Source organism: Strix uralensis, chromosome 27 (genome assembly GCF_047716275.1).
Source record: "Strix uralensis isolate ZFMK-TIS-50842 chromosome 27, bStrUra1, whole genome shotgun sequence".
Lineage (NCBI taxonomy): Eukaryota > Metazoa > Chordata > Aves > Strigiformes > Strigidae > Strix > Strix uralensis.
The window spans coordinates 1,844,188-1,964,176 of record NC_133998.1 but is presented as its reverse complement, the minus strand read 5'-3'; the positions used below and the strand labels follow the sequence as shown (position 1 = coordinate 1,964,176).

General features: G+C 49.9%; 4 protein-coding genes across 11 annotated transcripts; all 4 read left to right on the top strand.

Moving 5' to 3' along the window:
• Positions 1 to 4,541: 4,541 nt before the first annotated feature.
• On the top strand, positions 4,542 to 23,040 carry MBD3 (methyl-CpG binding domain protein 3). Of its 4 annotated transcripts, none has more exons than XM_074851909.1 (8): positions 4,542 to 4,609; positions 9,501 to 9,557; positions 12,569 to 12,728; positions 14,477 to 14,614; positions 17,313 to 17,403; positions 17,885 to 18,062; positions 19,334 to 19,531; positions 21,138 to 23,040. In XM_074851909.1, exons 1-7 carry the CDS (start codon positions 4,554 to 4,556, stop codon positions 19,524 to 19,526), a joined length of 873 nt encoding a protein of 290 aa, XP_074708010.1. In that variant the 5' UTR covers positions 4,542 to 4,553; the 3' UTR covers positions 19,527 to 19,531; positions 21,138 to 23,040. The 4 variants fall into 4 exon arrangements, with proteins under 4 accessions (XP_074708010.1, XP_074708011.1, XP_074708013.1 ...); XM_074851910.1 differs by lacking the exon at positions 4,542 to 4,609 and adding an exon at positions 5,025 to 5,156; XM_074851913.1 differs by lacking the exon at positions 4,542 to 4,609 and adding an exon at positions 6,121 to 6,202.
• A 9,244-nt stretch (positions 23,041 to 32,284) lies between these two features.
• MEX3D (mex-3 RNA binding family member D) lies at positions 32,285 to 44,376 on the top strand. Its single transcript, XM_074851908.1, has 2 exons — positions 32,285 to 32,819; positions 42,080 to 44,376. Exons 1-2 carry the CDS (start codon positions 32,300 to 32,302, stop codon positions 43,342 to 43,344), a joined length of 1,785 nt encoding a protein of 594 aa, XP_074708009.1. The 5' UTR covers positions 32,285 to 32,299; the 3' UTR covers positions 43,345 to 44,376.
• A 1,900-nt stretch (positions 44,377 to 46,276) lies between these two features.
• Positions 46,277 to 62,431, top strand: LOC141935608 (unconventional myosin-Vb-like). The gene is made up of 40 exons (XM_074852003.1): positions 46,277 to 46,303; positions 47,283 to 47,418; positions 47,527 to 47,637; positions 47,769 to 47,965; positions 48,424 to 48,651; positions 48,924 to 49,034; positions 49,478 to 49,640; positions 49,744 to 49,888; positions 50,021 to 50,177; positions 50,389 to 50,529; positions 50,764 to 50,845; positions 51,046 to 51,153; positions 51,356 to 51,468; positions 51,572 to 51,837; positions 52,023 to 52,104; positions 52,416 to 52,556; positions 52,653 to 52,775; positions 53,190 to 53,273; positions 53,863 to 54,012; positions 54,144 to 54,241; positions 54,394 to 54,480; positions 54,567 to 54,678; positions 54,892 to 55,103; positions 55,238 to 55,394; positions 55,485 to 55,724; positions 56,461 to 56,670; positions 56,835 to 56,928; positions 57,066 to 57,211; positions 57,449 to 57,961; positions 58,046 to 58,143; positions 59,090 to 59,276; positions 59,459 to 59,552; positions 59,778 to 59,933; positions 60,036 to 60,256; positions 60,558 to 60,647; positions 60,855 to 61,005; positions 61,417 to 61,687; positions 61,764 to 61,938; positions 62,109 to 62,189; positions 62,273 to 62,431. The coding sequence occupies exons 1-40, from the start codon at positions 46,277 to 46,279 to the stop codon at positions 62,429 to 62,431; spliced, it is 6,117 nt and encodes a 2,038-aa protein (XP_074708104.1).
• A 5,437-nt stretch (positions 62,432 to 67,868) lies between these two features.
• On the top strand, positions 67,869 to 118,955 carry LOC141935308 (ceramide synthase 4-like). 5 transcript variants are annotated; one of them, XM_074851414.1, is made up of 13 exons: positions 67,869 to 67,961; positions 68,150 to 68,311; positions 78,249 to 78,303; positions 93,615 to 93,788; positions 100,515 to 100,632; positions 103,179 to 103,297; positions 105,283 to 105,340; positions 107,772 to 107,822; positions 111,347 to 111,439; positions 112,373 to 112,501; positions 112,772 to 112,878; positions 113,304 to 113,460; positions 117,013 to 118,955. In XM_074851414.1, the coding sequence occupies exons 3-13, from the start codon at positions 78,284 to 78,286 to the stop codon at positions 117,202 to 117,204; spliced, it is 1,218 nt and encodes a 405-aa protein (XP_074707515.1). In that variant the 5' UTR covers positions 67,869 to 67,961; positions 68,150 to 68,311; positions 78,249 to 78,283; the 3' UTR covers positions 117,205 to 118,955. The 5 variants fall into 5 exon arrangements, with proteins under 5 accessions (XP_074707515.1, XP_074707516.1, XP_074707517.1 ...); XM_074851415.1 differs by having other exon boundaries at positions 67,904 to 68,022; XM_074851416.1 differs by lacking the exons at positions 67,869 to 67,961; positions 68,150 to 68,311 and adding an exon at positions 74,430 to 74,519.
• The last annotated feature ends 1,034 nt before the right edge of the window (positions 118,956 to 119,989 follow it).

Below are 119,989 nucleotides of genomic sequence, written 5' to 3'. Positions count from 1 at the left end.
GTACCGGGGTGAAAACCAGTTTAGAGAGCTGCTCCATTGCTTTCTTAATGTGGGTTTTGAGTAGGAAAAGAATATGTATCTATATGTCATAGGTATAGTTATATTTGTCAACATAAATTAGCGATGAAACAACCCACTACCAGAGCCCTTTAGATGAAAAAGTCTTTAGCTGTTAGAAAAAAGGAAATCCAGGGATTATTCTTGATCTGGTTTCTGCCACTAAGCCACAGCAGACAACTTGGACTTAGCAGGGAAAGTTCACCCCTTTCCAGAAAGACCAGAATTTGTAAACAAACTTATTTCAGTGTAAGAACAGGATCACTGTTTTCTTTCTGTTTAGTGTCAAATTTCACCTCCTTATAATTTTTGGCTGTAATGAAAGGTTTGAATCTCTTTAGGGAAAAATCTCAGTTGTAGTAGCAGTGCTGCTTGGGTGTCACCTTCAGGGCTGAAAGCTTCTGAGTGATGTTTTTATGGAAAACTGTTGTAAAACCTGCCTAAACGCTCTGCAGGACACTTGAACTACTTATTTAACAGAATAATTGCTTTAGCAGCATCACTGATAATTAATTGGGGGGGCAGGGAATATCATTTTCGCATGCAAAACTCGCTGTGCTGCCCTGCTACGTCCAGTCGGATGGTACAGAAGCTTATGGCGTGATGGGATAACCGTGCTGTCCCTCAGTCTGTCCCACTGCGCAGCTCTAGCAGTGCTCCTAAACTCCTGGCTGACCACTGCACCTTGAAATGCTGAGAATGTAGGTTTGACAAACAGCCCTGTGCTATAAATATAGGGATATTGATCCCTTTTTATCCGAAGTATGACTTGGAAGGGGACATTATATTCGCCTGTACTCGCACGTCATCAGGGTTGTAAGCTCAGCCTCGAACAGTTACAGTCTGCTCTTACCCGTTTAATAACACGTCTAGACAGGACAGGCATCACACACTGCTGCTGACTTCGGAAATGACCTAGTTTTGGCTGTTCCTGAGGGTGGGTGAGCCTCAGCTCCCACGGCTGAGGGCTCTTCAGGAGGCCTTGAACCCAGGCTCTGTCTGTGTTGCCCATTCCCCTGAGGACCCTGGTCTCCCCGAGCTGTCAGGCTGCAGGTCTCATTAGTGAGAATTACCTTTAGCAAAGTCCCAGTGATAGCGTTGTGCACAGCAAATGAGCTTAGAAGATACTTAAAAGAGAAAAACATACTCAGAATACCACTGCCTGCACAGGCAGGCGCTGCAAGAAATGCACGGACCTTGCGTTTGTTTGCCCTTTGGCGATCGTTTAGCTGCTTGTGTTCTCTGCAGTGTTTCAAATGATGGCTTTGTCTCTAATTAACCCTAGGATTAGCATATAACTGATTTAATTTCTAGTATTTCTCCTTCCACAAGAGCAAGCAGTCTTTGGAAATACTCTATTAGAAAGATCTTCTGCATTTTTTTGGCAAATTTCTGTTAAAATTCAAATAGTTACTGTTCAAGTGTCATGAACGATCTTTCTGGTTTTTAATATCCTAGCATTGCCTCTTTTCTAACAACTGTTTTTCAGAATGAGCTAACCAAATGTTGCATACATTATGTGAACAAATTAGTTAAAAGTCAACGACCCGACAGAGGAAGAAAAGCTTCCCCTTCAAAACCCGGAGAGTCCCACTAGAGGGCACAGCACCGGCCGAGCTCACAGGGTTTTGGATTTACAGAAATCAAAAAAGCACCTTCAGCTCTGCCTTAATGATGCAACTTCAAAACCGCCTCTAAGAAAAGGAAGGTTTGTGTTCCTGCCTGTCTCCTCCGAGTGTTTCTCCACGCTGGTACTTCCACTTCGCTTTCATCATGAAAGGTGTAAGTGGAGATGGCACAGGGAGTCGTTATCGCAGCCACCGTGTGGGTCTCTTCTCCTGCGGTCACCTCCTGGACCAGGCTCCGATTCTGCCCCTCTGCAGGCGCTCCTAGGTCGGGTGCTCCCCGGAGAACGCTGCGCTGAAATAAGCTCCTCTGTTGTGTCTGGGATATTTGGCTGCAGAGCAGAAAGCTTTCAACGAGAGTTATCTGCAGGGCTAAATGGAAGAGTGTTTTCTATCAGGATATCCTGTTGCTTCCTTCCGTGGCTGACAACAACCGATTTTGGTGATTTTTGGATTATCTGCTAGTCCTGGAACAACACGGACTGTCTGGCAGCTGAATACACTTTCAGCTGGTGGCAGTATCTGCAGAGACCTTATCCTCTGTACCTTGGCCGTGTTCCCAAAGGAACACTGCAATATTTTCCCTTGGGCTCAAGAGATAGTTTCTACCCAAACATTTCATAGAGTCCTGGAAGAGTAAACGACTTGAATTCTGCAAGCTGTTGCTACACCAGCTGGCAGTGAAAACTGATTTTCAAACTACCGTTACCCCGAGGTTGAGGTTCAGTGGATGTTTAAGAGGTCACCTTCTCCATCCCCACCCCGCAGCAGGATCCTCTCCCCAGCTTTTCCAGTTTATTCTTAAAAAATGCCATTGCGGGAGATTTCACGGTCCCTCTAAATAGCCTGTTTCTGTGCTTAACTTCTCATTTACATGTTTGGAAAAAAGAATTTCACTCCCCTCCTGCAATACCAGCCCAGTAATTCTTTCCCTTTTACATATTTGAAGGCTGTTATGAAATGTCAGCTGTTTTCTCGAGACTAAACAACGCTGGTTCTTTCCTCTTCCCTCACAGGTCATTCTGTAGACAGCTGCTGATTTTCATTGCTCACCTCTTGGCTTCCTTCCAGTCACTCCCCGTCTTTCTCAAACCGCGGTGTACAAACGTGGACGGTGTGTCTTGCACGATCTCGTTTCTTGGTGAAAAGTTTGCTCCTTTTCGTGCCCTTGATTTTAATCAGTGAGAGAGGAAACAACCAAGTGGTTCGTGTGAAAGAGAGGGCTACCGGGTTTCATCACTGGTGGAGTGGAGCAGAGGGATGAGCTACGGGCAGGACTCTGCTCCTGCTCTTGCTCCCAGGTGTAGTCGCCGGCGTGCGGGGGTTAGGACGCCGCTTTCGGGTGCGCAGCGCTGAAGTCTCGCCCTTCCTCAGTTCCGCTCCCAGTTGCCCCGTTTGCTGCGCTGAACGAGAGCAAACTGCATCACTCCATGCCTCAGTTTCCCTTTAGACACTTCATTTTTAATCAAGAAGCTGTGTTTCAGTACAAGTTTTTGGTTAGAAGAGTATGAGTTTGGCTGGGTTGTGAGGTTTTGGTTGGTTTGTTGGTTGGTTGTTTTTTTTTTTTTTTTCAAAAAGGGAAAGTGCATTTATGAAAAATAATGTGGTTTTGATCAATACTGGCAATGAGAACTTTTCATATCTGTGTGTTCAAAATTACAAGAAATAACAGCGATAGTAGAGCAAGGTATTTCATCAGTGTGAGCCCAGAAGGAGACAACGTTAAACCAACAAAACCAGAACCAATCCCTGGAGAGACAGAGTGCCTTCAGGGCAACAGAAAGCTCCGTATTGATTAAATTAAAGCCAAAATCCCCACTATCACATATCTTAAATATAAAAATCTTCCTGTACAAAGGAAATGTAACCCAGCACCTACAGGCACACCCAGCTCTGAAGTTGTTTTCTATCTGGACGAGTTGCACCCCGTGCGTGGGGGACTCTGGGTTTCCTCTCGCCTGCGACATGCGTCTCTCATCCTTCCTCTGCTCCCTGCTGCTTTCCAGATAACAAGTGAGCAAGCCCTGTTTTGTAAAAAAAAAAAAAATAAGTAAAACTCCCGACAGCTTGTAGCACAGATGTGGGCTGGAGGAAGCTCTGGAAGTTCAAACAAAGTAAGTTGGGTGTCAGAAGATGGCTGGAGCGTGTGCCCAAGGATGGCGGCGGGCGCAGCCGCTCTGAGCTCCCCTGGCGATGGCTCCGGGACTGCTGGGCCGTGCAGGAATCTTAACAAAAACCTCCTGTGTCATTCAGTCTTAAAATGAATTAATCTGACTCGATTTGGAAGGCGGGCTGCCGGGTGGCGCTCGGTGGTGTTCAGCCTGTGGAGCCTGGCACGGCGAAAGGCGGGTGCTGGGTTGTGCGTGATCGGAGTTGGGGTTCCCGGGGGGTGTTGCGGGAGGCAGCCGCCTCTCCCGGGGTCGCTGCCCGTCTGTAACAGGTTGCGGTTGACGCTTTTTCCTGAAAAACTTTTCATTGCTTTGTCTTCACGCCAGCTCCGCCGGAGCGCGTTTTCTTCCTTCTCGCTCGTTTTTGTGTGTGTGTGTGGATCTGGTTTTGGACGTCGTCCCAGGAGCAGGGCTGGGGGTGCTACAGAACACGCCAAGCGAACCCCGAAAAACCGCCGCAGGAAAAGCCCCGGGGCGCGGGCCCGGCGCCGTTCCTCCGAGCAGGGTTCCCCCGGGACACGGGCCTGGGCCCAGCAGCCCCGGCGCGGCCGGTGCGTGCCCGCGGTGCCCGGGGCAGGGCGGGGGGTGCCGGCGGGCGGGCCCGGGGTTGCGGCGCGGGGCCGGGGCTGCAGGGGGCGCGAGCGGGCGGGGCGGGGGGCGCGGGGCCGAGCCGCCAGTCCGGCCGGGGCGGGCGCGGGGGAAGATGCCCAAAGCGGCGCTGCCGGGACACCGCGGGGGGCCGCGGCGCCCGGCGCTGGGGTGAGGCCGGCGGGGGGGGGGGGGGGGGGGGTGGTCTTGGCGGGGGGGCGGGGGGCCGGGAGGAGGGCGGCGTGACCGGCTTCCCGCCGAGCGGGGCGGCGGGGAGGGACTATATCCCCGCGGCGTGCGCGGGCGGAGGGATCCAGCCGCGGCGGGAAGGTGGGAGGCGGCGCGGTGGAAGGGGCGGGAGCGGAACCGCGGGGGCGGGCGGAGCGGAGCGGAGCGGCCGCCTTCGGCGTGGAGGAGGCGGGAGGGCCGCGGCGGAGCGCGGAGCGGCGCCAGGGCCCGGCGGGCGCCCGCGGAGGCCGCGCTCGGGGCGGGCGGGAGCGGGACGAGCCGCGGCCGCAGCGCCGCCTCCCGGGGCGGGGGGTGGGTGGGTTGGTTGGGGGGGGGGGGGGGGGTTGCAGCGGCGGGAGCGGGGAACAGCCGCTGGCGGGAGGAGAGCGCGGCGGCCGGGAAGAGCCGGTGGAGGCGGCGGGAGGCGGCGGCGGCCGGAGCCAGGAGGGAGCGGCCGCGGGCCGGGCCGGGCCGCGATGGAGCGGAAGAGGTGGGAGCGCTCGGCCGGGCCGCGGCGCCTCCGCCTCGGGCCCCCGGGGTGGGTGGGGGGGTGGGGGGGCGGGGGGAGCTCGGGCCGCGCTTCCTCGCGGCGGGGTGCCGGGGGCAGGCGCCCGCCCGGTGGGAGGCCGCGCCGGGGCACCGGGGGAGGTGCCGGCCCTGCCTGTCGCTACAGGTGGACGCGCCGTGGGGGCTGGCGGGGCTGCGGGCTCCTCGAGGGGCCGCCGGGGCCTGCGCTGGGGTCTCGGGGGGCTGTCGGCCCTCACCCCGCCTTGCTGTCAGCGACCCGCCGGGAGGGGATGGGCACCGCGGGAGGGGGCAGCGGCCCTTCGGGAGCCCCGCTCCTCCGCTCAGCGCGGCTTATGCCTAGCAAATACAGTTATTTTTTTTAACGTCAAATAAACACGGTGTTTGCGAAGTAGCCAGGGTATCGGCGAGAGCGGTTGCCCGCCTTCTCGGGGCTCTATCTGCTGCTTTTGCTGTATATTAGGGAGTTTGGGGTAGGGTGAAGGAAGAAGCATTTGCCTGCCTGCGGTGATGGCTGTTGCTATAGATGAGAGGCCGGGGCAGGGCTCGGGATGCGTTATCCTGTGAGTATTGCTGTTGGGGGAAGCATATGGCCAGGGAGCTGCTTGCTCTGCCTGGAGGATTTCTATTAATATCAATGTATGTCTCATATGGCTGTAGGTGGGCCATATGGATCCTTCCTGCACCCATAAGAGGCAGCCTCAGTGCACCCGTGAGCTGATGTGTGAAACTTGGGTCCATCGGGAGCTGGAAGAGCAGAGCAGAAGTTACCCAGGTGTCCTTATCTGGCCTCTCTAGTCGGCAAAATGTATGCGATCAACTTCTGCACGTGTTCGGTTTCATTTTTTTTTTTTAAATCAGGTTATGGTGGTGAGAAAAGCGTGCTGTGCTGGGTGGCGAGTGAACCAGCAAATATCGGTCTCGAGAGCGTAAAGCTGGAAGTGCCGGCTCCACCGCTGCTGCTCGGAGTCTGTGGGGAGAAGGAAAGACCAGTGGCAGCAGCTGGAGGAGGTGCAGCTGAAAGCTTGAATGAGCCCTGTTTTTCCCAGAACTTACTTTATTTGTGAAGTTGCAGTCCCAGAGCTGAACTTTAAAAAGAGGGGGAGAGAGGAGAAGTAGCATATTTTTATTCCCAAGTTATAATGGATTTTCCCTTTATATCAATTTGGACAGAGATCAAAGGTATAATAGGGCCCTGCTGCACTAATTTTTGGTTGCTGTTGCATTTTGCATTACCTCAGAGTGGAAAATATGTGTGTGGCAGTTTACTAATACCTCTGCTATTTCTGCCTGTTGTTTACCTGGATGATTTTTTTGTCCAGTTACCCTGAACATACAGATGCAGTAAGTGTTTGTGGAAAATTGCATGCCTGGTTTGGAAATGAGCACTCTCATGTGCAATAACCAGCCTTGAGAATTAACGCTGAGCCGAGGTGCTCAGCAGCGGGGTGGCAGTTCCTGCTTTTCCAAACTGTTGTTTAGGGCTCCGGTGCTTTCTATTTGGCGGTTTCCTTTTGTAACCCTGAGCACTAGCAGCAGATGCTTTCTGCACGAAGGTTTCCGTCGAATACGAGTTCTGCTTTGGGCGACAAGACAAATGGGTTTTGCTGAGCGTGTTCAGCCTGTGAGATGTTGAATCTGCGTGAGCCAGTTGCTGGCTGGAAATTAAACCCTCCTTGAGGTGTCTCTAGGCAGATTTTTAGAAATGGTCGTATAACCTCGCGTTTACCAGCTGTTGATTGTGCAGAAATTTTTTAACTGGAGTGCATTCTCTTGTCTGCCTGTGGCTTAAGAGGTGGGAAACCCAAGAGGGCATCTGGCTGATGTGGTGGGGCTTGTGGTCCCAAATTCAGAGTGAGCAGGAACGGTGCAAGGGTGCAGGATTTCAGGAAGGGAAGCGTAACGGGCATTTTGTGAAAGCGGTGGGCTGTCTTTGAGAGAGTTCTGGCTACAAAGGCTCTCTTCAAACTCAGTGCTCTCACCTAGGGGAAGGAGAATTTAGTGCTGCTTTGTGTGGCTTTTCTGCTGAAAGTTTGGTGACCAAGTGTCTGAGAAGTTGGGATCGCTGCTCGTCTCTGCTTCAAGGAGCTGCTGACATCACCGTTCTGGAAAACTTAACAGATCACTGATTTTGTTGTGAATTTCTTACCTATATATAAAGTTGGAGAAAACATTTTTAACATCCCCCCCAAGTATATTTTGGTCTGGGTACTTTTTTTTTTTTTCCCCAAAAAAATGGTGGAGGAGGATGGTTTTACTGAGACCATACTTTGCTCTTTCTTGGTTGTTCTGTTTTACCCACAGCTCCCCCAGGGAAGCTCTCATGGTGCTTGAGATGAGCCTTGTAAAATGGCTGTTTATATTTGGGCTCATTCTTGTGTTACAGGACTGCCACTCTGCTTCTTGTTTAGGGGTGGGGTGCTGCTGGAAATTTGAGAGATTTTTTAAGTTCTTTGTTTTGGGGGGTTTTTTTGTGTGGTTGGAGCCCAAGTTACTGAACAAAGACAACCCTGTTGCCCTGCGGGGCAGGGAACATCCCTTAGACGCTGCTGCTGGCAGCGGTGCAGGGCCTCCACGTGCGTGTAAATAACGCCTGGGACAGTTGTGGTGACAAGGGACAGCTCAACGCCCCAAGGCTGCTTCGTGCAGAGCTGAGGGCACTCGCTTCCAGAGGGATGGGGAGATGCTGCTGCGCGGGTGTGTGAAGGCGTGGGGTGGGTTATGGCAGCTGGAGGAGTCGCCTGGTCTCGCGTGTTCACACCGGTGCTTTGTACGTGCGCGCTGGTGAAAGCTGCGAGTACGTCTGTGCTGGCCCGTCCCGGGATAACCGAGTTGTTGGAGTGTGGGGCCACTGAGGCAGGGCTGGGTGCCGATGCTGCAGCCAGGGATAATGTGAAGATGCTGCGAGAGAGGGGGACTAACGGTGGCAGCGTGTGAGGTGTCCCAGGGAATCGTCTCTCCCTCGGAGGCGGTGTCGGGGGGTGGACAGCACCCGAAGGGCCCCCGGTGCCGGGCTTTGCCTGGGGAGAGAAGTGCAGCCGAGGGATGCTGGGGTGGGCTGTGACTCCCCAGCTCCATGCAGGAGTGATCACGATTGAAATGGAGAAGGAAAGACATTTTGCATTGTGCCTGTCACCCCTCCACCGAGGATACGAGGCTTTGGGCAAACGTTTTTAGATTCCCCTAGGTTATTGATTACCTTAGGCATGTGCTGTTGATAACCCAGGTTATGCCTGTCTCTGTTTCTTTGGAACACAGGCGACGTCTGGGTTGGTTCTGGGTTTTTTTGTCTTTTGTCCCTCGCTTTCCCAAGTTGTGCAGATCCTCTGTAGGCTAAATGGGGAGAGCGGAGGGGAGGAGACTTGTGTAATGAGGGAGGAGGGGAGAGGGCCTGGGTTTGCAGTCAGTCTGTCCTTAAGAATATAAGGCAGGAAACAAAGGCTGAGCAGCACATGGAGAGAGCAGCGGGCACCTGGCAGCGCCTGGCCCTTCAATAGGCTGCCACACATTCAGCTTAATCCGCGCCCAAAAAGTCTGTGAATAACAAGAGAGGGTGGCTTGGGTTTGGTCATACCACCCCTCCATCTCTTTGGGTTCGTTTTGTTAGTGCCGAGGCAGGCTGCACAAGCAGATAATGAGTTGGAGCTTTTGATGGACGAGCATGTAAAATCGTTTGCAACTTTGCAGTTGCCTCGTTTTTCGTAACATGGTGAAGTGTGAAAGACCCTAATTCAGGAACCGGGTACAGCGCACGCACGGTATCAGTGCCTGCAGTATTATTTAGAAGAGGTTGGGGTTTGCAGCTTTGTACCAAGATGTCTCTCTTCTGGGTCTCTTCAAAACCTTTGTAGATCAAGAACAGGAGCGCAGAGCAAAGCCTTTGCTCTGGAGCGGGAGATAAATTTCATATTTTGTGATATTTAAAGGACACGGAAGCATTTTATCAACGTTTAGAATTCATAAACGCTGTTTTACTGTTTCTGTGCCTTGTGGCATGCAGCAAGCAATCCCGCTGCTGAAGTTCTGTGGTTTTTTGGCTGCCTTATCACCCCCCTCCCCGCCCCACCCCTCTCGGGTGTCTGTAGGTGCCCTCAGGGGCTGTGTCCTACCATGCTCCTGCCAGAGGGACCCCAGGAGCTCCAGAGCACGCTGACCGCTTCCTTTCTGTCTGTGTTTACTGAGCAACTTTACTGTCAGCTTTGAGTTGTAGCTTTGTTCCCCGGTCTGCCATTGTTCCAGAGAAGCTTGGTATGGTATTGCCTTTTTCAAGACATAATCAGAATAAAAGTTTTTCTTCTGAACATTTCAGTGCTTTTCCTTTGGGCCAAGCTTCCCCAGGAAGAGACAGGACTCTGAGTCATTTCAGGTGGGTTTTTTTTAGACATATGTGGACTTTGAGCAGCTTTTCAGATCCATTGCAAAATTACTATAAAGTATACTAAAAAACCCCAAGGGCTACGTTCATTTAAAAAATACTGTGTCTGAGTGTATCTGGCTCTGTTGTTCTGCAAGTTACACTGTGCTTCTAAGTGCACAATTCACTGTAATGTATTATTTTTAAAATTACTAAGACACTAAACTGTAAATTGGATCTGCGGATCTTGGAAGAGGAAGCAGCGTCATATTCTTCATATAGCAGGAGTTTATCTTGGCTTTGCTGACAGCAGTGATGGCTCTGGCCTGAAAGCTGCTGGAGTTGGTTATTCCTCTTTCTGTATTGAGACATATAACTCCTTTTATATTTTTAAAAAGTGGTTTCAAATTTGATTCCGGACCCAGTCTCTGTTCCTGTCTGCTTATTCCTGCTCTCTGTGTCGTCTTCTGGCCTGAGTGTTTGTGCAGCTCCCTAATGAACTGGTCCAGCTGAGGAATAACCAGTGATAAAGTGTTTCCTCTTCTTCTCCCTGCCCTCTAAAGATAGGTTATTTTCCCCATCTGGTTAACTGTGCATTTGCATGGATGCTTTCATGCTTGAGCAGTGGTGGTGGCAGGGAGTGGGTACAGGACGGGATAAGCAGCTTGAGAGCAATCGGGGCCGGGAGCTTCCTAAGCAGATAGATGCTGGGAGGGGGATGACCACAACCTTTTGGTTTTAAGTCCTTTGAGAGACTTTTTCAGATTTCAGTTTTAGTGTAATTCATATTAACCTTGTCTCTCAGTTTTTGGAGAGCTTTTAATACTTTGGTTCTTTTTGGGTTTTTTAATCTTTTTTTTTTTTTTTTTTTGCATATGCAGTCTGACTAATTGGTTTCACACTGTCCCATACTAGAAATTTTATGCTTATGCTATTTTTTCAGACCATTCCCCTAATAAAGGCTTCAGGGAAGGAGATAATGTGTTGAAAAGAGTCTTTTTCCTTTGAGCTTTTTTTCCTTTGAGAAGACCCTAGAGAGGTTGTTAGTATCTTACCAGTGTGAACAGCATTGCTGTGGTAGAGTGGGATCTATGCTGCTGAAGTAGTTAGTAATACTTCTTTCCTCTCATCCTGTGACAACTTTATTTCAAGTTATTCTTGGCCTTCAAGTAGAAACCTTGCAACAAGTAGCCTGAATTTCTGGCTTCAGGAATAACAGAAGGTAACCTTAAGCACAGCGCTCCAACTGCCTCAGAAAGCATTTGAACCTCATTGGCGTTGATTTGTCTCCAACAGGTATAAGTTGGATTGATGCTATTTTTCTCCTCAGTAGAAAAAACAGGGGCTAATATGTAGGTACTGCTTGTAATCCTCTGAAGTTCAACACTTGGATATTGTGAAGTTGCTTTGAATTGAGTTGTTGAACTCACAGGTGCCACCTCTGTGTACAATGGGCAGCCTACTAGTGAGGTCTCACTGGGATGTGACATTATATCTTCTAGATGAATCACAGAATCATCTCGGTTGGAAAAGACCTTGAAGCTCCTCCAGTCCCACCATGAACCTCCCCCTGACCGTTCCCAACTCCACCAGATCCCTCAGCGCTGGGTCAACCCGACTCTTCAACCCCTCCAGGGATGGGGACTCCCCCCCTGCCCTGGGCAGCCCATTCCAACGCCCAACAGCCCCTTCTGCAAAGAAATCCTTCCTAAGAGCCAGTCTGACCCTGCCCTGGCGCAGCTTGAGGCCATTCCCTCTTGTCCCGGCGCTGGTTCCTTGGCTCAAGAGACTCACCCCCCTCTCTGCACCCTCCTTTCAGAGGAGGTTCAGAGACCTTCGGTACATCAAGAGCAGAGGGTATTTGTAGGCTAGGGAGGAGATCACCCTGCTTCCATACAGTATGGCTGCAAATGCTCTAACACTACTAACTGCCCTTTAAAAGAAGAAAATGGATAAATAGGGGTGGGGTGGTAACTGCCATTTTGGTCTTAAAATGCCTTTCGCCCAACTAACCTGTGTTTAGTATAATAAAAGTATGTGGAGTGAGCTTCTACCAGATGGGTACTAAGACTGAATATGCAGGTTGCAAGATGCAGAAAACCAGAAATGAGAGAAATTAAGGGAATAAAGAGGCATTGTTATGATGCTAAATGAGAGCATGTGCTTATTGTCTGTACAGTTCTACACTGCAGTCATAATACATTGACTTATTTTTGCTTTATGCATAAAAACTAGAAGAGCTTACTTAGCAGTGCTTTTTGTAGTGGTGCAAAAGGTTATATTATTTAAAAAAACCCCCACCACCAGTGAGGAGTTGGAGTAATTTGTGCCTGCTTGCCAGATTGTAGTCTTTCATGTGAAACCAGGTGTTTGAAAAGAATCTCTCTTCTGTTTTGCCATTAATGGAAAGTTTTCCAAGGTTTTGACCTTTATTTTTGCATCACTTAAGCTTTGTAATTCTTTGCTTTGCAGCTTGTCAGCAGCTGACTTCTGTTCTTTCTCCTTGCTCCTCTGTAACCCTGAAGTGTTCAGAATGCTATCAAAGACTTGTAATCAAACCTGAATGTGCTATTCAAGGGGGGAAAGAGGGAGTCCGAGGAGACGTTTGTGGTGCTAGTCAGACATAACACTGCTGGGAGAAGAAATTATGCTTGAAAATGGGCATTTATGATTTGAGACAACTGAGTGATAAGTGCACCTGTGCTGATATCTCCCATGCTGGTCATTGTGTGAAGTGTGCTATGTTCATTTATACCTGGTCTGAATCTTCCTCTTTATGTATAAAAACATTTTAATGTGGGCTGCACTTAATTTGTTTCTTCCACAGTAATCATGAAAAAGGACTTAACAGGGAAGCAGTAATAATCCATTTAAAGTTTAATGTGAGCCTCATTCTTGGAAGTTCAGCACACGTTTTTCATGAAGAAGATAAAAATTGCCCCTCCTTAGTTGCAGCGAGCGCTGGTGTTTAAGTCCAGAGGGTTTTAATTTCCCTCCTTATTTCTTTTTTTCTGTTTTTTCAGCCCAAGTGGTAAAAAGTTCCGAAGCAAGCCCCAGCTGGCACGCTACCTGGGGAGCTCGATGGACCTGAGCACTTTTGACTTCCGCACAGGAAAAATGTTGATGAATAAAATGAACAAGAACAGGCAGAGGATGCGCTATGACTGTTCCAACCAAGCCAAAGTAAGACTAAGATGCAGCAGCAGATTTCTGCTTTCTGTCTGCTACTGTACTGGCCAGACTGCCTCTCAGAACAGTATCTGTGGTAGCGGGAAAATTAAGCCCTTTGTAATTAGTGTGGGAAAGTGGAGCTGTATGAAGTGACAAAATCTCTGTTATGGGGTGTTGGACAAATACTGCAATTCACTGACTCTTCCAGGGCACTGATACTGTGGAAGACTATTGCTCTGCTGCTGAATCTTGTGTACAGAAGGGCTGGAGAGAGGGCTGGCACCTTCTCTTTCATCCCCTCCCTGGAGTGCGAGATCACCTTCTCGGGCGTGATCTCCTCCAGAGCCCCAGATCTCCAGCTGACTCCTGTGGCTGTGCAGCAGCTCTGCTCCGCTGTGGCGTTTGGTTTGGGGGAGGAGTGGCATGGGGCAGCAGGGATGAGAGGTAACGCAGCCTCCCGCGAGCGACTCCCTGGAGATAGCCACACTGGTACCAGATTTGGAATTGGTCTAAGGAGAGGGGAAGCATTTTGGGCAAAAAGCTGAAGAGGCAAGAGGATGACAAGGGCCATTTGTAGAACAAAACAAGAGTCTGTGTTTGGCATCTGGTAATTTTGATTGTTAAGGTTTAGTCACGATTACAGTGACATAGGTATACTGCCTGTCTGGATAGTTTGGCTCGAGTCGTTCTTAAGTATCTTCATCAGATACTGAAAGCTTTTTCAGAACCCAAAAGCTTATGTCTGTGCGTCTAAACATTAAATGTGGAAAATAGCATAATGCTTATTTTCTAAATATGTCAACCAGTCAAGAATCATCATCACTGGTGTGATTGGAACATTTACTTACAGCGCTAGGTGCTGTAGTGATATTTTAAAAGAAACATGCCTTGCTGCAAAGACCAACAGCTAACACACATCTCATAGGCTAAAAATTCTGCCCAGACCTTTCAATAAATGTACGAATAGTTATCATTGCCTTATAAATGGATTAGCACACAGATGGTTCAGAATTATATTTGTCCTGAATACATCTTTTCTACATCTCATGAATAAATATGTTAAGCAGATGCAGTGTCTGCATCCTCAAGAACAAAGTATGTCCTACAGCCATTTCAAGACTTGCATGTTAGATCTCGGGAACGAGGAATGGTGTTTCTGTGTTTCCACTAATGTAAAATGCAGTCATGTAGTGAAAACTTAATTGTTATGAGGTCTGTTTAAAAACTGAGTTTTGTTAAGAACTGAAGGTAAAAAAAAAAAAAAAACCAATCAAGGTTCCAGGTGTATTAAGTTGTTTATTGGCATCCACAACTGGATTTAAACAGAATGGTTTAGAACGGCTTCGGGATTCACAAAATGGTCTCTAAATCCCACTTCATCATTTTGCTAGTTATTACAGATATTGTGTTGAAGTCTTCCGTTTTAGTGATCTACAAAGTGCAAACTCGGTGTTCTGACTCCTAAAATCTGTCAAAATTGGGATAAAACCAGTGTGTATAAACTAGAACGAGAGGAGGCTAGTATGTGAAGTAGAACGTGAAAGAGCAGAACACTTTGTTTAATTCTGATAGGGCTAAGGCAAGATTTGAACGTAGTTATGCATTTTTAGCAGTCTAACTCATATAGCTTGAGATCAGACAAGTTCTCGAGTCCATGAACTCTTCTTTCCCTGCTGTACATCTTTATGGCTGTAGTAGCATTTTAGCAAATTGAAAATGTTTTTGTGGGCTTTTCCCCTTCTTTTATTTGCAATTTTTAGGGCAAGCCTGATTTGAACACAGCACTGCCTGTCAGACAGACGGCCTCCATATTCAAACAACCTGTCACAAAGATCACGAACCATCCCAGCAATAAGGTGAAGAGTGATCCTCAGAAAGCTGTGGACCAGCCCCGACAGGTGAGGCTTGCAGCTTAGTAGCTTCTTCTCCAGAACGAAGAAACTCCTGGTTTTGCTGTTGGGAGGGTCCAAAAGTAAACCACTTTGATTTTGTGATGCTGAACAAATAGTCCATAGCAGTTTGAAGTCTCTAGTACTTCAGAAACAATAACTTAGAGGGCTCCCAGCTTTTAAAATCAGAACAAAACCCGTTTCCAATACAGAGTTACTATGCTGTCTGCACTGTGTTTTATAACTTGACTCCAACCTTTGTTTAGATTACTGTTCTGTTGTAGCTAAACCTTCGTTTCCTTAATGCTGAAATTAAGTATTATCTACAAATTTAGACAGATGTTGTAACCACTTTAGGGGACATTTGTATTGTAATTATAATCACTGTCAAGTGTTCTGATTGTATAAGAATTCTGTGTTTCAAGAAATCTCTGTTCCTGTGCAGACCACATGCAATGTGGCGTTTGTGATGTAGTGCAAGGGATTGGACCCCCTGCGTGGGCCTGTTTTCAGATGCATGTATCATTAGTAGTTAACTCTACCTGTATGAATAAGGTCATAAATTCACTTAGGATGTCATTATTAATACAAAATCAAAGTGTTTTCCTTATCATACTGTGTATTTGCAAACAAGAGAATACATCAAAATTAAAGGAAATCTTTCAGCTTAATTTCATCTAGTGAAGGGATGCAAAAAGTGTGCTTAGGACAAGTGTGGCTTTGAAGTTGGGCAGTGGTAAAATAAGATGTACCTGTTCAAAGCAGCCTTTGGAAGCATTCTCATTTCATTAATATCACCCAGAGCTGACAGCCTGTTGCCTCTGCAGGGATCACACCAGGGAGCCTGTGAATCCTTTCCTGTAGTGAGTCCATCTTTATAACTTTGGGAAACTAGATGTGCAGCTTCATTAGTCTGTTCAGATGCTGTCATCGTTATCAATTACCAGTACATTTTAAACTCTTGCAGGTCTGGTGGAATTAAAATGTATCATTCCAAGAGGGAAAGCGATTTCAATACAATTTAAAAATACCTTATAAACTAGCCACCTTTCACACTGAAAACCTTTTCTGCAAACTTAAAAATTACCTTTCTGAAGTGTGAGATAGGTTCTGTTTGAAATTGAGTTGGGTGGTTTGTTTTGGTGGTTGGGTTTGGGGTTTTTTGTTGCTGTGTTTTTTTTAAGCAGGTTGGTAGGGTTTTAGCATGGTTTCCTAAGGAAGCAGAGCATGTGTGTTCGTAGTGTTGTTGCTATTCCTATAACCCCTTGGCTAGTTAAGACAATAAGAGAGGACACTAAAGATATGACACTGATATGCAAAACTCTGAGTTGGGTAGAGATTTGTATCCCTGTTGTGGAAGAGATTGATATGTGGGTGCAGATTGATGTGTGAATGCAATCTGTTAGACAGCAGAGCTCAGCCCCGGTACACAAAGATGTTGTAATCTCAGCTGTGTTGTTTTGCTGCTCACGTTACTACTTGTTGTAATGCAGCTTCCTAGGCTCTACTTGTGTTTTCCTTAGGTAATCCTTTTTTTTATGACAACATCAGAGTCTGTTTTCTGAGAAGGTCCTTTAGAGTTTTTTATGTATATATGTATGTGTATATATATATAAAAATATATGTAATATATAAATATATATAAAAGATGTATGTATATATAATATATACATACACATTGGTTTATATATTTCCTTTTATACACCATAGAATAGAGCAGACTTGCTCTTTCTTGTGTATTTCTCTGCATTATGCATCTAAGAGTCTGTTAAATTACTGCTTTAAAATATTTTACTAGGCTGCAGTATATTTTAACCTCTGGTCAGCACACTCCAGATGTTTCTTCAAAATTTGAAAGCACTGCTAAGTCCCATCATGTGCTGGCTTAAAATTCACCTATTTGAAGAATATCCAGCCTGTGTGTTTGGGCTGTGACTGTCCTTATTCCCCTTGTTGGGAGCTGGTAACTGGAAAAGTAACGTGGGTTCAGTTGCTCTCAGATTTTGACAGGCGTGAAAAGGAGACGTGCGTGGACTGTTTGGGGTAAATTCTTCAGTTCCTCAAAACCCAGATAAAATTGATTTCTTGCAAGACAAACAGTACTCCAGCTATTCATTGATCATCCTTATACATGTAGATTGAGAGTTGAAGGTGTATCTAGGTAAAGTATCTGACTCCCCACCCAATCTTGCATTCACATGGTCTTAAGCTTGTGGAGAACCTTGATTCAGATTACAGGAAAGGACTAGACATGGTTGTTCTCATGAAAAACTGCTGGAGAGGAGTAAAATAATGCTTTACCTTGGGAAGAGCGTGGATACAATTCTTGCATCCCTTAACTTCTGTGGTATATGTGAGACAGCAAGAAAGGAATAGGAGTGTAAAAAAGGCTGTCCTACACTGTGTGCACTCAGGTGAAAGTCGACAAGCCTTGCCTTGCTGTTCCAGTCCAGAACCAGTGAAAGCACCGGTCCCTGGAAGAAAAGAAAGTCTCTTTCAAGGCAGCAAATCAGGACAGAGTAGTTGTGGGACTGATTGCCCATGCGGATTGCTCCCTGCTGTCAGACATGGCAGACCCCTTCTGTCGTAAATCCAATATAAAATTGTCTGCAGCAGTTTCTTCCCTCTTTTGATAGTAAGCAGGTGATTTGTGTAGTTGTCAATTCCATTTCTGTTTTGTGCCAATAAACACTTTCTTTGATGTCAGCTCTTCTGGGAGAAGAAATTAAGTGGACTGAATGCTTTTGACATTGCAGAGGAGCTGGTGAAAACAATGGACCTTCCAAAAGGTTTACAAGGTAATCAGAGTCTGCCCTTAACTCCAGGGGTGTCATTTTGATACCAATCAGCGGTGATCTGAAGGTATTGTGTTTGACCTCCTCATTCTCCAGTGCTCCTCAGTGCTGTGAACCATTCCTGCTTCAGCAGGAACTGTTAGTACTCTGGCTGGAAGGCTCGGTGCCCTTCATCCTGAGGAGATACTGAAGCAAAGCTTCTTGAGGTTTTTTTTTTGTTGTTGTTCATTTTCCAGAAGCAGAATGGAAACAGCTTCCGTTCCTAATTTGGGTTTTTTGTGTAACAGAATGAGGAATTGATCTAGGCTTAAATAACCTTGGAGGGAGTTGTACAGGTGCTGCTAGAAGTGTTTAGGACAGAGATTTATGCTGTGTTAGCTTTCTAAATGACAGTACATGCTTTGCCATTAAAGTTTAAATAACGCCTGTTGTCCTGATCTTTGTCTTGTGCAATGTTGATTATTGCTTTTCCTCCCACGTGCAGGGGTTGGACCCGGGTGCACTGACGAAACCCTTCTCTCTGCTATAGCTAGTGCCCTGCACACTAGCACCATGCCCATCACTGGGCAGCTGTCTGCGGCCGTGGAGAAGAATCCTGGAGTTTGGCTAAACACCTCCCAGCCACTTTGCAAAGCATTTATGGTGACAGATGAAGATATTAGGTATTAACCGGAAATATCACTTGCTGTCTTGGAGCAAGGTTTCTTGTAGTAAAATAGTATATCTGCCCCCCCCCCCTTTTTTTTTTTTTTCTCCAATGGCATGTTTAAATGTCTGATGGAGCACTACTGCTTGCTGAATTAATTTGAATGCCTCTATCAGTAGAGTACACGAAGCTGCTCTCATACAGGCATGTACTTAAAGCCCATTATTTTTTATTTTGACCATGCTCAGTTACTCTGAGGTTTCAGGTTCATACTTGTTTTTCATGTCAGAGTATGCCTCCTTATATTGAAAAAGCTGTCTGAATTTGAGTAACCTTGATTAAGTCACTTCAAAGTAAAGAAGGGATTGGAGAAATCGTGAACAGTGCAATTAGATTCTCTTCAACTTGTGTCAGCACAGGACCAAATGGTACTAACTGCTGCTGTGGCAGTGAACAAGGATGCAATTTATTTAGGTCTAGCTTGCTTTCAGTAATGAATTACAGTGCTAAATCAAGACTGGTTAAATTCAGTTCGAAGCACTTGATAGAGAACTGAATATACCAAAGACACTAACCTGAAAGCGTGCTACTTCGCATTCGTTAACAGCGTTTAAAAGTTAATACTTGTTTTGACAGATAAATCTTTTTGACTTACAGCATGACTTTTTTGTGCTTGATTTATACATGAATGACCAGGAAAAATGGTCTGTTTATAACTTCATGATTTCCTGTGTCTGAGATTGAAATAGGAGTCCCATGAGCCCCTGATCACTTCTTTACTATGACTTTTGACAGAAAAGGGGCTGTAAAATTTAAGGTTATGACTCGAAAGGAGAATGAGCAAAAAGATGGAAATGGTCAGAAGCTTAATTTTCTCTAGTCTCATTTTTGGAAATCTGAGGAGGGTAGGCTGACTTTTTTGTATTTAAATTAATATTAGTACCAGGAATTTAAAAAAAAAAAAAAAAAACAACAAAAAAAAAACCAAACCAAACAAAAAAAACCCCTTGAGTCAGATGCTAGATTAGGCAAATTTCAGCCAGATTTAAAAATGGTACAATCAATGCTAAGGATTTGTAATAGAAAATATTGGACAAATTTTTAAAGTGTTTCTTTCATCTGCACTTACACTGTAATGCCAGGCAGTTTTTTTACAATGCGGTTCTTGGAGGGCTCTTCCAAAGCCATGCTTGTCTGCCCAGCCTCATGTATGAGGGATTTAAGATTCCTTTCCCTTGAAAGAGGCAGCTTTGAGGATTGATGTCGGTGTTCATTGATTTGGGGCAGGAAGCAAGAGGAACTGGTGCAGCAGGTGCGAAAGAGGCTGGAGGAAGCCCTGATGGCCGACATGCTTGCCCATGTAGAGGAAATAGCAAGAGATGGAGAAGCTCCTTCAGAGAAAGAAGGAGGTGAGGAAGAAGGAGAAGAGGAAGAGGAGGAGGAGGAGCAGGACCATGACCAGGAGATGGAGAATGTATAGTCCAGGTAGTGTGATGGCATCCTTTCTCACCTTAAACTGTACTTTCTTGAAGGCAGAAATGTTTTCAGAAAGAATCTGAGTATATGTTGACAAATCTTTGCTTTTTAGCATGCACTTTTAAAGGTGTAGTAGCCATGCTTCCAGGAAAAAAAGCAGATACTTTGATGTGTGTGATGTCTGGTGAGTGCTCTCATTGTCATGGAGTGTTCTGGGCCTTATGTCTGTGTCAGATGGGCTAAATGTGTGACCAGAATGTGTGTGTAAGCACTTGAAGGATTCGATCTTGGAAGTAGATCAGTTCTTCAAAATTTGTCTTGTGATGTCAATTTTTTTTCCCCTATTTATTTATTACTTCCTACGATAGGCAAGAGGACACTGTGGCAGAAAGGACAGCTGCCATCTTACGGACTCAGTTTCTCCCCCACCTGCCTTTTCTCTCACTTTTGCATTTTCTTGCAGGGCATATCAGAGGGCACATTTGTGGAATTTTTAAAATAGTTGTAGAAAGTTAGAAAAAGGCAACCTGACCATTAAAAGAGGGAAGTTGCTAAAAACTTTATATGTGGCGGGAACTTATAAACTGAAAGTAACAGAAGAATGTTTATATTCAAAATCTGGAAACATCTGAAAAGTTTAAGATGGTGTAACAGTAGTAACCACAGGATTCACAGAAACGTGCCTTTACATTGTGCATCCCTTAAAGGTATCACAAAGGGCTTGCAGATTGTTTTCAAGTTTATCTCTGACTTTCACTTGTGCAGTGGAACTTTTTAAAGGTGCAACTAGAATTTTTTTTTTTGTAAACCAAAATAGTTCTGAATAATGAATCTTTACTGTGTGGCAGTGCAGAAGAAAGAATTTTCTGCAGATAGACCAAGAGGAGTTGCCTTAAATGTTGTGTGTTGCACTGTATAGGGGCAGTGCACCGTGCTGAAGCAGAGCTTTTCCTCGCTGTGTTCCTTTGATGTAACCCTAGCCAGGAGCACTCTATGTATCATCAGTGGAGCTCATGCAGTGAGATGAAAACAGAACTCACTAATTTTAATTTTTGATCATTTTAAGTTTTAGCCTAAGAAAAGCAATTAGTGTTCTGTCACTGAAATAGGATAGCCAATACCCTGGGTGCTTCATTAGATACACTCCAGAGCCCGTGAGGCAAGAACTAGGAATGTGGAGGGGAAAAAAATGACTTTTTAGGATGAGCAGCAGAAGAAAAGCAAAGCTGCTTTGGAGGGAGTGGCAGCTGTATTTCAGGTAGAAGGAAGAGTGATTTATGTTAAGCAATCCTTCAAGCTGGAAGGTTGATTATAATGTGAAATCTGTTTGGCCTTTGGGAGATGTCATCTGATATCTGGGCGCTCTATATCTTCCTGTTTTATCACATCACTAACAGTAGCTTTATTTGGACAGTGAATATCTTGCATTCCTTTCTACTACAAAGGTCTGGCAACAGCAAAGAACCAGAACAAACTGTCTGCTGAAGGCGAAAAACGGGATAAAAAAATGGATATGTTATGACAACGGTGCTTTATTCTTTTCAGGGCTCACTTGCTACAAAGATAGAAAAAGTTCTTACTGACTTACAAGGTCTTTTTTTCTCTTTTTTTCTAGGGAGTTCCATCTAAGAATTCCCAGTATAAACCCTATCAGCAGGGTCAGCACAACTATTTACAAAGCCAAGAGTGTCTGCCGAGTAAATTGCACCAACAATCCAACTGTACCTATGAGCATTTTGATGTACACTTCAGGAAACGTTGAGAAGCTGATGGTTCATTAATTGCTGGGTAGTTTTGAAGATGGAACTTGACTAAACTCTACTTCCCCTCCTTTTTCTAAAGGGGTAGGGTAATTGGGAATGCAAAAGTGGGAGGGAATAAAGGAATATAAAATGGTGGGAGGGAAAATACTAGGAACCAAATTTCCTGTCCTTTTTTTTTTTTGTTGTGGGTCAGTGATAGGTGATACATTTTTAAGCTTTTCTATCAAAGTACCTTTAACAATGACCCATAGAAACAGTTTTCTCTCTAAGACAAGTGAGAGAGATGCTGTTTCACTCCTTGGCTACTCTGCTGTAGGCTACCTGTTTGTACCAGACTGTAGAGAGGTCATTTTATGGTGTGGATTGTCATTCCATGTGTCAGTTCGGGTCACTGAATTTCCTTTTCCTCGCAAGACCACATTGGTCTTTGAAGTGTAGTCTCAGAGATGAACTGCCAGTGCCTCTTCCACCTGAGGTTTTGATTAGTAGGGGAAGTTACACTTGAGGAATTGGTCTTACATCAATGGCAATCGGTTTTTTTTTAGTTCCATGACCACACTGAATGCACCACTGTGCATCTTTTTGATACAGAGTTGTGTGTATGTGCAAGCACAGCTGAATAGAGCTTCAAATATAAATATACTCACTCTGGGGTATATTTTGCTTTGGTTAAGTCCGGTCAGAAGGACCTTCTCAACTCGGAATGGAAGAATGACTCATTTCTGATTGACAATGAGGAAAACTTCCTCCTTTCTCTTCTGGTGCCAAGAACCCTGACCTCTGTTTCTGTGTGTGTGGAGGGAAGGGGATCCATTCCAATAGGTGTGTCTACACATCTGCTTTCGTGTGCAGTAATGTTCTGACCTCTTTTAAAACAAGAAAGGAAAAAGGTTGATTTTTCTATAATTGATATCTAAAAACGAATTTAAAGCTTTTTATTAAGTATTAAATCTTTCTTATTTGCATGTGCAGTGAAGTGACCAGCATTTTGTGTCCAAAATGAAATTATGTGAAACCTGCCTTAATGTGTTTATAAGTATTTGACTTCACCATGGGTACCTTGATTGATTCCTCAGTCTCTTCTAGTACATCTGTGAGCATATTAGGGTAACTTGTGGCTAAAAATGGATTTATCTGGGGAGGGAGGATAGGGAGAGGGGAGGAAGATGAGAGTTTATAGCTTGGAGAACGTGTTGACTAGGTTGCAAAAGTTATTTTAGTCTTAGGGTATCCGTTGCATAATTCATGCGTGGATGTCTCAGCTGAGAGTACAGTATAAAGTGGTGGATTAAATATTGTGCCACTAACCAATTGTACAAGTTGTTGGTATCCCAAAACTTGGGGAAGAAAGTAGCTCCCAGAGCCTTTATCATGTAAGAATGATTAGCAGTGACAGCAAGGGACCAGGGGAATTGCCTGGAAAGTAATAGCCTTTGGGAGTAGTTCAGCTTAGTGATCTGAATAGGTTTAAGCTCCTTGAAAAATATCCCATGCCAAAGTGATTGATACTGTATTAACTCTTTTCTTAAAGATTTGAAAATACAAAATTCTTTGATACTGCTCATTTGGAGTACTGCAAGAAGACTGAATTGTACTTTACTGCTGTTCTACCGGGTATTGCTTTGGGGAACCTTACCTGGTACTGCAGCCAGTGAAAATTATTTTCCTTTTTGAACAGTTTGTTATGGTTATTATTCTGTAAATCTGTCCTCTTGTAATTCATTGTGTTGAATTAAATGTTTCTCACAAAGTAGAGATTCTTCTAGTCTGCGTCAAGCCCTTACCTGGGGTTTTTGTGCTATGCCCCTTCCAGTTACTTCAGCGGAGACGCTCTTGCAGTTCTGTTGTGGGCTTCATTCTGAGAGTTGGGTCTTGATATTTAGGACCCGGCAGAGGGGGATACAGAGTGAAACTTGTGGAAATCTGGTTTGTTCTTGCTGCAGAGTCCCGTGTCCTCACCGAGTAAAAGGCTGCCGGGGTGTCCCATCTAAGAGGCAAATTGCTGATGCAGCCCTTAGAATTCCAACTCTTAGCAGTTTACAACCCGTACTAGAGGTGTTCTTTTGACCAGGGCAATCTTGTTCTGACCCACTATTTCTTTTTTAAAACTTGTTTAGCATCTGGTGATGTGTTTATTTACTTTTATCTGAATCTAAATACATTGTAAGCATACGTAGCACCAGAACTTAGGTGATTGAGATGTTGTTACTAGTATTTTGATGCCTTGAATATCGGGTTTATATTGCTGCCAACTTCTGTGCCAACTTTTTTGTTTTCAGCACTCTGCTTTCCTTGCCCAGCTCTCTCTCTTTCCTTCAGTCCTTTAAAAAGTTAATTAATGTTTTCATTCATATGGAAGAGGTGATTGTTCAAAGTACCAAAAAGGCACCCAGGACTCCTATCACATCCAAAGAAATTTAAATAACTTTACCTGCTTATCAAGATAGGTAAGTAAATAAAATACTCCTTTTAAATGAGCCTGATGTTTTTCTCGTGTTGCTGCAATAATAACTGGATTAGTTTGTCTTATCACAGCCTACTGCCGTGGATGTGACTGATGGGCATATAGTGGTCTGCCATCACTGAATATATCCCCAAGATGGAGAAAGCAGTTGTTACTTCAGGTATATCTTGTTAAGCAGATGATTAGTAAACAACATACTTAAGAAAAGTAATTGAGTGGAATTGGGGCAAAACTTAGTTGTTACAATGAGAACATATTAACAGTGGTGTTGTCCATTGCTGTGTCTGAGATCAAGTTCCTCTGCTTGGAGCAGATGCTTTTGGAACTGGTGATTCTTTCTGTCGGTGGTAACAGCACCTTCCTGTTGCCCTCAAACATTATAAATGTGTGTAATGTGGAGCTGCAGTGTGAAACAGCCTTAGGTTTGTCCTGCACACTCTTTGCACTGGTAAGCTATTTTGGTTATTTTCTATTAAAACAGTAGTACCAAGCTCTGTGGACAAATAGTTGTATTGAAATAGTTTAATCCTCTTTGGAGATAATTATATTTTATTGGCCCTTATGCAGCTTCACTAAGGGGCAGGATCTTGTCCGGTACAGCTAAGGTTTTGCACTTTGTAGTCAGTGTAATTTTGGATACATACTACCTGAGTTCACAAAAGCTACATTTCTTATGCTGTGTCATGCTCAGTCAGGTTTTTCTTGTTTTATCTGGAAACAGCAGCCTGCCTAATTCTAGAGGGCACTGGTTGGAGGAGATGGGGGAAGGACTGGTTTCATTGATGCTGGTAGATAAGATGAAAACCCTCAAAATGCCATTTTCCTCTGCAAAGATAACTTTGTAAAAAGAGACTTCTTGTTATTTAAAACTTCTGATTTTATCTTGTGCAAAGTGTGTTGGAGCTGTTTCATTAAGATGGCTCATTTTTTTTTTCTCTGCCTTGTTTTGCAAAACTAACAAAGTTAAAGGGAATGTAATTATCTCCCTGTTTGTATTACCAGTGTTATTTTTACTGAATTCTAGTTGGATGAAATTTTGTGCAATCAATAAAAATAATGAATTTGCATGGATATTGGTACAGTCTGCATTTGGCCTGCAGAGCTTTTTGTAGGTGCTTCTGCCCAGGAAAAGTTAGCTTGATTCACATCTGAAAATGAACTTGCTGAACTGGCTGTTGAGCAAGGAAAGGGAGGAGTTTTCTTGCTTGTAAACTGAGCACATCAGGCAGGGAACAGTCATGAATGACATGGCTGGACTCTGGGAATGCAGGCGCGTTAAACCTGCCGGATGGAGGCCCTGGTGTCATGGCTGCAAGTTGTTTTCTAGTGATAATATTATGTCAGAAATATTTTTGAAGTTATAATCCATGGATAAGCGTACACTCTTGTTCTACTTCCCGTGTGAAAGGAGGCTAGCTGAAATAAACTTTCCAAATCGGAAATGTGTTTTTATCAGTAAAACACATTTGAGTTAAGCTGGGAACAACTGAAAGCTCTGTGTACAAGGCAGACTCTGCTGAATGAAAGCTTTTCATTAGTGCTAGTTTATCAGCTGCTGGTTGAGGTAATTTTGCTTCTTTAAAGCTCTAAGAGACTGTGCTACTGCTCTTTTCTATAAAGTAAGAAAATGTTGAATGTAAGTATGAGTGGAGGCTTAAAAAAAGTTACATGTATTTTGCAGCTGTCTTGCTGAAAACTAATGTTGTACAAGCTGGCTGTGGTAATGTGAGGAATAGAGGGAAGCGACAGCAAGCTATGCTGCTAAAAGTTTTGTTGTGTCAAATGAGTGTTTGTGCCAGTCCTGTGAAAGGCGCCCAGTTGCACAGCTCAAGGCTGCATCCACATATTTTTAAAAGACTTTAAATCCACTGACGCTGCCGTACCCTCTACAGAGCAGCAGGATCATTCTCTGTAGTACGTGGTGTGTAGCCGTACAGTAGCAGTCGCCCTGGTTTAAGGCTTTATCCTTCAGAACAGACAAGCTGTTCACCTTGAGGCTTTCTTTCCAGGCTTATTTCTGTTGTTGGATATTACTTATAATCTTCTGTCCTTGAATTTCCTGACCTAATACTTATTCATCCCTGTCTAACTTTGCCTTGCATTCTGCTTATCAACTTCTAATTGTTCTTTTAAGACCATTATGATGGATATTCTTGCTTTTCTTCCCTCCTGTTTGCCATTGAGTGTTATCTCTGTGGCAGCTGTAATGCTTCTGTACGTGGAAACGTATTTTAGCAACTTACCCCCTTAGTAGCTCTTCCACAGCAACCTGGCAGCTGCCTCCAGGCTCCCCAGCAGTACTTATGGGTTTGGAGCAGCCGTTGCAAATGGCAAGAGGCCCTGCGACCTCAGATAACGGTTTGTAACAGTTCAACTAGATGATCTTCAAGGTCCTTTCCAACCTAGATGATTCTGTGAAATGCCAGGTCTTGCACTTAAAAGGAGCGTGGCCATGTCGTCTGCACCCAGATTTCTCGCTACCTTCTGTCTGGGTCTGTTCCTGGGCTCTGATAACCTACCTACACACACAGCTCTTCCTTCTGACTCTACACCTGGTTGCTTGGGTTGGTTTTATTTTTTTTTCCAGTCCTACTCTTTACTACTTTGCAGGAGGGAGGTAAAGCAGAACATCGGAAAGGTTAACAAGTCTTTCCACACTTCTGAGTCGTGTCCTTTTTGTCTTGCTTTAAAGAGAGCCCATTCTATCTAGACTGATTGTCCCAGTCCTCAAAAAGAAGGTAGGATGACATGTTTGGAGTGGGGGAGGGAAGTGGTGGGAGAATGTTTAATGAAAAAAAAGTTTTTCAGGATTAATCTTATTTATTTGGGATTACATCCATAAGAACTGTCTCCAAGAGTCCAGATGCCCATGCAAATCTTTGTATGATACCACTTATTCCCTATCAAATAAGTTCTTTGCTGCTGTCACTCTGAACAGAAATTTCTACGTATGCTGGAACTACTTCACACCAGACTTCTCCTTTGTGGTTGGTAGAGGTTCCCAGTGTTGCATATTTTAGCTCCCTGCTTTAAGTGTGTGTACAGATAGCCATGAGAAGGGGGTGTACTAATTCTGCAGCACAGAAAAGAATGTCCTGTATGGGATGCAGTGAGCTAAAAACTTGGATTTGTTCTCAGATTAGCAGGGATCAACTCTGTTCCCTTGAACTAATTAGGGAAAACCATTACCCTTCAGTTTGACCCCATGACTAGCTGGAGTATATGAGAGAACAGCACAGAACAGCATTTGCTAAATGATGTTTACAGTGATAGAGCCTTTATGAGAATGAGGAGAAAAAAACATTTTGAACTTCAGAATGACCCACCAAATCACACTTGAAAGCGTTAGGGTTATTGGTTAGCAATCTAATTTAGTATTGATGAGTGCTGATGTAACACTAACTGTGAGTAATAAGTAATATTTACTGAGAATGGTAAATTAATTCATTAAATAAATCTCTTAACATTTAGTGGATTTTTCTTACCTTGCAGAGTCACAAATGAAAATAGTTTGAGACCGTGCAGAATTGGAAGAGTAGGGCAGTGAACGACTCTGAGCTGGTTTGTCTCTAGTGGCAAGATTCAGGAACTGCTTAGCTGCAGGAATCTGGTTTCATTTGCAGATACAAATCACAGTTCTTCTGATAAGTAGACCCTCAAGTTTGAGCTTTCGGAAGGAGATGAATACTAAAAAGTTAATACTTGGTTTTGTTTGTAATTTGAGTCTAGCTCTATGTCCTGGATAAGCCTATCAAGCGCATTTTATAGGGTTTAGTGATCTGAAGGGCTGTAAAACTTTTTTCATGCTTTTGTCTGATCTGCAGTTAATTCTTAATTTTCCATCAAGTGGCTGCTCCACAACTTCTCAGAAGTCACTACCTGAAAGCTAGGTTCTTCATTAATCTAATGCATGAAAAAAGAGATGTTTGCTAATGGCTTACCCCAAAGTGCCTTTTTTTGTGTGCTGCTGTAGTAGGGAAATCTGTTAAGATAACGTGGTGGTGGTGGTGATACTAAGGTAACAGAAAAAAGGCTGCTTGGCCTTTTGGTGCCGGGAGGATCACAGTTGTCTGTGTTTGGAGTTATATAATAGTTGGTCAGTTGTAGCATACGCCTCTAATACAGTTTTTGCATGTCATGTTGACATTGAGCCTCGTCACCTTGAGCCATCTCCATATGTTGTTCCCTCAGTCAGCTACTTTGCAAGATGATTGATCTCAGACTTAGGTCATTTTTCAAGTTACAGATCTTGTCAATCTGTCTGGCTCCACCTACATGCAGTGATTCAGCTCCTGATGTGCTGAAATATTCCTTTAAGCCTTCCCACACACAAGTAAGGACTTTTTTATAATTCTTCTCCAAGCTGCACCACCTCTTCTGCGCTGTGCTAAGAGCCTGTATTTTTTGCATGATGTTTGCATGTGCTTGAAGAACAGTACAGAAAACAAGAGTTTGATCCCCTAAAGAGTGACAGGAGCAACTACAATAGTTCTTTGAAAGTAGTCTTTTTTTTTTTCCCCCCTCTAAACTTTAGATCCCATTTATAGCATTTGGCTAATGTGCTGTGATTTAGGCAGATGGATAACTTGTGGGTTTTTTTTGGGGGGGGGGGGGGGAGTTTCCCCCTCTGTGTTCAGTAATGACCTCTTTAGGGATTGGTCTACAAAAGGATGTTCTTTATAGCAGAATAAATATCCTAGCTGGGGTGTTGTAACTTCTGCCTTTGCACACTTGACCTGGCTGTTGCAGAATTGTACTTGGGGAGTTAGACTTGCATGGCTGTGGTGGTACTAATTACTCTGCTGTAGTTATATTGCTCTGTTTAGCCATGCAGAAAGCAGCTTAACGAGCTGTTACACCTCTGCTTTGTTTTAGTACAGTGTTCTTTAATTCCCTGTACATATACAGGGGAGTGTATTGGTCATTTTGGGGGACATCTTTGTTCTGTGGGTGGTTGGAGACCGAATGATTATAGGCAGCACAAAGAGGCAGCAGAAGCAATTGTGAATGAGCCCTGATAGGAAATGGGGAAACCACCCGGAGGGGTGGGCTTGGAAGCAGCAAGAGAGCACCTTCTGTCTTCTCTTGTGTTCAGGGAAGTTGGATCTTCTGTGTGGTTGTGTTTTGGCAAAGAAACAGAGTTGTGCTAAAGAACTTCTCTAATTTGTGTAATCTATTTCTCTGTTAGTGGAAAACACAAGTCTCTTAAAGACCTGCTAATTACTCAGGTTAAAAAAGACAAAGGCACCTTGGTGTCATGAGTGAAATTAAGAATCGAAGAAGAAAGCCTGAGCTAGGTCTGCTGAAAATGGAACAGATCATAGGCATGACATCTACAAACCAGGTTTTCCAAAAGCACTTAAAATAACAACTGGCAGTTTCTCTGGGTGTTGTTGGACTTGACGTAGTAATTTCCCCAAAGGACTGACAGAGTGCAGAGGAGGCAGAAAGGCAGCGTTCGGAGACAGCAGTGCAGTTCCTGAGGTGAGTTTGAAAGCCCACGTACAACGCTTCTCGTGGGGCTCGAGAGGTGGTGACGCGGTGGCCTGCAGTGGCAAGGAGTCTGTTAGTCTGTATTGGAGGTGCAGCAAGGACATAAGGAGCTGTTGGGGCAGGTTCAGGTACAGGCAGAGTCGTCTGTGTGGGTGCAGGTTGCCCAGAGAAGTTAGCAGAGATACAGTGTTGATCATTAATGAGTTTTCTGTATTTTCTGGAAATGGGAGAAGCTCAGAAGGGAGGGGTTGTACTGTTCTACCTCAAGTAATGGAAACCCCACTATTTTTAGTAGCTTAGTGGGCTGTTTCAACTTACAAGGTTAAATATTTTGGGAAGTGAGAGGGAGGGGTGTCTCCCGGCCACCTCGTGTGGCTCAAATCTGCTGGTTTTGCCGCGTCTGTCCCCGGAGGAGAAGCTTCAGTCCGCAGTAGGTGCAAGCTCTCTGTAACCCACCTGGAGCCTGCCAGCTCTCAGAACAGCTCGTGGCATGGGGAAGACGAGACTGAGGTGGGAGAATTCCCAGAGCTGTGCTCGTGCCGATGCCTCTGCGTAAGCACCGAGGAGTCTGGACGGGATATGGATGGATCTCCGTGAAACTGAGCCGTGAACGCTTTGGGGGAAAATGGAAGTTGCTACAGTCTTCTCTGCAGCAGCCCTCCAGAAAGAAAGAGCTGGTGGGAGCTCACTGCCAAGACCTCTGAAGGTAAAACAGGAGGAGAGGAAGCCTGTTACCTGTTTTCATGGAACTTTTGAGCGGTTGGAAGATGGTAGGTTTGGTTGGGAGGTGAGAGAAACGGAAAGTAGTAAGGAGACAGTTCCTGGTGACTGTTATTTCTCTGGAAGGATCTCATAGAAGTTTGAGGTGACCCATTCAGAGTATCAGGAGGTGAAAGTCCTTCTCCATAGGAGAGTCACCAGCTGAAGGGCAAAACTTAGAAGCACAACGACAGACCACATGGCTTGTGTGTTTGGGCCACTGACCAGCAGGACTTAATGTTTCCCAAGATCTGTGAAATGTGAACAGAGAGCAGGTGTTTTGAAGTGGGGGTTTCTAGACCAAACACTCATGGTTCTTGCCATTAAAAACAATCCCAAGCTTGGTTGAATTGGTCCCAAACAAACCCAGAATGGTTGAATTGGTCCCAAAGACAGCGTTTGGGAAAGACAATTATGTGAAAATGGAGAAAATGAAGCTTGAGAATAGGATCTGTGGAATTTGAGCATCTGGGCATTAGAGGTGGGTGAGCTGGTAATTGGTCTCGATGTTGTTCTAGTCCAGGGGTTCTCAACCTTTTCTTCACCATGGACCCCTTTATTGTGGCTGTAGACCACCAAGAATTCGAGATTTAAAGCACTAGACTGCATCAAATACTTATTTCAATTTTTTCATGAAGGGTCTTCAGATTTGAAGAGAATGGGAAATAAGTGAATCTGTTAATGCAACACTCCTATTACAGTATCTTTATTGCAATGATTCCATATGAATTTAAAATAGTAGCATCAACACTCTTCTTGATCAAATGGCCCATTTTATGGTATTTTAACGTGCTAATTCTGAATTTGATGCCTATTTTTACATTAAAATTTAATGAAAAGTTTTTACAATTCTTCTCACCTCCCCCCTGGTTTGTCTGTGTTCAGTCACTGTATATTTTTGTTTATGGGTCCAGGGCCCCCTCTTGGAGGAACAGACTTCGGCCCCGTTGCGACCCCAACGAGGGCTGTTGGGTTAAGAAAATGTCTTTAGGAGAAAAACCGCCTAGTTAAAGTGGGTGCCACCAACTAGACTAGTACTGAATGTACCAGGGCAGGCTGGGGGGGGCTTGAGTATGAGCGGAGCCTTGAGGGGAGGGGGCTGTGGGAAAAGGAGGCGCAGTGCTTGCTGCGGGCCAGACCAGACGTTTCCAAGCTGGATGATCTCCACCCCTGCTTTAAGCCTTCGCAGACCCCCGTGACGACATCGCGGCCCCCCGGGGGTGTGCGGAGCACAGGCTGAGAACCGCTGCGCTCGGGAATTGGTGAGCGGTGCCATCGCTGCCCCTGGCCTCTGCGGAGCAGCGGCCCAGGCCAAGGAGTGATTTGGAGGTAGTTGTTTTGCAGTGAACCAGCCGCCTTTGTGGGGGGAGAAACCATCCCAGCAAGGACCTGGGGGGTGGTGGGAGGCTGAGGGAGGCTTGGCAGGGCCGTCGGGGTCCCGGTGGTCTCGGGACATCCGAGCTGCTGCAGCTCCGATTGAAGCAGGAACAGCCGAGCGCTTCGCCGCTGGGTGGGATAAACGGCGACCAACCCTTGTGAAAGAGCTGAACAACCGAGGGAAAAAAGGGAGAAAGGACAAAGATTTTCTGTGTTTTCTTAACTTTTGTAACTCGGGAAGAAGGGAATATCCTATCCGTGTAGCTGTGCTGTAGCTCCATCCCCCCGAGTGCTCGATAAACTCTGTGGATCGGGGGGTGGGAACAGTCGCCCCCGGGGAGCCGCCGCCTCCTCGGCACCGCTTTGCTGCTCCGGTTTTGCTCCCGGCCGGAGACGGGACCGCCGCGGGGGGGAGGGATGCCGTGACCCACCGGGTAACGGCGGTCGGTAGCTGCCCCTCCTCCGCGCCCCCCCCCCCCCCCCCCCCGCAACTTCCTCGCTTTCGACTCCGGTTTTACGTTGTTTCCGCAAGCTCCGGCTTTACGGTGGAAAAGACGGGGCGCCGCTGTGCGACTGGGACGGGCCGGCGCTCCCCCGACGCCCGCCCCGCCCCGAGTCTCGGCCCGTCCGGTGCCCCCCCCCCCGCCTTTAAACGCGGGCGGGGCGGGGCCGGCCGTGGCGAGAGGCCGATCGAGGCTCCGCCCCCTCCCTGCGGCGGGGCGGGGCCGGCGGGCGGCGCATGCGCGCGGGGCGGGGCGCGGCCCCATTGTCGGGGCGGGGCGGGGGCGGCGCGGCGCGGCGGGGGGCGCGCGCAGAGAGGCGGCGTGCGGCGGGCACCGGGCACCGCCACCGCCCCGGCCCGCTCCGGGCACCGCCACCGCCCCGGCCCGCTCCGCTCCCGGCCAGCCCCGCTCCGCCGCCATGCCCGGCTCCATCTACCAGCCCGAGGGCGGACAGCCCGCCCGCGGCCCGCCGCGCTGCCTGGCGCTGCTCAGCCCGCCGCCGCCCGCCGGGCAGGAGCCGCCGCCGCCGCCGGAGCCCGAGCGGGAGCGGGAGGGGCCGCCGCCGCCGCAGGACGAAGCCGCCGCCCTGAGGTTCGCCCTGGACCAGCTCTCGCTGCTGGGGCTGGAGGAGGCGGGCGAGCGCGGGCTGCGGGCGGCGGAGGCGGGCGGCGCGGGGCCGGAGGAGCCGGAGGCGGCGGCGGGAGGCGCGGGGCCGGGCGGCCTGCAGGCGCGGGAGCGCGGCGGCTGCTCCCCCCCGGCCGCCGGTGCCGCCTCCCCGCCGGCCGCCTTCGGTAACTTCGCCCCGCACCTGGCGCCGCCCGCCGCGCTGCTGGCCGAGCCGCTGGGCGCGCTGGGGAGCAGGAAGAAGAGCGTGAACATGACCGAGTGCGTGCCCGTGCCCAGCTCCGAGCACGTCGCCGAGATCGTGGGCCGGCAAGGTAACCCCCCGCCCCGCGCTGGGGGGGAGGACGGGGCCCCCGGGACACGGCGGGGACACCCCCCCCCCCGCCACCCCCCACCTCTGTCCGCCCCCGAGCGCCCCGCGGCTTCCCCGGGGCTGCGGCGCCGCCTCCCGCGGGATGCGCCGGCCGCGGCCCGGCCCCGCTTTATTTGGGTCACTTTTGGGGCTTTGTCTCCGTGCCCGGCAGCGCGGAGGCGGAAACTTAACGGCGACAAATCCCGCGGCCCTGAAACTCCTCCCGCGGACGCGCCTTCGCCGAGGGTTTCAGGAGCGAGCTGCTGCTCTTTGTGCCTTTCCCCAACGCGCCGTCTGTAAATATTAATTAAACTATATAGGGCAGCGAAACGGCACGGGGGGGATAAACGCCTCGTGCCCACGGAAAGTTCCCGGGAGCCACGCGGGTCCGTGGGAGCTGCCAGGACACGAAGTGCAGGCGAAAGCTTTGATTTTATTGTAGTTGAGTGCCTCTTTCCTCCCCCTCCCCTCCAGCTCGGTGTCTCAGACTTGGTGTGTAAATGATACTCGATATCTCGAATACTTCATTTATAAATGATAATTAATCCGCTCGTTTATTAGGTGGATGGAGCTCGGCAGCGGAGGGGCGCGAAGCCCCACTCGCACTCAGCTGTCACAAAAGGACGCCCGGGCACGCCTCAGCCCCAGCCCTCTCCCTGGGTGGGTGTGCCTGGCACGGGCTTTGTCTCAAGGAAATCGGAAATAGCCCTTAACCAAAGTTTCAACCTTTAGAAAAAAAAAAAAAATAAAGACCCCAGAGAGGAGGATTTAAGAAAAAAAAAAAAAATAAAAAGGAAGGGAGCTGCTGCCCGCAGGAATCCCGGCGGCGATGGGCAGTTCGGCTCGCGGGGAGCCTGATCTCCGGGGTGTTTTCACCACGCAGGGCTCTGGCACCCCGGCCCTGCCCTCGCTCCCGCGGCTCCCATCTCTCCCTGGCCAGGGGGCTGCGGGGTAAGGGGCCGGGGGGCATTTTTTTCCTGGGGGGAAGCGGGGAGCTGGGCAGCCTCATTGTTCTCTTTGTTAGCCAGAGCCATGCTGTGATGAGCGCGGTGACATCATGCTCTGCGCTTCCCATTGGCCTGCGCTGCCTCCCAGCCGGCCCCGCTTCCCGGCCTCCCAACTTTCCGCGCACCCCTCGCCGGTCCCACCGCCCTGGCCGCAGGGTCCCCCCGGGCTGGTGAGCCCGGCCGGGGCGGCCGAGCGGCGCGGCAGAGCCCGCTACGTCGCCAGAGGAGAGGAGCGGGGTGCCGCGCCCTGCTCGGGAGGATCCTGCTTCTTCCTGGGCTGGATGGGGACCTGGATTTGGTGGCCTCGCTGGCCGGGCTCTGCAGAACCCCCAGGATCTGGCAACTCGAAAGCAAACCCGTAACGGGGTCTGGCCGCCGCTGGGAAAGGCGCTGGCTCTGCGCGTGCAAGGAGGTTGGAGGGACGGCTGCTTTCGGGCCGGCGAGCTGTCGGTTGGCACCAGCGGCCGGGGTTGGGTGTTTGGGCTGTGGTGAAGCCCCAGTACCACCCCTCCAGCACCCCGATGAGTTAAATGCACCCGGGTACCTGCCCCAAACGCCTCGTGCCGAGTTTGGGTGCTCGCTAAGCTCCACGGGCTCGTGGGGCTCCTGGAAAAGAGCTGCTAAAGGAATTATTTTACCAGCTTGAGGAGGGGTCTGAAGGGGCACTGGGTCCTGCCGGTGGGCTCGGAGGGGACCTGGGGCTGGCGATGGGCTGGAGCTGCCCCAGCCTGCGGGCAGGAACAGCTCTCCCTGGGGGTTTTCCCCCATGTGTTTTCTGCCCCTCTCCTGGTTTCAACTTTTCTGCAGCTCCCGGCCTGTTCAGAGGCCGTGCTGTGGCCCCACTGTGTTGGGGTTTTGGCGTGAAGTAGGGCTCAGCATTTGGCACCCCTGGTTTTTGCTGGCGGGGGGTGTGGTTGGGCAGCATCCGAAGGGACAGGGCTGTCAGCAGAGTGTCTTTGTGCTCTGGCAGCTCTCCGGTGCCCCCAGCAGCTGTTTCAAATCGGGGATGTGTGAGGCCGGTGCAGCCCGAGCAGGGTGATACCGGGGTCGTTCGCAGCTGCCCACCTCTCTGGGTCTCACACTGAGCTCCAAAATGAGCAGAACCTGTCTCGCTCACCTCATCCTCCTGCACCTGTGCTGGCTCCTGGGTCCTTCTGGTCCCCGGGTCCCCCCGTGCGAGTCTCCCTTGGTCTTCGTTAGCCCCGTGGCAGTGGGGCTCTGGCTGCGCAGCAGCGTGGGGCCGAGCCTTGGGGTGCTCCGTCGGACCTGGCATCATTCCAGCAGCGAGATGTGCTGCTGCTGACACTGCTGGGCTTGGTCAGACACCCTCAGCCTGTGTCCCTGTCACTCGTGTCTTTCCTGCGCTACCCAGCCCGGCCATGACCTGGGAATCGGGTGCTTGGGGTGCCACCACGCCTGGAACGTGGGAGGGGCTGAAGACCTGGATATCAGGTGCCCTGGAAGGGTCTTGAGTTGGGGCAGTGCTGGGTTTCTCTCCCGTTACACCATGTGCTGAGGAGCAGCTCTCGGGGCGCATTGGGACTGGTCCTGCTGTCCCCAGAGCCCGGCAGCCCCGCTGCCGTCGGGGTGAGCAGGGATGTGGCTGGGAGGTCCCAGCAGCTGGGGCAGCGCTTGCGTGTGCTGAGGTGGGACAGAGGCTGTTGGATGCGATTTTCTCCTCCTTTTTCTTTAATTTCTCTTCTTCAGATCCACTAATCTAACCATTTGTAGAAGGGAGCAGCAGCAGCCCAGCAGGTAAATCTTTGTTGTGTAAAGCAAATCTGTGTTTTCTTGACGGAGCTGGAGAGGTGGTTGCCACGACCCCTCATCCGGATCGGCACCGGCGATGGTGCGGAGCAGCGTCTGCGAGCCGGGATCTGCGGCTCTTCTCCTCCCTGCCCACACGGCTACCGAAAGGCAGCATGGCCTGGCAGGATTACACGGCCGTGCCTCTGCCTGCAAGCCTGTTCATGACTCCTGCCGTGGGAGGGACCGTCTCCAAAAAGTGCTGTGGCCATTGACTGCAGCGGTGTGGGCTGATCCTGCTAGCCAGCAAAAAGAGAGGTGGTGATAACGGAAATCGCTGGGGAAAAGGGAGATGGGGCGGGCTGGGTGTTAAGAGTTGCCCTGGCTCTTGCATGTCGGCACCGTGCTGGTGTTGCTCCCTGGTGTCCTGGCTTTGGGGGTGCATTTCCAGCAAAGCCAAGGGGGTGACGAGCGGCCCAGTGCAGCAGAAAACCCCGGGCTCCGCTCCCCTCCTACGCCACGTGCCTCTCGTGGGACGGAGCCAGCCACAGCTCCTCTCCTGGGCTCCGCTTCCCCATCTGCGACGCGCAGGGACTGTTCGCAGCTTTGCAAAGGATTTGGGAAAGTTGCTGTTTATAGAAGACGCTGGGATGCTCGAAGGGGAGATCCAGGGAAGGATGAAATACGGCAGCTCTCCTCCCTGCCAGAGCGTGGCCGGTGTTTCGGTGCTTGGAGGATGCACGGGGAGGCCGCAGGTCTCCGTTTCCGGGCCAGCCCGAGCATCTGTAAACTTGCAGTGGATCGCTGGGGCTGCCATGGATCCTCTCGTATTTCTGAGCCCTGGGCTGCTGCTCTCTGCTGTCCTCTGCCCATCATGCCATGTCCTTTGAGGCTGGCCTGGCTGCCTCCTCCCACCTCTCTGGGTCGTAGCAGAGCCAGAAACTCCTGAAGTCAGTCGCACAGATTGATCTGATCGCTGAAGGATCTGCCTGCGCATCTTGGCTCTGGCACCGGCTTCCTCCTCTCTGGCCCGAGGCGAGGAGCCCAGCCTCCCTGCCTCGCTTTTCCCAGTGTCTGGAGAAGAAACAAAGGTGTGATGTGCCTGCCTCCCGCAGTGTGGTTGCAAGGATGAATTAATTACTGTTTGCAGGGAGGTGGGAAGAAGCTCTCAGCAAGAGGGGAGCTGAGATGCGATGGAGGTGCAACGTGTTCTCCTCCACGTCTGGCCCCAGTCCTGGCACATCCTGTGCCATTTGCCTGTAACGAGGGGAACCGGGAGCACCGTAATGCCGGGTCTGAGACCAGGAGATGCTGCAGAGCTGGGGAGGAGAGGAAGGGCAATGTCTGTCTGCAGCAGGTAGCAGGCTCCAGAGGGCTGGGTGCAAGGCATCAGCCGGCTCCCGGGCTGCGGAGGCTGTGATGAGCACAGTCCTTCTGGCTGGTGCCATCCAAGGCTCCTCCAGAAAAACTCCCTTCTTGGGTTTTCATAGCTCGAAGCTGGGCACTGCAAACACAGAGCTCCTTGGGCAAACGGAGGTGGCCGAGGGGATCAGCTGGCTTTGTCCTTATGTGGAGGAGGCCACCTTATGTCAAAGCAGGAGCTGGCCAGGCCATGCTGGGGATCAGCGAGCGGATGAGCTGCGCTGGGTCTCTTATCTCTTGCCTGGTACCAGCAGGAGCGCAGAGGATGGAGAGGCGCTTCCCAGCCTGCGCTGTACTGGTTTTCATGGGCTCTTGTGATAGTCACACCCCTGATCCGACTGGGGCTCCTGACAGAGGGTGAAGTCCTCTTTGGTGGTGCCCAGAGAGGGCATTTAGGGAGAGCAGCTGCCTTTCCTGAGGTGCCGCCTCCATCACTGCATCATCCTGGGGAGAATCCCCTGGGATTCTGTTTCTTGTCTGAAACGAGTGATTTCTCAGCCCAAGGGCAGGAGGGATGGGGCCAGCCAGAGCACTGCAGCTCCGTGGGGCAACTTTGCGGAGTGGAGTGTGCCAGGAGCCGTGTGGGGCGAGCAGAGAGCAGCTCGGAGCTGGGGAGGGTGGAAGAGAAGGGTGTGGAGTCTGGAGACAGGAGGGTTTGAGAGGAGTGTCCAGCTCACACCCCTCCGTCGGTGCTGCCCCTGCAGGCAGAACTGGGCAGTGGCGCGAGGGGCTGCGACTCGGTGGGGTTGCGTGTGCTTGAGACCCCCAGAATGAGGGTGTTTGCTTGCAGCTGAACATGGCCACAGGTTGTCATGAAGAGTTTGGGCCCACGGGGACTCGGAGCTCTGCCAAAGAGCCGTGATGTGGTGACTGAACTGCTCCAGGGCCCTGGTGAAACCTGTTGGGGCTGCAGCACACCTGGGGCTGCGACCCCTCCGTCCCCCCACTGGTTTTGGGGGTGTTTTCTTTTGGATCTGAAAAGTGCTTTTAAAGGCACCTTGTTTATAGACTTGTGGCGAAGTCTGGCACCTTGTTTTCCTCCTCTCCCATCATGAATGCTGCATGCTGGCCCTTGGCGAGGTAAAACACGGGAATGCCAACGGCTGCTCCTTGGTTGAGGTGAGGTGCTCGATCCGGCGATGCTGGGGTGAGGCCGTGCCTGCGGTGGGGGTCACCGGCAATGCCGGGCGGCCCCTGGTCCTCTCCATGGCCCCATCCCTTCGGGGTTGTGCTGCACCGACGAGAGGATGCCGCCATCCAGGATGGCATTTCCAGTGTGCTTGGGTGGGGGCTTATGGAGACTCATCTCAAATATCTCCCGCTGGTGTGGATCGTTCCCCCTGTTGTAGGCTGCTGGTTAAACCACCTCTGTCGTGTGGTGTGAGTACCTGTGGCTCCTGGGGGGCTTTGGGGGGCTTGGCTGTCAGCATCTCCCCAAGCGTGGGCAGGAGCAGCTTGGCTCAGCCCCGTCTCTGGGGTGCAGATGTGATGGAGGACAGGGGTTGGTCGTACTGCTGTGAGGTTGTGTCTCTTCCCCAGTTCCTGGTGTTGCAGACCTGTAGCTCGGGGTGCTGTGTGGGTTTAAACACTTTACTGAATCCCAGCCCGGGGAGGGTGCCCACCCTTCCCAGTCAGGGCTTTCAGGACCTGTTGCTTGGGAGTCCCAGCAGCCGAGGGGTGACTTAGGTGGAGTTTGGGACTGGGGGCAGTGGCAGGACAGGTTGATCCCTGGGTGAGGCTGTGGTGCTGTCCTGGCTCTGCTCCCACCTCGTCCCCGACGAGCCCGTCCGGGAGCACTCACCGGTGTGTCGCAATGCTGGAGGCTCCTCACACGGTTCCTGGTGCAGATGCCAGCACGTGGCCTTGGGCAAGCGGCTTCCCCAGCTGATGCCTTTATTTCTGCAGTGTTTCCCTGCAGGCAGGCAGGGAGGCGAGCTGGCACCCCCGCTGCCCCAGACCTCCCACCATCCTCTTTTACACCAGGATTGGAAAAACCAGCTCCAACCCGTGGTGCATTTTGCTGTGCCACGGGTGGCCCCGGCACAGCGCGGGCGTGGTGGCCCCGGCAGTGTCCGGCAGCCACGGACTGTGCGTTTTTCCTGCCCTGCTTGTCTGAGGAGGGTGGAGCTGGCCAGGTCAGGCACCCCTTTGATTTTTAACCCAGGTTTCTGGCTTTGCCCCTAGGAAGAGCTCACAAGGAGCAGCCAGATAAACTCTTCCTCCATTTCGTGCTGCCGTAGCATCAGTTCGGGTGCAGCCGGCAGAGCGGGGCGAGGAAGAGCCTCGCTGTGCTGTGTCCCCTGTGGGACATGGCTCCTGAGCAGCTCCTGTTTGCAGCTCCTGGCAGCTGCCGATACCTTTGGATCTTGAAATTGCCACTTCTTGCTGCAAAGGGTGAATCTGGGACCTTGGGTGTGAGGCTGGTGTCGGTGGGAGGCCCTGACAGAGTCCCGTGGTGGCTGCCAGCCCAGCTACCCTTGCCCACTGCCACCGTGCTCATCCTGATTTGCTAAGCCACAGAGCAGGGGGAGAGCTTATAGCACGTACCAGAATAAATCAGGGAGAGGGATGTGGGAGTTGTAGGCACCTTGCCCTGGACAGCCTCGCAGAAGCTAATACATGCTTAAGAAACTTCACCGTTGATGGTTGCTGGTTCTGCCCTGCTCCAGTGACCAGGCCGTTGCTTTCCCCACCATATGCCCCCAGCCATAAATACACCTTCCAGTTGTTGTCCTAAATGAGGAAAAGCCTGGACAAACCCTTCTCCACCCTCATTCCTCCTCCACGTGTCCTCCGCAGCCGCTCAGTGGCTTCCCTGGCTCTGGGTAGTGGGGCAGCTTTGTGCCGTCCCCAGCCCTGCCTCTGCCTGACCAAGCCCAGCCGGTCGCACCAGGGGTTGAACTGGGGCTTGTGCCACTGCCCCAAGCTGGGAGTGAGGCCCTGGGGCAATGCAAGGTGGGAGGAACATTTGTTTGATTGCAAGAAGTGCTTGGAGATGGCCTTCAAATGCTTTCGATCTGGCTTGTACGAAATCCAGGGGGTTTCCCCGCTTAGGAGGGAGATCTCAGCAGGTCTCGTGCCTCCCCAGCTCTGTCTGGCTGCTCATCTGCCTGCTCCCCTCCCCGATTCCCCTCCAACCTGCCTGTCGCCGTGCTGGGACCTTTGCAGGCAGCAGGTAGGGCGTGTGGAAAGCTGCCAGCACCCCAAGGCAGCCTGGAGCTGGGCAGGGCTGTGCTGGCTGGTGCGGGCTGCTTTAGAGGTTTTTTTGGAGGAAGTGTCCGGAGAACCAGTATCATCACTCATCAGCTCCCTGAATGCGGCTGTCGGAGGGGTTAGTGCTGCCAAAAAGCTGGGTTGTGACACCCAGGACGGCTGCTGCTCACTTCTTTGGACAGTTTTTTACTACTTGTTATCCGTGATGCTGAATGCCCTGGTGAAAGTACCACGTTCAGGTCTCCAGGAATAGCGTGGCCCCGTTAGGGCTCTGCTCTCCAGCTGTTAGCGAGCGCGGGCTGACGCGGCTGCTTGGGACAGACCTGCCTGAGCGTCCTGTGCCACACCACCCCCGGCCGAGTCCCTTCCACCTCCCAGGGTTCTCCCTTCCGCAGCCTTGTGCCTGGAAGAGCAGCCCTGCCCTTCCTCAGGGAGCATCTGGGAAGAGGAGGAGGAGGAGTGCCCCGAGCGAGCCCTTTGTGGAGGAGCCAGCCGGGCGCTTGCGGCTGCCTTGGCTGTGCCTGCGAGGAGTCGAGCTCTCTCTGCCGGTGTGCGGCTGTTTATCGACGTGGATCTGCAGCAGCAGCGTTCGGAGTGGACAGGGGTGGTCTCGGGGCTCCGATGGGTCGGAATCCGTCCCTGTGGGCTCCCAGCTTTGCTTTCGGTGCGCTGCGAAGCTCAGAGGTTTGCGTGGGAGGTGGGAGACAGGGTCACTCGCCCTCGTGTGCCGGGAGCGGAGGGCGGCCAGCCGGGCTGAGCTCCCGGTGCGGCGCGCCTGGCTCATGTGAATTTAATTAAGTGCGTGCACTGGAGCGCGGGCAGAGCGGATGCACTCAGCAGGGCTGGGGTTGCAGGGAGCGGTGCTGTGCTTGCGGCCGGAGGCAGCTCCTCGGCGAGAGCAGCAGTGACCCGTCCCGGAGGAGAGCAGGAGCCGTTCGCCGGACGGGCACTGCAGGGACTCGCAGCCGGAGCCCAGCTCGCCCATGGCAGGCAAGGGGCAGGGACTTGCCTGGGGTTGTGCGAGGCAAAGGCAGAGCTGGCAGCAAAGCCCCAGTCTCCTGCATCCCAGCCTGGGCTCTGCCTGCTGAATCATGTTCCTCGTGCGGGGGAAGCAGGTCTTTCCAGAATGGGGAGAGCCGGTGCCCTGCGAGCACCCCTGCCCCAGCCGGCGAGGGCGCAGCCTCTGCCGTGGGGTTTCCTCCCTCAGGGCAGGGCGAGGGAGGTGGGGGGTGCCTGTGCCACCCAGCCACGGGGACCCCCAGCTCCCCTGTCCCTCGCTGTTGCTGTTGGGGTGCAGCCGGGGCTGTTTCTCGGGTTTAGCTGCTGCCTGAGAGGTGTCGACAAACCTGCAGGATCCAAACAAGCCTTTTCCTTCCCTTCCATCTTCAGTGTCTTTTTTTTACCTCGCACCTCCTTAAACACCTTTTGAGTAAACTTGGCTTCCCATTCCCTCAGTGGCCCAGAAAGTGCCCCCACAGCTGCCTGCCCTGGCCCCACTCTGCCCACGTGTTGTCCCAGCTCTCGGGAGCTAGGCTGCATCCCGCGGGTCCTCAGTCCCCGCTGCAGCACAAAGAAGGTGGTGGCAGAGGGTCAGGCTGGTGCCAGGAGCCTGGAGTGTCTTGGATGAGCCGGTGCAGCCCCCCAGCACCAAGCTGTGAGCTCCTGGCTGCCTTTGGGGTGGGAGGGACCCGTCTCTCTAAGGGTGTCTGTGCTGTAGGTGCAGACCCAAAGGGACCTGTTGGTCCTGCATCTTCCCATCGTGGGTGGGCAGGGGGTCCCCGTGAGGTCTCAGCTTTGACGTGTCATTTTTTTTCCCCTTCTCCTTTCTCTGCAGGCTGCAAAATCAAAGCCCTACGTGCCAAGACCAACACGTACATCAAGACACCAGTCAGGGGCGAGGAGCCCGTTTTCATCGTGACTGGGAGGAAGGAGGACGTGGAGATGGCGAAAAGGGAGATCCTCTCGGCTGCCGAGCACTTCTCCATGATCCGGGCGACACGCAACAAAGTGAACGGGCTGACGGGAGCCATGCAGGGGCCCCCCAACCTGCCGGGGCAGACCACCATCCAGGTGAGGGTCCCGTACCGCGTGGTGGGGCTGGTGGTGGGCCCCAAGGGAGCCACCATCAAGCGGATCCAGCAGCAGACGCACACCTACATTGTGACACCCAGCCGGGACAAGGAGCCCGTCTTCGAGGTGACGGGCATGCCCGAGAACGTGGACCGGGCCCGGGAGGAGATCGAGGCCCACATCACCATGCGGACAGGCTCCTTCATCGACGTCAATGCCGACAACGACTTCCACTCCAACGGCACCGACGTCTGCCTCGACCTGCAGGGCAGCACGGCCAGCCTGTGGGCCAAGGCCCCCCACCCTGCCCGCCGCCCCTCGGCCGCCCTCCGCAACGACAGCCTCAGCTCCCTGGGCAGCACCTCCACCGAGTCCTACTACAGCGGGCGGGTGGCGGACGCCAGCCCCACCAGCCCCTACAGCACCAGCAGCGGCTTCACCTTCAGCGAGCCCCCGGCCCCGCTGGGCTCGGAGGAGTGCGACTTCGGCTTCGACTTCTTGGCCCTCGACCTCACGACGCCCACCACCATCTGGTCGCCCTTCGAGCGCTCAGGCAACCCCTTGCAAGCCTTCAGCAGCTGCTCCTCCATCAACGGCTCGCAGAGACGCAACAGCGGCACGGCCACGCCGCGCCACTCGCCCACCCTCCCCGAGAGCGGCGGCGTGGCCCTGGACCACCCCTTAGCGCGCCGCATCCAGAGCGACCCCGTCAGCACCTTGTCCTGGCTGCCCACCCAAGGCTCGCTGTCCTCCTTCTCCAACAGCACCGGCTACTCCTCCTCCTCCTCCCTGCCCGGCAGCATCTCGGCCGCCTCGGGCTCACCCACCGACTCCAGCAGCTCCGACGGGCACCGCAAGAGCTCCCGCGAGTGCATGGTGTGTTTCGAGAGCGAGGTGATCGCCGCCTTGGTGCCCTGCGGCCACAACCTCTTCTGCATGGAGTGTGCCATGCGCATCTGTGGCAAAGCCGAGCCCGAGTGTCCCGCTTGCCACACGCCCGCCACGCAAGCCATCCACATCTTCTCCTAGCCGGGTCCGGCTCGCCAGGGCAGCCAGCCCTCCCCTCCACCCCAACACAGCTTTTTAAGGACTTAAACTGTTTAAATCAACATTTTTATTTAATAACGGATCCGATGGGCGCACGGGGTGGGGGGGGGAAGGAGAGGCTGCTGCTTGCTGGCTGGAGAGGCGGAGAGGGCAGGACGGTGGGGCGGGAGGGTGGCCGAAATACAGGGGGTCGGGAGGGGTGGGGAAGAAGGGGCCGAAGACAACGAGGAAGAGGGGTGTGAAACTGCAGAGAGGAGGAAACTCCGATGTTTACAGAATAGCTTTAACTCTTCACCCGGCTGTGGCAGCTGGGAGGAGGAAGCCCAGCTGTTCTTCAACAGTCCTTCCCAAATAACAGTATTCAGTTTGCAAAGTTAAATAAACAGAAAGAAAAGGTCCGGTTGCACTTTTTATTTTAGGACACGCAAGGGTTGTCTTTTATTTTTTTAAAATCATTCTATTATTATTATAATTTTTTGTTGTCGTTTTTTTTGTATGTAGTTATTTTTTTGGATGATTCTTGATGGTTCTATAAATATATATATATTTTTTTTTTTTTTTTGTAACACAGGTCTATCTTCTGTTTTGCCAATGTGAAAACTGCCCAAAAACGTGTGACGAGAGGTTGGGGGTCGCGGTTGGAGGGGCCGGTCTGGGTGGGAGAGCTCGCGGGACAGAGGGGGCACTGTTAACACGCCATGTCGCAAAACCCAGACAGATTTCTATCTCCTTTTTATTTTGTGGTTGGTTTTTTTTTTTTAGTTTTATTTTTTTATTTTTTACCTCTTTATGTATATGTAGGGAATTTATAGGAAAATATGTACTTTATTGAATAAATTTTAAAAACTAAAATATATTTTATTTTAAAAAGAAAATAACGGACCTTTAACCTTACATGGCTAAAGTACTGATTATATATTTGCTGAGCTGACTTGACGGTTATGAAAATTGTATCAAGAGTTTTATTTTTTGACTTCAAAGCCTTCTTAATAAAGACTTTTTACTATATATGAATTCATGTGCTACTTACGGTGTCTCACTGCCTGCAGCCTCTTGGCAGCCGTTCCAGCGTCCTCGGGACCGGCCGCCCTGCTCTGGGTTTGGGTTGTTTGTCTGCGGGTCCGTATGTCTGCTGGTGGCTGAGCCGTGACTCCCTGGGGCAGGCGGGGTGCAATGCAGGATGGGGTGATGGGGAAAACGCACCCCTCGAGCACCCCGGGGCCTCGCTGCTTCCCTGGGTGCTCTGAGCTGGCATCAGGCGACCGCGGCACAGTTTGTCACCGCGTCTCGTCGTGCCGGAGCTGCTGCGCACTCCGCTGTCACCGCTCTCCCCGGCTGAGCTGGGGCTTTCGAGGTGGCTGTTGGAAAGTGCCATCGACCCCTTTGTTCCCCAAAGTAACTGCCGAGAGGCTGCCTGGGCGCCTGTTTTGTCCCCGGCTGAAAGCTCAGCTCCTAACAGAGCTCCACTCTGTGTCCATGGGCTGCAGAGGGCGTGAACCCACCTGCGTGATTTGTTAATGAGCCACATACCACTGAAAACCTTTGGGCATTTAGGGATTCATTACTTTTTTAATCAGAAAATGTGTGTTCCCTGTTGCAAAATGTGCTCACCTTTTGGGGGGCGCGGGGTGGTGAGGAAGGGTGACATTTTCAGGGCCCTGCTTGCCATGTTGCACTGAAGGGCACAGGTTTACCAAAGCTGGCACCTTTGGGGTGGATTTGGCATCCCTGGAGCGGCGCCGGCTCTGGGGCCAAGGCTCGGCAAAGCCAGCTGGGAAAAAAGCAGGTGCCAGCTGGGATGCTCGAGGCAGGAGCAGGAACCGATGGGGACATCTGCCTCCTCCTGTGGTGGATTTGTCCCTGTCCAGGCCGGGTGACCCTGCTGTGGGTCTCATCTCCCTGTCCCCACGGGTGCTCCTGCTCCTGGCAAGGCAGTGCTGCTCGCCAGCCCCCACCTCTTGCCCTGCTTGGCATCCCCTTGTCACTCTGTCCCCAGCTGCACCCACCAGCAGCCACCTCCGCGTGGTAGCCAGTCACCCAGGCTTTGTCCTGGCCTTGCAGGGCTGGCTGGGCCACCGCAGGTGTGGAGGGACAGTGGGGACCCGCAGGCAGCAGCACCCATGGGCAGTTGGGAGCCACGGGCAACAGGGATCTACAGACAGTAGCCCCCATGGGGAGTGACACCTACAGACTGTAAGGACCCGCAGGCAGCAGCACCCATGGGCAGTGAGGACCAGAGACAGTGGCACCCACAGACAACAGCACCCATGGGCCACGGCACCCGCAGACGGCTCTCAGTACCCTGCTGGTGCCGTGGCCACAGGTTTTCATCATTACCGGAGTTTCTCTGTAACGAGGGGAGCGGGGGCCTGTGCCATGGGGCTGTGGTGGAATGTGGGTGCTTGGAGTGCCCTGGATGGGGGACCTGGGGTGCACGTGATCAGGGCCCAGAGTGGGTCCAGGGTGCCCTGGATGAGGGCAGTTTTGGGGTGTTCTAGATAGGAGGGGTCTTTGGGTTCCCTCGATGGGCTCTTGGGGTGTCCCAGGTAGGGGGGCAGTTTGGGATGTCCCAGGAAGGGAGGGGGGTCCCAGATAAGTCTTCTAAGGATGTCCCAAGCGCGGTCTTGGGGTGCCCCTTATGGGGATTCTTGAGGTGTCCCAAATGGGGGTCTCAAAGTGCTTGGGGTCCTGAGCTGGGAGGGATCTTGGGGTGCGGCAGCAGGTGGGGGGAACCCACACAGCACCCCCCCCTCAGGAGCTGCTCTGGCCCAGGGAGGGGCTGTTGGGTGGAACGGGAGGCGGAGTGGGGCGGGGACCCCTAACCCCCATCCCCCTCCAATTAGCAGCAATTAGCAGCCATAAAGGGACTGGGGGCAGAGAGGATGGAAGTACGGGCTGCAGCGTGGGGGGTGCCATGGCCACGGGGGACTTGTATGTGCAGGTGAGGGGGCCTGGGGGATCCCACCCCGGGGTGCTGCAGAGGGAGCTGGAAGGACTTCTTCCCCCTGCGGCTGAGGGGGGTGCGGTGGCTGGGGGGGCCCTGCCCATGGGCCTGGGGTGCTTGTTGCAGACCTGCAGGGTCTTGTCCCTCCCCTGGGGGCTCAGCACCTGGGGAAGCTGCAGGTGCTGTGGCCTGTGTGTCACCTCCCTGCTGGCACCCGGCTTGGTGGCACCTTGCAGGGTGCCTGGTGGCCCATCAGCCCACCCAGCGTCTGACACCTAGGGACCCATGGCCTGGCAAGTGCAGCATCTCGCAGGGGTGCTCATGACAAGCGAGAACAAGGGTTTGGTGCTGCCTGGCCACCATCCGTCCTGCTTCTTGCCCAACTGGCCTGGCTGCCTTTATCCCCTTGATCCTGGCCCACATCCTCCTCCCTCCACCCTGGTTCAGCTCTGCCTGTCGAGGACACTTCTGCTGTGAGCAGGCGGCAGGACAGGCTCTTGCTTTTGTTGCTGTGTATCAAAAATGATCGCTACAGCTGTAGGGCAGACCCTAAACTGGTCTTTTCTCTCTGGGTGTACATCAGCTGTGGGGCTGGAGGGTACCGGTGTCTCTGCAGAGGTCAGAGTGCAGCAGCTGTCACTGCAGTGTGACTGAGGTGCCAGCCTGGGCAAAACAAGGAGGGTTTCTGTGTTTAAGCCATCGTGGGTTGCCTCGTCCCAAATTGCCAGCCAGGCTGGGACCCGAGCAGCTGTGTGACTGACCCAGCCAAGTGCCCCGTGGAGCCCTGAGGCGACCGTCCAGCTTGTGCCCACGCGAGTGTCACCCGGGCGCTCCCTCAGAGGAGAGCTGGGGAGTGGCCAAGGGGCGAGCCGGGCCGGCTAGCAGGGATGCTCTTTTGTCCAGCTGGGATTTCAGACTAGAATCCGTTAGTGCCTTGCCGGGAAGCTGTACATCGTGCAATTTTCGCTCCCCCCAGCGGCAACTGCTCATAAAAGATAATGGCTTCCTGTCGCTGCGCTCTGCTGAGCGGCCCCTGCAACCTGATCCCCTTCCTGCCCTCTTTATTTCAACTGCAAAGTCAGACCTTCAGTCTTCTGGTGACTCTCTTGGACGTGAACCCAAAGTTCAGGCCCTTCCTTCCCCCTCCCCAGATTTCCAGCCTATTCAGGGCTTGTTTGACCAACTTTGATGCACTAACACATGTGCTTTGCACACTGCAGACCTGGAAACATTTGCTGCCAGCCAACTTCCCTGGATTTGCAAAATCAGCAAAACCCGGATGGTTTTTCAGGCTCTGGCTTCTAGCAAGAGTCTGGCCCCAGCCCGCTGGGGTGGGAACGTGATGTGTTAGAGCCCTGTCGCTGCTCGGCACTAGCTCGCAGAGTTTGTGGAAATGGATACACGCTCGCATCTCAGCCTGAGAGCAAAGCTGCAACTGTTAGATTCCCCCTGCATTTTTAAGCTTGTGATACGGCCTCATCTCTGCCTGCTCGGAGCAGCAGGAGGAAGCAGCCCCTGCTCCCCACAGTCTGGCAGAAGCTGCCGAGACGGTGTCTGACAGCTCAGCACAGCGCGGGGCTGCGGGCACCCGCACCAGGAGCTGGGGGGCAGCAGGAGCTGCAGCTCCCTGGCCTGGGAGCGTGGGTCACCCTGTGCCGGGTTGGGCAGGGTACTCGCCCTCTTGTCAGTTGAGAGGGTGCCTGCAGCAGGGTTTGGAGGGGTTTTGGCCTAGTTTTTACCTCTCTACCCCGGTGTTGTGCTGCTTCACTTGTGCTGAGTGTGGGCTCCTGCTCCCTGCAGGGTGGCTCCAAAGAGGCTTTTTCCAGGCGTGAGGGAGGTGTTAATGCTCTGGGTGCAGAGGGAAGTCAGGGCTCACCAGGCTGCAGAACTCCCACTTCATCAGCACCCACCGTCTGCAGAGGGAAACCGAGGCTGGCAGGGGCCAGAGGCAGGGAACACCGGTCCCATGGGGGCTGGCTGGTCCCTGGCACAAAGTTACCCTGTGGCTGGCCCCAGGGAGCTACAAATCTGGGGGGTGAAAAGGGCGTGGGGTGACTTTTCTTATCACTGACACTGCTGGGTCTGCGGAGCTGGTGACGGTGTCTGGATCTGTTCAGTTGTTAGCAAGGGATCTGTACTGCACCCATCTGCTTTCAAGCCTGGTATCTCTGCCCGGCCGAGCCATGGTGCTCATCCCCAGCACGCCGGGTGTTTGGAAAGGCCCGTGCTTGGCATCTTCAGTGTTTCCAGAAACCTTCCCTGCAGCAGCAGGAGTGATCGCATCCTTGGGTGGGGCGGAGGCAGCTCCCCATGCCGAGGGCAGGAGAGGTGCTGACCTTCCTGGGGTGGGCAGCAGAGCTGGGGAGAAGCGAGGTTCCAGCAAAGGCACCTTCCCACGTGTCTGGAGAGCAGCTGGGTAGGACCCCTGCCCGCAGGAGCCAAGGGGCCGTGGGGTCCCTAGCAGGGTGCTGGGTCCCATGGCAATGCTGAGCACCGGGCTGACTCTCCTAAGTGGGGAGCGCTTTGATGTTTGGTTCGGAGGCTGGTGGCCAGATGCTTTCCCTGTCTCTTGGTCATGGCTCTCTGCAGGGGTCCCTTCCCTTCTGTGTCCCTGCAGGGTGCCCGGGTGTGGATCCCTGACAGCGTTGAAGTCTGGAGGGTGGCAGAAATAACCAGAAGCTACAAGGAAGGAGATGCCATTCTCCATCTCCGCCTGGAAGATGGCTCGGTAAGGCTGGAACTGTGCAGCCCAACAGGTCCCTCCTGTGCTTGCCATGTGGCTGGGCATCCCCAGATGGGACATAGTTCACCTCTGCACCCCCAGACCAGCCTGGGCTCGTCAGCAGGGTGCAAAGAGGCTCAAACATTGCCTGGATATGTCCTGTCTTGTGTCTGAGTGGGAGTCCAGATAGCTGTGGCTGTGTCTGGCTCCCTGTGTTCCCTGACTGCCCGGTGAGCTGGTCCTCACTGCCTACTCCTGCCTAATTTCCCAAAAGGCCTCCAGCTCAGCTAGCCGTGCTGGCTGGGCTGTGATTCCTGGTGACTAACAGCTCAAGCATGGCCCGCAGATGGCATCCTTCTTGCTGTGCTGCTCCCCGCAGACCCATCCTGCCTTTGTGGGGCCAGCTGACCCTGCTCAGCACTTGTCCTGCTCCATCTCCATCCCCACAGGCACTGGCCTACCCCATCGAGTTCCAGCTGCCGCCTCTCTGCAACCCCGACTGCCTCTCAGGCGCCGATGACCTGGTGGCCCTGAGCTACCTGCACGAGCCAGCTGTGCTGCACTCGCTGCGCCGGCGCTTCCTGGAGGCCAACGCCATCTACACCTACTGCGGTGAGCCCCACGCACCCCCTCTGCCTCCCCATCCCCTGTCCCTTCCCCGTGGCTCCCTGGGACAGGTGGTCTTCCTGCCCTTTACACAGCCCTCTTCCTCCAGGTATCATCCTTGTCGCCATCAACCCCTACAAGCCACTGCCCATCTATGAGGAGGAGGTGATTTACGCCTACAGCGGCCGTGAGATGGGGGACATGGATCCCCACATCTTTGCTTTGGCGGAGGAGGCGTACAAGCAGATGGTGAGGTGAGAGCACCACGTGGGAGCATCCCTGGGGCTGCAGTGGGGAAGGGCTGAAGCCCCTCTGGACTGTGGCATGTGGGAAGAGTGGTCCCCCTGGGTCACGGGCTGTCCCCAGCTCATGTCCCTCTCTGGCAGGTTTGGGAAGAACCAGTCCCTTGTCATCAGTGGTGAGTCGGGCTCAGGGAAGACCGCGTCAGCCAAGTATGCCATGAGGTACTTCACAGCTGTTGGGGGCTGCCGGTGCGACTCCAGCATGGAGGAGAAGGTGCTGGCCTCCAGCCCCATCATGGAAGTGAGTCCCCCTGTGTCCCCAGGCTCTGTGTGGGGATAGCTGGGGTGTCCCTGCAGGCTCTCCCCATGCTCCTCAGGGCCTGTATCCCTGATGTGATGCCGTGTCTGTGTGTTGTTCCCCACCCCGTAAAATGGGTGGCAGGGACTGAACTTCTCCAGAGCACCTGGAGATCTGGGGTCAACTAAAACCTCCTGCCCTACTTCCCCACCAGGCCTTTGGGAATGCAAAGACAACCAGGAATGACAACAGTAGCCGCTTTGGGAAGTACATCGAGATCGGCTTCAGCCAAGCACATGTCACAGGGGCCACCATCAAAACCTACCTGCTGGAGAAGTCCCGTGTCACCTTCCAGGTGGCTCTCTGGGGTGCCATGGGGACAGGACTGAGTGGGAGCCCCAGTCCTTGGAGTGGGAGGGTGCTCCTCCTGGGCATCTCCTGGGGAAGCAGCCCCAGTGCTGCTGAGTTGAGCTGGGAGAGGGGAAGGTGTCCCTTGTCCCCACATCTGGGGCTGCAGCACTGCTGCAGAGGAGCAGGGTGGTCCAAAGTGTCATGGCTTCTCAGTGATACTTTTCTTTCTCATCCACAGGCAAAAACAGAGAGGAACTACCACATCTTCTACCAGCTCTGTGCCTCGGCCACCCTGCCTGAGCTCCAGGGCCTGGGTCTCCGTGAGTGCCCCCACAAGCCCCACAGCACAGCTTGCTGCCAGCCCACCCTACACTGGGCGGTGCCAGCCCCTTCTGAGCTCCCCGCCTGGGTGCTGGAGGAGGCTCTGCTGCTGCTGGGCACCCGGGGGTGGGATAAGGGTGGTTGGCAGCCCTGTGGGGTGCGTTGTGCTGCTTCACAGCCTGACACATCTCGTCCACAGGTGGGGCAGAGTCCTTCCACTACACCTGCCAGGGCCAGTGCGCCGCTGCCCAGAGCACCAGCGATGCCACCGACTTGGACAGCACGCGGCATGCCTTCTCGCTCCTGGGTACTGGGTGGGCAGGGCTGGTCCCCGGGGCTGGCTGTCCCGCTACCCTCACCCTGATGCTGGTGTCAGACATCCCAGTGCTGGGGAGCCCGGCTGTCTTCTGGCCACTCCTGTCCCTCTGGTTTGAGTGATGCAGGGGGCTCAGACCAGCGTGGGGTGGGGGGAGCAGGGGGAGCCCCTCATGTCTGTGCTGTGCCCGCAGGTGTCCCTGAGGCCGAGCAGCTGGAGCTGTTCAGCATCCTGGTGGCCATCCTGCACCTGGGCAACATCATGGTCAGAGGGAGGGACCGCCGTGGGGATGGCTGCTTTGTGGAGGTGGGCGAGAGCTGCCTGCGCGCTACATCCTGAACCGGCCTCAGAGCTGTGCTGGCTGCAGGAGCCACATCTCAGCAATACTGCGGTGTCTGTCCCTTTGCAGGCTGCTGATGAGGCCCTAGGGCTGTTCTGCGCACTGCTGGGCATCGAGGCCTCGCAGGTGATGCGCTGGCTCTGCCACCGCAAGCTGGTCACTGCTGGTGAGACCTACCTGAAGCCCCTCTCCAGGCAACAAGCGCTTGACTCCCGGGATGCCCTGGCCAAACATATGTATGGGCAAGTCTTCAGATGGATGGTGACCAGGGTCAACCATGCCCTGCGATCCCTGGAGGGCCACCATACCTCCATTGGCATCCTGGACATTTATGGGTAAGCAGCTCCCCTCTCCTGGGCTGCCTGGAAGAGCATGGTCCTGCTCCTGCATCAACTGTGGGTCTGCAGCCACCAACTGCTCCAGCTGGGACATGGGACAGTACCTGTCCCTGCAGTTGGGTGCCTGTGGCTGGCGTGGCTCTGCCTGGCAGCTGCCTCAGGCAGGTCTCTGCTGCCCACAGGTTTGAGATGTTTGAGCATAACAGCTTTGAGCAGTTCTGCATCAATTATGCCAATGAGAAGCTACAGCAGCTCTTCAACCTGGTGGGTACCACCCAGATATGTCTCCTTGCTGGGAGCTAGGGAGGGTGGGGCCTGTTCATGCCTGCTGCACTGTTGCTTTTGGTGTTTTCTGCCTTGAATGTGGCTGATGCTTCAGTCCCTGCAAACATGGGGCTCTAAGAGTCTGCTGGAGCTGGATATGGTCCCCTCCTTTCTCCCAGAGTGCTCCTGCTCCAGGAGAAGGGCTGCTCAGGTGTCTTATGGAAACCAAGCCGCTGCCTGCAGTCTGCTTGGTGGCTGGCCACCTTTGTCCCCTCCTGGTTCAGTCCTGCTCTGCTCTCCTTGCCCTCCAGCATGTCTTCAAGCTGGAGCAGGAGGAGTATGTGACCGAGGAGATCCCTTGGGTCTTTGTTGACTTCTGTGACAACCAGCCCTGCATTGAGCTCATCGAGGGCCAGCTTGGCATCCTGGACCTGCTGAATGAGGAGTGCAAGGTGGGAAAAGGGTGCTGGGAGCAGGCTGCAGTGGCTACCCAGAGTTGCAACACGCCCCCCCCCCTCCCCGCCCCTTCTGACCCATTTGCCTTTCAGATGCCCCAAGGCAGTGATTCAAGCTGGGCCCAGAAACTTTACCAGACCCATCTCAGCAGCTCCCACTTCCAGAAGCCCAAGAGGCCAACAGATGCTTTTGTTGTCTGCCACTTTGCTGGCAAGGTAGGGAAAGCTGTGGCAACACAGCCCTGGGCAGGGAGGGCTCGGCAGTGGCTTCGCACCAGCAGGCACCCGGCCTGCCCTGTCTAGAGCTGCTGGTGGCGGCTCCTGTGGCGTCCCACTGTCCCGGGTGTCTGTGGCAGCTGTCTGCACCTCCCAGACTGGGAAGTGGATCCTGCTGGCTCTGCTGCTGTTAAGTGCTGGGCTGCAACTCTTTAACTGAGGGTAAAAATATGGAAACTCTGGCTGTGATGGTTCCCATCAGTAGCCTTGCAGCAGGGCAGGAGCTGGGCAGTGTGGCCACCGCTCAGATGCCTGCAAGGATTTCTTCCAAAAACCTTGGACTCCGTCCAAGCAGAGCCCTGCACCAAACCAGTTTAGGAATCTGCAGGTTAAAGCTGCCGTGTCTCCTGCCAGGTGGAATACCAGTGCAGTGGGTTTGTGGAGAAGAACAGGGATGCTGTCCCGAAGGAGCTGGTGGGGCTGCTGCGAGCCAGCAAGGTGAGGGCTACCCTGAGCAGGGGCTGTGTAGGGCAGAGCCTGGCTGGCTTGTGGCCCCGGGGCTGGGAAGGACTCATGGTGTAGGAGGTATAAGCCATGCAGGGTAAAACCCTGTCTGCCTGCTGGCACAGCCTCTGCAGTGCTGGCTGTGGTCAGGGTGCCCAGACATGTGGGTGCTCCCCACCACATTCCCCTGCTTTGGGCTTTCCCATCTTGGGGGAGACCTTGGCCCTCTCCCTGCTGGGAGGGCTGGAGTGTCCTACTGCTTCCAGGTCTGTAACACTGTCACTTCTCCCTTCCATCCTGCGTGGCTCTCCAGAAGGTAAGGGACATCTTGGAGGGCTCTTGAGCACACCTGGGAAGGTGCCTGTTGCTTGCACTTGGTTTTTCCTGGGAGAAGCAGCAGGCAGGGGCACAGCTGGACCTGGCCCATCTGGGCTGCAGCAGGGCAGAGGATTGTGCACTGGGCTGGCCTCTGTGGAGCCCGTGGTCTTTTGTGGCTGTGTCTCCCCTGGGTGGTGATGGCTCTCTGGGTGTTGGGTGGTGCTCGCTGCAAGGTCTGCCTGGCTCTCAGCTCTGCTCTGTGCAGTGTGCCCTGCTCGCTGAGCTCTTCCTGGAGGAAGGGGATGGCCCCACGTCCCTGCAGTCCCGCAGGTCCAGCGGGCCCAGGATGGCTGGTCGCCCCAGCCGCAGATCACTGCCCAGTAGCCAAAAGAGCAAGAAGTCCATCTCCAGCCAGGTATGCGGTGGGTGGGGGAAATGTGTGCTGGCCCTGGACAACCAGGACCTGCGTGTGTCCTGGCCCAGGGAACCCCACAAGCTCCAGGATGTTCCTGCTGGCCCTGACCACACTTGCCTTGTCCTCTGCAGTTCAAAGCCTCCCTGAACCGGCTGATGGAGATGCTGGGCAGCACCACAGCGCACTACATCCGCTGCATCAAACCCAACGATGGCAAGCAGCCCTTTGTGTGAGTGCCTGGCCAGGGAGGCTGGAGGGGATGGGGCTGGGGACACTGTGGGGCAGTGCTGTCCCTTCGGTCTGTGTCCCTCTTGCCCTGCACAGCTTGAGGAGTGCCAAGCTGGCTGGGACCCATTCTAGATCAGCCCCTCTTTGCCCCAGGTTTGACTCCAGGCGAGCAGTGGAGCAGCTCCGAGCCTGTGGGGTGCTGGAAACCATCCGGATCAGTGCCTCAGGCTACCCCTCCAGGTACCCCCCTGCTTCAGCAGCACCCTGGGTGCTCCCCAACCCCCTCTCCAGCCACAGCACCTCTGACCCTGCTCTGTCTCCCACAGGTGGACATACCAGGAGTTCTTAGAGAGGTACAGGGCTCTGGTGAGCAGAGAGGAGCTGATGGGTACTGACGAGAAGCAGATCTGCAGCCTTGCACTTGAGAGACTGCTCCAAGTAAGGGTCCTGCTTGGGGGGTGCAACTGTGGTACCAGAGTATCCCTTGCAGATGCTTCTCTCCATGTGTGGGTGCCCAGTGTGGTACAGAAGTGGGGGAGATGGGAGATGAGAGGTTGGATGGGGAGATCAGAGGCATGAGGAGCATCACCTCTGGGGGAGTCTGGCTGGGGTATGTTTTGTCCCTGGGACTGACTCCGGCCTTGCACACAGGACCCCAGCAAGTACCAGTGTGGGAAGAACAAGGTGTTTTTCCGGGCTGGCCAAGTGGCTTACCTGGAGGAGCTGCGGTACCAGCGGCTGAGGGCGGCCTGCACCCTGCTGCAGACGCACCTGCGGGGCTGGCTGGCACGGAGGAGCTTTGGACGGGCCCGTGCTGCAGCAGTCTGCCTGCAGTGCCATGCCCGGGGCATGCTGGCCCGGAGGTGAGCGGGGGACAGGCCTGGGAGGGAGCTGCAGGGAGCTGAGACAGAGCTCAGCCTTGCTGAGCTGGCAGCTGTCCTGGCTCTGGGCTGCAGGCTTTGCCCACCCCCTGCCCAGCGCTCTGTCCTGCCTGCAGATTCACCAGGATGCTGCGAAGGACCAGGGCTGCTGTGACACTGCAGAAGACCCTGAGGATGGTTCTGGCCCGGCGCTCCTACCTCCACACACGCCAGGCTGTCATCACCATCCAAGCCTTTGCCCGGGGCATGTTTGCCCGGCGTCTTTACCAGCAGGTAGGAGCCTGGCAGGGCAGCGGGTGTCCCCATTGCCCCTGGGGGGGCTGTGCTGCTGCCAGAGCCACTGCTCCATCTCTCCCTCCACAGATGGTGTGGCACCAGAAAGCTGTGGTGATCCAGGCTGCTGTCAGGGGCTGGCTGGCCCGGACCCACTACACCCGCCTGCGTGGGGCCGTCATCTACCTGCAGTGCTGCTACCGTCGGGCGCGGGCGCGCCAGGAGCTGCGGCGGCGGCGGATTGAGGCGCGCTCGGTCGAGCACTACAAGCAGCTGCACAAGGGCATGGAGATCAAGGTGATACAGCTGCAGTGCAGGCTGGACGAGCAGGTGGGTGCTGGCTTCAGCCCTTTGTGGGTCTCAGGGCATGGGGGCAGCTGATTTTGGCTGGCTACTTCTTACCAGTGCCTGTGTAGCCAAAACTACACCTGTCCTTGTCTTCAGTCCTTTCCCAGCCCTGGGGTGGGCGCTGACCCTGCCTGACACATGTCCCTAGGCAGGAGTTGTGCATCTGGGTTTTCACCGCTCCCCATGGATGTGGGGCTGGTGGCCATGGGGATGGGCTGGGCACCCTCCTGGGTGCTTGGTTGGGTGCAGCCCTGCAGCACAGTGTCAGGTGCTGGGAACAGTTGTGGCACGACGTGTTCTCCCACCAACAGTATCTACCACTGCTATCTGGGTGTCTCTGCTTTGGCAGTCACCATTCCCTGTCTGGGGGTGTCTGTGGAGGGGGTGGGGGGGCTCCCATGGTGTGATCCTGTCTCTGGGGGTTGGGGGGATGCAGGGCTGGAAAATTCTGCTGTTGGGGCTGGCTGGGAGGTGGGTAATGGGCTGTAAAGCCATGGCAAAGCTCATGTGGGATGACATGTCATGGAGAGCTCTCCCAGTCCTGAGCTCTTTTTGAGGTGATGCCAGAGGCTCAGGGCTCCAAACAGGTGGGTGGGAACTGGGGTATCCAGGTTCACTGCAGAAGGGCAGCCTGATCATGCATGGGCTCTCATTGATGGGAGGCACGTGGGGATTGTTCCCGACCCACTGCCTGACGTGCTCTGCCCACTGTCTCAAGGCCCAGGAGAAGCAGCGGCTGGCAGAGCAGCTCTCGGGGCTGAACACTGCCCATGCTGAGGAGCTGCAGCGCCTGCAGGCCGAGGTGCAGCGGCTGCGGGAGGAGGTGGCCCGGGACAGCCAGGTCCATCAGCTGCAGGAGCGGCTGGCTGAGCTGGAGAGGAACAGTGTGAAGAGCTGTCTGGGCCAGGAGGTCGAGGAGCTCAGGCAGGTGTGTCTGTCCAGGGGATGCTCTTGCTCTGCTGGGGCTCCACGGGGCTCGCCAGGGACCTGGCAGCATGCTGTGCTTCTTGTCTGGTCGCTGGAGGAGACCTGGCAGCCAGGGCTGGCCCCGGGCAGGGCTCGGGCTGTACCTGCTCTTCTGCTTTCCCGCAGCGCTTGGCAGAGGTGGAAGCCATGAAGCTGCAGCTGGCAGAGGAGAGGGATACCCTGATCCAGCGCATGTTGGAGCAGTCGCAGGATCTGGAAGGTAAAAAGGGTCCTCTGATACCCTCACCCCATTCCCCTGGATATGGGACTGGTCCTGCAGGCTTGTTCCTGCGTGTTCCCTCGTAGAGGGGTCCTGGCTCTGCCTGTCCCCACTCCCTGCTGTGTCTGTCCCCGCAGAACAGCACCAGCGTGCAGCGCGGGACAGCCAAGAGCTGCTGCGGGAGCTGAAGGAGGAGCGGGCACGCTACCAGAGCCTGGTGCAGGAGTACGCCCGCCTGGAGCAGGGCTACGAGAACCTGCGGGATGAGGTGGCCTTCCACAGGGTGAGGGGCTGGCAGGGACACAGGGAGGCTCAGGGCAACCCCTCCTTTGGCTCCCTGTGGGGAATAGGCAGCACTGGCTGGTCCAGAGCACCTCCTGCTGGAGAATGGGCTCCCCAGCTCATGTGCTGGGGGATCCCTGAGCCAAGGTATTGTCCTGAGGCTGCTCTGCCCCAGCTGATGTGCCAGCAGGTGCTTGGGGTGCAGGAGAACAACCTTGTCCTTCTCTTCCCCACTCAGCAAAGCGCCTTGAGACGGTCCCCTTCGTCAGAGAGCTTCTTGGGCTCCGAGAGCAGCTACTTGTCCTCCATGTCCACAGCTCCCTCACGAGATGGCTCCGACCAGCAGGCTGAGGCTAGTGGTGACACTGGTGGGGACAGCAGGGTGGGGGTGATAAGTGGACTGTCCCTTCCCCTGGCTCTGGGGACAGCAGTGCCCTGGGGCTCCTGGCTGGGAGCTGCCCCCATCGGGGAGGGGTTCCTGCAGGATTGTGGCTGCTGTGCCAAGCCCTGTCTCTGCACCCAGGGGCTGGAGGAGCGTGGGCAGCCGGTGCCAGAGGGGCCACAGCCCAGCAGTGAGGCGCTGCTGAATGGCAGCGTAGGCCAGGATCCCTTCGAGAAGGCGTACCTCCTCCTCCTGGGGCAGCTCAATGCTGTCAATGAGGAGCTGGCCCGGACCAGAGAGGAGCTGCGGAGATCCAAGGCCCCGGCAGAGCCAGAGGAGAGGAAACCGTTGGACTTCCTCAAGCGCAGGGTGAGCCCCTGCCCCACTGCTGTGAGCAAGGGGCTGGGTCCAGGCCAGTGGGACTGGCCTCACCATGCTTTCCTCTCCCTGCAGAACATAACCGAGATGCTGGGGCTGGGCAGGAGCCCGGAGAAGGCGGCAGCGGATGATGACATGAAGCACGCGTATGATGCGGTGCAGGTTGCCAATAGGTGAGTGCGGCCCCAGGGAGGTGGTCCCCAGCTGGGGCTGGTTTCCCCACAGTGGGCTGCTGGAGCCACACTGCTGGGGGGGCTTTCCCTGGAGTTTGAGCCAGCCACAGCTGGGATTGCAGCTGCCTGGGCAGGGCTGTGGTGCTGGGCTGCTGCAAATCCTCTTTGAAGCAGCCACCTCCTCACCCTCTATGGGCACCGTAGCCCCAGCTGGGCTGGGAGAGCAAGGACAGCCTGCCCCTTGCTGCCCGGCTGGGTGTGGGGCAGCCCTGGCTCTCCTGCCCTTCTCTCCAGCTGTGTTCTCCTGGGGGGCTGGAGCAGGTACTTAGCAGAGTCCCTGGCAATCTGCAGTTGAGGCCTCAGGAGTCGACGAGTGCTGCTCAGGGTTGAAGAAGCACCTTTGAGGAGCTCAGGAGCAGGCAACTGCCCCGTGTCAGGCGTCAAGCGAGCGGGGCAGAAGGGGGCTTGGCTGAGCAGGGACCTGCTGGCTGAGTGCAGAGGAAAAAGGAATTGCACCATCTCTGGGAGCAAGGTCAGGCTCGGCAGGAAGACGGCAGAGCCGTGGCTCGCACACGCAGGGGGGAGACAGGAAAGGCCAAAGCTCAGTTAGAGTTGGAAGTGGCCAGTGATGGGTCTGACCACAAGAAGGGATTTTTAAGTAGGATTGTAGCAAGAGGAGCTCTGAAGAAAACATCGGAGTGATACTTGTCAGGATGGTCACCTGAGAGATAGGCATAAAGGCAAAGTGAGGGATTGAATTTTTTTTTGCCTCAGTCTGTAATAATACTCCTAGGCTGTGGGCTGCCCCCAGGGTGTCTGGGCAGGTGGAGAGCTCTCAGCTCTGATACTTCAGGGGAGAGATACCCCCTCAGCTGCCTCCCCAGGGGCTGGGGTGTGGCAGCTGAAGGAGGTTGGTGCCTCAGTTTCCCCTGGTGCATGTCTTCAGGCTGCTGGCAAGTCAGCTGCGGGAGGAGAAGCAGCAGCATGAGGAGGAGGTAGAAGGGCTGCACCTCAACATTTCCTCACTCAAGCAGCTGAGCCAGCAGCAGGCAGCCCTCATCAAGGACCTGCAGCAGCAGCAGGGGCAGGAGGGGCTGCAGCACCATGTTCTGCGGCTCAAGGAGGAGAACTGGGTAAGGGACTGGGCTTGGGGCTGGCTTCCACCCCATTGCCCTGGGTGAGCTGTAGCAGCTCCTTCAGGAGCAATGTGGGGGACCCTGCTGCAGCCCCTAGCTCTGCTTCACTTGGTGGGTGCTGGTGGGGGTGTCCAGCTGAGGGAGGCTGGCTGACCCTGACTGGGGCTGTCCCTGCCCAGGAGCTGGCCCAAAAGCTGGAGAAGCAGGAGAGGACCACACTGAAGCTCCAGAAGCAGCTGAGAGCCTATGCAAAGCAGATCCAGGAGCTCACAGGCAAGTGCCTGCATGGGAGGGAGGCAGGGGGCTGGCTGGAGGGTCACCAGCCTGCTTGGAGCCTGGAGCATCACCCAGCCTCAATATAGGGAGCAGAGTTCCCTGACCCCCCTGCCCCAAACCAGAAATGGTGGGGAGCATCTGCTTGGACTGAGCTGAAGGGACCTCCTGTGGGTCCCACGGCCCAGGACACAGCAGGATGTGACCTGTGCTCCTCTCCCCCAGTGAAGAGAGGGGCGACTGGGCCAGCGCAGGAGTCGGCAGTGTCCGCTGTGGTCCTGTCCCGCTCCACCATGGTCCCGTCCCTGGCTGGGCGGTCCCAGGCCATGCTAGCATGGAGGATGGAGGATGAAGGGCGCATTATCAAGGCTGTCATCACAGGTAGGGTTTGGAGAGATGGGGACTCCTTACACCAGCTTGGTCCCTGCTTGAGTTTCTTGCACACCTCTGTGTGAGCTCATCCTTTGGGTGTTGCTGGGGCAGCGTCTTGCCTGGCTCAGGACCAGCTTTCCATAGCTGCCTGGATCCCAACTGTCCTGCTTTCCCCTGCAGACTACAAACCGCAGAGCTGCCTTGGGGCGCTCCCAGAGCTGCCAGCCTACATCCTCTTCCTGTGCTTCCGGCATGCGGACCACTGCTGTGACGAGCCACGGGCCCGCTCCCTCCTGGATGCAGCCGTTGATGCCATCAAAAGGGTCATGAAGGTGCTGGGCTTGAGGGGTGTGGGTTGGACTGAGGAGCAGAAGCTTCCCTGGCCAAGGTGGGGGTGGCAGCAGGGAACAGTGCCTGACTGCAGTGTCCAGGCTGAGCATCTCCTGGGGTGAGGGGTGTCCCTGGGTGCTGCAGAGCTCCTGCATGAGGGTCTGGCAGCTCTTTACCCCTCCCAGCCCTAACTAGGCTGCAGCTATCTCTGTGTGGCTGATGGGGCTACTGTGGGATGTGAGGGCTTGCTGCTGGAACTGCCAGAGCCCTCCTGACCCCGGTGCTCTCTGTTCCCTCCCGCAGAAGCACAGCGATGACTTTAACACGGTGGCCCTCTGGCTCGCCAACACCTGCCGGCTCCTGAACTGCCTACGCCAGTACAGCCAGGATGAGGTAGGGCTGTGCTGTAGGGGGCCTGCCACCTCCCTGGGAAGGGGTGGGAGCTGAGGGGGGACAGGGTTTGGCCCCACCTGGGGCTGCACCCTCTTTGCCACATCCTAGGTAAGTAGGGATGCGCGGGGCTGATGCGGCTCTGCGCTTGCTTGGGGACCCAGCTGTGTCCCCGGGTACTGCTGGCTCTCACCCAGCCTGTGCCCGCAGAATTACTGGCAGGGGAACACGGCACGGCAGAACGAGCATCGCCTGCAGAACGTGGACCCCCAGAGCTCCTGCCGCAGCCTGGGTGCCCTGGCTGTCCAGCTCTACCAGCAGCTCATCCGCACCGCTGAGAAGTGCCTCAAACCCATGATTGGTATGGCCTGGGCTTGCAGGGCACTCGTGGGACAGGGATGGAGGGAGGGAGCGCTGTGCTCAGCTGGGTGAGCTGCCTGCTCTGTTAGAGGCAGTACCCAGAGGGGGAAGGTAGGCTCTGAACTGGGGGCCCCCTTCTATGGGGGACCATCTGCTCCTCGAGCATCCTGGCTTGGTCTCCTAAAGTGGCCTCAGCATCCTGGGGACCTTAGGCTGCATCCACCGGGAGCTCTGTTCCCCCATGCCCTACTCTGCAGCCTCATGGAGCAGGGCCAGCCCCTGGGCTAGCCTGGGCCAGCTATTCTGGAGGTGTTGTTGGCCCCTGTGTCCCCAGCTGGGACAGAGAGACAAGGAGCTGCTTGAGGCACCATGCAGGGTGTCTGCCTTATGATGAGCCTTTTCTATCCTTCAGTTGCTGCAATGCTGGAGAGTGAGCCCATACAGGGCTTGTCTTCCTCTTGCCCTCCTGGCCACCGCCGGTCCTCGACAGCCCCTGCCCACACCCTGCCGGAGCTGCTGCAGCAGCTGGGCTCCTTCTGTGCGGCCCTGGACCACCACGGGCTGGCCCCCAGTGTGGGGCACCAGGCCCTGCGCCAGCTCCTCTTCCTGGTCACTGGCACCACCCTCAACTACCTGCTGCTGAGAAAGCACACGTGCTGCTGGAGCCGCGGCATCCAGCTCAGGTCAGTCCCTGTGCAGCTGTATCTAGGGGAGATGGGGCATGGTCCGTGCCTCCCCCTGACCACGGCTCCCTGGCAGGTACAACATCAGTCAGCTGGAGCAGTGGCTGCGGGCAGAGGGGCTGCACCAGAGCGGGACCTGGGAGGTGCTGGAGCCCCTGGTCCAGGCTGCCCAGCTGCTGCAGGTGAAGAAGGTGACAGAGGAGGATGCTGGAGCTCTCTGCAGCCTGTGCACAGCACTCTCACCGCAGCAGGTACTGGGGGGGTTGGGACTCGCTGCCTGCTGGGCACTCATCCTGTCCTGGGGCTGCTTGGCCTCCCTGGGTGCACCGGGGATGTGGTGGCACTGGGGTGGGGTCCACGCCATACCCACAAGTGTCTGGATGTGCCCTTCCCTGTTCACGGTCACTACCATCTCCTCCAGGTTGTGAAGATCCTCCGGGCTTATACCCCGGCTGCCGGGCTGGAGGAGCGCATCAGCCCCAGCTTCATCAGCAGTGTTGAGGTAAGTGGGACCTGGGCTCTGGTGCTGGGGGGGGGGCTGTCCTGACTGGGGCAGCCCTGGATGTGAGCACTGTGTCCCCACAGAGGCAGCTGCAGGACCAGTATGGAGGGGGATCCAGCCAGCTCCTGGTGGACACCAGCCACCTCTTCCCTGTGCACCTGCCCTTCAGTGCCTCCCCCCTGCACCTGGATGAGCTTTGCATCCCCGATGGCCTTGACCTTGCCTTCCTTGTCCACCTCTGAGCCCACATCTGGCCCTGGGCCACTACCTGTGCCCCATTGAGGGGTGTCTGAACCCCTTGAGGTGCGGGAAAGCCATGAGGGCTGGGGGTGTAGCACTTCTGATGTGTTCTGTCCTTCTGGGAAGTTGTTTGTTTACTGAAACTTGGGTGCCTTGTTTGTGGCACAGCCAAGGGCCCGCAGTAGTCCTGTGCTGGGGGTTTTGGCCACTTTTTAATCCTTTGAAGCGAATAAAAGTCTTTGCAGATAGCTTTGGAGTCTGATGTTGTGTGGGGTGGGTGTGCTGTTTGCTGGGTGATGTGAGGGAGATCGAGGACTACCCCTGGGCCATTCCTGGGGTTTTTCATGACTTATGGAATGGTTTGGGTCGGAGAAGACCTTGTAACAATCACTTAATTCCAACCCTCTGCAATGGGAAGGGATATCTTTCACTAAATGGTGTTCAAAGCCTCATCCAAGCTGACTTTGAATGCTTCCAATGATGGGGTTCCACAAGTTCTCTGGGCAACCTGTTCCAGAGTCTCATCACCTTCATTGTAAGACATTTCCTCCTAAATACACTCTCTTTCAGTGTGCCCCAGAAGGGTAGCTGGGCCCAGGGAGAGCCCTAGGGCTCCTTGGAGGGCAGCAGGGTCCTGAATGGGCTCTGGCAAAGCACTGATGAACTGTTATTCTGTAGGCAATGAGGAGAAGTCTCTGGATCAGCTCTTGGAGAAGGAGAAAGCTCTTGTCCTTATGGCAGCTGTCAATTCCCCAGTGACACCTGCTGGGAATCCCATCCTGCCGGGACGAGCAGGGCTGGAACAGTCCTGAGCTCTGTGGGAGAGAACTTCTTGTCTCAAGGACTCGGGGAGCCAACTAGGACAGATGCCCTCCGGGACTGGCTTGGTGTGAGTGGAGAAGGGCTGGTGGGACATGGGGTGGGAGGGGACTGTCTTGGCCAGAGCGATGACAGAATCGTTGAGTTGAAGCTGGTCAGTGGCAGGAGGAGAAAAGGGCAGCAGAGCTGCTCCTGTGCATTTTGAGGGAGCAAACGTTGTGCTCTTGGGGGAGGTACTTAGCAGAGTCCTTGACAATCTGCAGTTGAGGCCTCAGGAGTCGGCGAGTGCTGCTCAGGGTTGAAGAAGCACCTTTGAGGAGCTCGGGAGCAGGCAACCGCCCCGTGTCAGGCATCAAGCAAGCAGGGCAGAAGGGGGCTTGGCTGAGCAGGGACCTGCTGGCTGAGTGCAGAGGAAAAAGGAATTGCACCATCTCTGGGAGCAAGGTCAGGCTTGGCAGGAAGACGGCAGAGCCGTGGCTCGCACACACAGGGAGGAGACAGGAAAGGCCAAAGCTCAGTTAGAGTTGGAAGTGGCCAGTGATTGGTCTGATCACAAGAAGGGATTTTTAAGTAGGATTGTAGCAAGAGGAGCTCTGCAGAAAACATCCGAGTGATACTTGTTGACGATGGTCACCTGACAGATAGGCATAAAGGCAAAGTGAGGGATTGAATTTTTATTTTTTTTGCCTCAGTCTGTAATAATACTCATAGGCCGTGGGCTGCCCGGTCCCCTGAGTCAAATCACCACGAGTGTGGGACCAGCGATTTTCCATTTGTGGCCACTGAATTTGTCAGAGACCAGCTCTATCGGCTGAATGTTCACAAGCCCCTGGGCCTGATCGGATTCACCCCAGAGTACTGGAGGAGATGGCGGATGTTTTTACAGGACCCCTCTCCATTGTCTGCTCTGGGAGTCTGGGGAGATCTCGGCTGACTGGAAGCTGGCCAGTGTTGACCAGGCATGAGGGAAGACCCAGGAACCTACAGACCTGTGAGTCCAACCTCAGCTCCTGGAAAAATGCTGGAGGAGGTTATACTGGGTGTTACTGAGGGCATGTAAATAACAATGAACCATCAGGCACAGTCAACACAGGTTCACAAAGGGAAAGTCCTCTTCAACTCATTAGTTAATCCTTCTAGCGTGAGGTCACCCGCCCAGCAGATGAAGGGAAGGTGGTGGATGTAATTTTGCTGGACTTGAGTCAGAATTTTGCTACTGTCCCTCATAGCATCCTTCTGGACCAGTTGTCCAACTGTGGGACAAGCAGCTTCACAGGGCGCTGGGTGAAGAACTGTCTGGACGACCGGGCTCAAAGGGTTTGATGATGCCAGGTCAGGGTGGGTGTGCAGCGACTTTGGTTTTCCACACGAGGGTGCTGTCCACATTGGCAAAGGCCACACCTCGGGTTTTCCAGTGGAGCATCGCTCCAGAGATGATCGCCAAACTGACCAGCAGGCTGGGCGGAGCTTTATCTGGACTTGTTGAACGGGATTTCAGGGGGTGACTCGTTCATGGACTGTAACTGGAGGACTTGCTTGACATCTGAACACAATCTCATCCTGCTCACAGTGGGCTGCCAGCGGATAAATGATTACGTTTGAAAAACCTGTTTTGCTTACTCATAAATATATTGTACTATAAATACTAACCTGTCAGGGGTTCAGCAGCCTATGTTCATGAGGTGAGTGTTTCCGGGATAGATAATGATGCTTAATGTGAAGTGTCGTGGTTTGAGCTCAGAGGGGCTCTCTGGAAGGCTGCAGGGCCCCACACGGGCCACAGCAAAGCCTGCTGAAGGTCCTGCAGCTCTCTGGAGGTTAGCAGGACTCTGCCTGGGCCCCCACAAAGCCTGGCCAAAAGCTCTAGAACACTCCAGAGAGCAGCACGGCCCTCTGACAGCCCCAGCAATCCCCAGCAAAGGCCCTGGGGCACTCTGGAGGGCAGCATGGCCCTGCCAGGGCTTCAGTAAAGTCCAGTAAAAGCCCCAAAGGTCTCAGGGAGGTAGCAGGGCATTGTCTGGGCCCTGGAAAAGCCCAGCAAAAGCCCAGGGGCTCTCTGGAGAGCAACAGGGTCCCATCTGGGCCACAGAAAAGCCCCGTGAAAGCTCTGGTGCTCTCTGGAAGAAGAACCCTGTGATGGCTCAGGAGCGATGCATCCCAACAGAGAGGAAGTCAGGTAAGAACGCCAGGAGGCTGCATGGGTGAACAATGAGCTTCTGGACAAGCTCAAACACAAAAATGAAGCCTACAGAGGGTGGAAGCAAGGACAGATAGGCTGGGAGGAATAAAGAGAAATTGTCCGAGCAGCCAGGGATCAGGTTAGGAAGGCCAAAGCCCTAATAGAATTAAATCTGGCTGGGGATGTCCAGGGCAACAAGAAAAGCTTCTATAGATACATTGGTGAAAAAAGGAAAATGGAAAATGGGAAAATGTGGGCCCTCTCCAGAAAGAAATGGGAGACCTGGTTACCCAGAATATGGAGAACACTGAAGTACTCAAAAACTTTTTTTCCTTAGTCTTCACCGGCATGTGCTGCAGCCACACCAACCAAGACGCAGAAGGCAAAGGCAGGGACTGGGAGAATGAAGAACTGCCACTGTAGGAGAAGACCGGGTTCAAGGTGCACAAGTCTGTGGGACCCGATGAGATGCATCCGCAGGTCCTGAGGGAACTGGCAGATGAAGTGGCTCAGCCACTATCCATCATATTTGAGAAGTTGTGGCAGGCTGGTGCAGTTCCCCCTGACTGGAAAAGGGGAAACATAACCCCCATTTTTAAAAAGGGAAAAAAGGAAGACCTGTGGAACTACAGGCCAGTCAGTCTCACCTCTGTGCCTGGCAAGATCAAGGAGTGGTTTCTCCTGAAACTATGCTAGGGGACATGGAAAATAAGGAGGAGACTGGTGACAGCCAACATGGCTTCACTAACGGCAAATTGTGTCTCACAAATTTGGTAGCTGCCTACGACAGGAGTTACAGCGTTAGTGGATAAAGGAAGAGCAACTATTGTCATCTTCCTGGACTAGAGCAAAGCATTTGACACTGTCCCGCACGACATCCTTGTCTCTGAATTGGAGAGGCGTGGATTTGACGGATGGACCGCTCGGTGAATAAGGAATTGGCTGGATGGTCGCACTCAAAGAGTTGCGGTCAGCGGCTCGATGTCCAAGTGTGGAGCGGTGACGAGTGGCGTCCTCAGGAGTTGGGGTTGGGACCAGCACTGTTTAACATCTTTGTTGGCGACACGGACAGTGGGATCGAGGCACCCTCAGCAAGTTCACTGATGACACCAAGCTGTGTGGGGCAGTGACATGCTGGAGGGAGGGGATGTGCCATCCGGAGGGACCTGGACAGGCTGGAGAGGTGGGTCTGTGCAATCCTCATGAAAGTCAACAAGGCCAAGTGCAAGGTCCTGCCCATGGGTCGGGGCAATCCCAAGCACAGATCCAGGCTGGGCGAGGAGGGGATGGAGAGCAGCCCCAAGGAGAAGGACTTGGGAGTATTGGGGGATGGAAAACTGACCATGAGCCAGCAATGTGCACCCGTGTGCTGGGCTGCACCCAGAGCAGTGTGGGCAGCAGGGCGAGGGGGGGATTCTCCCCCTCTACTCCACTCTCGTGAGACCCCCCTGCAGCGCTGGGTCCAGCTCTGGGGGCACCATCATCAGAAGGACACGGACCTGCTCAAGCGGGGCCAGAGGAGGCCACGAAGATGCTCAGGGGCTGGAGCACCCCCCTGTGAGGACAGGCTGAGAGAGTGGGGGGGTTCAGCTGGAGAAGAGAAGGCTCCAGGGAGACCTTAGAGTGGCCTCCCAGGACTGAAAGGGGCTACAGGAAAGGGGGGAGGGACTCTTGATCAGGGAGTGTAAGGATAGGACAAGGGGTAATGGTTTTACACTGAAAGAGGGGAGATTTAGTTTAGATCTAAGGAAGAAATTCTTCCCTGTGAGGGTGGGGAGGCCCTGGCACAGGTTGCCCAGAGAAGCTGTGGCTGCCCCCTCCCTGGAAGGGTTCAAGGCCAGGTTGGACAGGGCTTTGGGCAACCTGGGCTAGTGGAAGGTGTCCCAGCCCATGGCAGGGGGGTGGAACTAGATGAGCTTTAGGGTCCTTTCCAACCCAAACCATTGTGTGATTCTATGATTCTATGGATATGAAAGGTGTATGCAAAATACAGCACATGGTCATAAAGGAATGAGAGATGTGCTGCCTGTGCTCAGTGTTATTGCAGGTGACCTTGGCTGAAGCACTTGCACACATCCATCGCAGTACTTGTCTGTGAGTATCAGAGAACCAGTGAATGGAATCTGTTTTGTTTAAAATAAAATCCCCTGTTCAGTGTATCACCCTGAGGTTTGCTGCACAGGCTGCACAAGGGGAGCGGGGAATGCTCTGGTACTCTGCTGGGCTCTCTCAGGACACTTCCCTCTCTAAGGTGTGCAGAGCAGGGACCTCAGCAAGGGACCAAGTGCCAAGTGACGTGAGCCCTGGGGTCCTGACATTCAACCTGAAAATAGCACTGCAGGCGGAGATCACAGCAGGAGTGGGCAGAGCCAAGCAGTACAGAAAGGGCATTGGATTGCTTGCTGAAGTCGCAGTGTCTAATATTAGCCACGGGTCATATACTTTAGAAGCCCTTTCAAGAAGGACAGAGACCCAGGGACAGCTTTCCTGCCTGTAATCCCCTGGAGCAGCACACTCAGTAGCAGTCCTTTGAGGTCTGTAACACAAATCCTGCCAGGCTGCCCAGGGGAGACAAAATGGCTCTTGGCTACTTTGGTCTGTACTTTAAATAGGAACAAAGCTGCTCCCATGTGCCTCCCACAGAGCCTGGGACTGGGGGGAGGGGGGTGCACGGCATCTGATATTCTCATGGTGTCTCTCTCTTTTTCTATGACACTCACAGAGCTGAAACTTCGGCTCAAGCTACTGAACTTTGGCACCCGGCAATAAGCCACCTTCTCCAGATATCCGAGGTTGGACAGAGACCCAAGGACAACCAAGTCAGGCTGACGGCAAGAAAAATGTGCGAGTGAGGCAGTGCAGTGGATGCCGTCAGCAGAAGAGGGTAAGTGGACTGCAATAAGCACCAGGACGGGCAGAGACCTGGTGTGTCTGAGGCCCCTTGGCCATTCTAAACGTTAGAGTTCAGAAACCAAATGGCACAGTAAAGGCAAACACCTATGTCAGAGGATTGGAGTGGGAAAGAGGGGAAGCGGAGCTGTGCCAGTGGGCCATCATCTGTCACTGCAGGATTTAGGGCAGAGTCCAGGTAGCACATAGCTGCTGAAAGACAGATCAGGGGAAGGGACCCAGTGTCCCCGAATGAAAAAATCTGTATCACGCCTGAAACAAGTGAAGAAACTGAGTGGCACCAAGAGGTGAGGATGACCCAAGCGGGAAAAAGGAAAGCAGGTTAACAAAAATATCCATACAATGGTGATAACAGGGAGCTGCACAGCATGTTCCTAGGGAATAGTGTATCAATAGTATTGGAATCTCTTGGGATGGTGTTGGCCCTCAAAAGGGAGCTGTTATTTCAGGCAATTCAGAGAAGACACTGATTTTACAATAGCCATTGGTGGATGGAGAAAGGGACCTAGCAGGTTCGCAGATGTATATAATCTTTTCCGAATTAAGACAGTCTTTAAAACCCACCAGCTATTCTGCATTCCAGGGTAAATAAGATGGCAGAGACCTGCTCAAAGCCCTCCGAGTGCAGTGTGCCTAGGAGGCTATATGAAAGTTTTTCTCAGTGTGTTCATGTTACTTATTAAACTTTGTGAGAATATAAAAATAAGCCAAAGATGTAGGTATAAGCTGCTGAATCAAAGATTTTTCAACATAACCATAACACATGCTATATATAAGTCAGTGTTTCCAGCGTAAAACAGCATGGGGAACACCCAGGAGCTGGTGAAACCAACAGCACTGCCAGAACAACCTGTGTGTGGCCATTTGTAAAGGTGCTGTAAGTAAAACAGCTCTTGCTGTTGCAACGTGCAGGCTCTGCTGGCCTTCAGAGAAACGGGATCGGAGACATTTACACGTGCGGTGCATTATACTATTGGATTATATTTTGTTGAACTGCAAACGGAGCTGGACTCCTTCTGGTATGTCTTAATCCTGTAAATGCCCGTTACCCTACTGACCCCAGGCAATGCTGAGCTGTGCCGAGTCAGGTGTAGCGAGCAGGCAGATGTGGAGGCCCCCAAGTGGAGCTGGAGTCTCTAAAGAAGGGGTGGCCAGCGGGCTTGGAACAGTTATCTGCTTTCTGTGAAGACACGTGAGGGTTTATTTTGAATGACCTAGCTTAGCTGATGACATAAAGACTTTAAGACTCCTTAGGCTGTTAGGGTTAGGACTGTCGGTGTGAGTAACGTCACCAATTTAGAACAAGAGCATTTCTAGAAGGAAGGGAGGTTAATAATGGTTGGGCCTCCTCTTGAGAAGCACAAATGAAGTGTTAGCCATAGTATCTATCCACTGTCACCCTCATTGCCTGGCCATAACCACATGCCCAACCATAATCTACAGGAAAGTAGATTTCTGAGTTTGTTTGCTGCTGATGACTCCTTCCAAATTCCCACTTACTCTGCTCTGACACAGACACAAAGCGATAACCAGAAAGGCACATTCAAAAGAACAGTCGTGTTAGCAACAGCATCTTGTCAGATTCCAGGTGTAAATAACTGCACGCTCGTCCCTGAACTATCTGTGCAGTTCCAGTTAGACACTGTCTCACAGCATGCTCTCTCAAGGTCTGAAGAACTGCGGTATCTACTGAAGACAGCCTCTCCCTTTCTTCATAAACAGGACGGATTTCAGGAGTAGGTGTATTAATCCCATGGATATGCTGTGTCCTGGTCTTAAATTATAATGGCCTTGGGATCCTTAGGATTGAGAGGTGGGACAAGGTGTCATGAGAGAGTCATGACTGGGAGTGAATTGAATTTAAATGTAAGAATCCAACTATTTTCCACGCTATAACCGAGGGAGATCTGTTGGTGGGGAGGTGGAGGAGTAAGGCTGCAGTCCCCAGCAGCTCTGTCCAAACCCCTGGGCCACATCACGCAGGAGCACTCGCCATCAGAGCCCCTGGCGCACGCCCAGCCCTACGCTTATCAGCGTTCATTTATGTTTAGAGTTTGATGATGCCAGGTCAGGGTGGGTGTGCAGCGACTTTGGTTTTCCACACGAGGGTGCTGTCCGCATTGGCAAAGGCCACACCTCGGGTTTTCCAGTGGAGCATCGCTCCAGAGATGATCGCCAAACTGACCAGCAGGCTGGGCGGAGCTTTATCTGGACTTGTTGAACGGGATTTCAGGGGGTGACTCGTTCATGGACTGTAACTGGAGGACTTGCTTGACATCTGAACACAATCTCATCCTGCTCACAGTGGGCTGCCAGCGGATAAATGATTACATTTTACAAAACTGATTTTCTTACTCATAAATACACTGTACTATAAATACTAACCTGTCAGGGGTCCAGCAGCCTATGTTCTGGAATGACAAGTGCTTTTTACATACCTCAGATCCTAATTATTTTATGAAAGAACTTGAAGAAGCCTGATATTTAGAGACTGTTTGTCCACCTTTGTGTTTCAGACCCCTCTGGATGTCTCGAGGTACATATCCCCAAAAGACTGGTACCTTTTACGGCTCCAAGGGAGCACTCTACAGTGGGAGTGAGGGGTGGTGTTCAGCACTCATAGTTCAGAATTCCCCATGATTTATACAACAGGCGAGGCGTGCAGGGGTCAGGGCTGCTCACCAAGGCTCTGTGTTCTGGGTTGCTCTGCTGTGTGGAGCCTTTACAGGTTTGTGCTGTGCTTCCACGATGCTGCGGGTCTGTGTGCTGGTGACTCTGGTGATTACACAGAGACTGCTCGTCCCGAGAGGCAGGGCTCATATTGCACCTCTGTAACTCAGAGAGTCACAGCTAACCCAAGAAAAAAAAAAAAAAAGGACAAATAACACCCTGAACACAGCCCCCTCCTTTGCTCCCGTGGTCTTGAATGTTTTTGTTTCACCCTCTGCACACACTGAAATGAGCAGATTTTTACTCACGAAATGCCCAATCCTGATCCTTTGGAAGTCAGTGGGAGTTTTTCACTGATGTCAGTGGGCTTTGGATCAGACCCAGAAAAGCTGACATTACAAATACAGATGCTGCAGGTCAAGCACTGTTTTAAATTGGTTTCAGTGATGCTACAGAATGAGCTAAAGGACCACTACCCACATGTGGGAGCACTGGGGTCCCCCCAAGGGGCTATGATACGGCCAGAGATTCCTGACGTGATTATAATGCCAAGGCCCTACTACCTCGTGCAAATATATTCACTGATACATTTCCCCGGGTACCAATCTGTTTGTGGCAACCTGGCTAATGGAGCAGAAACTGTTTTCAAGCCATCAGTCTGCTACAAGCTTGATTTTGTATTGCTTGATTGGAACGGAACATGTGGACTAAAATGTGTGAGAAAAACGTTTGTTTTACTAACACTTCTATCTGTTTGTTATTCTATTATTTGTTTTAAAATTGCTAACATTTCTATCTGCACTGGTATTTATAACCATGCTCATCATAACCATGCTGACTACAGCTTTAGAAAAGTCTGGAAATAAAGAGCTGCTGGACAGCATTTTAGTAAGATGAGACAACAGTCTTAAGTGCTCCAAGAATGCCTTATAGCACCCTGGCAAACAATAATAGTGCACATGATCGTACTCCCAGGACCTGAAAGCAAGAATGATGGGGTAGAACTTTTTTTGGCCTATGTAACACAGGAGGACAGAATAGATCATCTTCAGGATTTTTTTTCTGGCCTTAAAATCTAGACAGCTGTATTGCAGTGATTGCAAAGCTGTGCTCCACGGTATTAGCTCTTTTTCCTTGTTTTGACTGAAATATGTAGTACTTTAAGCAGTGTTTTACCATATAAAGAGCAGATGCAATTTGCTGAAATGTCTTATTTCTTTTTTTCCTTTTTTTCTTCAGCACTTCTTTTCCACAGCATTCTTCTGGCAAAACTGGCTGCTCGAGGCTTGGACGAGCGCACGCTTTGCTGGGTAAAAAACTGGCTGATGGCCGGGCCCAAAGAGTGGTGGTGAATGGAGTTAAATCCAGTTGGTGGCCAGTCATGAGTGGTGTCCCCCAGGGCTCGGTTTTGGGGCCACTCCTGTTTAACATCTTTATTGATGATCTGGGCGAGGGGATCGAGTGCCCCCTCAGTCAGTTTGCAGATGACACCAAGTTGGGTGGGAGTGTTGATCGGCTCGAGGGTAGGGAGGCTCTGCAGAGAGACCTGGACAGGCTGGAGCGATGGGCTGAGGCCAACTGGGGGAGTTTCACTAAGGCCAAATGCCGGGTGCTGCCCTTGGGCCACAACAACCCCGTGCAGTGCTACAGGCTTGGGGAGGAGTGGCTGGAGAGCTGCCAGTCAGAGAGGGACCTGGGGGGGATTGATAATGAGCCAGCAGTGTGCCCAGGTGGCCAAGAAGGCCAATGGCATCCTGGCTTGTATCAGCCATAGCGTGGCCAGCAGGGACAGGGAAGGGATCTGACCCCTGTGCTCGGCACTGGTGAGGCCGCCCCTCGATGAGTGGGTTCAGTTTTGGGCCCCTCACTCCAAAAAGGCCATTGAATGACTCGAGCGTGTCCAGAGAAGGGCAACGGAGCTGGTGCAGGGTCTGGAGCACAGGTCTGATGGGGAGCGGCTGAGGGAACTGGGGGGGTTTAGTCTGGACAAGAGGAGGCTGAGGGAGACCTCATGGCCCTCTACAACTCCCTGAAAGGAGGGTGCAGAGAGGGGGGATGAGTCTCTTGAACCAAGGAACAAGCGATAAGACAAGAGGGAATGGCCTCAAGTTGCACCAGGGACGGTTTAGACTGGCTCTTAGGAAGGATTTCTTTACAGAAGGGGTTGTTGGGCGTTGGAATGGGCTGCCCAGGGAGGTGGTGGAGTCCCCATCCCTGGAGGGGTTGAAGAGGCGGGTTGACATAGTGCTGAGGGATCTGGTGGAGTTGGGATCTGTCAGTGCTGGGTTAACGGTTGGACTGGATGATCTTCAAGGTCCTTTCCAACCTGGATGATTCTGTGATTCTTCAGTTGTGAAGACAAGGCTGGGTTGAACTAGACACATTCATTGTTGGCAAAAGATGAACTGTGGGACTGCAGAAATGGTTTCCAGCATCATCCACTTGGGTGTTTGTAGGCTGCTGTGTCCTGCTTGATGCATGATGTTTGGATTTTAGAATATAACTGTGTGCGCTTGCATTCATGCATGTATTTAAAATGTGTTTTTATATAAGTGACAGAGCAGGTGCTCAGGCATGAAATTAGCAGGTTTGTTGTAAGGAGCCTCAGGAGAGTGATGGAGGTAAAAAGAGGTTACAGGTAAGAGAGAAGTGGGGAAGCATGCGGGAGCAGGAAAGGGGCAGAAGGTGGTTCAGCAGGGCGGTGGCGGGACGGCGCAAGGCTGTCTCTTCGTCAGACTGCAATGAAGATTCGCCGCCTTTATCTTTTTACTCGCACTCATGGAAGGTGCATCTAAACGGCCAGGCTGGTCCATCGGCGTTTCATTCTCACCGTGGCAGCTGTAAGCGGCCCCGTGCGAATGGCAGCGTCACCTCGCAGGGACACGGGACAGTCGGGTCCGTGGTGACGCGGCTCTGCCGGGCTCCCCCCGTGTGAGGGCTCCGTGTCACCGCTGTCACCTCGCACCCGTCCTAGCAGGGCTGGCCCCTCCAGCCCGGCTCTCCCGGAGACCCTCGGCCCCTCCGGAGCAGGCGAACAGGCCAAGTTTCCCCCCAATGTGCCTCCCGTGGCCCCGGTCCCCTCCCGGGCGCGTCGCTCCCGGCGAGGCCCGGGCGGGGTGAAGCGCTCCGGGGCCGCCCCCCCCTCCCCCCGCCCCGTGCCCCGTCCCCGTCCCCGAGGGCTGCCTCCGCCTGCGGCCCGCGGGCTCCGGGCGCCCGCCCGAGCCCCCCCGCCTGAGGGAGACCCGCCCCGGGGGGGCCGCGGGGCGCTCGGCCCGGGCCTCTCCCCGCCGCGGCGGCCGCGCTGAGGCCGGGGGGCCCGGGCGGGAAGGGCTGAGCGCGGCGGGGCCCGGCCCGGCCCGGCCGGCAGCGGAGCGGGGCGGCAGCAGCGCCCGAGCCCGCCCCGCCCCGCCCCGCCGCCGCCTCCTCGCTCCGCCCGGGGCGCGCAGAGGCCGGACGCGGCGCGGGTCTCCGCGGAGAGCGGGTCGGCGCCGCCCCGGCGCGGGAGGCCGGAGGTGAGCGGGGAAGGAGCGGCGGGAGAGGCCGGGGGGCTGCCGGGAGGGCGGTGGGGGAGCCGGCGGGGCCCGGGGAGGGAGCGGGCGGCGGGGCCGGGGAGCGCTGCCGAGGGCGGGGGCTGCCGCGCGGGCTGCGGAACCCGCGGCCGAACGGGGGGTGTCGGGGAGGGGCTCCTCGTGCCGGTGCCGCCGCGGCGGAGGCGCGGGAAGCGCTGAGGGGGGCGCCGAGGGGAGCCCTGAGGGGAGCGCTGAGGGGAGCCGGCTCCCGCCTGCCGAAGGGCGCCCGGCGCGGCGGGAAGGGGCCGGGGGGCTCGGGTTGGCCCCGCAGCCCGGGGGAGGAGCGGAGCCCTGGGCGCCGGGAGCCGGACGGCGGGAGATGGACGCAGAAACCGAGGGTCTGTGGAGCTGCCGGCGCGGCCGGGAGGGTCCGAGCCCGCGGCGCTCGGGAGGAGCCGTTCTGCCCTCCCGGAGGCAGCTCTGGTGGAGCTTCAGTGCCTCGCTCGTAACCCTTTGCATGAAAAATGGTGAAACTGGGGGAAGATTTTCTCGCTGGCCATGAAAAGTGTTCCTAGAGAAAAGGATGGCAAAGCTGGCACGAGGCTGAAAGAAAATGTGATTATGGGCATTCTTTAAAAGATTGTAGTGGTCAAAATCCACAGAATCATCTGGGTTGGAAAGGACGTTGAAGCTCCCCCAGTCCCACCATGAACCTCACCCTGACCGTTCCCAACTCCACCAGATCCCTCAGCGCTGGGTCAACCCGACTCTTCAACCCCTCCAGGGATGGGGACTCCCCCCCTGCCCTGGGCAGCCCATTCCAACGCCCAACAGCCCCTTCTGCAAAGAAATCCTTCCTAAGAGCCAGTCTGACCCTGCCCTGGCGCAGCTTGAGGCCATTCCCTCTTGGCCTGCCGCTGGTTCCTTGGCTCAAGAGACTCACCCCCCTCTCTGCACCCTCCTTTCAGGTAGCTGTAGAGGGCCATGAGGTCTCCCCTCAGCCTCCTCTTCTCCAGACTAAACCCCCCCAGTTCCCTCAGCCGCTCCCCATCAGACCTGTGCTCCAGACCCTGCACCAGCTCCGTTGCCCTTCTCTGGACACGCTCGAGTCATTCAATGGCCTTTTTGGAGTGAGGGGCCCAAAACTAATTCAAGTAGTATAAGGATAAAACCAAATCATCTTAGGCTAAAGTTGCCAAAAAACCCAAACCAGATGCTTGGTGACGAATTCCATGTCTGGAATCATTTAAAGCCCGATCAGCTGGCAGGTTTGGGGAAGCACCGGCAGTTGAGTAAGACTGAAGTTGGGTGTCGGAGCATGAGTTGAGTGTTTCCGGGATAGATAATGATGCTTAATGTGAAGTCAGACATCTGAGTTTTACCTAGCTAGATTTGAAAATGCTTGCTTATTTACATACATAATTTATCAGCATCTAAAGGTAATTCCTTGTTTTGCAAGTGTAATGTGCAGTTTTATGACATAAGTTTTGCAAAAGTGGGGTGGAAGATGTTAGAGAAGGCAAATGGGGTGATGTTTGTCCCCCAATCTCCCCTTTGGCCAACAGGGACAACTGGTTGTGAGATGTGAGACTGTGCTGGTGATTGATGTATTTACAAGCTCAGGTTTATCAAGATAGTCAGGAGACTGACGGGGACTTAAAAAGGCAGAGGAGCTTTTTCCCCATTTCTGTATTTTTTTAAAAAAAAAAGCTTTTATGTTGTTAACCTAAGGTTGTAAACCTAAGGAAGATAAGGACTGTGTGAGCTGCCTGTGTCCGGAGCAGCAGAGAAGCTGGCAAAATTGAAAAGTGCATCTGATGTTATGCCAAAAGTGCTTTTTTTCCTAGAGTCAGTGCTGCTGAGTGAGGAATACCTGTTCTGGGTTATTAGCTGTTACAAACTGGTGAAATTTGTATAAAATACTGATTTTCTTAATCTAATTCCCATCTCGTGTTAGAGTTATATCAAGGAGATAAAGCAGACAGTAGAGATTTCTCAGCTTAATAGCTGCTTCCAGGCAGGAAGGAGAGCAAACACCTGCACTGAAAAATTATTATTGCGTTGTCTTTCTGTTATAATGCACCTACATCTGCAGAAACTGGGTTTAGTTTTGCAGTCTGTTGCACAGGTAATTCAGAGAGATTCGGCTTCTCTGTTGACATGTGGCAAAGATTAGATTCCTGCTGCCAACGCTACAGGCTGTGCTTAAGGAGCTAACGCTGTATTTCATCTCTAATCAAAATAAAAGGGTCTGTTCTGAGTTGGTGCCCTTTTCCCATGTTCTTAGTGTCTGGGGAGACCCTACTCTACCAGAAGAGACAAATGGGGGTGCTTGGGGATGTCTAAACTACCTGCTCTTACCTCCCAAGTCTACCTGGGGACACCGACCTGTCTGAACTCTGACGCTCTGAAGCCGCGTACTCACGCAGACATCATCACAGACTTAAAAATTCAGTTTTCTAGTATGCACTTTTTTTGGCAGAAATATAAGTATTGAAGACTTCTTTTTAAAACTTCTCCACTTGAGGGAGTTCCTTTTCTTCTCTTCATGAGGCCACCGGCTTGATGGAAAGCATTTTTATTGTGGTTTTGAAGGCGACTTACAGTTTTCTGACATGCCTTTTGAGAACAGAACTGAAATGGTGCCTGGTCTGAAGGAGAGCACGAGCTCTGAAGAGTCAATATCACAACAACAGCCAATTTTTTATAGACCTAGCAGTGTCCAATAAACACAAAAGCTGTATCAGTCATTCCTGCAATTGAAAATATCTCTGAAAGGCAGCTGAGGAAGATCTTCAATGATATTCATGAGCCCAAGAGGGCTCAAGAAGCAAAAAGGTTCCAGGAAAGTCTGATTGCTTTCTGTCCTTTGAGATATATATCAAGAAAATGAATACTGTTTTTCTAATATTCTATACTTCTATAATATTCTAAACTCTTCCCTGCAGAAATTTTTGGGAAAAAAACTGAATTCAGGTTCATAGATTTAGACACATTCTTCTTTTCTGAAATGTTTATGGCAGAGAACAATGCTTTACAGGCCAGGGAAGGAACTGAAAGCCTCTGTAGATTGTTCATTTGAGCATTCTCTGATTCTAGGAAGCAGCATATACGGGCTCGATATGCAAAACTCAGACTGCAAACCAGTTATTTCTACTTGTGAATAGTAATTATGGTAAATGAGTGTTTAGTCAGTACAGCTGCAGGTGGTGAGGCTGTAGCCACCTAGACATACTTCTGAGCTTTGCCTCATTTTCTTCCAAGGTAGTTACAACCCTGGGACTTCTCTTTCTGGAGAGCACTGCACGCAGAACTAGGATAAAAGAGTTTGGTTTGTGACCACTGCTTGGGGCAGACTGAGTGATCTGACACCCGCTCTGTGGCAGCTGGTTGCCACGTATCCACGTTATGATTTGTCAAGACTTTAGAAGCAGTTTTTTTAAATGAAAGATCTCTCAGGGATTTATAGCCAGTTTCTCTGCAGGTGAGTAAAACACAGCTAGAATGTTGTCATACACTACTTCTTCAGGTCTAAGATGAGCAGGGGCAAGTTTTATAAGCTTGCTACTCATCCCTAAGAGAAACTGGGAGAAACACAGGCACAGAGTATTTGATGTGATGTGATGCTGAGGGTCCCTGCAACTTCGTTGCATATGTACACTCAGAAATTGCTTTGGGCTGCATATATAATATATTTAGACTTAATTTTGTGTTTTGTGGGTTTTTTTTCAGGTTCCTTTTGCAGAGGCCAGTAAGGACTAGATGACATGAATCCCGATATTACCAGGTATGCTGTCGCAGTTGGACATTTGGAGCTCAGTGGGGGCGTTTTCTGCAACAGTTCAGTTTGATCAGCTTGAGCTGCATTTCTGTAGAGAGAAGTAACACCCTTGCCTGCCCCAAGCCACTCGTGCTTTTCTCTCGTACCTTGATTGAGCCTGCACAAATGATTTCAAAGCCAGGTAGTGAATTGCACTGAGGAACCGGTGTGGGGTAAAATCAACCCTGAGTAAAAAGAAGAAAGTTTAAGTTTTAACCCAAATCTTTTTCTCAGCCTGGTTCTCTGTGAAGCCTCACAAATTCTCGTACTGAGTACGAGGAGGCAGAGGCCGTGAAGTGGGAGTGCTGGTCAGGAACGGGTGGAGGCCAGGGTTTAGTCTTTGATGGCAGTGTTGGTTTACACTGTCTCTAAGTTATAAAGAACCTGTCTCAGCAGGGAAATCTTTTCATGCTGGAAAGAGCAGCAGTTTCATTTTAAGGACTGTAGTGGATCTCTCCACCCACTGATATAATCTTAAAGGAAACACATCTGTTTCTTCCCTCACTGTGGTTCCCCGTGCTCCAGTCTTTGGCTTTGTTCAGGTGAAAGCAAATTTACAAGAAATGAGATTATGGAATCTCAAAGGACTAACATCCACAAGTCAAAACCAATAGTCTGTCTTGATTTTCTGTACTGTGGGCTGTAACTAACATGTACTTGTTCTCTTAAAAATGCTGAAAATTGCACCTGTAGCTCACAGCACTATCTGGAAAATCACATTTTTAAAAATTTGGACTCTTTGGATGCATCTAAACATTGCTATGGTGTACCGAGTACACGCTGAAATCCCGTGTAAAGAGGAGAGTGCAGTTTTGAACTGACTCTACTTTAGCTGTGAATTTAGATGCTATTGATAAGAACAAAAGTGTCATAAGATTTCCAGAGTCAGGATTGATTATTGTGCTCTGTGTTTTATCTCCCGCTTGTATTTCTAATGTCTGTTCCAGATTTTTTACATGTAGGAGAAAACCCATACTTTTACCTAAAGGGAAAGAGGAAGTCAAGAGTCTTTATCTGATACAAGATCTTACTTAAAAATAGATTGCTCTTTAGAAAACCAAAACCGTGTAATTATTTCCTGCTAGTAAAATTAATTATCCTCATTCTAGGTAATACTGATAGAGTAACTGAATACTTCAATGGAATATGTCACAGGTTTAGAATTTATACCACCGTTTCCATTTGCAGTGCAACATGCTGCAGGTTGTGTTGTAAAAGCTCCAGCTACCAGAGTTGCTGGACCTGGAGCACATCAGAGGAAGAGGTGTGTAGGAAACTCTGCCCAGAGCTGGGCACTGCATCCTCGCCCAGCAGAGTATAAAGCCCCAGCACACACAGTGCAGGTTCTTGTTTTGTTATGTCGGGGAAATCTGTTCCAGGAGCCACTACCCAGCCTAGACTGGTGTCTGCTGCAAAGCTGCCCTGAAGGGCTGAGGTGAGCAAAACGTTGCTCTCCACCACTGGCATCCTTGCCATCAAAGGAATAAGAGCTCCTCTCCTTGGTCCTGTGCAGTCATGATGTGACTCAGTGGTGGTCCTGGTCTTCACACTGACCTGCTAGCTGTAGGCTGTTTTCCACAAATCGCTGAAATACATGGCAAGTCCTTGTTCCATGTCCTTGGACACCCTCCTCTTTCAAATAAAGGCTTTCATTTTATTGTGGGTTTCTATTGTATGCAGGCATTAACCTTTAGTATATCTGCACTGAATGTTTAATATTTAATTCCACTGGCATTCCATGACAGGTTCTTCTTAAGTAAAGAGAAATCAAATGTCATCATTTTCCCAGTTTTGAAAATCCACTGAAGGCTGTTTGTTCTCCTGGGGTAATTTTTGTGGTGTATTCATGTTTACTGACGAGTACACCTCAGCATGTTTGTCCACAATTACACAGCAATGTCAAGAATCCAGTACATGTTCCCCACTCCTCTTTCCAATATGCTTTAGTTTCAATTAATCCGAGAGTAGCTTTCATTTGAAAAAATAGGAAATATGCTCAAAACGGACTAATTGCAGGAATTCAAGATTGGTTCAGCTTTTACTGAAATTGGTTTTGATAACAAGTAGTTTCTTTGTTTTAAAAGTCATTTCCAAAAATCAATGAATTCTTCAAACAGTTTGCTTTCTGAGGTTGTGGAGCAGATGGCTAACACGGGTATGGCATATGCCTTCCAACCCAACAAGTGCCAAGGCTTTGAATGAAAATAGGGAAGGAAAGAAAAAAATCTTGGAAGAGGTAAACTACAGGCTGTGCTCAGATTATTTTTTTGTAATAAGCGGTGTTATTTATACTCCTGGGGTACTATCAGAGCTTTTTGGGCAACTGCATCCTTATTGTTCATCTCTCTTTCTTCATACATATATATGAAAGATAGCCTCCTTCTGGAGGATGTCTAGGACGTTATGTCAGACTTTGTGTTTAATATTTTCAAAGAAAAAATCAGGATTTTTTCTATTCAGAGATGATGATGAAGTAAAAGCATGAAGGCAGAATTCCTGAAATAATAATTTCTAGGTGATTTTTCTTGTAAAGTTATTTGGGGTGAATTAAAGCAAGGAGAAAGTGACCCTTAGTTATCTGTATTTTTAAAATAAACCCTGAGCTCAGCCAGCATGAATCAGGGCTGTGCTGCAAGAGCCAGAGGTGCTGATTTTGTGCGGGAGGATCCAAATGGCTGTGGCTGTCAGTCTGGCCGGTGCTCAGGGCTGGCGTAGTCCCCCTCTGCAGCTGGTGTAGGCGTGATTGTCTCAGCTCAGGGAGGGCAGAGCAACTGGCTGCAGTGAAGATAAATTAATATATGTATTGTAGAGAGATTGGCCCAGCGTGGAATAAATGGGGTGTTTGGGTTACCTGTCACAGTGCCCTCGTGCCTGCAGTGTAACGCGGGGACTCGTTAGCAGAGCAGGAGGCGGAATCTGCAGTTTAAGGAGTGACCGGGTTAATAAGGAGAAGACCACTTAGGCTAAGCAATCTGAAATAAGCAGTGAAATAAGTCTGCATTCAGCAGCACCACTCATTAAAATGGTTCCATTGTACATCAAAATCAGAACCATCCCGTAATGCCAAAATTGCTGGATGAATGACACAAGGTGGTTGCAGCCTTGAATATCATGAGAAATAATAATCCTGTCCTATAATGATTTGTTTATGTAATAGGTAAAGCTCAGTTGGAGTCAGGTTCTGCTGGTGTTAGGTACTACTGCCTGTTGAAAGAAGTTGAGTTTTACATTCTGCTTTATAAGCTGTCTGTATTACAGGGCTTTTAACTTATCTGTTGCTAATCAAGAATAATTCATATTCAGATTTTTTTTATCTAGCCATTATAGATTGCACTACTCATTAAGCAGTAATGATTGTAAAAAGTGAGGCACAATTCCTTCAATCTTGGGGAAAGGGAAATCTTTGTACCAGTTGCAGTTTCTTTCTCCATGTTTTTAATATATTTTGCTTTTGCAGTAATGTTGGGAATGTAGATGTTGTTCTCAGATAAGGTTTTAAATTTTGTGTTTTGAAACGAAAAACAAAACATGTACTAATTTTAGCTGTGTAAGAGTATTTTTTTTAAAAAATCTTAATTTTAGACTAATTAAATTTCTTTTTTTCTCTCCAAGCTTTGGAAGAGCCTGGGGAGTTTGTGGGAACAAATACGTGGGAAACTGATGGGACTGGTGATACTGAAATTCAAAGCCAGCTCATACGAAGTAATTAAAGTCTCTGTGTTTCCTTTATGAGGGAGGAGAAGGAGGATTGTGTGTAAAGTCATGCTCTGCATATTGTAGGTGTACTAGGTTGTAATATAGGGATGCCTCCCTCAGCTTCATGCAAACAAATTCATCGCGACTGATAGATAAGCACTTTTCTAACCCGCCTTGGCATTCAAGATGATCCAGTTCCACTTTGATGTTTTATTTTTGTTAGATCTGTGGCAGATGACACGCGCTTCTGTCCCTTTGTCTTCCTTATTTATCCAACTGATTCTCTCATTTTGACCTAGCATTGGCAGTTCAGGAGTTCAGTGCTTCACCTAGCTGAATGCTCACAGTTGCTGTTGTGATAAATTAGAAAACAGTCCTTGGGGAGATGGCCCGTTTGTGGGAGAGAGAAGGATGACACTGATTGACTCACTGTAGGGGTTGACTGTACAAATAAGAAGCAACGGCGAAGCTTTGGTCTGTGGGGAAGTAGGAACTCGAGATGAAACTAGGGATGAAGAGCTTCTGAGGGCTGCTACAAACTGCAGAATTAAGCGTGTGGCCAGAGGTGGCAGAGAGAAGAGGAAGAGCTCTCGCAGAAGGGAACAGAAAGGCTTGCCAAGGGTGATTCTTAGAGCACAGAGTAGGAAAGGGCCATCAGACCAGAACCATACGACTATTTAGGAATATTTATGCTTTGAAAGGGCTGAAGAATCAGGTAATGCACTGTCCCATGAGCTTATATGAAAGAGGCTTTATTCAGATCTGTGCGGTATTTTAATGTGACTTGAGTATGGCTTGGAAGCTTGAACCTACTACCTGCTTCTTATTTTTCCCAGTTTTTAAGTTAGAATTAAACTTTTTGAGGCCTGATATGTGATTGCTGAGAAACAGGGATAGTGATAATTGGTTGAAAAATTTCACTTGGCACTAGAAAAGATGTCTGGGGTATGTATCATATCAAAAGGTCTGGGCAAATATTTTCTGTTTCTCCAGCATCTGAACCTCCGTGCTCAGGACCTGGGTTGTAAGGCCAGAACTTGCCTTTGAAAAAGTTTTGAGGATTTCATAAAGTTATTGCTGCTCATGCTTAAAGTTTTGAGCCTTGTTCAGTGTGTATTCTCACAATGTGTGATTCCTTTTGACCCATTCTCCCTCCAAAATCTGTGAAAATGCTCCTGTTGGTGTACAGTCTGCTTGTTGGTACAGTCTTTGGGGATAAATAGCATTTCTGCTTAGAGGGTTTTCTGGCAGTTTTACTGTCTCTTAACTCTGTTTGAAGGAGAAGGTCTCAGTAAGACTGCCTGACTCTTTTGTTTAGTACTGATGAATTCAAGGAAAGGAGCAATGAGCACTTCGGGTGGAAGCAAGCTCCCTCCTGATTTCTTTGTGTGATCTTCCAAGCTGAATTCTTAGTGCACTGTGGCCTGAGGCCAGTAACTTCATTTTCTTCCTCAGTACTATCAAGTGATGTCAGCCAGTGACTGCTACTTCTGCAGTGAGACTGGAGGAAATAGCAGGCACGACAAGAAAAAATGAAGGAAAAAATCCAAAGAAATTGCTGACTAGTTTGTTTGGATTTTATAGGTGCTTCCTTCTTGCATTTTACATTTACTCTCTAAAGAAACACACATAGGTCTGGGAATGTCTCTGTGTATTTTGTGGAGATGTTCTAGCTGGTACTTGGGATGCCTCAGTTGCCTTACTTGGACACTAGTCATGTCTGATATTCTTACTAAGACGCAGTATGGTCTGTAGTTTTTTTAAACAGGGATGGTAGAACATGGTGTTCTTGTGCCTTACCAAAACAATCAGCATGTGGTCTTCAGTGGTTTTTTGTTGAAAATTTTTTTGTTTGTTGAGTTAGCATTCAGTAGCAGAATACTGATTGTTCCCAAGTGTCAGGACAACGAGGTTTATGTTACCTCACCCTGCCTTGGAAGTAATAAAGGAATGTTACTTCATGTAATAATACAGCCATGGAGTAAGTGCCACACAGAGCCTACAGAGGTCTTCAGCTTTTGTGTCTGCTGCTTTTTACAATGGCAACTTCACGCTTTATTTTTGAGACGTTTGACAACGGGTGCTGCAGTTCACGCCAGGTTTCTTCAGCCTTAGTAGGGAAGCATCTTCAGGTTCCTGGAGGAGGAATATGGCAGAAGCAGCTGTGGTATTTCAAAATGTGCATGGAAGTTCTTGCCTTTTTTTAAATTTCAGGAGGGTAGGTTTTGGCTTGTTCAGGGATCTGCTTGGCAGGTTCTCATGGCAGACTGTGCTGCCCAGCAAAGGGGCCCAGACAGCTGGTTGATCATCCAGGACAGCCAGCTCCAAGCACAAGTGTGGTCCATCGCAACGTGCAAGGCGGCAAACAAAAACGGTAGGAGGCCAGCAGGGGTGAACGTGGAACTGTTGTGGAGCTCAAACGCAGAAAGGAAGTATCAGGAGGAGGGTGGAAGTGGGGATGGATGGCCAGGAGGAATATAGAAGTGTGGCCTGAGTGTATGAGAATGGATGTAGGAAAGCCAGAGCTCAGCGGGAGTGAAGGATGTGAAAGGCAGCCAGAAGGGCTTCCCTAAGTACACTGGCAGCAAGAGGAAGGCTAGGAAAGATTTGGGCCCACAGCTCTGAGTACCTCCTGACCAAAGATACGGCGAAGCTGGAGGTACTCAGTGCCTTTTCTGGCCTTGTTTTTAACTGGTTAAACCAGTAGTTGTTTTTTACTGAGCAAAACCAAGGCGTTGTACTCATCCCTCTCAGCGAGGGATGATGGAGTGAGAAGAGCTGTCTGATTTGCATTCTGAGGTGGATGGGTGCCATCAGCCTGAAACCTGTGCTGTGGGTCATACCTGGCAGTCTGCTTGGGAGCCAAACACTGCAGTCAGAGCAGCCTGGCAACGAAGGAGCTGGCAAGCAGAGCATGAGGGCTGGAAGTTTGTAAGTAATTTATGCTGGGTAAGGAAGAAGAGAGTATTGCTCACTGGAGATCTAGGTAAGCAAGTTTGTCAGCTAGCTGGGCTTTCATTTGCCACTTCTAATGTTTGTTTGGGCATTCTATGCTTTTTCTGGGACCTTCCCAAAAGAGGGTGTATATGAAAATTATTGCCTTTGAACAGAGCAACACATGACCAGCCTGCACCAAAGTATGAGATAGGGTTAATGTTGGTGAAAAGCTGGAAAGTCTAGGAGCCAAGGCAGAGCAACCCAGCTCTCTCAGGGGGCTGAAAAGAGATGTTTTCTTAGGGGGTTATGGAGGCAAATTTTGTCTTCCTGCCTTTAAAGTTAGGAGTGGAGAATCAAGCTTTTGTTGGACTGGTAGTGGAAGCAAGCAGATGGTGAAAAGTTCCTTGAAAAAGTTGAACAATTGCAAAATTAATTTATTCTTGGGTGAGCAGAAGACATGAAATAATTTGATAGGAAATGTCAGCTGGTAGAGTTAAGTGAGGAGAACATCTGAAAGCCAGGGACTTGAGGATAACTGGTCATTGGTGGAGAAACAAGGCTGCACAAATAATTTCAAATTTTCAGCACGCTTCCGAAGAAGAGGATTGTGGAGAGCAAAGTTTGGATGAGGAGAGTGAGCCTGGAGAACAGTGTGTTGATGATTACAAAGGGAAGGAGATTGTGGTTTTGTCACTACTAGTCAGGTTGAAAATCAGTCTTATTTCATGCAAAAACAAAGGGGAGATTCTGCCAGACATTGTGGTTTTGTGGAAAAGCCAAGGGCATTCAAAGTCACAGGAGAGATGAGAAAGCTGGGGAACAGAGGAGAAATACAGCAGAATCAGCTGTAGGTAAAAAAAAGATTTGTACCTAAGATTCATACCAGAATTCCATGTGATTGGAGATTCTGCATCAGTTATGGCCAGAGCAAGCAGGCTTAGATAATCTCCAAAATAAGTTCAAAGAAATGGAGGTGTAAAGGGTGGTGGGTTTTGTAGAAAAGTTACTTTGACAAAGAGAGTGAGGAGGAGACATGCCAAGAGAGTGAAGATCAATAGGTGGTTCATGGATTGAAACTATAAGGAAAGATTTATTTTATTTTATTTTTGCCATGGGAGGACATTCTTAGAGAGGCATTTTTCTTAACTGACAAATTTCAGGTGTGTCTCTTGGACACACACTTTCCTCCGTGGTGAAATTCGCTTGATGATAAGAAAAGCCTTAAAGTAGTGAAGAACCAACAGAGGGGTAGGGAAAGAGAGGGGTCTCAGGCCAGGGAGATGGTACGGATAAGGCAAAATCAGAAAGCAGGTATGACACCAGGATAGCTAACAGGGATGAGTAAATGGAAATGAGCATGTCAAAGCTGAAGGGAAATTTGAAAAGGTTAATGTATTCCCTTCAGGCTGGAGACTGGAACTACCTAATCTCCATCTCGGCATGCTGAAAATAATGGTATGTGTAACTAAGAATTTTGGAGCAAAGATTTTTTTTTTTGTCTATAAATTTTACCAAATCTTTGGTGACAATACTTGATATATATTAGAAAAAATGTATGAAAAATGTTAGAAGAAATACATGTAGAAAAAATTGTCCCAGCAACTGTAATCCCAGTATTGTGATCTCAGTGTGAATCTTGTACCAAAAAAAAAAAAAAAAAAAAAGGACAGAAAAACCCTGGAGACTGAGATTAGGAAATTAAATGTAGTGTGGGTGTTCAAAGGATAGCCCATGTCACATTTACCTGAGCTTTTTTGTTAAAATTATTTACTTCTGCATAAGAGAAATGCAGTAAACTTCATGTTTGAACTCGTAACTTCTCTTGTGTAGCTGGAGTGGGTAATTTTGGTTAAAGTGGAAGACATCAGGATTATGGGAAGTATCAAACAGGTAAGAAACTGCCTAGAAGAGCTATCAGGAGAGGATTTACGCATGGAATTCTTGAATAATTGATTTCTTAGCAAAATTAGTTAATGGTTCAAATGCATAATATGCAGTGGTAACCCAAATTCAGGAAGTATGGACCAGAGCAGGACTGGAGTACAGTGGCTCTTCCGATTTGAACTAACAGGAACCTTTATAAATATGCAGAGTACTTTGTTTCTTGACCCCAGCTGCTTCTCAGAAAGATAGGACAAGCCTCTCCATTTTGGTCTGCAGCATATCAAGATTTAAGAGGCTTTTTTGGGTTTAATTATTTCAGCCATAGCCCCATGATAAAAATAAAGCGACTTGAATCAAGAAGCAGTGTAAGTGCATCCTTATGGTGGTGTGCTTCCACATTAACGAATAATTCCCCCTGTGGCAGTATTGTGCTGCTGGTGGTTAATTAAGTCCTGGGAAAACTGGCTATACCAGGAAGTCTTCTGCAGGAATACCTGTGCTGGTTCTGGCAGCGATGTCATTAGCATGATGCTGCACTTAAGCTAATAAGAGTTGGCAGACCTAAACGGCTTGGCCCAGAGCCACTTCAGGGATGTTTGTACCAGTGACATTGTCCACCCACAAACCTGAATAATCCACCTGCAGACAGTGGACCATCTCGGGCATAATCAAGAACTGGAAAGTCTTCATGGCCAGAGTAAGAGGCGTGAGGTGACCTTGAATATAGCACAGTGTGCAGAGTTGTGTATTTGGACTAATGGTAGAAATTTGTGTTAGAAAATGCAGATGTTAATGCTAGACACTCCTCTCAGAAGTCCTGTTCAGGAACACAATCTAGTCAGAAACAGAGGAATGTGCAAAGAAAGGTTTCAGCTTCTCTGACTATAGCAAGTTGTATTAGCTCTATACAATATAGGGAGGATTAGAAGCAGTGGACTTGTTTAGCCTAGACAGCGAACTATGAGAGGAAGGTATTGTGCTATAAACAGTAAGAACAACTTGTTTGTGGTAAAACCCAGTGTTAATACAAAATGAATTTTAATGGCATTAAATTCTTTACTGTGGTTATTCTGTACCCACCAGAGGGTTTAGGAACAGCTTTCTAGTATGAGCAAATGATGTAAAAACATTGAGACACCTCTGATACAGCTTGGTACCCTTATTGAAGGGATTATTGTTCCTTGTCATAGCAAAAAGCTGGAAGTGCCCCAGTGAAGTCTTGGTTATTTCTAAAATTAAGAGCTTCCAGAGGAAGAGAGGAAGAGGAAACAACTTAGTGGGTTGGAATTGTATGTTGGAATTTGGAAAGAAGTTGGAAGTTCTGTGCTATTGGGGTCAGAGTTCCTACAGCAAAGACCAAAATTACCACCACATCAATGTTACCAGTATCTGCTGCACTAAAATTGAAAACTCCACTGTAATCTTTTCTTTTGTTATGGTTCTTTATTTTACCTTCACAGTATAAGCAGTGAACAGTGGCTAATGCAGTGTCTAGCGTAACACTGTAGCTGTAAACTGCCCGGCAGATACCTACACCCAGTCGTCTTCAGAGTGAAAGGGTATTTACCCAGTTCTTTACCGAGACTTGTACGTCTTTTCTCTCTTTGATTCTCCCCCACCCTTATCTCCTGTATTCACATATTTAAATTTACATGAGTATTCATGTGCCTATATATTAATGTTTAGCTTGGGAATAGATTCTGTAAGTGAAGCAGCAGAATAACTCTTTGAAGATGTAAGCAACAGTTAACGTTTTCTGGGTAAACCTGCTTAGCCATTTTACCTGTGAGACAAGGAGTAACCTTTCTAGCTAGGTGCCATGCTGCTTCTCAAACAGTTCTGCTTTGAAAGTGAAACTGTATATAAACATGTCCCTAAGGGGTTTAAGTACAGTCGTGTTCCTGATGTGTGGCCCAGGGTTCAGGCAGCCCTGCAGTGCTGCTCTCTGCTGCAGCCTGCAGTTACTGCAGGTGCATCCCTGCAGGCCAGCACAGCAGTTTCTCCTTTCCTTGGAGCAGCTCAGTGCAGCTGGACAGCAGAGAGAGTTGCTGCAGTTAAAAAGCTCATAGTTGGACCTTGGGCTCGAGCTGGCAGTCCGCCGCGAGGCGAGCCACCGCCTGTCCCAGCCCCTGCCTCTCGGCGTCCCCTCCGTGCTCTTAGCTGAGTGTCCCGCAGGCCCAAAGCGTTTACTTTGAGAAAATTAGAGTGTTCAGAGCAGGCTGGCTGCCGGCATACTGCAGCTAGGAATAATGGAATAGGACTCCGTTCTATTTTGTTGGTTTTCGGAAACGGGGCCGTGATTTAGAGGGATGGCCGGGGGCATTCGTATTGTGCCGCTAGAGGTGAAATTCTTGGATTGGCGCAAGACAGCCTAGAGCAAAAGCATTTGCCAAGAATGTTTTCATTAATCAAGAACAAAAGTTGGAGGTTCGAAGGTGGTCAGATACCATCGTAGTTTCGACCAGCAGTGTGCCCAGGTGGCCAAGAAGGCCAGTGGTATCCTGGCTTGCATCAGCAATAGCGTGGCCAGCAGGGACAGGGAAGGGATCTGACCCCTGTGCTCAGCACTGGGGAGGCCGCCCCTTGATGAGTGGGTTCGGTTTTGGGCCCCTCACTCCAAAAAGGCCATTGAATGACTCGAGCGTGTCCAGAGAAGGGCAACGGAGCTGGTGCAGGGTCTGGAGCACAGGTCTGATGGGGAGCGGCTGAGGGAACTGGGGGGGTTTAGTCTGGAGAAGAGGAGGCTGAGGGGAGACCTCATGGCCCTCTGCAACTCCCTGAAAGGAGGGTGCAGAGAGGGGGGATGAGTCTCTTGAGCCAAGTAACAAGTGATAGGACAAGAGGGAATGGCCTCAAGTTGCACCAGGGAAGGTTTAGACTGGATATTAGGAAGTATTTCTTTACAGAAGGGGTTGTTGGGTGTTGGAATGGGCTGCCCAGGGAGGTGGTGGAGTCCCCATCCCTGGAGGTGTTTAAGAGTTGGGTCGACACAGCGGTGAGGGATCTGGTGGAGTTGGGAACTGTTGATGTTGGGTTAACGGTTGGACTAGATGGTCTTCAAGGTCTTTTCCAACCTAGACGATTCTGTGATAAACGATGCCGACTGACGATCTGCTGGCATTATTCCCATGACCCACCATGCAGCTCCTGGGAAACCCAAGTCTTTGGGTTCCGGGGGGAGTATGGTTGAAAAGCTGAAACTCAAAGGAAGTGACGGAAGGGGACCACCAGGAGTGGAGCCTGCGGCTTAATTTGACTCAACACAGGAAACCTCACCCGGCCCGGACACAGACAGGATTGACAGATTGAGAGCTCTTCCTCGATTCCATGGATGGTGGTGCATGGCCGTTCTTAGTTGGTGGAGCGATTCTGTGATTCAGATAAAACCACCAAGCTTAAAAAAAAAAAAAAAGTCACGAGGCAAGTAAAGATTTAACAAAATAAATACAGTGGACAGGGCTGCAGGGCTGCACAGATTCCAGTTGTTTCAAGACCTTCTAACTGTGTTAACTTAAAGGAGCTTTGCTGGTTATATACTGAGTGCCTGATCTTGTCACTGTAGGCTCATAGTGAGTGCCAAAGCCATGTCCTCCCTGTCCCCATGGCATGGCCGTGATACTTCTCTATTGATTTCATCCTTACATGTATATTCTATGACAAACTTAATGTTGTTCTTCCAGCTTTTACTCTTTTGCTTACCATTTGTGAAATCCTAAGGCTGATCTGTTTAGTGTCAGGTATGGGAAAGTGGTTTGCACTGTTGGTTTTTCCCTTTGTTCTTGCTGAACTCTTCTGTCTCTCTGTTCCCCTTGTACTCAGAGCTGGAGGGCTTCAGGGTGCTCTGTGAGGCATAAAGAACTTTTGAGAAAGAAATGGGCCAACTTTTGATTTTCTGTGGGTGCTCAAAGGGCATTTTAAACACACCGTTGTCTTCAGCTTTCCAGCAGCCTCGACTTGGGAACTTGTCCTGTGTAAGTTGCAAAAGATAAACATGTTACTTCATACTGTACCCTTTTCTATATTTTTGCGATATGTAAAGATGGCTGCAGAGATAACGACAGCTTCCAGGAAGGTGATCTTGACTATGTGTAGTTTACACATGAGAGTGGATTAGATAATGGCTGTTTACTTCCTTAGCACTCTGCATCTAAGAATATTCCCCATAAGCAAATGGGAAGACTTGTTTTATATACTCCCCACAGAGAGCCCTCGTCACAGTTCAGCTGCTGTCCTCTACCAAGCGTGAGTTGCCCCCTTTTTTTTGAGTTGCCCCTTTTTTTTGAGAGTTGCCCCTTTTTTTTGAGAGTTGCCCCCTTTTTTTTGAGAGTTGCCCCTTTTTTTTTTTGAGTTGCCCCTTTTTTTTTTTGAGTTGCCCCTTTTTTTTGAGTTGCTGCCAGGTACATAGAGTTCTGGAGGAAGAATCCTTGGTTGTGGAATTGCAAAGCAGGCTGCTCTGGCACCTTTCCCTAGCGTGCCTGCTGGCTCTGCACTGTTGGATAACCCTGTGGTACTGAAGAAGTGTTTTCTGAAGAGCTGAGGCGGGGAGGAAGTGTAATTTCTCTCTGTAGTTCTCACAGATATTCCTGATGTCCCGATGCTTCTCCTGACTAGAGCTGAGGTTTTTAACAGCTAAGAAAGTTTACCAACGCTTCTGAGGTTGGTGTTTTTTGTGCCTTGTGAAGCTCTTTGTAATTCAGCCACCTCGCTTAGGTTACCTGACTCTTCTGAGCTGGTATCCAGTACCTATCTGAAGTGCACAAGCTGTTTTGAAACACGTCACCACACTTCATAGTGACAGTGTGTTGAATTCATCATAGGCTAAGCCCAAACTCCACAATTTGCTTCTACATATACATACACATTCCTTCTGCTCTGTAAGTTTGAAGGCTCTTAAAACAGAATTTGCAGAGTCTATAAACCCTGTTTATCTTCATTTTATGTGCCAATGATTTTTGTCCAGACATTGCATTTGGAAGGAGAGCTAGCAGAAGGAATGGAGAACAGCCTGGAAGTGGGAGCAAAACCACAGTTTCCAGAGTCCCAGAAGCTGCACCAGAAAGAAAATACTGTGATTATAATCAAACTGAAAGCTGGTAAAAGCGCTGGATGTTCTTTTTGGTGCTAGTGAAGTTGGATATTACCTTCCTGCCACTTCTTCTGGTTGTAGTTCTGCAGTATACCAGACTCCTGATTTTTAGGAGGTATTTCTATGTTGTGGCTATCAAAACATAAATGATACCAAACATTTATGTGTTTGATATCAAAAGGTGGAATCAGAGAATGCAGGGAGGAGAAGAATGCATTTTTAGTAAGATGTTTTTCCTTTTTGTTTGTGGAAAAGGGGGAAGTGTTTTCCTGCTTTGTAGATCATAAATGGTCAGAAAGTTTGCATCCACTTGGTATCAATTACATCTATATTTGTAATCAGCTTTATTATCATACTGAATTGGCTGTGCATGCTCCAGGAGAAATGAGAGTCAACTCTGAAGAAAGCGGGTCCTGGTCCTTCCCTGTTGTAGTCAGATCAAAAGACACATTGAGATGAATAATAAAGTCCAAATCAAGAAAAGACATTATGATTCAGACGATATCCCTCAGACTCTGCAAAATTCTGCAATAAGGCAGATCTTCAGTTCAACTAACAAAGAAACTACTTCTGAATTAAAGATATCTTCAAAATCAAGCTTTGATCTGTTAGGCAGTTCTCCTTGCAGAAAATGGGCCAGGGTTTGGGCCTCTGTTGGGTGAGATACTTGGTGATACTCCGGTCAGACACTTAAATTATGCTTTTTCTCTCGGTTTTGTAAGGTGGCATTTCCTGTGTACTGTTCCGATGATCTCAGTGGGCATCTCATTCCCACACTTCCCCTTTTCTTACTCTGTGCCTGCCCAGAGTCTGTTCAGAGCTTGTGTTTGGGATATGTGCTGTTAGCAGCTAGACTGAGCAGCCTGTGTTGGAGGGCAGTGCAGCTCATATTTGTGTATGAGGTAGAATCATCTAGCAGTAGTATTTTTGTGTTGAATGCTTTGTTCCACCCATTCCACTGTCTTTTATGCTGCTCAATTCACTGATCATGTATGTAAATCCCACCTTCAAGCACGGTCTTTTAAATTACGTTAAGAATCCAGTTTACCAGTTAGCACAAAAGTTCTTACCTGGAAGTAGTTTCCTTAATCATTTAAAGCAGAAGATAGATCTTTTTTTTCTTTTTTTTAAGGTGAAGTCTCAGAATAATATTCATTCTAAAGCATACATACACACACATGCCCACAGTGGAATTGCAGCGTGTTAATAGAAACAAATACAAAATATCAAAGACTAAAAAATAAGGTTATGTACATATAAAAGGACAGCTGGCAGCCAGCCTTGGAGCAGACTTGCTGCATTCCCATGATACCAAGCTGTCAGTCTTGTAGAAAGGAATCTATGAATCTGAGAAGCTGCAGTATTAAACTTAAAACTTTCCGATACATCTTGCTGAGAATGACACTAATGTTCTGTTGAATTCTGAGGCGCTGATCTCCACTTCAGCCCTTTTTTGTTTCTGTGCCAGGAGTCAGCAGTCACCAAGCACCTGATAACAATCTTCGAGCAGGTTATCAGTTCCTTGGGCACTGATGCGTTCCCCACCTCTTCTGCTCTCGCAGCCAGATGCAGCCTCAGCGAGGGTGTAATTCTTCCTCTGCTTCACTGGCTTGTGCTGACAGGTTTGCTACGTGCGAGGGTGTCCTCAGTTTATTCTGGTCTCTCTTCCTTCCAGGATGGCACGCTCTCTGTATGACTGGCTGTGGCAGCACGAGTTCTGGCTGCCCCCAGGAATCACCTGGCAGGATATGCAAGAGTCTGAAGATGTCCATTACCCACAGCCTCGTGATCTCTTGCTCAGCATCCCTTTTGCTTTAATCTTGGTTGTCATTCGATGTGCCTTTGAAAGGTAAGTTATGTAGTACAGTTTGGGGTTTCTTAGGGATGATGCTGGCAATTTTGGTCCAAAAGCTGGCTTTATTGTCTGTGCCAGTGTATGACTGAAGAGGTCCACAGAAACTCCAGGTCTTAAAGTTTGCTGAGACATATTTTTCAGCTCTTTCTTTCCAGCTCTGTGTACTGTGGCTAAAGAAGTATGTTGAATATAGAACACAAAACCTGGCCATAAGGTCTAATTATAAGCAATGTGACTACCTACACTTCCAACAGGTAGACCCTAGATAAGGTTTATGCTTTGTAAAGACAGACACGCTGTTTTGTGTTCTGTTGCACATTACAAAGAGGGAAAAAAGACAATTGAAATGTGTTTGTCATCTTTTTTTAAAAGAGTAACTGCACAAGAAAATGGAAGCAGACCTCTGCAGGCTGGAAGGATGTTTCTTCTCCAGATTCTCTGTGATACAAGGACAGCTTGGAAAAGTTTATAGAAGTTGAAAAGATTCAGAGCTCTGCTGTGAGAATGGTTTTAATTAAAAAAGAATTATAGCCAGTATTTGTATGTAAACACAAATGCGTGAATAATTCTTTAAATAATCATTTTATGATGATAGAAAATTGGAATCCAAATCTCTTCTTTGTAGCAATATGTTTAGTGTGCATTCCATAAATTCCATGAATTTTATCCTGCGCTTTCCTGGGGACATAGGTGTCTCTGTTACCTCCACTGATGTGGGAACAAAGGTGCTGTAGGTAACCATTAAAACACAAGTGACTCACAGTTCTTCCTTGCTGATCTGCAAGACATGGCTGGACACAGTACTCCTGCAGGTAGGTGCTGTCAGTCGGTGACTTGGACACAGCTGCGAGGTGCAGCTGGAGATCAGCCCCCATGTCCTGCGTCGACTGGGACTGTCCGGGTCTCCCTGGTACAAGACACGAACAGGAAGAAGAAGGAGCCAAACTCTTCTCCATGGTGCCCAGTGACAGGACAAGAGGCAGCAGGCATAAACAGAAATGGATGATACTCCATCTCCACATAAGAAAACACTTTTTTTTTTTTTTATTGTGAGCGTGGCCAAACATTGGAGCAGGTTCCCCAGAGGACGAGTGGAGTCTCCATCTGTGGAGATACTCGGCGCCCAGCTGGACACAGCCCTCCCCAGTCCCCTGTAGCTGACCCTGCTTGAGCAGCAGAGGTGAGCTGGATCATCTCCAGAGTCCCTTTCAGCATCGATTCTGTGCTTCTGTGACTCCGTCCCTTTATTCCCCTTCCTCTTGCCACACCACTCTTAGTCAGTCTGAATATCTTCTCCATCTGCTTTAAGATGCCAATGGCCAGGTAAACCAATATTTTTCTTTTCCCATCCAAGTGCTGCCTCAGCTGGGAGAGTTTCCACAGGCCTGGTCGTACTCATTAATTTTAAAGCTATTTTGATTCACAAACTTCATTAAATAAAAGCTTGTCACACCCTTAAAAAAAGATAATATCACAAGTCCGTTTTACAGGTCCAGGAAACCTGTAATCATACCACTATCTTACCTATGGCAATTACAAGCCAGTGTTCTGAGCTGGATTCTTGTTTGTCCTAACTCTCTGCAGTCATTTATTTCAGCATGACATTTTCTCATTCTCTATCATTACTGTTTCATGTTCAGTTCATCATGGAGGAGAACACTTCCCCTAGTGAGTGGGAGGTATGAACCAAGTCCTGTTACCCTGTACGTGCAGTGGCACTAGCCCTGTATAAAATAATTTGCAAAAAGTTTGAGAATTGCAGACTGAAAGGATGCGTGTGTTATCTCTCATTCTCCGTGTAGATGGCCTTGACTTTGTAGCTTTGGCTATCTAGTCAGTGGCTCAAAACGAGTGTATGTAACTAGTATACAAGTTTGGGTTTGGTCGCTTTAGCTTGGTCTCTGGCAGTTTATTCTGCCTGCACCAATTACTTGCAACTGTGCATCGGGTGCAAAGCATTTTCTTCTCTAGGTGCACTCTGTGTTCTTGGTGGTGCCTGCTCTGGGATTTCAGAAATGCTGTAATGCCTTCATGTCATTTATCTGTGTCAGAACTCCAGGAAAATACTAAGAGGCAGGAGAAGCCAAGAGGATTTTCTGCAATCCCTCATTCAACAGCTGCATCAGCCACCATGCTTGGGCCAATGGTTCCATCTTCTTGGTTTGGAGATTAAACCTGGGAAAGACCCCGCTTCATCAAGCATGGATTTTCCTCTCCTTGGCACCTGCTGGCTGAACTGGGAAAAGCTGAGACAGCGACATCCTTTTAACAACCAGTTATTCTGTGGATTAGGTGGTGGCTGTGGGAAGAGGACATGCGGTAGCTGGGTGGGGCCTGGGAGAGCTGAGGAGGTTGTGGGCGCAGCCCTGGGGGAGAAGAAACAGCTCACACATCAGTGAAGCAACTCTGCTCTGAGCCAGTTTGCTCTGGAGAAGGTGGGAAAATGGGATGTTTGGTGCTGGTGACCTAGTTTTGCCACAGTACTGAAGCAGGTGCTGGGTAATGAGGACCTGGCAAAATAGAGGACCTAGAAGTTTGGAACCTCTCCCCTTCCTTTGATGTTTCCAGATTGTGCTTGTGAGTAGGAGATATGTCCTGCACCCATAACTTGGAGCCTGATTTTAACCACCTGTACAGCTTAGCAGAACTTTTCCCTGGGCATATGCCTGCAAGTAGGGGTATTGGCTTCTCCTCTACTTCTATAATATTTGAGACCATTTTCTGTAAAAATCAAATTCTTGATGTGCCGTGATTATGAAAGAATCACAGCTTCTATTGCAAAGTGTTTCTTGCCTGTAAGGTTACAAAAATGTGGAAACTTAGTTTAGAAGTGCTTAGAGGGATAGTAAGGCAGAAAGTTGGAAAACAGAATTTGCATACAATTTAATCATCTTACTTCAGACATGACCAGTGATTTTTGGATGCTGGGGAACTGAAAGCCAATGTCAGTGAATTTGAGTACAAATAGTTCCCAAACTGCACTAGAGAATTTTAGTCAGAAAGATTAGGTTTTTTTTCTTAGGAGGGTTGTGACAGCATGTGAGCCATGAGTTGTACATAAAAAGAAAGGGATACTGTTAATCTGCAGGGAACAGATACTTGAACTCAGAATCAGAAGAAAGATAGATGGAAGAGGACACCCTTTTAAAGTATTTTATTTTGAAATGTATCTTTCTGAAATTCATTCTGCACAGAGATTTTGTTGTTGGTCAATAATCAGGAAGGATCTGAATACAGTTTAGGTTCTATAGGCAGGTTTTTTTCTGCAGAGATGTGGGACACAGTGTGGTATTTAATTGAAAACTGAACTGACTTGACTCAGTTTGGACAGTAGCACTGTAGTGACTTGAGATCTTGTATCAAACAGAACAGTTTAACTTTGATGTGAAGCATTTTCTTGTAAGCAAGAGAAGGTAGAGACTATTCCAGGAGCACAGGGGTAGCCCTCTGCCAGAGGAAAGCGTGAGGCTAAAAGAGATTGTGCAGTTCAAAGAATAGAAGTTCTGGTTGCTGCTGTCACTGATTCTGCATTTCTTAGTACTAGAAGATGTTTGCAGAGTGCACCCTTATAAATTCAAAAACATTTCTGGGAGGGAAAAAACCCAACTCCCCCCCCCAAGTTAAATTATTTCTTGTATCTCATGCTAACCCTGGAAGCCTCTGCAGAGGGTATGTAGCCCACTTTTGCAAGGTGGGGGAGTATCAATTTATGCTCCTTCACGATTATGCCATTTAGTTTCAACTTCAGCAGGTTTCACACAAGACATGGTGCTTACTGAATAAAATGTCTTAGTGTGAACTTTCCTGTGTAAACCGTGAAGTGAGAGAAGCTCACTGATGGAGAAGTAGGCTAGAGATGAGAATCATCTCGCTGACTGTACTTTGCCTTACCTAGCTGTGGAGAGGGGTACAGCTTAGTCCTCAGACTTTCTCCTTCTGTCTTCCAGAGAGCTGATAAACTGCCATGATGAGACCATCCCTGCAGCTGAGATGATGAATCTGTGATGTTGAAATCAGAACAAGCATCATCCTGTTAGGGTTACTTGGAACAAGATTTAACTGAAAACTGAGTCAGAGCATACATCCAACATGTACAAATGTCCCTTAGGAAGAATTTCAGGCCTTGATTTCCCAATGATGCTCACAAATGTAGGATGGTCCCATAATTCATGGTTAAACTCAAAACCTCAACAACAAAATAATTGTAACTTTGGTTACAACACCTTGCCTTCATCAACTGCACCTGGCTTGTCTGTTACAGTGAGATTTTATGCCATGACCATAACAAACCAGCAGGAAAAAGAGAGATGACAGGGATTAAACAAAATTAAGAAATCAGTCAGGATAATTTAAATAGTTTTTCAATAAGAAACGTGATGGCAAGTTGCCCTAATGCCTGGCAGAAACATTCTTTTTCCTTTTAACGTGTCTGAAAAATTTCAGACCTTTCAGTTCCTGATGTGGACTGATAAGAAGCTGCAATAAGGTTCTTCTTTAACAACAGACCTTGATTACCTCTTCCTCTTCGGAGGAGTGTGTATCAAATGACTTTTGAAAAAGAAAGATCAGGCCCACTTCAAGGAACTGCTTAATATAAGAACCAAGACCTAGTGCAGAGCTTAAGGTAAATGTTTTATCAATTTCAGTATAGTTGCAGATCTCATTGAAATACCATGTCATTTTTCTTAGCACAGGACCTGCTGGTCCAACATCACTGTTAAACCCTTTGATATTAAAACGAATTGTAAGATATAATTGAAACATTTCTTAAGAGCAGTTGGAGGTCAAATCCAAAATTGCCAGTGATGGCTGTATTCCTCTGCCACCCAGCAGTCTGCTGGTTGCAGCAATGCCAGGGTGCTGCTGGATTTCACTGGAGCTAATCTGCTTACACATAGCTCTTGTGATCACTGTGTGTCTTGTTGGAAAGTAGTTAGCAAGCGCCCTCACCCCTGCCTCTTCTCTCATGGTAGAGACATACCTTTTTCATCGGTCTTGGTACATCTTTGAATATTCCTGCAGCCAGTGACGCTAAAGGAATTTCCCAGAGGTGATGAAAAAGACCAACTGGCTGTGCAAAAGAAGGGTGGAAATGAGTGAGCAAAATGTGTAACCACTCTGTGGTTTATGCCTCAGTGTAAGAGAAGTTGCAACATTCCTTAGGTAGGTGATCTGTTTATAAAATTGCTTTCAATACCTGTTAATTAAATTAAGAAATGAGTTTTTGGAAAGACAACTTCAGAAAGACCCTTCTGGAAGGATGCTTGATCTAGAATAGTCCCTAAGCACATGCACATGTGCAGTATAGGCTGTATGGCTGGAAGAGACCACAGGCAACCACACCATATAGTCACAGTCACAAATATATCCCACGCTGTTTTGAAGTAAAACATCTACATAGAGAAGAAACCTCCACAGCGCTTTTGCTGCAAAGTAAAAAAGAAAATCTTGTTCCATGTCTGAATCCTTAGGCGTAACTCATCGGAGGACCTGCCCGAACAGCGTGAAGACTGACGGGGCAGAGCAGGCGGGGGTCTCAGCACTCGCTTCCTCTGCGTGGTATTCGTCAGCTCATGACCACCCTCAACACCGGTTTACAGTTGATAACCCAGTAACTGTTCAGGGAAGCTGTTGGTACCTTAAGCAAAAAGCTCTTACTCCAAAATCCAGAGATTTTGTATGATTTCAGCAACAGTGCTGCAAAGTGCTTCTAGGCAGACAGTCTGCTCTTTTTTCTGATGAGGCTGACTGCATGCCAGTGGCAGTGTGTAAAAGGTAGCGATTCATAAGGACAACAAATTGTACAGAAATTCAAGGAGAATGCAGTTAATTCGGGCCTTTTCTAAAATGATGGTTTGCCAGGTTTCCTGTTTGTGCAGTGTCCGTGCAGGACCTCGCTTCACACCATTGATGAGGCTGTTCCTATTGCCAAGGGAGAGAAGAGTGTTTGTGGAGGAGTTGAATTGTTGAGCACAGCAATACCGTGCCCAGTTTTCTTACTTCTTCATAGCTTTTTTCTATTTATGCAGATTTTTTTATTTATATTGTTTCACTGTGAAAGACTGAAGATGCACAAGCATAAGCATCCATTCCTTGTGACTACATTTCTAGTTGCTGTGTCCTTATTTTACAACCGATGTTTGACTTGCATTAGGAAAAATGGAGGTAAGTTGCTCCAGTAAAGACCAAGTGGCCTCCTCTTTCATCAGGACATTTCTTCTGCGTTAGTACCACACATCTGATAGAGCCTCCCTCTTGATCCTGAGCCAAGTCCTTAGTTCAAGTGGATGCCGTGTATGTTCAGTATTCTAGGCTGAGCAGTGAACAACATTCAGGCCTTATCATCACTGTGGTACTCTGCTGCAAGCAAGCCAAAGAGCAAAGATAGGTATCATGGCTGTCTCCAAGCCTGGGCTTTGTGCCATAATCCCAGATGCCCAAGCACAGTGGATTCAGAAGCTGACAAAGCAGGATATAGCATTTCCCAACCTCGTGTCATTTTGGATATTACAGCACAGAGCTCAGGACAATAGAATACAAGTCTCACTGTAAGTTTGGGGATTTTTTCCCTCTCCGTTTCTTTATCTGGCTTACCATACTTGTGCCTAGATTCAAAATGTGGGAGGTAGCTGTTATGTACTACATCATGTTACAACAGTGCTGCAAAGTCAGAAATTACTCTTCTGTTTTTGGCTGGACCTTTTATCTTTTCTTTTGCAGAGCCATAGCCCTGCCCCTCAGCAGCAAACTGGGTGTGAAAGACAAGCAGAGACCAAAAGCTCAGCCTATCCCCGTCCTGGAAACATTCTACAGTACACGCTGCAAGAACCCTGAAGAGGCGAGTCCTTTCTTTTGCTTTCCTTTTGCTTTCCCTTGTGTCTTTAGCCAAATAAAGTCACATTTGGAATCCTGAAGTTTGGTAATGCCACTCATATTTGGAAGCTCAACAAAACAGCAGGAACCACTATAGTGTTGGCTGCCTGAGACCAGCCACAGAGGTCATTCTGCAAATGCCATCAGCTATCCGTTCTGCTTCTGCATGGGGGAGTAGCAGCTTTTTGTAGGTAGCATACAAAAAATTGAAATGCCAAACTTCTGTGGACGGGAATCTGTTCTCCCAAAGGAAATGATGACAACTGCTGTTCCCTCTTGTGTTTGCCTTATACACAGCACAAGCAGAAACACAGGAGGTTCTGTCTGAACATCAGGGAACATGTTCTTACTGTGAGGGTGACCAGGCACTGGAACAGGTTCCCCAGAGAGGTTGTGGAATATCCTTGGGGATGCTCAAGAGCTGTCTGGACATGGTCCTGGGCAACCAACTCTGGGTAGCTCTGTTTGAGCAGGGGGGGTTGGACTAGATGACCTCCCTTCCAACCCCAGCCATTCTGTGATGTTGTCTTTTCATATATCAGCAAACCCCTGTCACATCAGCTGCCTTACTGACTCCACGTTGCTAGTCCTTGCAGCTCAGCAGGTGTGGATTACTAGGAGGAGTTCTGGAGTGGGTCATTCTGTTGCTGTGCAATCCATGAGTTTGAGATTGGCCTTTCAGGAAGCAACCAAAGTCTTGGCCGTCTTCACAAAGATTGTAAGGAGCGTCAGAAAACTGCAAATGGTGGGTAGTTTTCCCATGAGAGATAAAAAGATTGATCTTGAAGAACTTGGCAGGATAATCCAGTTATAATGGCTGTTGCTGAGGGGAAAAAGCATTGGCAGGATTGTGAATTGACAGGCAGTATTAGGATTTAGCCTTGTCAGTGAAGTCCCTGGATGTGACCCTTGTGGTAGGGAAAGGAATCAGATTTTCTTTCAGCTCCTTTTTGCAGGCTTTCTTGGCCTTGAAGCAATAGCTATTAATCCTTACTAAGGATGTATGAGCAGGGGGCTGGGGTTCCAGTCACAAGGGGTAGTCCTAGCACGGACGTGTTGCTGCCTTGAGAAGACTGTTGCAGCATGGTTCATACTGCGGTGGGGCAGGTGGAACCAGCTTAAAAGTAAAAGGATGGAAGCTAAAATAAAAATGCAGGCATTCATCTGGGTTGCACAGCCAGCCTTTCTCCCCAGCAGTGGGAAGGAGTGTTCTCAGGAACACTTGCCAGTACGGTGGTCCCTGACCTTCCTCTTGCCTCTCTGTCTGCAAAAACTGCACATTTCTCAGTAAAACTACTTCTGTCGCAGAGATCTATCTCAAGGCCTAGCTTTGCAACCAGGATTTCCCCACAGCTCTCCCTGCATCCGAACTGCAGTGAAGCTGGCACTTCTGTCAGAGAGAATCTGTGATACCAGAGCATATCCTCACCACGGGACTCCTGACAGCAGCGTGACGTGGAGCAAGAACAGCACAGCTGGCTGCTGCCTGGCTTTCTCCATTCACCAGATACCCCTCAGCCAGTCTTCTAGCTTCCCCCCTCTCCCATGAGCTCTCAGACACCAGCTCTTGTCCAATACAAGATGAGATTTTGCTGTTCTCAGCAGCCTCCTCCTTGAGAGGAATTTCACATTATGGAGCAGTTGGAGAATATAAATCTGTGTCTCCATTTGTCTCCACCACAAGAACAGAAATCAGTAAGAGTGGAAGGAGACACATCTGAAAATTGGTAATGAATATACTTTTGTACAACATGCTCAAACTGTGTACGTCACTCTCATGTATGATGCCATTAAGGTAAATGCATTCCATGAAAAACTATTGCTTTACTTAAAAAATAAGGCTATCCATGGTGACACTTCCAGAAGGAATATAAAATGTGACAGACTTTTTCCACATCACATGCCAAACCCCTAAGAGTCTAAGGACAAGAAGGAAGGTAATTGCAGGATTTCTGTGGGTAATCTATTGAAAAATGATCCCTAACAGGTTTACCACAGCAAGAGAATATCCGGTAGGAAAATGGTGTTGCCTCTGCTCATGATGTCAGTCAGGATATTGGCTGATACTGCATGAGAATGCTGAAAGCGTGACAAGATTTGGTGCAGAACTTTAAAAATTATTTAAGCTGCAGTAGATCTTTCTTGGAGTGACAGATTTAAGGGACTTGGTCCCTGAAAACAGAGTGAGGAAGTGATTCAACAGCAAACTCCTTTGAGGAGACGAGACCAGAGTTTGAAAATAGAAACTGGAGAAGTTCACGTAAAAAATGTAAAGTTTTAACATTTAGCATTAATAACCAGTTTCTTATGAGGGGAGTGGAAAGATTTTCTATTATCTGAGGTCTTTACACTAAGAACGGACAGCTTTCTGAAAGATGCCTTAGCTTGAACAGATTTGGGCTTGCCAGGAGCCTGCAGCTGGGCTCTCTGGTGGGTCAGACGAGATGCCTGTGTTGCCCCTTCTGACCTTCGAACCTGGCTCTGAACCCTGCTGCCTCACCTGTTTTCCAGGGTGAGCTGATCAGTTTAGCCAAACGGTGCGACCTGCCGGTGAGGAAGGTGGAGAGGTGGTTCCGGTGCCGGAGGAACATAGACCGACCCAGCCTGTCGAAGAAGTTTTGCGAGGCCTGGTGAGCAGGAGCACAAGCCATGAGTGGCAGGGCCCTTTCACTGAAACTGAGCTCCACAGGCAGCTCAGCACCTCCCCACCTGCCCTCCACCCTGCGCAGAGAGCATCCTGGGTCTTCCCTACCCCACCTGGTTCTTTTGCAACTCTGCTGCTTCTCTGTTACTGAAACATTCCTTGCTTTCTCCCTTTTTCACTCCCAAGTCTCCTTTTATTCCTGTCTCACCTTTATTCCTTGTAGGGCCTCTGCTTCTGACTTTGTGAGACTGGCATTCTGCTCTGAAACACAATCGTGCCTGAAAAGCTCCCTACTGTTTTGCATCTTACTGCTTCTTCCTGCTTTGCTGCTGTTTAGGTGCCTCCAAAATAGTCAGCCTTTCTCTTGCCTTTCCCATGACTTCCCTTTGCCTCACTACAAGCTTCTTCAAACTTCTGCTGCGTCTTTTCTGCAACTGTTCTGCATGGTGTTGCTTTCAAAAGTCACAGGCTGTGGGCTGGATTGTGTTCTGCTGTCAGTTGACTTCAGCATCCTCTAAGTCAAAACCCAGCACCCTTTCATAGTGGCGGAGAAAGGGGCCTATGTGAAAGCCTGTGTTTTCCAAAGAGCAAAACTACTCTTGAAAACAGATGTGTAGAATCCTTATTGTGTGTAGAATCCTCCTTATTATGTGTAGAATCCTCCTTATTACATGGAGGCACAGAATAAATCTGTCAGCCAGTTCTGTGACTGTTAGTCCTGGCTAAGCTTTCCACAGGAAAGGAGGATTCTCCTGAGCTTGACTGAAATGCCTTACGTAGGAGTGGGTGCTCTGCCATTCACGTAAGGAATAGCTTCTTGCAGGAGAGCCCCAGAGATGAAAGAAATCAGTAAATATCTGCAGTGCTGTTCATCTGTCTAAAAGTGTGTATCCATAGAGTGGGCATCAACTTTGAGCTAATCACCTCACGCTCCATTTAGCACTCAAGCTCTAATTCAAAATCCCTGCCTAAAAACCCTAATTGAAAAGGAAAAAAAAAGGATGTGTATTATTTATTTATAATATTCCAGATAGTTGCAGTTAGAAATATTTACAAAATCTGCGGACAAGGAGTTGTAAAGCAGCCATGCTTAATCTACTTCCATCAAGATGAAATCTAAGTTCTCCCTGCACTTAGCTGGCTTGCAGTAAATTGTAAACAGCAGATTATTTTCTGACTCAACTCACCTAGGATGGTGTCCTTTCACCTGCCCTCTACCACTGTTTGCAGTCTCTAAAAAGAATGTCTTCCCCATGTGATGTAGTAGCTTTGTACAGTTTATGTCTGTCTTGGAGCTCCTGGGGGTTTCATTGACAGGTGGAGTCTCTCCCTCTCAAAATGTAGTTACTTCTGATTTGTGATGGAGATTTTTGGAAATTAAAGGACTGGGTTAGGCAGCTTTACTCCTTCGAAGATTTCCTGTGTTTAGTGTAGTAACAACTTGTTTATTCTGCTGGGGTGAAATTCCCCTCATTCCTTACTATATGTGTGTATATTCAGTGTGACCTGCCTCTGTCCACTGAACTTGGCAAACAGTCCATACATACTTCTGTGTGGGTTTAATGTGGGTAAATCATTACCAGCTCCTGATGGGACCAAACATGACAGTCATTAATTACTTTACATGATAATGAATTTAGCATGCCTAATCTCCTGAAGCCTAGGAGAGAGATTGGCATTGCTTCTGCTAGTGCTGGGAGGGCTTGGGATGATTACCCGGGTGATCGTAGTCGGTGGGATTCTTGTATTTTCTGCCATCTGTAAAGCAGAATAATTGCTCTTTGTGAAGTCTGTTGAATGTGCTAGTGACATGCAAAGAGCCACTGCTGCTATGATCTGGGCAAACTTTGAACGTATTAATGTCTTTGTCTTAATAGTGTCATTCTTTGAATGAGTGTGATCGATACGCAGAACTGCAGCTTGGGGGGTAGTGGATGGGATTCTAACGTACTTTGTTTTGTTTGTTTGTAGCTGGAGGTTTACATTTTACATGATTTCTTTCTTCACTGGACTTGCTGTTCTGTACGATGTGAGTACACAAGCAGTGCCACCTGCTGTTCTACCTAGCCAGTGCCTGCAAGAATGGCAGATTTTGTTGTCAAACATGTCCTTTCAGACCTTCTTGTAGAGGTTTTCCCACCAGGTCAGTGTGTATCTGCACAGCACATTTGTGACACCACAAACATATTGGACCATGCTTATTTTAAAAACTCCAGCTCAAAACCAAGAGGTTTCCTCTTCTTCTGGCAAAGCAGAAGACAGTTGTGTAAAAATACATTTTTGTGGGGTAGGAGAGGAAACCCTTACCTGAGATGAAAGCTGCAGGGCCTGTTTGTTTGTTGTATCCAATACCTGTTTAAGGTGAAAAACTCGGGCTTCCTTTGAAACATGGACTGCAATTTCATAATTTTATTTAATTTCTTTTCCTTACCCAAGATGTAAGAGATTCAGGCTCATGCCTTTGCTGTTTCTCTAATTTGATAAATAATGAGTTCTCTTGATACAAATTGAACTGCCTCAACAGGCAGAGGAGGTAATAGAAGCCATGTGTATGCTCTAATTGCTGAGCTGTGATCACTAAGCTGGGACTAGGGACATTGGTCATCCTCTGACTGTGTTTTAAAGGTTCCCCTGGCTCTTTTGCTGAATCCAATTCCCTAGGTGAGCTTTGCAAAAGTCTTCTACACTAGCACCTTCTGAGAGGGTTAAATAATGGAAAACCTACAGATCCCAGGATGGCAGACACCAACTATGCTTGTAACTTCTTGTTATTGTAACAAGTGAAGAACTTTTAAACTTACACTGACTTTCAGGTGAGAATTTAAGGTACTCTGGGAGTATGAGGATTACAGGATGAGCTAGCAGAGTGGAGGTATCTAAATCCCAGCAAGTGTTTTGTGGATCTGTACATCAAAATAGAAGGCTATTCTTTGAGGCCAGCTATGAAAGTTTGGTGTGGATGATGTGCTTAGATAGTACAAGAGCCCCCCTGTGTTCTTCTGCACGTTACCTGACCATTCTAGGAATGAAAGATCATCTTCACTTTTCGTGAAAGTCTGTGCTTTATTCAGTATACATCTTCCAGTTGTCACAAAAAAAGGAGGCATCTGTCCTACAGACAGCACCTCTAGATCCCGTAGCAAGTAGCATGTTACTCTGTTATCTAATATTGTACCAAAACGACTGCATTAAAAACAAGGACAAAGAATTAATGTGCCAGGGCATATTTGCATGTGACATTTCCTGACTTTTGCGCGTTTACTTTGAAATCTGAGTAGTATTTTAACGTGCATTTGTTTCTGTGAAACGCTCTTCTTTCTTTAGAAAAAAGCAAATGTTTAAATTCTGTATTCGTGGCTTTAGACTGGTGGGAAAAATCGCTGCCCCATGAGTCAGTGAAATAGCAGGTAGCAATGGAAAGTTATCTCACAGCAGGCCACCAGAAAACAGCTTCATTTGCTGAGGGTAGAGGAATGATAAAATTCAGGGATCTGGAGTTCCTTTCTAGTTTAGGTAGCAGGGTGTGCCATAGTTGTTCCAGAGCTTTCGCTTTGTCCTCTCTGATTCTATATCACACATCTCTCCTGGTTCTGGACCTGTATTTGCTGTAAATCCTACTCCCAGTCCCACTCCCAGCCAGCAGGAGGTTGTGTCTCCTCCTAATTACCGCTGCTCATAAAAACCCACTGCTTCCTGCTTCCCTTCCGACTGCTCAGGCACCAGCAGGTGCTCAGTGAGAGAAGAAGAAAGGTTGCCTTCTTGCTCTTAGCTCTGATATCTGGAGCCTTGTAGAGCTGTTCTAGAAAATTCCCCTTGCAGATGTGGCCTGTGTTCCATCCCTGTATGCTCGAGGACACGCCTGCTCTGATCAGGTCTGGGCACAGCCAAGGGTCAGAGCATGCTCCATGCAGGAAGAACTTTGGGGGACTTTAGTTGCCATGTTTCTATGAAAGTTCTAACCTGCCAATTTTCTATGAAGTGTGAACAAGGTAGGATTTTTCAGAGGTTCATTACTTAGCAGACTGCAGCGTGATCCTCACTGTTAGAGGAAGAACCATGTTCCTGACACACAAGTTTTCATCCATCTTACCACATTTAAGTATTGTCCAAACCACAGAGATTCTTAATGAAATAGTTGTAAGAATATTTTAATATATCCAAAACATCACCACCACCCAAACTTGTAAAAGGCTGCAACAAGTTGGTGGAAATCTTCCCTGAGCTATTTTGTTTGGAACTGGGCTAAACAGCATGTGAAATTTCAGCACAATAGCCACAAATTGGCAATGTCACAAGCAACTGCAAGTTCTTGTAGTGGAAATCTCTTGGCAACTGAATTCCAGACAGTGTGACCAGCTCTGCCTGTCATAAAATGCAACAAAGAATGTAGTAGTAAGAAACTAAAGGAGTTAGTTGATAAGAGAAGAATTCCTTGCGTTCATGTTGTATTTTCTTTCCAGAAACCTTGGCTTTGGGACCACAGAGAGTGCTGGACAGGATATCCACAACAGGTGAGCCATGCAAGAGGGAAAATGGCTGTTATAAATCATGTATTGTCTTTTGATATTTTTTGCAAATCAGGTTATATTAGTGACAAAAGAGAGGGCACTCACGAGCCCTAAGAATTCAAAGCCAGATCCTCATTAAGGAAGAATATATCTGGTATAGTCTAAACACAATAGAGGATGAGCTGGGAGAGCAGGAGGACAGTGCAGAAATAAAGGGGAAGTGAGAGTTCTGACCAGGTGAGCCAAGAAAGTGAAAATTGGGAACGCTCCAAGGTGGTTTAGTTTGTGGAGGAGACTGAGGCCAGAGAAGGACACGTTGCCTGAGGAGAAGTGAAGACTTCAGTGGAGAGTATCTAGAGCAGAGGACAGGCTCTGATCGCTGTGTACTTTCAGCTCTGCTGAAGAATCCTGTCCACGGTGCTCCCCAAGGAGTTTGCTTCCCAGTGGAACTGGCAGTATGGCCAGTAGCAATGCAGCATCATTCCCATTAAGTTCAGAGGATGCTCTCTTACAGTTTTACAGTGCATACTCTGAGTTTTTTCACAACAGCTCTGCAAGAAGCTGTCCAGTGAGTTGGAAAGCATACATCTCTTATCAGTGCAGACCAGAATAACCTCAATGAAAATTGCCAGCTGGGAACAAAACCTGCTTCATGTTCATCAACACAAGAAGCAAAGATAGCAACCAGAAGCCAGGTACTTTTTTGCCCAACTGCCTCCCTTGTTATTCCTGCTCCTATAACTTGAGTTGAAAGAGTTAGAGAGGGGCTTCGCCTGCTGAGCACAGGAGCTGTTGCCTGCTCTGCCTTTCCCTTTATGTTTTTACATGCTCTGAATTCTTTAGGGAAGGCAGCTGTGGCCTGTTCTATAGCAGAAGCCTTCCTGTATCACATTGCTGTGGATGCCAGAGCAGACATAGTAAAGAGAGCTAAATTTCATTAAAGTGAAAAATCTGATTCCAACTTTGGAAGAGGTTCCTCTATCCTGTGAGAGCAGCTGGTAAGTGTTTCTAGCAGGATAGTAATCTCCTGTATTACCATGCAGGGAGCTCCCATGCAGAGGATTTTACAGTACTAGAATTTCCTGGATAGGAAATAAATTCTTTCATTAATTTAAGAGGAGGCTGAAGGAAACTTGATCCTAGTACCAAGACAAAGTGAAGACTGCCTGTGTTCCAGGGCTTTTTTGGTCTGGCAGTCAAAGTTAGAGCAGGATCTCATGACAGTACGTTGGGGTTCAAACCTGTAAATGGAAAGGTAATGCACAATTTTAACAAGTGTGAGCCACAGGAAACAGAACAGAACAAATAGTGAAGAATGAGGTAGTATCTTTCAAGCCAAGTCTCCAGACAATCTGCTGTCTCTCAAAGGCAGAAGTTTTAGGGGCAAATCTGTAGTTCAGTGTAAAAGTCAAACCATACAAACAGGTGGTGCTTGGATAGGAATGTAAAACTAAAAGGATCACTCGGATCCTTGTGTCCTGTTCTGTACCTTTGGAGTACGTGTCTTTTCGAGAACAATCCAAGCCATCATAATGGCACACTGGGGTGGGTTGACCCTGGCTGGCTGCCGGGTGCCCATTGCTCTATCTCCCCCCTCCTCGACTGGACAGGGGGGAAGAAATATGGTGAAAGGCTTGTGGGTCGAGATGGACAGGTACCATCATGGGCAAAACAGACTTGTCTTGGGGAAATTAATTTATTGCAAAACAAATCAGAGTAGGATAATGAGAACAAATCTAAAAACACCTTCCCCCCACCCCTCCCTTCTTCCCAGGCTCGAATTCACTCCTGATTTCTCTTATCTCCTCCTGCCAAGTGGTGCAGGGGGATGGGGAATGGGGGTTGCAGTCAGTTCATCACATGTTGTCTCTGCTGCTCCTTCCTCCTCCCGCTCTTCCCCTGCTCCAGCGTGGGGTCCCACCCACAGGAGACAGTCCTCCATGAACCTCTCCACAGTGCGTCTTTTCCACGGGGTGCAGTCCTTTAGGAACAGACTGCTCCCACGTGGGGCCACCGGTCCTGCCAGAAGACCTGCTCCAGCGTGGGCTCCTCTCCGTGGGGTCACAGCCTTCTTCAGGCACGTCTGCCTGCTCTGGCCTGGGGTGCTCCGCAGGCTGCGGGGAATCTCTGCTCTGGTGCCTGGAGCACCTTCTCCCCTCCTTCAGTGTGGCCTTGGTGTCTGCAGAGTTGTTTCTTTCACATATTCTCACTCCTTTCTTCCAGCTGCTGTTGTGCTGCAGTTTTACCCCTTCAGTATGTTATCCCAGAGGTGCTGCCACTGGCACTGATGGGCTCAGCTTTGGCTTGGAGCTGTCTGGAACTGGCTCTGTCAGACATAGGGCAGCTTCTGGCACCCCTCTACCAAACCCTTGCCATGTAAACCCAACACACACACTTTCCAACATCTGTAACAAACAGAAAAGACCAAAACCAGAGCTAGTAATGTCCCACTGGCAAAGAGCAAGAAAGGTCAAGGACAAACCTGTGTATTAGCAGGAATAAAGAGTGTAATAAATACAATTTCTACTAAACAGACCATGACCTGTGCTACAGACAATGAGAAAAGAAATGCCAATTCTTCCAAATAATCTTTAGAGAAAAAAATCCCTTCTGATCCAGAGCTCCTGTTTGGATAACCCCCAGAGTGTGAACAGCACATACCAGCCCAGAAGATGTTACTGTCCCCCCTGGTAGCACCAGTGCATCCAGCTGGGCTTCCTCCTGTGGCCAATCACTGGTGCTACAAAGGAAAACAAACTAAAATCTCTGAAGGCCATAGAGCAACACTTTGGGTGGAGAAAGTCCAGATAAACTGGTATTTGGGAGCACCATACTCCATGATTCTTTGGAAATGCTAGCTGCAAAGCCCCTTTAGTCATAGTAATTTTTTTTAATCAAACAGGTTTGGGTTTAAGGAGGCCATATAGTGCTACAACAGTGAAAAATTACTTGTTAAATAACACATACCATGCTGACTGAATCTAAGCTTTTAGTTTTCCAGCTGTAAAACCCCAGAAAAATCACTCAGAAGAATGCAAATTACTGTTCACACTAGGATTGCACTTTCCCCCCATTAGTTTAATTAAACTGAAAAATCTGTGATAGAGTACAAGGTGTCTGAAGCCTCTCCTTGAATCCTAAAAAGGGAATGATTTATTTAGTTACTACTTACCTATTTCACCAGGGTGAAATGGTTTACATAGTTTTTAAAACTGTACTGACTGCTCAGGAATCTGCACAGTGCTGAAGAAATCCTAAAAATATTCAGAATATTCCCGGTGGTTCCCTAAATGTTCCACATGATGCAACAAAATGGAATTTCCCCTGCTATTTGTCTCCGCCTCAGCATGATGACTTTTCAGTCAGTAACCACATTGTTCACTTGAAGTATTTCCCCCTGAAGCTGCAAGAACGAGTTTTGTTGGTTTGGTTGTCTGATATTCTTTTTCCTAGGAAGGAGTCTGCACTTCCAGCCCTTGCTCTACTTTATCTGATGGGTATTTATCACTGTCTCTTCCGCCTCACAGCCTCTCCAGCCCTCCCTGTTCTGGTACTACATGCTGGAGCTCTCATTCTACTGGTCACTGGTCTTCACCCTGCCCTTTGATGTGAAGAGGAAGGTGAGTGACAGTTTCAGGGAAGAATCAAGCACAGACAGACCCAAACTGAACCCTCGGGAGAATCATCTCTGAGAGCACATGAGTAGTGGTAGTCTGAGGTTTTGAGGGTCTCTGTCCTTGCTCATTCCCAGGGATTTCCATTCCCAGTCACTGGCTTCCTTCTGGGAAGCAGAGGACACAAACCCTGGAGCCTTTCCTCCTAGGTGAGGTGCTCCAGTCCCTTCAGCTTTGTAGCCCTTCACTGGATTCTCCCCAGTGTGTCCATGTCTCTCTTGTACCGAGGAGCCCAGAACTGGACACAAGAAAGGTGCAAACTACTGCAGAGTTCTCAATCCAAACTTAAAATCCAAACTTTAAAGTCGTCTTCTGGGATTCTGCAGGCTGCACTGATCGTAGAGGCAGGCAAAGAGACGATTCTCTGCCAGTTGAGCTGCACGTGTTCCTAGGTGCCAGCGCCCCGACAGGCAGGGTGATGTGTGGTTACACAGGCATACACGTGCGCTGAGGCTGTGAGTATACCCTTAGAAGTGATACAAGGTGTCATGAGTCTCCATCAGCGAGCCTGGGGGTGTGAGATGAATATGCAAACTGGCATGGACAGGGGCACAGAGCAGGGATACGGGCACTGCTTTGTGACAGAAAGGGAACGCTCTTCATGTTGAATTTGTACTGATAATTTGCACCATCATCAGATCATTACTGGTGGAGGGAGAGAGTGTTCTTTGTTGTGAGATCCTCGTTTTACACCATAAACTCTTCATTACTCTGTCTCTTAGTTGCCTGCACTTCTAGAATGTGTTTGGTAAAAGAGTTACATGGGTAAGTCCTTACAGTGGGAGGTTTCTTAGTCACTGCTACCTGCAGGAGGCATGCTTTAACCAGGGCAGAAGGTGCATTATGTATTTTATTCTCTGCCATGCCCTTCCTCATCAGGATTTCAAGGAGCAGATAGTCCATCACGCTGCAACCATCTTCCTGATCAGTTTTTCATACTGTGCCAATTACATCCGCATCGGGACTCTGGTGCTGGTGATTCATGATGCTTCTGACTGCTTCCTAGAGGTGAGCTCCACAACCTACCTGCCAGGCAAAGCCTAGCTAGCAACGGTGCTCTTCAGCCAAAGGCTGTCTTTTGATCTAGCACAGTATGGGCCAAGCATTATGATGTCTCACTGATAACTCAGTGCTGATCTCCTGACCCAGCCTGGGGTGCCCTGTGGAGAGCCATGATTACCTGCGTGTAGATTGTATCATATGTGGCTCATTAGCCTCCTGGAGCATGTGCAGATGCACTGTTGTGACCTGCTGTTTTATTGTTCTTTCTCCTTTTAGCCAACTAAGATATTCAATTACATGAAGTGGAAAAAAACTTGTGACAGCCTCTTTATGATCTTCTCAGCTGTTTTCCTCATCAGCCGCCTGGTCATTTTCCCCTACACGTGAGTCTGCTGCAGTCAAGAGAAATGGAAAAGCTGCCTTCTGAGAGACAGGATAATTCAGCTGGGTTCTGAATCTTTTGCTGCACCCTTTGCTTTTTCAGTCCTTGAGCGTATGTCCCTGCCCTCTGCATAGGCTACAGTGCCACATGGCTGTTGCACCTGCCTTGGGGTAAACTAGAGTGGTCTGCCTTGGAGTTCATACAGTAGCCTTAAAGTCCTGAAGTGTGCTGCAGAGGAGGAGTCCTTGGCCTGTGGCTCTACCCCGCTTATTTCTGGTGGGGAGCTGAATGTTGGCTCACATGTGTTACATATAAGAAGGAGGTGACTGACCTGAAACTTCCTCTGTGACTAGAGCTTTCTGGGGCTTAATTCCAGCCCTACTAACAACACACTTTCCCTCCACTGCAATTCCCTCTCTCTTGCAGAGTGCTCTATAACACCTACTATTACTCCATGGAGATATTCCAACCCTTCTTTGGATACTACTTCGTGAATGCTCTCCTGATAATTCTGCAGCTGCTCCATGTCTTCTGGTCCTGCCTAATTATTCACATGGTCTACAAGTTCATCCTCCAGGGCACGGTATGGATCAGTTTGTAGTTCCCTGTACATCACATGGGGAGGGAGGGTCCACCTAGGCTGCCTGGGAGCACAGGGATTCATCTGGGATGGATTCCTTCTTGCCCTAGTGAAATTACACATGTAAGTGAGGTGAAAGGAACACTCATTATTAGGGAAAGTTGACCCAAAAAAAGTAAAATTGTTATGAGTCACTACAACATTGGGTCCACTTCTGGTGCTTGTATCCAAGAAAAATGTGGATTGGACTCCAGGGGAGATTTCTGTGAACAAAGCCAGTGACATCTGAGTAAGGATCCCAGCACTTGGTCCAGTATGATTTGCGTTTGTAACAAAACCTAAGAAATCAAGACAGGGAAAGTTGTCATGACAGTGAGGCCAGTGCAAAAGTGCTTCCCTTATAGTACAGAATTTTTAATTACAGTGTTACTGAGATCACAGAATGGCTGAGGTTGGAAGGTACCTCTGGAAGTCTTGTCCATATGCCCTGGCTCAAGCAAGGTCACCTAGAGCAGGTTGCCCAGCACCGTGTCCAGACGGCTTTGGGTATCTCCAAGGACAGAGACTCAACAACCTCTCTGGGCACTCTGTGCCAGTGCTTGGTCACCCTCTCAGTAAAAAAGTGTTTCCTGATGTGCAGAGGGAACCTCCTGTGTTTCAGTTTGTGCCCGCTGCCTCTTGTCCTGTCACTGGGCACTACTGAGAAAAGCCTGGCTTAGTCTTCTTTACGCTCTCAGGTATTAATATACACTGATAACATCCCCCTGAGCCTTCCCTTCTCCAGGATGAACAGTCCCAGCTCTCTCAGCCTTTCCTCCTAGGTGAGGTGCTCCAGTCCCTTCATCTTTGTAGCCCTTCACTGGATTCTCCCCAGTGTGTCCATGTCTCTCTTGTACCGAGGAGCCCAGAACTGGACACAACACTCCAGATGTGGCCTCACCAGCGCTGAGTAGAGAGGAAAGATCACCTCCCTCGGCCTGCTGGCAGCTCTCCTAATGCAGGCCAGGAAGGGCAAGGGCTCATTGCTGGCTCACGTTCAACTTGGTGTCCGCCAGGACCTCCAGGTTTTTCTTAGAAAAGCTGGTTCGCCCCCAGCATGTAACTGGTTCCTGGGGTTGTTCCTCCCCAGGTGCAGGACTTCACGCTTCCTCTCGTGGAACTTTCCAAGGTTCCTGTCAGCCCACTTATCCAGGTCCCTCTGGATGGCAGCACAATCCTCTGGCATATCAGCCACTCCTTGCAGTTTTGTGTCTTCAGCAGTCTTGCTGAGGGTACACCCTGCCCCACCATCCAGATCATTAATACATGTTTTGTATGGATTGTCTTACGGTGCTGTAGGTGTCTGTAGAGGAGATATTTCTGTCTAAACTAGCTGTCTGGACTCTTTCTGTAGCAGTAGAGGTAAACAGGCATGTCCAAACCATTCAAGATTGCACCCAAGTAGTGCTGTATCAGTCATAGAGCAACCCTAGATAAATGTCTGAGATGCAGCTGTATAAACTTAAATGAAATGCATCCCGCTCTTCCTGACCACAGCCTGCAGTATTTGCTGTGAGATCAAACTGCTGCTCAGCATGAAATTCTTCCAAAATCAAAGACATGGCCTAATGGCATTAGATTGGCCACATGCCAAGGACACAGTCCAGGAGTCAGTGCCTTGTGGGAGTTGACCTCATAGCCCAGGATGAGTTGTTTTATCAGTATCCAACTGGGCAATTCTGTCTTACAGGAACTGAGAACAAGGATTAAAGACTCATCTTCATCCATATTGTCCACATTTTCTTTGTCTGCCTTCCCTTAAGGTAGCACAGACCAAATTATTTGCAAATCAGGAAACGGAAACTTCACAGGGCAGAAAATGAAGATGCAACTGAAAATGCCCTTCTGTTGTTTTCCTAATTCTTGTGTGGGCTGAATTACCGCTGCAGTCATTACAGTGTGAAATGATGAGGTAATAAATAGCCTTATTAGAAAGAAATCAGAGAGAAAAATAGTGAAGCATATCCAGAATTTTTCCTGTTTTATCTAAAAATCATCTGCCACATTTGATGCAAAAATACATTTGAGACCTTTCCATATCAAGCAGTGAATAGCAAGGAAAAATTCTCCTAACAGATCTGTTTCAGTGATGATATTTAGTAGCCCAAAGCAGTGTCAGCAAGAACACAGGACATTCTCCCCTTTTTGAGAGACATGAAGTTCTCACTCCAGTCAGTTCACATTCTTCTCATGGGCCTTTCTAATCTCCAGTTTCCCTCTCTGGCTACAGGATTATCTGCACCACCCTCTCACATGATGCCCCCTAATTCCCAATAATTAGATGTGAGCCTAAATCCTGAAGTACCAGTTTCTTTCCCTCATACAGGCAGCCTGAGATAACATTGTTGTAATTCATGCAGCTATATAGTTCCTTTGTGAATCCTGCTGGGTTTAAGGCCTCAGCTACATTCTGTAGCCATGAATGGATAAGTTTAGGAATATCAATTATTATTTGTCCTTATGCTGCAGGTTAGGACTGCTGCGTAGTTCCTGAACTGCCAGTTCCAGAATGACATGAGGTCCAGGTTGTTCACAAAAGGCAGCATCTCCTACCCATGTTGTCCTTGGGGGAAGTTTGAACTCAGTGCAGGTTTAGATTATTACAAACCTCGTCTGCATTTGGGTGTAGTGATCTCTAGAAAGAGCACCAGACCAAACAGACTTCTTAATATGATCCAGGAGATAGCCCCAGAAGAACGGAGTGAATGGAGAGTACAGGTGTTGGTGCAGCAGCTCACATGCCCCTGAGCAGTTTCCAAAGCCCAGGTCACAGAAGGGGTTTGCTGCTTTCCCTCAGAGCACTATTTCCAACAAGGAGTATGTCACTGAATTTGTCCCCAATTTTGGCATCTTGTATTGCAGAGTAGAAACAGCCTGGGAAGCCAGCAAGTGCTGGGCTGCTTTTTCTAAACTCATTTTATCATAGTGTTTCAGCTTTGTCTCCCTTTTAAGGCAATGAATTAAATATTTATAAAAGTGAATTACAGATCTCTCAGTCAATAACGAGAGGAAAAACCTGAACGTAAAACTGAGTGTCATCAGACTTGAGTGGCTTTGTGTTGAGCATATCCTTTCCAACTGTCCAAAGCTCAACCTGCAGCCACCCAGTGGTCAGAAGCTATCTCCTTGTCCCTTTTGGAAGATGTTAAAGAGTTTGATTAACTGCCTCTCCCCATCCCTCTTCCACATGCTGATGCCCAAAGCAGCAGTGTGGATCCCCTCGGTCTTACGTGGTTTTCCTCAGTGCTGGGCATCTGTGGTTTGGTGCTGCTTCTCAGCCTGTGCAGTAATTCCTAATGTTTATCAGGGTCACAGCTAGGATTCTGCCGAGACTGAAATAAAAGAGGTGGAGAGAATCTGTTTCCAAAAGTGATATAAAAGCTGGAAGGACACAGTAGAGCTGTGCCAAAGGCACGTGGCTGAAGCAGCAGAGGAATGTTGTCTGTGGCTCAGGTAGCACTGCTGCTTGTGCAGACTTCCATGTTTGTATTGCTTCTCATTCACGTGTTTCTGTAGATGGAAAAGGACATGAGAAGTGACACAGAAGAAAGTGACAAGGATGAAGAAAGAGAAAAGATTAGGGAAAAGGAGAAAAACGGGATCACGTATTTCAGCAACGTCACCAGCAACAGTTATATGCAGAGGAATGGATCTGAGCCACTGAACAACAGAACCCACCTCACCAATGGCCACGTCAAGGAGAGATAACTACTGCTCGTGTGCTTCTGAGCTGGTCTTTAATGAGTCAACCATCTTTAGAAACAGTTTTGCTCATTGTGTAGATAAAATGGAGTGCAATTGCAGTATCATAACTGAATTCCTGCTTCCCATAAACAAAGTGTTTATAGTCAGTGATATTTGAAGGAAGTTTTTGGTCTTTCTTCAGTAAAAGCTTACTATAGGTTGTAAGATAGAAAGGGATCAAAGTGTTTTGACTTGTATTAGGCTGTACCATAGCTGTTGTTAAATGTGTTAATCTTAAAAAATACTTTAAAAAAAAAAAGGTGGATAAACTCTGGCAACGTCAAGTCTTAACCACCTAATGTTATTTAGCCTGGATCAGCCTCTGGAGGCCTTGGCCCATTGCCATTAATGTTTATGACTAACAAGTGTGAGACTCTAAATCTTAATACGGGGCCACCTCTTTTAAGAAGACAGGTGCCCTGTACACACTCAGAAAATTTAAACTGAGCATAGTGGAATGAAAGCTTTGGAAAGACATATGAGAAAACATTTTCTTCTCAAAGAAAATGCTGCCGTGTGCCACGTGACCAGTTTTGTAATGGTGTGGATGTCAGTCCCTTCTGTTGTCAGCATTATTGCCACAAAGGTGGGAACTCCAAAACCCAGACTGGGGAGGGTACCCACCCAAACTGTAGTTGGAAGAGCTGGAAAATCCAGGCAGCTGTGTCTCAACTGTCAGGTAATCCTTTAAACCTGTCTTGGAAGGAAATGCTGTTGTGAGAAGGGAGGTGACAAGAAACTAGATAATCTGGAAGACAACAGTGATTTAAGTGCTCATGTTTACACCTGGTGTGATTGGCACAGTGGGAAGTGTTTACAGAGTTAGCTTGTGGCAAGAAAGGAGTACATTTCCCCTATCCTCAGAGGGAAAAGGATCCAGAGATCTGCTGAACTTTATGGAATAATGCTTTAACATGGCCTTCTAACTCTGGGGCCTTTACCTGGATGTATCAAGAATAGCAAGTTTAAAGCAATAGTCCATGAAGTCATGACGCAGTTTGAATTCAGTTTGTGTAGCTGTCCTATATCTTACAGCGTGTGTAGTCCTAGACTTCAGATTCCGTAACACCTTAAAAGAGTTAAATTAGTATGACACGAATTTCTGTTTGATAAATTAATCTATGAAACCAAAGTATTAACAGATTCACTGCAATGAGTGCAGGGACTTAGACTGCCAAGGCCATGCAGACACTTGCCTATATGTGCCCAGTAAGGGCCAGTACTAACTGGGGGGAGGGGGACATGGACCAAGGAAATGCCTGATTTGAGGAGGTGGTGCACATGCTAAAAGGCAATAAAATTAAAAGACAGCATAGAAGGACAAGAGGGTTTTCAGCAATCCGCTCAGATCACCTGAGATGTGACTGAGAGAGCTTTGACCTGAGCCTGTATGTGCTCATCTTAGGTTTCAGTCAAAAGACATTGGATAATTTCAGAGAGGAAAACGTGGTTGCAGTGCGAGTGATTTCCTGGGCAGTAACATGCTTTGGGAGGAGCATCTGCTCCTGCATCATCATTTAAATTTGTGTTTGCTGAAAATAGTTTGTCTCTGAAACCTTGATTTGAAGTTCGAAGTACATGTTCTGTATTCTGTCACGTTTCTTTAATCTGAGTACAACCTTGCCACTCCTCTGCAGGTGATCAGGAGGGATGCTTATATATCATTTTGTACTACTGAATGTAAACGTTCTTTATAAATTACTTCTAAAAACTTTGATTGGCCTCTTTCTGCTTCTTTTACTAGCAGGAGGTAACCTGGCTAGATGTGCCTTACAGGTGGACGTGTGATGAGGCGGACGTGTGGGTGCCGTTTCCGAGGTCGATACACGTGCAGCCTGCGTGGAGAGGATGGTGCATACCCAGCAGGTGGGGCCGTACTGGGCCATGCCAGTAGAGAACTGGAGATGCCTGATTTGTCTCCTACTGGGTAAAACTGCATTTGGCCCTGGAACAAAAGACACTTTGGGGCACCCCTACACTAGACCTAGGGGGTGGACCGGGTTACTTGGTACTGCCAGGCCAGCTGGGGAAATGCTTTGGACTTGTGAGGGTAGGAGGAGAGAAATTAATGTATATTTTTATTTTTCACGAAGTTTTAGAAGACTAGGAAAGACCCCTGTTGTAAAACCACACCACCTCTCACCTGAGGAGCAGAATGCCTCCCAGGGGCTGCACAGTGCGCTGTGGAGATGGTGCAGACATATGTTGATGCCTGCTGAATTTTATCCTCAGGGCTTTGCTGTCCCCCCTGAAGATTGAGATAAGCTTATTAGGAAGCAAATCTGGTTCTTGTGAAAGGATACACCAAGGATTCAGGAGAGCTGTTGGACTTGATTGAGTGCTGCTTTTAGCTGAGGAACGGAGCATGACAGTGATGAGTCACTGGGGCAAGTTTTCTTGCCATCAACTTGCTTAAAGAAGTTCTGTCTGTAATCAGCTTCCTCGCCCTGTTGTTCCACCTTCTCTATGTCTGTGCCAGTGTTGGGAAGCTTGTGAGTGCTGTGATACTGTTTATGAATTTAGTGTATAAACTCCCCCCACCCCCTCCATACTAGGGACATCACAGCCCCAAGCACAGAGAAGCTGTTGTAGGAAGCCTGCAGCAAGACTATCACGTGTCTGCTGAAAAACCCAGCAGAGCAGATGGAGCACGGGGCACCACAGCAGAATCTGGATCTCTTTACCCTGTATTTTTATCACCACATGTGCACAGAGAAAGTGCATCGCATGTTAGCAAGCAGCTGTTGGA

What these genes read in the sequence shown, in the direction of transcription:
- LOC141935608 (XM_074852003.1), top strand. Translation starts at nt 46,277, where the DNA reads ATGGCCACGGGGGACTTGTATGTGCAG. An exon ending in AGAAGTCCATCTCCAGCCAG is followed by an intron (nt 54,013 to 54,143) that starts GTATGCGGTGGG and finishes TGTCCTCTGCAG; the next exon opens with TTCAAAGCCTCCCTGAACCG. An exon ending in TATCAAGGCTGTCATCACAG is followed by an intron (nt 59,934 to 60,035) that starts GTAGGGTTTGGA and finishes TTGCTGGGGCAG; the next exon opens with CGTCTTGCCTGGCTCAGGAC.
- MBD3 (XM_074851909.1), top strand. Translation starts at nt 4,554, where the DNA reads ATGCCCAAAGCGGCGCTGCCGGGACACCGCGGGGGGCCGCGGCGCCCG. An exon ending in ACTGTTCCAACCAAGCCAAA is followed by an intron (nt 12,729 to 14,476) that starts GTAAGACTAAGA and finishes TGCAATTTTTAG; the next exon opens with GGCAAGCCTGATTTGAACAC. An exon ending in CTGTGGACCAGCCCCGACAG is followed by an intron (nt 14,615 to 17,312) that starts GTGAGGCTTGCA and finishes CTTTGATGTCAG; the next exon opens with CTCTTCTGGGAGAAGAAATT.
- LOC141935308 (XM_074851414.1), top strand. Translation starts at nt 78,284, where the DNA reads ATGAATCCCGATATTACCAG. An exon ending in ATGAATCCCGATATTACCAG is followed by an intron (nt 78,304 to 93,614) that starts GTATGCTGTCGC and finishes TCTTCCTTCCAG; the next exon opens with GATGGCACGCTCTCTGTATG. An exon ending in AGTTCATCCTCCAGGGCACG is followed by an intron (nt 113,461 to 117,012) that starts GTATGGATCAGT and finishes GTGTTTCTGTAG; the next exon opens with ATGGAAAAGGACATGAGAAG.
- MEX3D (XM_074851908.1), top strand. Translation starts at nt 32,300, where the DNA reads ATGCCCGGCTCCATCTACCAGCCCGAGGGCGGACAGCCCGCCCGCGGC. An exon ending in CGAGATCGTGGGCCGGCAAG is followed by an intron (nt 32,820 to 42,079) that starts GTAACCCCCCGC and finishes CTTTCTCTGCAG; the next exon opens with GCTGCAAAATCAAAGCCCTA.